This window comes from Phyllobates terribilis, unplaced genomic scaffold (genome assembly GCF_046119375.1).
Source record: "Phyllobates terribilis strain yellow unplaced genomic scaffold, ASM4611937v1 Scaffold_12__6_contigs__length_324123572, whole genome shotgun sequence".
Classification (NCBI taxonomy): Eukaryota; Metazoa; Chordata; class Amphibia; order Anura; family Dendrobatidae; genus Phyllobates; species Phyllobates terribilis.
The window spans coordinates 62,592,304-62,736,482 of NW_027362772.1; the positions used below are offsets into that span (position 1 = coordinate 62,592,304).

At 47.9% G+C, this 144,179-nt stretch overlaps 2 protein-coding genes across 2 annotated transcripts; both read right to left on the reverse strand.

The window, feature by feature from the left end:
- Positions 1-52,766: 52,766 nt before the first annotated feature.
- On the reverse strand, positions 52,767-55,711 carry LOC141171695 (fish-egg lectin-like). Its single transcript, XM_073655349.1, has 4 exons — positions 55,654-55,711; positions 54,235-54,459; positions 53,460-53,793; positions 52,767-52,914 (listed from the first exon to the last, which is right to left on the reverse strand). The coding sequence occupies exons 1-4, from the start codon at positions 55,709-55,711 to the stop codon at positions 52,767-52,769; spliced, it is 765 nt and encodes a 254-aa protein (XP_073511450.1).
- A 1,340-nt stretch (positions 55,712-57,051) lies between these two features.
- Positions 57,052-112,517, reverse strand: LOC141171696 (fish-egg lectin-like). Its single transcript, XM_073655350.1, has 5 exons — positions 112,460-112,517; positions 111,581-111,808; positions 109,894-110,206; positions 109,461-109,599; positions 57,052-57,636 (listed from the first exon to the last, which is right to left on the reverse strand). The coding sequence occupies exons 1-5, from the start codon at positions 112,515-112,517 to the stop codon at positions 57,052-57,054; spliced, it is 1,323 nt and encodes a 440-aa protein (XP_073511451.1).
- Positions 112,518-144,179: the final 31,662 nt, after the last annotated feature.

A 144,179-nucleotide genomic window follows, 5' to 3' on the forward strand; every position in this document is an offset into this window, starting at 1 on the left:
AGAATTTTGGTTGATAGTATATAATTTGGCTAGCGTAGCATACCGGGGCAGGTATACTTCCCTTTTCCCGATATTTATTATACGAACGGGCACCCTCCCATGGCGTACATCAACTACCCCCCGTGCTGTCAAAATGGTGGGCCTACTGTCTGAGTAGACTGGTTCTACCATGGCCTGGTAATCTCTACCTCTCAGACCAATAGCTGCCCGGCACCAAATCATCATTTCACTTTTCGGGGGCATGGCAATAGGGAAAGGGTCACACATTCTTACGCTACCAATCTCACCACCGGAGAGTTCCACCTGTTGCCGTCGCATCAGTGCCCGGATCTCTTTCTGGAGCACTCGCTGCTCGCCGGAGCTGGCGTTCTTGGCAACCTGCTGTAAAATGAAAATCACCTCTGCAAGACAATTTTCAATCACATTAGTTCCTAGAGTTATCTTTGGGTGACTCTCGCGCTTGTCAATGTCTACAATGATCAGTCCCTGTGCTGCCAGTTCGACTCTACCGATTTTAATGGTCATTTCTTTAAATCCGATCTGTGGCACGGGCTGACCATTACTGGCAATGATACTCAAGTCGTCGTCTGGATAGCGGGTGATATCCGAGTCATTCCAGTACTGCTTGAAGAGCACGTACGGGATGGTGGTGACCTGTGACCCGGTGTCCAGTAGGGCACTCATAGGGATGCCATCCAGTACCACAGGCAAGACTGGACGTCCTCCCACATATTTGTCGCGCCAGTTCGATGGGCCTGGTGATCTTTTTCCTGGGGGTTGGCCCTCTACCCCAGGTTGTGCCAGTTTAAAGGACAGTACCTTGCCATATGTCCGGGTTGATTGCAGCGGCGGCAGATGGGTTGTCCGTCCTCGTTGTACCGGTCGCTGGGTCTTCCTCTGGCCGGTGGGGTCCTCCTTGGTCGACGCCACGGGATGTCCTCCGGTCCGGATGCCAGCTGGATCTTCCCTGGAGTGGAAACCTGTAAAGACTGCACAGTTCGGGTTAGCGCAGCAACGCTTTTAGCTAGCTCTTGGACCTGATGGTGCAGGTCTGGAGCCGGGTCATTGTTCAAAGCCTGCGCATCAGCCCCCACAGGCCCTGCCGACAAGGGCGCCGCCTCCTGGTGGTAAGTGGTAGTAGGGCGCCTGTGGGTCACAACGCCACCCGGTGCCGGTTCTCGGAGCACCCGGATGGCTCTGTCCTTGAACTGTGCAAAGTCCAGATGAGGATCCTGTAAGGCCATTGCCCGCAACTGGGTTCGGTGGGCATTGCAATATAGTCCCTCTATAAATTGTTCGGTCAACAGCCTGTCCTCGTTTCCCACGCTGTCAGGGTCGGTCTGCTTAATGGCTCTCAGGGCCTCTTGTAGGTTTAGTGCATAGTCCCTTATACTCTCATGTGCTCGCTGCTTGCACCCATAGAATCTAAGCTTAATCTCGGCTGAGGTGCGGGTATCAAAGGTGTCCCTCAGCCGGGTTAGTATCCCTGCGACAGTCCTCCTCCCATGTGGCCAGGACTTTACCTCCCTTTGGGCTGCCCCGGTTAGTTGGGCCACCAGGATGCTCACTTTTTGCTCTTCTGTGAGGGGGTACACCTGGAAGAGGCTATCCAGCTTTTCTTTAAAGTCATTCAGAGTATGTGACTCCCCTGAGTACTGGGGTAGCCAGGCTGCTCCCGGGATATAGGGCATGGTGAAAGGCATGACTGCAGCAGCGGTGGCGCTGGCGGGGGTTGAGGCAGTGAAGCTCTCCTCCGTATCCGACATCTTTCTCCCCCCCTAGTGGACCGTGGCCTACCTTGCGATGATCCTCTTCCGTAGGCCGCGGCTCCGCAGTGGATCGTCAGGGTTGAGGACCTTCCGTTGCGCTCCTGTGACGTCGGCGTCTGCTGGGCTCCTTCCAGGACCTTACGCAACGTCCAGACGTGAGGCGGGGCTTCAGTTCTCGCGCGCTTTCGGAGTCCACGCCCCTCTTCTTCCCGCGCGGCGTCTTCAAGATGGCGTCCAACGGCGGGAAAACTCCACGGATGGCGGGAAGAAGGCAGAAGATGGCGCCGGATGGCGGGAAAACTTCGCGGATGGCGGGAAGAAGGTAGAAGATGGCGCCGGATGGCGGGAAACCTCCACGGATGGCGGGAATCTTCACCACTGGTAAGTTTGAACAGTCTTTTTCAGGCACGCAGTACCCGGTGGTTGCGGGCACGAAATCCTGCCGACTACGCCAAAAGTTGACGCGCCCCTGGGCCTACTTGGTGTAGCGTTGCGCACGCGGGGACTACCCGGAGCCGGGCCTGTTGGGGGTAGTAGTCTCGTGGCGGTGACCCGGTCCGTGCCCAGGGAGTCAAACTGTGTGGCTGAGTATTAGCAGTAGATGTTGGACGACTACGCCACCCGTTGAATGCAGCTATGGAGCTGCCGCTGCAGGGCAGACCGCTGAGGCCGGTGGAAGGATTGTGCAGCGTGGATGGTATAACCCCCAACGGGAGGGGTATGGCCTCAGGGCAGCCGACGTGGATGATGGGGGTAGCAGGAACCACTCAGAGACGATGCGGTGTAGTTCAGGGTCTTTACTGGTGATAAAGATAGACCCTCCCGGAGTACTGGCTAGCGATCGGGGCCTGGTCAGTCTTTGAGCAGATGGGATTTCCCCTGGCCAGGCGGAGATGTAGGCCTCCCCAACTAATTGTACTCTTCTGGCTACCTTGCTAGAGGCGGGTAAAAGTAGCCCACGTCCCTGAGTGTACCGTGTGGTGCTCACCCGTATGGCCGGTGACTCGGGGCCTTCTAGTGGCTTCCGCTCCACGATGGCGGTGCTGGTCCCACGCGTGTGACCGTGCCTTCGGGTTTCTTGGCCAGAGGACCTGAAATCCCCTGCCGGTCGGTTTCTGCTGCTGGGTAAGGATTAGTCCCAACAGCCTCGGACTCCGGGTCCGGTGGTAACGCTTCAATCAGGGCGAGCTCTTCAGCTGCCAGCCCCTGATTCCTTGTAGCACTGCTCCCACTGAGCTCCTGATCTTTCTTTCCTATAGCTGCTCTTCTTCTTAACTCTCCTTCTTAACTAACTAACCCTGCCTCAGCCCCAGTTTTATATAGGGGAAGTTCTTCCCCTCCCAGGACTGGGCAGGAGGTGTGGCATGCACAGGATTCCTGACCAAGAGACCTCCCACCTGCTCTCAGACGTAATATCTCTATCACTGTGGCAACCAGACTCCTGGGGTGTCACACTACAATGCGGCCTAGCCGGCCGGGCCAACCACCGTCTGCCATATCTTGTGCATCCGCGGCCTCTTCATCCTCTGTGACTGGGGGGACAGCAGTCACACCTGTTTTGGGGCGCAGACCTGCCACCTCTATACCCGCAACAGCCAGCGTGATTGGCAGGTCATCATTTTCTTTGGAGGTGGTAACACCAGCTGGTGTTGAGCGCTGTCCGACATCGATAGCACCACCTTTGGATCAAGGCAACCTAACATGTCCGCCTGCATCTTCCTCACAGACCGGCAGTTTGCCGGGGACACCCTTATCAACCCCGTCTAAGCACAATAGCCAGCCCTCGGTCCCTCAGATGTGGACAAGTAAAAGACCATTTCCTCCTAGCCATGAGAAAGCTAAGAGGTTGAATTTCACCATCTGCAAGCTCTTGGCTACAGAAATGCTGCCTTTCCGCCTGGTGGACACAGAGGATTTTCGAGACCTTATGTCCGTCGCAGTGCCCCAGTACCAGATGCCCAGTCGGCACTACTTCTCAAAGAAAGGTGTGCCTGCGCTCCACCAGCATGTCGCACACAACATCACCGCTTCTTTGAGAAACTCTGTGCGTGACAGGGTGCATTTCACCACAGACACTTGGACGAGTAGGCATGGACAGGGGCGTTACATGTCGCTGACTGGGCACTGGGTAACTATGGTGACAGCAGGACAAGGGGCTGCTGTCCAAGTCTTGCCGTCCCCACGAGTTGTGCGTCAATCCTCTTTATGTCAAAGTTCCTCCACTGCTTCTGCCTCCTCAACCTCCTCTCGGTCTTCCACCTGCACCCAAAGCCTGTCTGGTCATGCCACAAGCTTTCTAACTGCGCAGAAGGGATCCTGCACACCTCCTTACTATGCTGGCAGTAGGGCTCAACGTCATCAGGCGGTTTTTACTTTGAAATGTCTGGGAAATGTGAGTCACACAGCTGAGGAGTTGTGGTCAGCTCTGGAGAACCAATTTCATGAATGGCTGTCTCCACTGGACCTGAAACCAGGGAAGGCCGTGTGCGACAATGCTGCAAACCTGGGTGCGGCCCTTCGCCGGGGCAATGTCACACACGTGCCTTGTATGGCTCACGTGTTGAACCTGGTTGTCCAGCAATTTTTAGCCCACTATCCCAGACTAGATGGCCTTCTGCAGAGGGCACGGTCGCTGTGTGCTCACTTCCGCCGTTCGCATCCCGCAGCTCAGCGACTTACATCTCTACAGAAGTCGTTGGGCCTGCCACTTCACCGGCTAAAATGCGATGTGCCTACCCGGTGGAATTCAACTCTGCACATGTTGCAGCAACTGTGGCAGCACCGACAAGCCCTGGTGCAATACGTTCTGACGTATAGCCTGGGCCAACGAGATCCAGAGGTGGGGCAAATCACGCTGGAGGAGTGGTCTCAGATCAGGGACCTATGCACCCTTCTGCACAGTTTTGAAATGGCGACGAAGATGTTTAGCGCTGACGATGCCATTATCAGCATGACTATTCCGGTGATTTACATGCTGGAGCACATGTTAAACAGAATTCGGAGTCAGGTGGTGGCACAAGAGGAGGTGGAGGAAGTAGAGGAGGAGGAGTTGTATGCGGAAGGGCTAACATCTGCAAGGTCCAGACAGTCGGCAGCACCAAGGCGGCAGGCATGTGAGGGTGGGGGAGATGGTTTTACCAGGGCGCATGGTAGCAGCCAAACTAGTGAGGAAGGTGCAGGAGCCCAGGAAGAAGTGGAGGACGAACTGATGGAAGACTCATCAGATGAGGGAGACCTTGATCACATTTCTGTTGTGCGAGGTTGGGGGAAGAGGACAGAGGAAGGAAGCATGATTGTTACCTCGCCACCAACACAACAGGGACTTGGTGCTCCTGGATGCGCAACACACATGAGTGCCTTCTTGCTGCACTACCTGCAACATGACCCTCGAATTGTGAGAATTAGAAATAATCCTGACTACTGGGTTGCCATACTGTTAGATCCCCGGTACAAAAGTAAATTTGCCGAAATTATTCCTGCCATAGAAAGGGATGCACGCATGCAGGAGTATCAGCAGAGACTGTTGCAGAATCTTACATGTGCTTTTCCACAAAACACCAGTGGTGCACGTAGTGAATCTCACAGTTCCAACTTGCCAACCATGGGACCGTCAAGTGTTCAGCACTCAAACCGTAACAGAACCACAGTATCTGCTGGTAACATCAATTTTGTGGAATCATTTCACCACTTTTTTAGCCCATCCTTTGCAATGCCACAGGAGACAAGAAGTCTGACACATAGGCAACGCCTAGAGACGATGGTACAGGAGTATCTCCAAGTAAACATTGAAGCCACGACTGTGTCACTGGACCCTTGCTCTTTTTGGGCTTCCAATCTGGATAAATGGCCGGAGCTAGCCACTTACGCCTTGGAGATCTTGTCATGCCCCGCAGCCAGCGTTCTGTCTGAACGTGTGTTCAGCGCTGCTGGTGGTGTGCTGACAGATAAGCGCACGCGGCTCTCCACTGATAATGTAGACAGACTCACGTTCATAAAGATGAACAAATCATGGATCCGAAACGACTTTTCTACCCCTGTGTCATCCTGGGGAGAGTAAAAGCTTGATGATTGGTTAAAATCACCCTACCAACCGTTTTAAGCTTTCAAATTACTAATCATGTTTATCTGTATCTTGACTGGAAAATAATTTGGGCTTTGTAGCAGTGTGCAGCACTGATCCTATTAGGCCATCTATAATAAGCTCCACCAGATTTAAAATTAAAAATAATTTTTAGCTGCATCTAGCCCGGAAAATAATTTTGGGGCTCCGAGATGCGCAAGACACATAAGTGCCTTCTTGCTGCACTACCTGCAGCATGACCCTCATATTGTCAGAATTCGAAGTAATCATGACTACTGGGTTGCCACACTCTTAGATCCCCCAAACTTTTCGATCAACCTTTTCATTTTAATAAAGACCAAAAAAATGGTCATTTTTGAAATTATAAGCATTAGCAGGTTGTTAGAAACTGAAATCAAACAGTTTTCAACTCAAAACTTTATTCTAGGTGATGTTACATTTTCACATAGAACCCCTTGTTCGAAAGGAGCTTCTGAACTCTCTCGTCCATTGAATTTGTCAGGTTTTGGATGGTTTCTGCTTCAATTGTTTTGCATGAGGACAGAATACCCTCCCAGAGCTGTTGCTTAGATGTGAACTGCCTCCCGCCATCATAGACACTCCTTTTAATGATGCTCCAAAGGTTCTGAATGGGGTAGAGGTCAGGGGAGCATGGGGGTCACACCATAAGTTTGTCCCCTTTTATGCCCATATCAGCCAGAGATGCAGATGTTTTATGTGCAGCATGAGATGGTGCATTATCATGCAGAAAAATGATCTTGCTGTAAAATACACGGTTCTTCTTCTTGAACCATGGCAGGAAGTGCTGTTTGAGAAAATCCACATACATTATGGAGTTCATCTTTAGCGCCTTCAGGGATCCTAAAGGGGCCGACAATCTCTCTCCCCATGATTCCAGCCCAAAACATTACTCCACCTCCTCCTTGTTGGCGCTGTAGCCGTGTTTGCGTGGGGTGTCCATCAACCAGCCATCCTCCACTCCATCCATCTGGACCATCGAGCGCTGCACGGCACTCATCCGTGAACAAAACAGTTTTGAAATCAGTCTTCATGTAATGTTTGGCCCACTGGAGCCGTTTCTGCTTGTGTGAAGTGGATAGAGGAGGTCGACAGGATGGCGTATGCACAGCTGCAAACCTCTGAAGTACCCTGCATCTTGTTGTTTGGGGGACGTTGGAGGCACAAGCAGCTTCAAAAACTTGTCTGCTGCTATGACAAGGCTTTTTTGCCGCTGCTCTTTCAACCTGACGTAATTGCCTGTAGGAAAGAGTCCTCAATTTGCCCTTATCAGCACGCACACGTGTGTACTGTGAATCAGCTACATACTTCTTGATTGCCAAGACACTTCATCCTGATCATCGCACAATGTTGATTGTAGTCATGCCTTGACCTAAACACTCCACAATTTGTTGCTTCTCAGCAGCCGACACATCCTTTTTCTTTCCCATTTTGGCAGAAAATGTAGGCTGCTTAATAATGTGAGAGAGCCTTCTTAAGTAGTCTTGCCTTTCATTGGACACACCTGCCAAACTAATTAGCACAGGTGTCTGCAATTGCTTACAGTGATATAAAGAGCCCTGACACACATCACCATCAATGAGTTTAACTGACAAACAAACAAATTCTTCCCTTATCACTCCTAAACACTTTTTGCATAATAATTTGGAACGCAGTGTACATGTGCTTTTCCACAAAACACCAGTGGTTCACGTAGTGAATCTTACCGTTCTAACTTGCCAACCGTGGTCTGTATGGAATTGTTCAATAAAGGGCCCAAAATTAAGATAACATAGATGGGAGAGGTCTCTATGAATAGGAATTCCTAAGTATTTGATACCCTGTGAGGGCCAGGCAAAGGGAAAGTTGGACTGGATGGAATCCTATATGGATTTGGGGAGGGAGACATCGAGGGCCTCAGACTTCGCTGCATTGATTTTAAAATTTTACCATGTAACAAAGTGATCTATTTCAGCCATAACAGCAGGGATGGATATATGTGATTGAGTGATATATACTAGGACAGAGAGCACTTGTACTCGGTGCCTCCCACCTCAATCCACCTAATATTGGGGTTATGGCGAATTGATGAGAGCAGGTGCTCCGTCACTAGGATGTATAAGAGAGGGGACAGAGGACATCCCTGCCTTGTCCCATTGGTGATTGTGAAAGGTGATGAAAATGTTCTGACGCACCCCCTGGGCCTTGGGACACCCGGAGCCGGACCCTTTTTGGTGGATGCTGGTGGTTGTAGTCTTCGTGGCGGCGACCCCGTTCCGTGGCTCAGGGCGGTCAAACCAGTGGCGGAACTATTTATGTGGTTTTGATGTTTAAATGTCCGACTACGCCACCCGTGGATTGCGGTCAGAGTAAACCGCCGCTACAGGGCAGACCGCTGAGGCTGGTGTTGTGGGTGCAGCAGAGCGTAGCATAACTCCCCACGGGAGGAGTATAGCCTCAGGGCAGTGTATGCGGAGGATGGGGGTGATGGTGCAGGGCAGCAGCAGTAACGACACGGAGTCAGTGATGCAGTCCAGGGCCTTTACTCACAGTTCTTATTATCCAGACCACGTCTGCAGGTAACGGCTGCCCACGTCGTACTGTGCTCACCAGGTGAGGGGCTCAGACAACTCCCAGATAACTTTGGAGCACTTCACAGGACCCCCTTTGTGTGTCCTTTGTCTGGCCTTTCTTACCAACACTTCTGTCCGGCTGCCTCGGGCCTCCTCTTGGTAAACTTGGCGCCAGTTTCCCTGACCCTATGTGGTGCCTTCCTAGCGGGTGTAGCGAGGGGCTGCGCCACATAAAATGTCAGAGTCTCCGGTTTCTAGCTGAGGGTCGTTTCCTGCCTCCACTAGTTCGGGGACCGGTCTCCCCCTTTGGCCTGACCCCTCCACGCAGGTGGATTCGGGCGTGCGGTGGCGACTCGCCCGTCCGCACCCCTGGGATCCCTTCATTCCTCGTTCCTGGAGCCTTCTCCGCTCCTCTTCCTTCCTTCTCCCTCTTCCAGGCCTGGGCCTCTGTTACTAGGCCCGCCTCCGGAGCAGAGCTCATGCAGAGCCCCTGCTCCCTGCCACTTCTGCTCAGACTTCTCTGCACTGAACTAAGATGGTGCCCACCTTTTATACTCCCTTCTCAATGCACCCAGGAACTGCTTCCTCCCTGCTCCTGCACTACAGGGTTCCCCTTCCTCAGTGTTCCCTCCCCCCACTCCAGCCAGGGACAGGGACTGTCGTGCCCATCTCAGGGGCATATTGGTCGCCCTGCCCCACGGCAATGTGGTGTAATGCATGCAGGTGTCGGGTCCTGATCCACACTCCATCCTTACCTGAGAGTGAGATATCACACCTCTGGGTGAGGTGCAAGACGTCTGTAGCAACCGAGCCCTCAGGGTGCTACAGTTCCATTTATCTTCAGCCTAGGTGACGTATTGCGATACAGGGCCGTGATTTTGGCTATAAAAGGGTCCCCTAGACCCCTACCCCAAGCTTTTTAAGAGAATCATATATGGCGTGCCAGGAGACTCTATGGAATGCTTTCTCAGCATCCAACGAGAGTATCTAATTACAAATTTTTAACTGCATCTAGCCCAGGAAATACTTTGTGCCTAGTAGCAGTGTCTGCTAGTCAGCGGATTATCCCGGCTGTTAAGCAAGCTACACCACCTGTAGTTTAGACACTTAATTTTTTCAAAGGAAATGCTTCGGGACCATGGGATACTTAGTGAAGAGCATCAGGAGGCACCCCAAGGCATAGGGGCTGGGACTGGCAGTAGGATGCCTTGCGGTGGACAGCCGAGCTCGATCCTTATAAAAGCTTTTTAACTGCAGCAGCTTTAGTGGACGCTACTGGAGCTGGAATTACCGCGGCTGCTGGCATGAGACTTGCCCTCCAATAGATCCTTGTAAATGGATTTAAAGTGTATTCATTCAAATTAGAGAGACAATTTAAATTAAAAAGCTTAGAGCTGCCTCCACCACAGGGGGGCTCGCTCGACCCACCAGCGGACAGGCACCAGTATTGGGAGAGGGGGGCTGGCCGTCAGGGTTCACCGCGGCTCTGGCACAAACCCGGCGACACGGAGGTGGCACGGGCAGGAGCGGACTGGCCGTGTCGGCTTCTCACTTTTTGGATTTTAGAAGGGCATGACATGCCTATATCTGTGTCTCCCCCTCCTTTTACTCCTCCACCTCTTTTATTTTCGCATGACTATATGTACTTGTCACTTTTCCATGTGTTAGTTATGTCTTCTGAGCAGTTTGTCAGCTTTTGGACACCTTTGAAGGTGTTTTCTATGTGTTTCTATGTGTTTTTGTTTGCCTGCCATTGGTTTTAACGGTGTTCGAAGGTGTTCGACGAACAGTTCGACGAACAGTTCGGCGAACACACGGGTGTTCGACGAACCGAACCGAACTCGAACACTACGGGGGTGGCTCAACACTAATCATCACCCTGTGCGTTATCACACCCGTCGTCCTCAGAGCCAACCTGTTCCTGCCCTGACAAAAAACTAAAGTTGTCGCTCCAATCAGGTATTTGAGTCTTATCATCGTCTTCCTCATTGTCTCCACCAACAGGAGTTACAGTTTGGGAATGAGGGTCTACATTATGGTCAGAACCTTCTGCTTCTGGCCCTGGATCCGACTCATAAAGATTCTGGGCATCAGTGCAGATCATTTCCTCGTCTGGATTCACAGAAGCGCTGGAGCCGACCTCTGATTCCCAGGTTATAGTATGAGTAAACAGCTCTGCAGACTCAACCATCTGTTCTACCTCATACTCAGACGGGCAGCTGGAGATTTGGGAGCTGTGAGGAAGCAAGTGCGATTGGGGTGACACCTTTGAGGACTGGAGTATTTGTGATGTTGAAGTTGATGTGGAGGAGAGCCCACTTAAAGGAGCACTTGATATCCGTTGAAGCACCTGCTGTTTTTGTGCCTCATCTGGAATTTGTAGCGATTGGCGTGGCCATAAGAAAGGGATCTTATCACATTGTCCGCTAAAAGAAGTAGACATTTTAGTTTGGCTGGAAGATGGTCTTTCTTCTGCAGATGTTACTGTTGCTTTAACACCTACCCCACGGACACAACCTTTTTTCCCCTTCCCAACACGCCTATTCCCCTTTCCACCAGCAGCAGGCCTTTTTCCACTCATTTTGGTGGTTAACTAATTCACAACTCTGGAGTTGTTTGCACAAAAAAACAATGGATGGGAACCGAGCAGAGCTGAGTGGCCAAACTGTGGTATTAGGCCAAAACTATTGGCTGGGTTAGATGTAGAAAAAAATTATATTCAATTTGCAACCTGATGGAGGTCAGTATAGATGGACTAATAGAACAAGTCCCACACACAGCTAGAAGCCCAAATATTTTTTCAGAGGTAGATGCAGAAAAAACATTTATTCAGTTTGCAACCTGATGGAGGTCTGTATAGATGGATTAATAGAACAAGTCCCACACACAGCTACAAGCCCAATATTTTTTCAGAGGTAGATGCAGAAAAAAAATATATTCAGTTTGCAACCTGATGGAGGTCAGTATAGATGGACTAATAGAGAAAGTCCCACACACTGCTAGAAGGCCAAATATTTTTTCAGAGCTAGATGCAGACAAAAAATTATTTTGAATTTGCAACCTGATGGAGGTCAGTATAGATGGACTAATAGAACAAGTCCCACACACAGCTAGAAGCCCAAATATTTTTTCAGAGGTACTGTAGATGCAGATAAAAATTATTTTTAATTTGCAACCTGATGGAGGTCAATATAGATGGACTAATAGAGAAAGTCCCACACACTGCTAGAAGGCCAAATATTTTTTCAGAGCTAGATGCAGATAAAAATTATATTCAATTTGCAACCTGATGGAGGTCAGTATAAATGGACTAATAGAGAAAGTGCCACACACTGCTAGAAGGCCAAATATTTTTTCAGAGCTAGATGCAGATAAAAATTATATTCAATTTGCAACCTGATGGAGGTCAGTATAGATGGACTAATAGAACAAGTCCCACACACAGCTAGAAGCCCAAATATTTTTTCAGAGGTACTGTAGATGCAGATAAAAATAATTTTTAATTTGCAACCTGATGGAGGTCAGTATAGATGGACTAATACAATAAGTAACACACACAGCTAGAAGCCCAATATTTTTTCAGAGGTAGATGCAGAAAAAAATATATTCAGTTTGCAACCTGATGGAGGTCAGTATAGATGGAGTAATAGAACAAGTCCCACACACAGCTAGAAGCCCAAATATTTTTTCAGAGGTACTGTAGATGCAGATAAAAATAATTTTTAATTTGCAACCTGATGGAGGTCAGTATAGATGGACTAATAGAGAAAGTCCCACACACTGCTAGAAGGCCAAATATTTTTTCAGAGCTAGATGCAGATAAAAATTATTTTTAATTTGCAACCTGATGGAGGTCAGTATAGATGGACTAGTAGAGAAAGTCCCACACACTGCTAGAAGGCCAAATATTTTTTCAGAGCTAGATGCAGATAAAAATTATATTCAATTTGCAACCTGATGGAGGTCAGTATAGATGGACTAATAGAACAAGTCCCACACACAGCTAGAAGCCCAAATATTTTTTCAGAGGTACTGTAGATGCAGATAAAAATTATTTTTAATTTGCAACCTGATGGAGGTCAGTATAGATGGACTAATACAACAAGTCCCACACACAGCTAGAAGCCCAATATTTTTTCAGAGCTAGATGCAGAAAAAAATATATTCAGTTTGCAACCTGATGGAGGTCAGTATAGATGGAGTAATAGAACAAGTCCCACACACAGCTAGAAGCCCAAATATTTTTTCAGAGGTAGATGCAGATAAAAATTATATTTAATTTGCAACCTGATGGAGGTCAGTATAGATGGACTAATAGAGAAAGTCCCACACACTGCTAGAAGGCCAAATATTTTTTCAGAGCTAGATGCAGATAAAAATTATATTCAATTTGCAACCTGATGGAGGTCAGTATAGATGGACTAATAGAGAAAGTCCCACACACTGCTAGAAGGCCAAATATTTTTTCAGAGCTAGATGCAGATAAAAATTATATTCAATTTGCAACCTGATGGAGGTCAGTATAGATGGACTAATAGAACAAGTCCCACACACAGCTAGAAGCCCAAATATTTTTTCAGAGGTACTGTAGATGCAGATAAAAATTATTTTTAATTTGCAACCTGATGGAGGTCAGTATAGATGCACTAATAGAGAAAGTCCCACACACTGCTAGAAGGCCAAATATTTTTTCAGAGCTAGATGCAGAAAAAAAATATATTCAGTTTGCAACCTGATGGAGGTCAGTATAGATGGACTAATAGAGAAAGTCCCACACACTGCTAGAAGGCCACATATTTTTTCAGAGGTAGATGCAGAAAAAAATATATTCAGTTTGCAACCTGATGGAGGTCAGTATAGATGGACTAATACAACAAGTCCCACACACAGCTATAAGCCCAATATTTTTTCAGAGGTAGATGCAGAAAAAAATATATTCAGTTTGCAACCTGATGGAGGTCTGTATAGATGGATTAATAGAACAAGTCCCACACACAGCTAGAAGCCCAATATTTTTTCAGAGGTAGATGCAGAAAAAAATATATTCAGTTTGCAACCTGATGGAGGTCAGTATAGATGGACTAATACAACAAGTCCCACACACAGCTAGAAGCCTAATATTTTTTCAGAGGTAGATGCAGAAAAAAATATATTCAGTTTGCAACCTGATGGAGGTCAGTATAGATGGACTAATACAACAAGTCCCACACACAGCTAAAAGCCCAATATTTTTTCAGAGGTAGATGCAGAAAAAAATATATTCAGTTTGCAACCTGATGGAGGTCTGTATAGATGGATTAATAGAACAAGTCCCACACACAGCTAGAAGCCCAATATTTTTTCAGAGGTAGATGCAGAAAAAAATATATTCAGTTTGCAACCTGATGGAGGTCAGTATAGATGGACTAATACAACAAGTCCCACACACAGCTAGAAGCCCAATATTTTTTCAGAGCTAGATGCAGAAAAAAATTATATTCAATTTGCAACCTGATGGAGGTCAGTATAGATGGACTAATAGAATGATGCTATGCCCAAAAGATTTTACTTCACTAGGTCCAGTAAAAAAATTGGTATTCTATACACAGGTGGTTTATCTTGCAACACAGATAGGCTACTCCACTGACTAACACACTCTGCAAAAGGCCAAAAAGGATTAGCTTTGCTAGATTCAGCCAAATGCTGTGAAAAAAACTTGCACAGCACTGGCACAGACCTGCCTGGCAAAAACTGATAGGAACTGATGTAACCTAGTCCTGAAAAGGACTCCAATTACAATTAGTCTTTACTCCCACAATCTATCTATTTAAGAGCACAGACCTGCCTGATAAAAGTCGTAGGAAATGCTGTAACCTAGTCCTTAAAAGGACTGCAATCACAACTATTCCCTACTCCCAAGCTATCTGTAGATTTGTGCGATAATTGGCTTGAAATTAACAAGGTATAGCGCACACAGCAACAGCGGTGCCGTCTAACACGCAGCTGCAGCAGTGAGAAAATGGTGGCGACGGGGAAAATGGCTTGGTCTTATAGGGCAAGGACATGTGACATACACTGCCAATGACACATGCCCTTGCTTGTGTGAAAAAAAGCACTTCGCTCCGTGTGTGCGCTGCTGATAGGCTGACAGATTGCACCTCCCCACTGTAAATGCGGGAAAGAGAAAAAAAAAATGGAGATCTTCATTGTTCCTGCAGAGATCCATCCCCTGCCCCTCCCCCCACCCCGCTGTACACTCAAACTGCGTATTAACATTAATTTTCATCATTACTGAGAAAAAATCCAGTTATGATTTTGGTGCACGAACAGTTATCGAACATAACCTCGAACAGCCGAATTTTTCTCAAATTGTTCGTGTTCGCCGAGCGGCTTGAACACCGCCCAAAACAGCTCGAATTTGAGATTGGCGAACAGTTCGAGTAGAACAACGCTCATATCTAGTGGGGAGGTGCAATCTGTCAGCCTATCAGCAGCGCACACACGGAGCGAAGTGCTTTTTTTCACACAAGCAAGGGCATGTGTCATTGGCAGTGTATGTCACATGTCCTTGCCCTATAAGACCAAGCCATTTTCCCCGTCGCCACCATTTTCTCACTGCTGCAGCTGCGTGTTAGACGGCACCGCTGTTGCTGTGTGCGCTATACCTTGTTAATTTCAAGCCAATTTTCGCACAAATCTACAGATAGCTTGGGAGTAGGGAATAGTTGTGATTGCAGTCCTTTTAAGGACTAGGTTACAGCATTTCCTACGACTTTTATCAGGCAGGTCTGTGCTCTTAAATAGATAGATTGTGGGAGTAAAGACTAATTGTAATTGGAGTCCTTTTCAGGACTAGGTTACATCAGTTCCTATCAGTTTTTGCCAGGCAGGTCTGTGCCAGTGCTATGCAAGTTTTTTTCACAGCATTTGGCTGAATCTAGCAAAGCTAATCCTTTTTGGCCTATTGCAGAGTGTGTTAGTCAGTGGAGTAGCCTATCTGTGTTGCAAGATATACCACCTGTGTATAGAATACCAATTTTTTTACTGCACCTAGTGAAGTAAAATCTTTTGGGCATAGCATCATTCTATTAGTCCATCTATACTGACCTCCATCAGATTGCAAATTGAATATAATTTTTTTCTGCATCTAGCTCTGAAAAAATATTGGGCTTCTAGCTGTTTGTGGGACTTGTTGTATTAGTCCATCTATACTGACCTCCATCAGGTTGCAAACTGAATATATTTTTTTCTGCATCTACCTCTGAAAAAATATTGGGCTTTTAGCTGTGTGTGGGACTTGTTCTATTAATCCATCTATACAGACCTCCATCAGGTTGCAAACTGAATATATTTTTTTCTGCATCTACCTCTGAAAAAATATTGGGCTTCTAGCTGTGTGTGGGACTTTCTCTATTAGTCCATCTATACTGACCTCCATCAGGTTGCAAATTGAATATAATTTTTTTCTGCATCTAGCTCTGAAAAAATATTTGGCCTTCTAGCAGTGTGTGGGACTTTCTCTATTAGTCCATCTATACTGACCTCCATCAGGTTGCAAATTAAAAATAATTTTTATCTGCATCTACAGTACCTCTGAAAAAATATTTGGGCTTCTAGCTGTGTGTGGGACTTGTTCTATTAGTCCATCTATACTGACCTCCATCAGGTTGCAAATTGAATATAATTTTTATCTGCATCTAGCTCTGAAAAAATATTTGGCCTTCTAGCAGTGTGTGGGACTTTCTTTATTAGTCCATCTATACTGACCTCCATCAGGTTGCAAATTGAATATAATTTTTATCTGCATCTAGCTCTGAAAAAATATTTGGCCTTCTAGCAGTCTGCGGGACTTTCTCTATTAGTCTATCTATACTGACCTCCATCAGGTTGCAAATTAAAAATAATTTTTATCTGCATCTACCTCTGAAAAAATATTTGGGCTTCTAGCTGTGTGTGGGACTTGTTCTATTAATCCATCTATACTGACCTCCATCAGGTTGCAAACTGAATATATTTTTTTCTGCATCTACCTCTGAAAAAATATTGGGCTTCTAGCTGTGTGTGGGACTTGTTGTATTAGTCCATCTATACTGACCTCCATCAGGTTGCAAATTAAAAATAATTTTTATCTGCATCTACAGTACCTCTGAAAAAATATTTGGGCTTCTAGCTGTGTGTGGGACTTGTTCTATTAGTCCATCTATACTGACCTCCATCAGGTTGCAAATTGAATATAATTTTTATCTGCATCTAGCTCTGAAAAAATATTTGGCCTTCTAGCAGTGTGTGGGACTTTCTCTATTAGTCCATCTATACTGACCTCCATCAGGTTGCAAATTAAAAATAATTTTTATCTGCATCTAGCTCTGAAAAAATATTTGGCCTTCTAGCAGTGTGTGGGACTTTCTTTATTAGTCCATCTATACTGACCTCCATCAGGTTGCAAATTAAAAATAATTTTTATCTGCATCTACAGTACCTCTGAAAAAATATTTGGGCTTCTAGCTGTGTGTGGGACTTGTTCTATTAGTCCATCTATACTGACCTCCATCAGGTTGCAAATTGAATATAATTTTTATCTGCATCTAGCTCTGAAAAAATATTTGGCCTTCTAGCAGTGTGTGGGACTTTCTCTATTAGTCCATCTATACTGACCTCCATCAGGTTGCAAATGGAATATAATTTTTATCTGCATCTAGCTCTGAAAAAATATTTGGCCTTCTAGCAGTGTGTGGGACTTTCTCTATTAGTCCATCTATACAGACCTCCATCAGGTTGCAAATTAAAAATTATTTTTATCTGCATCTACAGTACCTCTGAAAAAATATTTGGGCTTCTAGCTGTGTGTGGGACTTGTTCTATTAGTCCATCTATACTGACCTCCATCAGGTTGCAAATTGAATATAATTTTTATCTGCATCTAGCTCTGAAAAAATATTTGGCATTCTAGCAGTGTGTGGGACTTTCTCTATTAGTCCATCTATACTGACCTCCATCAGGTTGCAAATTAAAAATAATTTTTATCTGCATCTAGCTCTGAAAAAATATTTGGCCTTCTAGCAGTGTGTGGGACTTTCTCTATTAGTCCATCTATACTGACCTCCATCAGGTTGCAAATTAAAAATAATTTTTATCTGCATCTACAGTACCTCTGAAAAAATATTTGGGCTTCTAGCTGTGTGTGGGACTTGTTCTATTAGTCCATCTATACTGACCTCCATCAGGTTGCAAATTGAATATAATTTTTATCTGCATCTGGCTCTGAAAAAATATTTGGCCTTCTAGCAGTGTGTGGGACTTTCTCTATTAGTCCATCTATACTGACCTCCATCAGGTTGCAAATTGAATATAATTTTTATCTGCATCTAGCTCTGAAAAAATATTTGGCCTTCTAGCAGTGTGTGGGACTTTCTCTGTTAGTCCATCTATACTGACCTCCATCAGGTTGCAAATTAAAAATAATTTTTATCTGCATCTACAGTACCTCTGAAAAAATATTTGGGCTTCTAGCTGTGTGTGGGACTTGTTCTATTAGTCCATCTATACTGACCTCCATCAGGTTGCAAATTAAAAATAATTTTTATCTGCATCTAGCTCTGAAAAAATATTTGGCCTTCTAGCAGTGTGTGGAACTTTCTCTATTAGTCCATCTATACTGACCTCCATCAGGTTGCAAATTAAAAATAATTTTTATCTGCATCTACAGTACCTCTGAAAAAATATTTGGGCTTCTAGCTGTGTGTGGGACTTGTTCTATTAGTCCATCTATACTGACCTCCATCAGGTTGCAAATTGAATATAATTTTTATCTGCATCTAGCTCTGAAAAAATATTTGGCCTTCTAGCAGTGTGTGGGACTTTCTCTATTAGTCCATCTATACTGACCTCCATCAGGTTGCAAATTGAATATAATTTTTATCTGCATCTAGCTCTGAAAAAATATTTGGCCTTCTAGCAGTGTGTGGGACTTTCTCTGTTAGTCCATCTATACTGACCTCCATCAGGTTGCAAATTAAAAATAATTTTTATCTGCATCTACAGTACCTCTGAAAAAATATTTGGGCTTCTAGCTGTGTGTGGGACTTGTTCTATTAGTCCATCTATACTGACCTCCATCAGGTTGCAAATTCAAAATAATTTTTTGTCTGCATCTAGCTCTGAAAAAATATTTGGCCTTCTAGCAGTGTGTGGGACTTTCTCTATTAGTCCATCTATACTGACCTCCATCAGGTTGCAAACTGAATATATTTTTTTTCTGCATCTACCTCTGAAAAAATATTGGGCTTGTAGCTGTGTGTGGGACTTGTTCTATTAATCCATCTATACTGACCTCCATCAGGTTGCAAACTGAATAAAAAAAATTTCTGCATCTACCTCTGAAAAAATATTTGGGCTTCTAGCTGTGTGTGGGACTTGTTCTATTAGTCCATCTATACTGACCTCCATCAGGTTGCAAATTGAATATAATTTTTTTCTGCATCTAACCCAGCCAATTGTTTTGGCCTAATACCACAGTTTGGCCACTCAGCTCTGCTCGGTTCCCATCCATTGTTTTTTTGTGCAAACAACTCCAGAGTTGTGAATTAGTTAACCACCAAAATGAGTGGAAAAAGGCCTGCTGCTGGTGGAAAGGGGAATAGGCGTGTTGGGAAGGGGAAAAAAGGTTGTGTCCGTGGGGTAGGTGTTAAAGCAACAGTAACATCTGCAGAAGAAAGACCATCTTCCAGCCAAACTAAAATGTCTACTTCTTTTAGCGGACAATGTGATAAGATCCCTTTCTTACGGCCACGCCAATCGCTACAAATTCCAGATGAGGCACAAAAACAGCAGGTGCTTCAATGGATATCAAGTGCTCCTTTAAGTGGGCTCTCCTCCACATCAACTTCAACATCACAAATACTCCAGTCCTCGAAGGTGTCACCCCAATCGCACTTGCTTCCTCACAGCTCCCAAATCTCCAGCTGCCCGTCTGAGTATGAGGTAGAACAGATGGTTGAGTCTGCAGAGCTGTTTACTCATACTATAGCCTGGGAATCAGAGGTCGACTCCAGCGCTTCTGTGAATCCAGACGAGGAAATGATCTGCACTGATGCCCAGAATCTTTATGAGTCGGATCCAGGACAGGACGCAGAAGGTTCTGACCATAATGTAGACCCTCATTCCCAAACTGTAACTCCTGTTGGTGGAGACAATGAGGAAGACGATGATAAGACTCAAATACCTGATTGGAGCGACAACTTTAGTTTTTTGTCAGGGCAGGAACAGGTTGGCTCTGAGGACGACGGGTGTGATAACGCACAGGGTGATGATGATGAGGTTGGAGATCCCACTTACTGTCAACCCACAGTCAGCCAAGAGATGAGGTCAGCAGAGGAGGTGGAGGAAGATGCTAGTGACGACGAGGTCAGGTTGCGCCTTCCTGGACAGAGACGTAGTACTGGAAGCACGTCAACAACTGCATCCTCAAACACAACTCTGCCTCTCACCACAAGTCGTGGTGGCTCTTCAGGTCGCATGGGTGCTAAGCCTTGCATAGCCTGGGCATTTTTTCAGATCGATAAAGATGACCCAACTCCTGTTATCTGTAACATTTGTCAGCAAAAGCTAAGTAGAGGCCAAAAAATACATAGTTTGAGTACTTCATGCATGAACCGGCACATGGACATGAAGCATAAGTTGCAGTGGGAAGCTCAGTGTGCTACAATGCGGCCTAGCCGGCCGTGCCAACCACCGTCTGCCATATTTTGTGCATCCGCGGCCTCTTCATCCTCTGTGACTGGGGGGACAGCAGTCACACCTGTTTTGGGGCGCAGAACTGCCACCTCTTAACCCGCAACAGCCAGCGTGATTGGCAGGTCATCATTTTCTTTGGAGGTGGTAACACCAGCTGGTGTTGAGCGCTGTCCGACATCGATAGCACCACCTTTGGATCAAGGCAACCTAACATGTCCGCCTGCATCTTCCTCACAGACCGGCAGTTTGCCGGGGACACCCTTATCAACCCCGTCTAAGCACAATAGCCAGCCCTCGGTCCCTCAGATGTGGACAAGTAAAAGACCATTTCCTCCTAGCCATGAGAAAGCTAAGAGGTTGAATTTCACCATCTGCAAGCTCTTGGCTACAGAAATGCTGCCTTTCCGCCTGGTGGACACAGAGGATTTTCGAGACCTTATGTCCGTCGCAGTGCCCCAGTACCAGATGCCCAGTCGGCACTACTTCTCAAAGAAAGGTGTGCCTGCGCTCCACCAGCATGTCGCACACAACATCACCGCTTCTTTGAGAAACTCTGTGCGTGACAGGGTGCATTTCACCACAGACACTTGGACGAGTAGGCATGGACAGGGGCGTTACATGTCGCTGACTGGGCACTGGGTAACTATGGTGACAGCAGGACAAGGGGCTGCTGTCCAAGTCTTGCCGTCCCCACGAGTTGTGCGTCAATCCTCTTTATGTCAAAGTTCCTCCACTGCTTCTGCCTCCTCAACCTCCTCTCGGTCTTCCACCTGCACCCAAAGCCTGTCTGGTCATGCCACAAGCTTTCTAACTGCGCAGAAGGGATCCTGCACACCTCCTTACTATGCTGGCAGTAGGGCTCAACGTCATCAGGCGGTTTTTACATTGAAATGTCTGGGAAATGTGAGTCACACAGCTGAGGAGTTGTGGTCAGCTCTGGAGAACCAATTTCATGAATGGTTGTCTCCACTGGACCTGAAACCAGGGAAGGCCGTGTGCGACAATGCTGCAAACCTGGGTGCGGCCCTTCGCCGGGGCAATGTCACACACGTGCCTTGTATGGCTCACGTGTTGAACCTGGTTGTCCAGCAATTTTTAGCCCACTATCCCAGACTAGATGGCCTTCTGCAGAGGGCACGGTCGCTGTGTGCTCACTTCCGCCGTTCGCATCCCGCAGCTCAGTGACTTACATCTCTACAGAAGTCGTTGGGCCTGCCACTTCACCGGCTAAAATGCGATGTGCCTACCCGGTGGAATTTAACTCTGCACATGTTGCAGCGACTGTGGCAGCACCGACAAGCCCTGGTGCAATACGTTCTGACGTATAGCCTGGGCCAACGAGATCCAGAGGTGGGGCAAATCACGCTGGAGGAGTGGTCTCAGATCAGGGACCTATGCACCCTTCTGCACAGTTTTGAAATGGCGACGAAGATGTTTAGTGCTGACGATGCCATTATCAGCATGACTATTCCGGTGATTTACATGCTGGAGCACATGTTAAACAGAATTCGGAGTCAGGTGGTGGCACAAGAGGAGGTGGAGGAAGTAGAGGAGGAGGAGTTGTATGCGCAAGGGCTAACATCTGCAAGGTCCAGACGGTCGGCAGCACCAAGGCGGCAGGCATGTGAGGGTTGGGGAGATGGTTTTACCAGGGCGCATGGTAGCAGCCAAACTAGTGAGGAAGGTGCAGGAGCCCAGGAAGAAGTGGAGGACGAACTGATGGAAGACTCATCAGATGAGGGAGACCTTGATCACATTTCTGTTGTGCGAGGTTGGGGGGAGAGGACAGAGGAAGGAAGTGACGCGCCCCCTGGGCCATATTCTTTAGGGGAATACCCGGAGCCGGATCAGATGGGAGTTGTAGTCTTCCGAGTGGCTGTGACCCGGTCCGTGCCCAGGGTGTCAAACTCAGTTGTATGTGGCAGTCCTACAGATGTTATAAAGTTCTTAATGTCGACTACGCCACCCGTTGTATTGCGGTCACTACGGCCGCCGCTGCAGCAGGGTCCGCTGAGGCTGATGGTGTTGGTGCAGCTTTTGGTAGTATAACCCCCAACGGGTGGGGTATAGCCTCAGGGGGTCAGGTGCAGAGGATGGGGGTTGTGGTGGTGCAGCATAGATGTTAAGTGAAGACAGAGTCGGGTTGTGCAGTTTAGGGTATTTACTCACTGCTGATGTTCCGGTCACTCCAGCTTCAAGTGACCACCCGAGCCGTGCTGCATCCACCAGGTCCTGGATTCAGCAAACCCCCAAACAAGTCCGGAGCGTGACCCTGAGCTCTCCTTCTGTCCTTTCCTCTGGCCGTCCCCACTAGTGATCCACCTAGGTCCAGCTCCCTCGGGCCTTCTGTTGGGAGACCCTTGGCCTTGGGTTCCCTGACCCTCCACGTGGTATGCCTTCGGGGTGGATGTGGTGGGTGGCCGTGGCAGACGCTGCCCACGGCCTCCAGTCTCTGGCTAGGGTGTGCTTTTGCCCCCACCAGTTTGGGATCCGGTACCCTATTGCCGACTCTTCACCCGGGGATTGAATTTGGGTTCTCAGAGTCCTCTCTTTGTCTCCTCTGGGTCTTTCCTTCTCTGCTCCTCTGCTTCTTGCTCTGACAGACTGACCCTGATCTTTGATGGTGCCCACCTTATATACTCCCTCTATGTGTGAGCTCAGGTGACCAGCACCCAATGAGCTCCTATCTTTACCCAGGCTGCTCCCCCTATCTGCCCCTACACTACTTGGGATGTACCACCCCCCTCCCACTCCAGCCAGGAACAGACTCGGTCGTACCTGCACATTTCTAAGTGGGAGTACCGTCGGCCTGCTCCTCGGAAATGGGATGTGTGTAGTGCATGCAGCCTACCGAGCTCAGGTCCACACTCCATCCTTACCCGGGAGTGGAATATCACACCTCTGGGTTGAGGTGCAATACCCCTGTAGCAGCCGAATCCTCAGGGTGCTACATTCCCCCCTGGTAAATCACAGCACGTCCTCGGGCTGTAAGAACAAAACGCCACAAAACATACAATTTTTTTCATATAAACAACATAATAAAAACATATAAAACAACATATATTAGCAGCATCATAAAACTTTTCATATAAAACATTCTCGTCGCCTCTGGCTCCTCCTCCGGTCACTGTGCAACGTGTGACCGGGTAAAGTGCGACAGTCTTTTCTTGAAAAATGGTTTTCCTATAAAACCGGTAGGGGGCGCTTTAGGACGCGCAACTATTTACAAGGGATATGGCCGCTCTCAGTCCTCGGCCAGGTATTAGGGAGGAATGACCGCTCTCAGTCCTCGGTCAGTGGGATTTAAGGGATAAACGGGTAAACAGTTCACACTTGCTGGTCCCAACGGGGACTATATTATCAGCAGTTCACTGTGCCCCGACGGGCAACTATATACAGCTTGTACTCTGCTGTACTTAACGACGGCGTCCTCCTGCTCTTTCTTTGTGGTTACCTTTAGCTTCAGAACAGATCTTCTCCCAGATGCGGCACTCTTGGTTTTATGGGCGCGGTGGTGGTGGCGCCCGGGTTGCCCAGGCCTTGCGGCCAGGCCTGGGGCACCTGGAAAGTGAAGGGCACCGTAAGGACGGCGGCGCCCTGGGCTACTTGGCCCTGCGGCCAGGCCGGGGGCTCCGCGGAGGTAGGGGGCGCTGTTGGTATTGCGGCGCCCGGGGGTACTAGGCCTTGCGACCAGGCTGGTGGTACTTCCTGCTTGGTCACGCTCGGGGTCGAGGCGTGTGACGTCACAGGGGTCGCGGCTCCCGTTTGAGGCCTAGTCTGCGGCGGTGACGTTGCAGCGACGGGCACGGCAGGATAGACTTCGGGCTCTGCGACGGGGAGCTGGGGCAAGTACGCGGTTTCCCGGTTTGGGGTATAGACGTCCCCTTTACCTGCCTCCACTCGTTCGGCTCCCTTCTCGGCGCCGTCTCCGGCCTTCAGTCCTCCTGCGCCATCCTCAGAGGCGGTCTGTCTCCTCATCTCGGATGGCGTGCTCCGCTGACGGGTCTCGGTCTGCTGGGCCATCTCACGGCTCCACTCCGCCAACGTCTCTCGCTGCACCCGGGCCATCCTCCTTGCGAGGCCCTCCAGAGCGGTCTGTGCACACTCCCGGTCTCGGGGGAGCTGTGCTAGGACCTCCACTAGGCCTAGTGGGGTCGTTGTTTCCAGCAGGCTCCTGACCAACGGGTCGGTGCTGCTCTGCTCTCCTTCTGTTGTCTCCAGCAGGCTCCTGGCCAGCGGGCCGGTGCTGCTCTGCTCTCCCTCCTCTGTTTCTAGCAGGCTCCTGGCCAACGGGCCGGTGCTGCTCTGCTTTCTCGCCATCTCCGGGTAAGCTCCTCCGAAACTCTTCTCCAGGCTTCTTGCCTCCGGGTGCGCTCGCTCCAGACTGCTCCAGGCGACACCCATCTTTGCTCTCTCCTTCTCAGTCCTCCCACTTCGAGGGTGGTCCCGGGGCCACTTAGTGATTGTCAGCTCCAGGGGCTGTTCTTTCACGCTGACAGACACCTCTAGCATCACAGTCTCTGTTGGTGAGGGCGGTTTCCACTTTTGGCGCCATTTTCGGTCCTGGCCCACGATGGGAGGTGGCCTCTTGCCATCCTCTGGCACGCCCATAATGGCGTCCGCTCTGACAAGGCGGGAAACCTTTGGAAATGGCGGGAATCGTCTCCCAGTGGCGGGAAACTCTGCAGATGGCGGGAAAACGCTGTTAATGGCGGACAACCGGCGGGAATCGACCTGTGATGGAGTCCGATGGCGGGGACCCTCCGGAACCGGCAGGAGACTTCTTTTTGAGGTAAACTCGTTCTTTTCTTCAGGCACGCAGTACCCGGTTGTTGTGGGCACGTAATCCTGCCGACTACGCCAAAGTTGACGCGCCCCCTGGGCCATATTCTTTAGGGGAATACCCGGAGCCGGATCAGATGGGAGTTGTAGTCTTCCGAGTGGCTGTGACCCGGTCCGTGCCCAGGGTGTCAAACTCAGTTGTATGTGGCAGTCCTACAGATGTTATAAAGTTCTTAATGTCGACTACGCCACCCGTTGTATTGCGGTCACTACGGCCGCCGCTGCAGCAGGGTCCGCTGAGGCTGATGGTGTTGGTGCAGCTTTTGGTAGTATAACCCCCAACGGGTGGGGTATAGCCTCAGGGGGTCAGGTGCAGAGGATGGGGGTTGTGGTGGTGCAGCATAGATGTTAAGTGAAGACAGAGTCGGGTTGTGCAGTTTAGGGTATTTACTCACTGCTGATGTTCCGGTCACTCCAGCTTCAAGTGACCACCCGAGCCGTGCTGCGTCCACCAGGTCCTGGATTCAGCAAACCCCCAAACAAGTCCGGAGCGTGACCCTGAGCTCTCCTTCTGTCCTTTCCTCTGGCCGTCCCCACTAGTGATCCACCTAGGTCCAGCTCCCTCGGGCCTTCTGTTGGGAGACCCTTGGCCTTGGGTTCCCTGACCCTCCACGTGGTATGCCTTCGGGGTGGATGTGGTGGGTGGCCGTGGCAGACGCTGCCCACGGCCTCCGGTCTCTGGCTAGGGTGTGCTTTTGCCCCCACCAGTTTGGGATCCGGTACCCTATTGCCGACTCTTCACCCGGGGATTGAATTTGGGTTCTCAGAGTCCTCTCTTTGTCTCCTCTGGGTCTTTCCTTCTCTGCTCCTCTGCATCTTGCTCTGACAGACTGACCCTGATCTTTGATGGTGCCCACCTTATATACTCCCTCTATGTGTGAGCTCAGGTGACCAGCACCCAATGAGCTCCTATCTTTACCCAGGCTGCTCCCCCTATCTGCCCCTACACTACTTGGGATGTACCACCCCCCTCCCACTCCAGCCAGGAACAGACTCGGTCGTACCTGCACATTTCTAAGTGGGAGTACCGTCGGCCTGCTCCTCGGAAATGGGATGTGTGTAGTGCATGCAGCCTACCGAGCTCAGGTCCACACTCCATCCTTACCCGGGAGTGGAATATCACACCTCTGGGTTGAGGTGCAATACCCCTGTAGCAGCCGAATCCTCAGGGTGCTACAGAAGCATGATTGTTACCTCGCCACCAACACAACAGGGACTTGGTGCTCCTGGATGCGCAACACACATGAGTGCCTTCTTGCTGCACTACCTGCAACATGACCCTCGAATTGTGAGAATTAGAAATAATCCTGACTACTGGGTTGCCACACTGTTAGATCCCCGGTATAAAAGTAAATTTGCAGAAATTATTCCTGCCATAGAAAGGGATGCACGCATGCAGGAGTATCAACAGAGACTGTTGCAGAATCTTACATGTGCTTTTCCACAAAATACCAGTGGTGCACGTAGTGAATCTCACAGTTCCAACTTGCCAACCGTGGGACCGTCAAGTGTTCAGCACTCAAACCGTAAAAGAACCACAGTATCTGCTGGTAACATCAATTTTGCGGAATCATTTCACCACTTTTTTAGCCCATCCTTTGCAAGGCCACAGGAGACAAGAAGTCTGACACATAGTCAACGCCTAGAGACGATGGTACAGGAGTATCTCCAAGTAAACATTGAAGCCATGACTGTGTCACTGGACCCTTGCTCTTTTTGGGCTTCCAATCTGGATAAATGGCCGGAGCTAGCCACTTACGCCTTGGAGATCTTGTCATGCCCCACAGCCAGCGTTCTGTCTGAACGTGTGTTCAGCGCTGCTGGTGGTGTGCTGACAGATAAGCGCACGCGGCTCTCCACTAATAATGTAGACAGACTCACGTTCATAAAGATGAACAAATCATGGATCCGAAACGACTTTTCTACCCCTGTGTCATCCTGGGGAGAGTAAAAGCTTGATGATTGGTTAAAATCACCCTACCAACCGTTTTAAGCTTTCAAATTACTAATCATGTTTATCTGTATCTTGGCTGGAAAATAATTTGGGCTTTGTAGCAGTGTGCAGCACTGATTCTATTAGGCCATCTATAATAAGCTCCACCAGATTTAAAATTACTAATCATGTTTATCTGTATCTTGACTGGAAAATAATTTGGGCTTTGTAGCAGTGTGCAGCACTGATCCTATTAGGCCATCTATACTAAAGCTTCACCAGATTTAAAATTAATAATAATTTTTAGCTGCATCTAGCCCGGAAAATAATTTTGGGGCTCCGAGATGCGCAAGACACATAAGTGCCTTCTTGCTGCACTACCTGCAGCATGACCCTCATATTGTCAGAATTCGAAGTAATAATGACTACTGGGTTGCCACACTCTTAGATCCCCCAAACTTTTCGATCAACCTTTTCATTTTAATAAAGACCAAAAAAATTGTCATTTTTGAAATTATAAGTATTAGCAGGTTGTTAGAAACTGAAATCAAACAGTTTTCAACTCAAAACTTTATTCTAGGTGATGTTACATTTTCACATAGGACCCCTTGTTCGAAAGGAGCTTCTGAACTCTCTCGTCCATTGAATTTGTCAGGTTTTGGATGGTTTCTGCTTCAATTGTTTTGCATGAGGACAGAATACCCTTCCAGAGCTGTTGCTTAGATGTGAACTGCCTCCCGCCATCATAGACACTCCTTTTAATGATGCTCCAAAGGTTCTGAATGGGGTAGAGGTCAGGGGAGCATGGGGGTCACACCATAAGTTTGTCCCCTTTTATGCCCATATCAGCCAGAGATGCAGATGTTTTATGTGCAGCATGAGATGGTGCATTATCATGCAAAAAAATGATCTTGCTGTGAAATACACGGTTCTTCTTCTTGAACCATGGCAGGAAGTGCTGTTTGAGAAAATCCACATACATTATGGAGTTCATCTTTAGCGCCTTCAGGGATCCTAAAGGGGCCGACAATCTCTCTCCCCATGATTCCAGCCCAAAACATTACTCCACCTCCTCCTTGTTGGCGCTGTAGCCGTGTTTGCGTGGGGTGTCCATCAACCAGCCATCCTCCACTCCATCCATCTGGACCATCGAGCGCTGCACGGCACTCATCCGTGAACAAAACAGTTTTGAAATCAGTCTTCATGTAATGTTTGGCCCACTGGAGCCGTTTCTGCTTGTGTGAAGTGGATAGAGGAGGTCGACAGGATGGCGTATGCACAGCTGCAAACTTCTGAAGGACCCTGCATCTTGTTGTTCGGGGGACGTTGGAGGCACCAGCAGCTTCAAAAACTTGTCTGCTGCTATGACAAGGCTTTTTTGCCGCTGCTCTTTCAACCTGACGTAATTGCCTGTAGGAAAGAGTCCTCAATTTGCCCTTATCAGCACGCACACGTGTGTACTGTGAATCAGCTACATACTTCTTGATTGCCAAGACACTTCATCCTGATCATCGCACAATGTTGATTGTAGTCATGCCTTGACCTAAACACTCCACAATTTGTTGCTTCTCAGCAGCCGACACATCCTTTTTCTTTCCCATTTTGGCAGAAAATGTAGGCTGCTTAATAATGTGAGACAGCCTTCTTAAGTAGTCTTGCCTTTCATTGGACACACCTGCCAAACTAATTAGCACAGGTGTCTGCAATTGCTTACAGTGATATAAAGAGCCCTGACACACATCACCATCAATGAGTTTAACTGACAAACAAACAAATTCTTCCCTTATCACTCCTAAACACTTTTTGCATAATAATTTGGAACACAGTGTACATGTGCTTTTCCACAAAACACCAGTGGTTCACGTAGTGAATCTTACAGTTCTAACTTGCCAACCGTGGTCTGTATGGAGTTGTTCAATAAAGGGCCCAAAATTAAGATAACATAGATGGGAGAGGTCTCTATGAATAGTAATTCCTAAGTATTTGATACCCTGTGAGGGCCAGGCAAAGGGAAAGTTGGACTGGATGGAATCCTATATGGATTTGGGGAGGGAGACATTGAGGGCCTCAGACTTCGCTGCATTGATTTTAAAATTTGACCATGTAACAAAGTGATCTATTTCAGCCATAACAGCATGGATGGATATATGTGATTGAGTGATATATACTAGGACATCATCAGCAAATAGAGAGCACTTGTACTCGGTGCCTCCCACCTCAATCCACCTAATATTGGGGTTATGGCGAATTGATGAGAGCAGGTGCTCCGTCACTAGGATGTATAAGAGAGGGGACAGAGAACATCCCTGCCTTGTCCCATTGGTGATTGTGAAAGGTGATGAAAATGTTCTGACGCGCCCCCTGGGCCTTGGGACACCCGGAGCCGGACCCTTTTTGGTGGATGCTGGTGGTTGTAGTCTCCGTGGCGGCGACCCGGTTCCGTGGCTCAGGGCGGTCAAACCAGTGGCGGAACTATTTATGTGGTTTTGATGTTTAAATGTCCGACTACGCCACCCGTGGATTGCGGTCAGAGTGAACCGCCGCTCCAGGGCAGACCGCTGAGGCTGGTGTTGTGGGTGCAGCAGAGCGTAGCATAACTCCCCACGGGAGGAGTATAGCCTCAGGGCAGTGTATGCGGAGGATGGGGGTGATGGTGCAGGGCAGCAGCAGTAACGACACGGAGTCAGTGATGCAGTCCAGGGCCTTTACTCACAGTTCTTATTATCCAGACCACGTCTGCAGGTAACGGCTGCCCACGTCGTACTGTGCTCACCAGGTGAGGGGCTCAGACAACTCCCAGATAACTTTGGAGCGCTTCACAGGACCCCCTTTGTGTGTCCTTTGTCTGGCCTTTCTTACCAACCCTTCTGTCCGGCTGCCTCGGGCCTCCTCTTGGTAAACTTGGCGCCAGTTTCCCTGACCCTATGTGGTGCCTTCCTAGCGGGTGTAGCGAGGGGCTGCGCCACATAAAATGTCACAGCCTCCTGTTTCTAGCTGAGGGTCGTTTCCTGCCTCCACTAGTTTCGGGGACCGGTCTCCCCCTTTGGCCTGACCCCTCCACGCAGGTGGATTCGGGCGTGCGGTGGCGACTCGCCCGTCCGCACCCCTGGGATCCCTTCGTTCCTCGTTCCTGGAGCCTTCTCCGCTCCTCCAGGGGAGGAGTCCTGAGGAGATAATTTGCATATTCCCACTGCATTTTGGGGTAAGTGAAGAGTCTCCGCGAGCTCAAAGAACACTGGATTTTGGCTGTTGGAGCTGAAAAGAGGACATCGGTAAACCGCGCGCCTATAGTCGCGCGCATTTTAAAGCTTTTTTTTTAAGCTTTTTTCACTGTTTTCAGAACATTAACAATAAGAACATGGAAGAGTCCAGGAGCCATTTGGTGAGCTGCATATCCTGCTACATGTTCACAGACTTGCCAGTGGAAAAGCCAAACTTCACATGCCAGAAATGCAAGCTTGTGTCCCTGTTGGAGGAAAAGTTGCGAAATCTAGAAGAGAGGTTAACTACCTTGAAAATCATTAAGGAAGGTGAAGAGTTCTTAGACCGAGCAGAATTATCTCTTCATGATTCAGAAAGAGAAGAAATTCGAACTGCACCTGATGAAACAGAGGAATGGAAGCATGTGACCCACAGAAGCAGGAGGATCGAGAGGCAGTCAGCACCCATACTGCTCAGGAACCAGTACCAGGCTCTCACACAGGAGAACCATGAAGAAATACAGCAAGATAAGACTTTGCCAGCAATGAATAACCTTGTAAGCCCTCAGAATCCTCCTGGATGGAGAAAGAAGAATGTTGTGAAGAAAAAACGGAGAGTGGTGGTCATGGGGGATTCCCTGTTAAGAGGAACAGAGGCCGCTATCTGCAGACCAGACATAACCTCAAGAGAAATGTGCTGTCTTCCAGGAGCAAAAATTAAAGATGTGTCTGACAGGATATCAAGACTCTTCAGACCTACAGATCACTACCCATTCCTGCTAATACATGTGGGGACAAATGACACCGCAAGAAAGGACCTGGAAACCATCTGCAGTGACTTTGAAGACTTAGGCAAGAAAGTGAAAGAATTGGGAGCGCAGGTGGTCTTCTCATCCATCCTCCCAGTGGATGGCCATGGAACAATGAGGTGGAATAAGATTCTACAGGTGAACAACTGGCTACGTCGATGGTGCCGTCAACAAGGATTTGGATTTCTGGATCACGGAATGAATTACCTATACGATGGACTACTTGCTAGAGATGGGGTGCACCTTACGAATACTGGAAAACATGTATTTGGAAGTCGCCTTGCTACACTCATCAGAAGAGCTTTAAACTAGAACAATGTGGGAAGGGAAGCAAAAGGCCAGAAAAAGCCATACAGCTGACAAATACTATTGAGATCTCTGCTACTGGAAGTGGAAAAGAAGAACAAAGACAAAAAAATCTAAATAATAAAAATATGGGAGGAAGAGAAACCAATCACAAACTAAAATGTTTTTATACAAATGCACAAAGCATGGGCAACAAACAAGGAGAATTGGAACTACTAATGCAGGAAAAGGAATATGATGTCATTGGAATCACTGAAACTTGGTGGGACGATACACATGATTGGAATAAAAGGCTAAAAGGATACAACTTATTTGCAAGAAACAGACTTGATAAACGAGGAGGAGGTGTTGCATTGTATGTTAGAAAAGCGTATATCTGCACAGAGATTGAAGCTTCAGAGACTGGGAGTTCTGTGGAAACTGTTTGGGTAGAATACAAGGAGAGAACAACGGAAAGGACACCATTGTAGGCATTTACTACAGGCCACCTGGGCAAGCTGAAGATATGGATGAACTCTTTATGTATCAAATGACCAAGTTCTCCAAAAAATATGACGTAGTGGTCATGGGAGATTTCAACTATCCAGACATTTGTTGGGAATCTCTCTCAAGTAAAACTAACAGGTCAAGCAAATTCTTATCCTCTCTTGCTGACAACTTTATCTTCCAAAAGGTAGGGGAGAAAACAAGGGGATCTGCTACTTTGGATCTAATTCTTATAAACAGGGAGGAAATGGTTGAGGAGGTAAAGGTGGTTGGGACCCTAGGAGGCAGCGATCATGCTATTATAGAATTTTGGATAACTAGAGGAGGAAGACATGTGAAGACTCAAACTTCAAGGTTAGATTTTAGAAAGGCAGATTTTAAGAGACTCAGAAAGAGAATAGGAGGGATCCAATGGCTGGATGTCCTTAAGGACAAAAATGTCCAGGAAGGATGGGAAATTTTTAAAAATGAGATTCTCAAAGCACAATCGTTAACAATCCCGAAAAGTAGGAAGAATGGGAAGCATTTAAGGAAACCAGGATGGATGAACACAGAACTTAAACACATGCTAAAAAGAAAGAAAGAAATGTTTATTAAATGGAAAGAGGGAGGCATATCTAAAGAAGATTATAATGCAGTCTGCAGATCCTGCAGGGCACGTATCAGGTTAGCTAAAGCTGACAATGAATTAAGGCTTGCAAGAGATGTCAAAATCAATAAAAAAGGATTTTGGGGGTATGTCAAAAGTAAAAGAAAAGTCAAAGATGCTATAGGATTTTTACAGGATGAAAATGGAGAAATGGTAAGAGAGGATGTTGAGAAGGCCGAACTTTTTAATTCCTATTTTGCATCTGTTTTCTCTCAGAAAGAAAATGTAACATCAACTGATCTTCACTGTCCTTTTAAAGGAATAGAGGAATCCAAGTTATCAGTAAACAGAAAGATTGTGAGGGAATATTTAGCTAACATAAATGAGTTCAAGTCTCCAGGTCCAGATGAATTACACCCCAGAGTACTGAAGGAGATTGTAGAAGAAATTTTAGAACCACTCTCCATAATCTTTGAAAATTCTTGGAGAACAGGAGAAGTCCCAGAAGACTGGAGAAGAGCAAATGTTGTTCCTATCTTCAAAAAGGGGAAGAAGGTGGACCCAGGGAACTATAGGCCGGTGAGTCTGACTTCTATACCAGGAAAGATCTTTGAACAAATTATTAAACAACATGTATGTAAGTACATGGATAAGAATGAAGTGATTAACCAGAGTCAGCATGGGTTTGTAACTAACAAGTCATGTCAGACTAACTTAATTTCCTTCTATGACAGAATCACTGACTGGGTGGATCAGGGAAATGCTGTAGATATAGTATATCTTGACTTCAGCAAAGCATTTGACAAAGTATCTCACATCATCCTTATTGAAAAAATGACCAAGTATGCAATGGACCAGGCAACTGTTAGGTGGATTCATAACTGGCTTAGTGATCGGACTCAAAGGGTGGTTGTAAATGGCTTCACATCCAGCTGGATGAATGTCTCAAGTGGGGTACCACAGGGCTCCGTCCTGGGACCTGTATTGTTCAACATCTTTATCAATGATTTAGATGAAGGAATTGAGGGTAAACTGATTAAATTTGCTGATGACACAAAGCTAGGAGGGATAGCTAATACTAGAGAAGAGAGAGAGAGGATTCAAAAAGACCTAAATAAACTGGAGCAGTGGGCAGCAACCAACAGAATGGTTTTTAACAGGGAAAAATGCAAAGTACTACATCTGGGCAATAAAAATGAAAAAAGCATATACAGAATGGGAGGAATAGAGCTAAGCAACAGTACATGTGAAAAAGACTTAGGTATACTAATAGATCATAGACTGAACATGAGTCAACAGTGTGATGCAGCAGCAAAAAAGGCAAATACAATTCTGGGATGTATTAACAAAAGCATACAGTCTAGATCACGTGAAGTCATTATCGGTCTTTACTCCTCTTTGGTCAGACCTCATCTGGAATACTGTGTACAGTTTTGGGCACCACATTTTAAAAAAGACATAGACAAACTGGAGCAAGTTCAGAGAAGAGCGACCAGAATGGTGACTGGTCTGCAAACCATGTCCTATGAGGAACGGTTGCAGGATTTGGGAATGTTTAGCTTGCAAAAAAGAAGACTGACAGGAGACTTAATAGCTGTCTACAAATATGTCAAGGGCTGTCACATTGTAGAAGGATCATCTTTATTCTCATTTGCACAAGGAAAGACTAGAAGCAATGGGATGAAACTAAATGGGAGGAGACACAGATTAGATATTAGAAAAAACTTTTTGACAGTTAGGGTGATTAATGAGTGGAACAGGCTGCCACGAGAGGTGGTGAGTTCCCCTTCAATGGACGTCTTCAAACAGAGGCTGGACAGACATCTGTCTGAGATGATCTAGTGAATCCTGCTTTGAGCAGGGGGTTGGACCAGATGACCCAGGAGGTCCCTTCCAACTCTAGCATTCTATGATTCTATGATTCTATTCTTCCTTCCTTCTCCCTCTTCCAGGCCTGGGCCTCTGTTACTAGGCCCGCCTCCGGAGCAGAGCTCATGCAGAGCCCCTGCTCCCTGCCACTTCTGCTCAGACTTCTCTGCACTGAACTAAGATGGTGCCCACCTTTTATACTCCCTTCTCAATGCACCCAGGAACTGCTTCCTCCCTGCTCCTGCACTACAGGGTTCCCCTTCCTCAGTGTTCCCTCCCCCCACTCCAGCCAGGGACAGGGACTGTCGTGCCCATCTCAGGGGCATATTGGTCGCCCTGCCCCACGGCAATGTGGTGTAATGCATGCAGGTGTCGGGTCCTGATCCACACTACATCCTTACCTGAGAGTGAGATATCACACCTCTGGGTGAGGTGCAATACCTCTGTAGCAACCGAGCCCTCAGGGTGCTACAGTTCCATTTATCTTCAGCCTAGGTGATGTATTGCGATACAGGGCCGTGATTTTGGCTATAAAAGGGTCCCCTAGACCCCTACCCCAAGCTTTTTAAGAGAATCATATATGGCGTGCCAGGAGACTCTATGGAATGCTTTCTCAGCATCCAACGAGAGTATCTAATTACAAATTTTTAATTGCATCTGTGGCACCCCAGGGGTCTGGTTTCCCACAGTAATGTAATGTTATGTCTGAGAGCAGGTGGGAGGTCCCTTGGTCAGGAATCCTATGCATGCCACACCTCCTGCCCAGTCCTGGGAGGGGAAGAACTTCCCCTGTATAAACCCGGGGCTGAGGCAGGGTTAGAAGTAGAGAAGAGAAGCAGCATAGGAAGAAACAGCAGAAGCTCAGTGGGAGCAATACTACTACGAGTCAGGGGCTGGCAGCTGCAGAGCTCGCCCTGACTGAGAAGCTTTCTTACCGGACCCGGCGTCCGAGGCTGTGGGGACTAACTCTTACCCAGCAGCAGAAGCCGACCGGCAGGGGATTTCAGGTCCTCAGGCCCAGAAACCCGAAGGCACGGTCACACGCGTGGGACCAGCACCGCCATCGTGGAGCGGAAGTCATAGAAAGCCCCGAGTCACCGGCCATACGGGTGAGCACCACACGGTACACTCAGGGACGTGGGCTACTTATATCCGCTTCTAGCAAGGTAGCCAGAAGAGTACAGTCAGTTTGGGAGGCCTACAACTCCGCCTGGCCAGGGGAGATCCCATCTGCTCAAGGACTGACCAGGCCCCGTTCGCTAGCAAGTACTCCGGGAGGGTCTATCGTTGTTACCAGTAAAGACCCTGAATTACACCGCACCGTCTCTGAGTGGTTCCTGCTACCCCCATCTTCCATGTCGGCTGCCCTGAGGCCATACCCCTCCCGTTGGGGGTTATACTATCACGCTGCACAATTCTACACCGGCCTCAGCGGTCTGCCCTGCAGCGGCAGCTCCATAGCTGCAAATCAACGGGTGGCGTAGTCGACACTCAAATAACATCTATCAAGACTGCCACACACTGAGTTTGACTCCCTGGGCACGGACCGGGTCCCCGCCACTCGGAGACTACAACCCTCATCTGATCCGGTTCCGGGTAAGCCCCGTGCGCGAGACGCTGCGCGACACAGCAGGCCCAGGGGCGCGTCACATCTAGCCCAGGAAATACTTTGTGCCTAGTAGCAGTGTCTGCTAGTCAGCAGATTATCCCGGCTGTTAAGCAAGCTACACCACCTGTAGTTTGGACACTTAATTTTTTCAAAGGAAATGCTTCGGGACCACGGGATACTCAGTGAAGAGCATCAGGAGGCACCCCAAGGCATAGGGGCTGGGACTGGCAGTAGGATGCCTTGCGGTGGACAGCCGAGCTCGATCCTTATAAAAGCTTTTTAACTGCAGCAGCTTTAGTGGACGCTACTGGAGCTGGAATTACGCGGCTGCTGGCATGAGACTTGCCCTCCAATAGATCCTTGTAAATGGATTTAAAGTGTATTCATTCAAATTAGAGAGACAATTTAAATTGAAAAGCTTAGAGCTGCCTCCACCACAGGGGGGCTCGCTCGACCCACCAGCGGACAGGCACCAGTATTGGGAGAGGGGGGCTGGCCGTCAGGGTTCACCGCGGCTCTGGCACAAACCCGGCGACGCGGAGGTGGCACGGGCAGGAGCGGACTGAACGTGTCGGCTTCTCACTTTTTGGATTTTAGAAGGGCATGACATGCCTATATCTGTGTCTCCCCCTCCTTTTACTCCTCCACCTCTTTTCTTTTCGCATGACTATATGTACTTGTCACTTTTCCATGTGTTAGTTGTGTCTTCTGAGCAGTTTGTCAGCTTTTGGACACCTTTGAAGGTGTTTTCTATGTGTTTCTATGTGTTTTTGTTTGCCTGCCATTGGTTTTAACGGTGTTCGAAGGTGTTCGACGAACAGTTCGACGAACAGTTCGGCGAACACACGGGTGTTCGACGAACCGAACCGAAATCGAACACTACGGGGGTGGCTCAACACTATTCATTACCTGGTTTTGTCTCCCACTCCTGAGAAAAAATACTGACCGAATTCTGACCAAATACCTATAGTGGGGCCGTTGCCTTATAGATCAACCTGTCCCCATACAGTATCATGTTATGAGCAGCACTTCTGTAGTTCACACCGGGCGATGTGCTGTTGAGAACAATGATTTTTGTTCCATCGTAAACAATCCAATCATTCAATGAATAGGCAGCATTTTTCTTGTTTAGTATATGCACCCCATAGTCCTCCACATAGTATAATGCACCCCATAATCCTCCACATAGTATAATGCACCCCATAGTATAATGTCCTTCCCATAGTATAATGCACCCCATAGTCCTCCATATAGTATAATGTGCCACATAGTATAATGTTCTTCACATAGTATAATGTGCCCCATAGTCCTCTATATAGTATAATGCATTCCCAATTGTCCTCTATATAGTATAATACACTCCCAATAGTCCTCTATATAGTATAATACATACCCCATAGTCCTTCACACAGTATAATGCACACCCTAGTCCTCCATATTGTATAATGCACCCCCATAGTTCTCCATATAGTACAATGCACACCTATTGTGCTCCATATAGTATAATGTGCCCCAGAGTCCTGCACTTAGTATAATGTACTCCCCATAGTCCTTCATATAGTATAATGTGCCCCATAGTCCTTCATATAGTATAATGAACTCCCCATAGTCCTCCATATAGTGCAATGCGTTCTCCATAGTATAATGCACCCCATAGTCTTCCATATACTATAATGCACACCCCATAGTCCTACATATAGTATAATGTGCAACATAATCTTCCACATAGTATAATACACTCCCCATAGTCCTCCATGTAGTGCAATGCATTCTCCATAGTATAATGCACCCCATAGTCCTTCATATAGTATAATGCATTTCCTATAGTCGTCCATATAGTATAATGCACCCTATACTCTTTGATACAGTATAATGCAGCCCCATATAGTATACATAGTATAATGCACACCCCATAGTCCTCGACAGAGTATAATGCAGCCTCCATATAGTACATATAGTATAATGCACTCCCCATAGTCCATGTTAAAGTATAATGCAGACCCCATATAGTACATATAGTATAATGCACTCATGAAAGTCCTTGATAGAGTGTATAATGCTCTTCCCATATAGTACATATACAGTAGTATAATACAGTGTTCCCCAACTCCAGTCCTCAAGGCCCACTAACAGGCCATGTTTTCAGGATTTCCCTAGTATTGCCCAGGTGATAATTGCATCACCTGCACAGGCAATAATTCCACCACCTGTGTAATAATAAGGCAATCCTGAAAACATGATCTGTTGGTGGGTCTTGAGGACTGCAGTTGGGGAACCCTGGTATAATACACAGCACATAGTCCTTGATAGAGTATAATGCAGCCCACATATAGTATAATGCAGCCCCCATATGTTGTAATGCAGCCTCCATATGGTATAATGCAGCCCCCATATGATATACTGCAGCCCCTATATAGTATAATGCACACCCCATATAGTATAATGCAGCACCCATATAGTATAATGCAGCCCCATAAAGTATAATGCACACCCTAAAGTCCTTGATAGAGTATAATGCACTCCCCATATAGTACATATAGTATAATATACAGCACATAGTCCTTAATAGAGTATAATGCAGCCCACTTATACTATAATGCAGCCCACTTATAGTATAACGCAGCCCCCATATGGTGCAATGCAGCCCCATATGGTATAATGCAGCCCCCATATGGTATACTGCAGCCCCCATATGGTATAATGCAGCCCCCATATGCAGCCCTTCCTCCTTCATCATTAGTTTCAACTGTATCGGCATCTAAGATATTATTAGCGGCACTCCACTGGCTGGGGCCTTTGGGGAGGTGGGGGCCTTGGCAAATGCCTAGTTTGCCCCGCCCTAACACCAGCCCTGCCTGGCCCACGTGCTCAACTTAGTGATTCAGCGGTTTCTGAAAACCTACTCAAATTTGCCTGAGCTAGTTGTGAATGTACGCCGCATGTGCACTCATTTCCATAAGTCACCCACAGCTGCCGCCGGTCTGGCAGCAGCGTTTGCAAGTGCCAGCTAACCGAATGGTGTGCAACGTGACCACACGCTGAAACTCCACATTACATATGTTGGCAAGACTTTGTGAGCAGCAGAGGGCAGTAGTTGAATACCAGCTAACATGCTAAATCAGTATTTCGATCAGCCTCCGCACATAATAACCAACGAGTGGGCATGTATGTCTGACATCTGTGAGGTTCTACAAAACTTTGAGGGATCAAACCAGGGGAGGAGTCCTGAGGAGATAATTTGCATATTCCCACTGCATTTTGGGGTAAGTGAAGAGTCTCCGCGAGCTCAAAGAACACTGGATTTTGGCTGTTGGAGCTGAAAAGAGGACATCGGTAAACCGCGCGCCTGCCGGCGCGTGCATTTTGAAGCTTTTTTCACTGTTTTCAGAACATTAACAATAAGAACATGGAAGAGTCCAGGAGCCATTTGGTGAGCTGCATATCCTGCTACATGTTCACAGACTTGCCAGTGGAAAAGCCAAACTTCACATGCCAGAAATGCAAGCTTGTGTCCCTGTTGGAGGAAAAGTTGCGAAATCTAGAAGAGAGGTTAACTACCTTGAAAATCATTAAGGAAGGTGAACAGTTCTTAGACAGAGCAGAATTATCTCTTCATGATTCAGAAAGAGAAGAAATTCGAACTGCACCTGACGAAACAGAGGAATGGAAGCATGTGACCCAGAGAAGCAGGAGGATCGAGAGGCAGTCAGCACCCATACTACTCAGGAACCAGTACCAGGCTCTCACGCAGGAGAACCATGAAGAAATACAGCAAAATAAGACTTTGCCAGCAATGAATAACCTTGTAAGCCCTCAGAATCCTCCTGGATGGAGAAAGAAGAATGTTGTGAAGAAAAAACGGAGAGTGGTGGTCATGGGGGATTCCCTGTTAAGAGGAACAGAGGCCGCTATCTGCAGACCAGACATAACCTCAAGAGAAATGTGCTGTCTTCCAGGAGCAAAAATTAAAGATGTGTCTGACAGGATATCAAGACTCTTCAGACCTACAGATCACTACCCATTCCTGCTAATACATGTGGGGACAAATGACACCGCAAGAAAGGACCTGGAAACCATCTGCAGTGACTTTAAAGACTTAGGCAAGAAAGTGAAAGAATTGGGAGCGCAGGTGGTCTTCTCATCCATCCTCCCAGTGGATGGCCATGGAACAATGAGGTGGAATAAGATTCTACAGGTGAACAACTGGCTACGTCGATGGTGCCGTCAACAAGGATTTGGATTTCTGGATCACGGAATGAATTACCTATACGATGGACTACTTGCTAGAGATGGGGTGCACCTTACGAAGACTGGAAAACATGTATTTGGAAGTCGCCTTGCTACACTCATCAAGAGAGCTTTAAACTAGAACAATGTGGGAAGGGAAGCAAAAGGCCAGAAAAAGCCATACAGTTGACAAATACTATTGAGATCTCTGCTACTGGAAGTGGAAAAGAAGAACAAAGACAAAAAAATCTAAATAATAAAAATATGGGAGGAAGAGAAACCAATCACAAACTAAAATGTTTTTATACAAATGCACAAAGCATGGGCAACAAACAAGGAGAATTGGAACTACTAATGCAGGAAAAGGAATATGATGTCATTGGAATCACTGAAACTTGGTGGGACGATACACATGATTGGAATAAAAGGCTAAAAGGATACAACTTATTTGCAAGAAACAGACTTGATAAACGAGGAGGAGGTGTCGCATTGTATGTTAGAAAAGCGTATATCTGCACAGAGATTGAAGCTTCAGAGACTGGGAGTTCTGTGGAAACTGTTTGGGTAAGAATACAAGGAGAGAACAACGGAAAGGACACCATTGTAGGCATTTACTACAGGCCACCTGGGCAAGCTGAAGATATGGATGAACTCTTTATGTATCAAATGACCAAGTTCTCCAAAAAATATGACGTAGTGGTCATGGGAGATTTCAACTATCCAGACATTTGTTGGGAATCTCTCTCAAGTAAAACTAACAGGTCAAGCAAATTCTTATCCTCTCTTGCTGACAACTTTATCTTCCAAAAGGTAGGGGAGAAGGGCTGTAACATTGTAGAAGGATCATCTTTATTCTCATTTGCACAAGGAAAGACTAGAAGCAATGGGATGAAACTGAATGGGAGGAGACACAGATTAGATATTAGAAAAAACTTTTTGACAGTGAGGGTGATCAATGAGTGGAACAGGCTGCCACGAGAGGTGGTGAGTTCCCCTTCAATGGACGTCTTCAAACAGAGGCTGGACAAACATCTGTCTGAGATGATCTAGTGAATCCTGCTTTGAGCAGGGGGTTGGACCAGATGACCCAGGAGGTCCCTTCCAACTCTACCATTCTATGATTCTATGGTGAGCGACGATGACGCCATAATGAGCGTAACCATCCCGCTTCTGTGTCTACTCAAACACTCGCTGCTCACAATTAAAGAGGAAGCTTCGCATGTGGACTATGTGGAGATGGAGAAAGAAAGTACACAGGGTGATACTACCAAGCCCAGACTCATCTCATCTTCTCAATGCGGATTGGGTGATAATGAGGATGAGGAGACTGAGGAGGAACAGGAGAAGGTTACCTGCGCTATAGACAGTGCTACCCACACCAGCTTCTTCCCGTCTGTTCAGCGTGGATTGGCTGAAGAGGAGGAGGAGATGGACAGTCATCCTCCTGGTGGGGACAGGGAAGTCTTACCTGTTGGGAGTCTGGCACAAATGGCTGACTTTATATCCACCTGCCTTTCCCATGACCCTCGCATATGCATTTTGGCCAACACTGACTACTGGTTGTTCTGTTTTCTCAACTCATGCTACAAGGGGAACTTTCCATCTCTCCTTCCTGCGGCAGAGAGGGCTATCAAAATGGTGCTGTGGCGCCCCTAAGGGTTCGACCGCCACAGGGATGCTGCACTTCTCTAATGGAGTGTAGTGTTCCTCCTCTGAGGTAAGAACAGTGTAATAGTCGTGACCCAACCTTTGCATCCAACACCACATTTCTCCACCAGAGGGGGCTAGTATGCACTAGGTGCTGCCCTCCTGGTTACAGGGAGACTGGGGAACCAAGAGTTAGGGGAACCAGTTAGTGGGTGAGGGTGGAGGACCTGCAAGTTAGTTACACTTTAAATTTCATATTTAATAAAAAGCCATCTTGGGTCTTGGTTCTTTTGACTGCCTTCAATCGCTCTTTGACTGTCTCTATGCTGTCAATTGCTGAGTGGACTGTGATCTCCCACCCTAAGGCGGATCCTGTGTGGGCCCGCATCGGTTGGAGACACAGCCCTCGTGCCCCGGCCTTGGGACGAGGGGTAGGTCGTAGACAAGGAATGTCTCGACCCGGTCAAGGACCAGGACTAAGAAGGCCCGGAGCTTAAGAGTGTGGCTCCATAGCAAATGGATCCGAGGCAGGATGCAGACGGAGCGGTGTACGCCACCTGTCCTCGCAATGCTGATATATTCAGAGGGAGTCTGGCTGCAAGAGGGGTACCGGCCCCCAACACCCGACCTTGCTGCTCCATGTCCTGGTTGGGAATGCCCGGCAAGCCCTGAGGATCCCACCGGGTATCGGACGGAGCGGAGCTGCCACCCGTGCCCTAGTTCTGAGAGGAGCTCAGAGGGAGACCCGGCCTGTTTGCACACACACGGACAGGAAAGGATTCGGTCTGTAGATCAGGAACACTCTGGTGTAGAGTCCCGACTGAATGCAGGAGTTGCCTTCCTTCTGCCATCTCTAAAGTGAGTAAAGCCTTGGAAGTTCACCCCTATGGCCTCCGGACTGTTTATTCTGCGCTACACCGCACGACACGGCGCCCGTTCTCCTCTACTACTACCTCTCATCTATCCTGTCCCTCTGCCCTGAGGCCCTGCTCCGCCTGTGAGGAGTAGTAATAACTCTGGCCGCCATAACACCATGCCTCAGCGGACTGCAGCGACGCTGGTGGCCTTCACCAGGTGCCACAGGTGGCGTAGTCGTAAATCAGCCACTCAACCCGGATAAGCCCACACCATCCTTTTAATGTGACGGCCCTGAGCACGGGTCGGGTCCGTGCCACGGCTGCACCCCATCTCTCCATCACAGGACCCGACTCCGAGTCCCCCATCTCCCAGGGTAAACAGAGGGCTTTTCGAGTAAGAGGCGTCACAATGCAATATCAGAAGGCCCTAGTCAAACAACTAGTACAAAAATTCCTATCTGTCAATGCGGGCAGCAGAGGTCATAGTTCCTTGGGCAGCCCGAGGAGGAGAGACGAGGGAGTCACTCATCAGGTCCAACAGAGGCAGGGAAACACTATCAAAAATCTGGAACAGTTTCATTAGACCCTCCCAGTACCTAGGCCCTTATGCATGGGGTAGTCTGACGCGGAAGGAAAAATTTTGGAAGATGAAGAAGGAGTACCTAGCCGACCGTACCAGCGTCCTCCTTGATTCCTCTGTGCCATACAACCTTTGGGCATCCAAGCTGGACACATGGCATGAACTGTCCCTCTACGCTTTGGGGGTGCTGGCCAGCCCTTCCGGTATCGTTTTGTCAGAGCGGGTTTTTAGTGCCACCGGGGGCATAATAATTGATAGGCTTATCTGCCTGTCAACTGAAAATGCTGATAGGCTGACTCTTAAATGAAACAAGGGCTGGATTGGCTCAGACTTCTCAATCCCACCGGATGACAGCAGTAGAACATAAAGTCAATTCAAATGTTCCTTTTTTTTCTCATGTATTCCCACCCAAAAAAAGGTATACAGTTTATGGTTTCTTCTTTTCCTTCTCCTCCTCCTCCTTCTCCACCATATCAAAAGGGTCATCAAATTTTAAGAGGGTTATCTGGCGGCCCTCGCTCAAAATCTTTATAGGGTCATCAGGCGGCCTACACTCCAAATTTTTAGAGGGTCATTATGCGGCACTCTCTCCAAATTTTAGAGGGCCATTATGCTTAACTCTCCAAATTTTAGAGAGTCATTATGCATCATACTCTCCACATTTTTAGGGGCTCATCATGTGACGCACCCCTGGGCCTGTGTCGCACAGCGTTGCGCACGCGGGAGCTTACCCGGAGCCGGATCTCTTGAGGGTTGTAGTCTCGTGGCGGTGATCCGGTCCGTGCCCAGGGAGTCAGACTAAGTGGCGCTGTATCAGCGGTAGATGTTGGACAACTACGCCACCCGTTGAGTACAGCTAAGGAGCTGCTGCTGCAGGGCAGACCGCTGAGGCCGGTGGTAGGATTGTGCAGCGTGATAGTATAACCCCCAACGGGAGGGGTATGGCCTCAGGGCAGCCGACGTGGACGATGGGGGTAGCAGGAACCACTCGGAGACGGTACGGTGTAGTTCAGGGTCTTTACTGGTGACAAAGATAGACCCTCCCGGAGTACTGGCTAACGATTGGGGCCTGGTCAGTCCTTGAGCAGATGGGATCTCCCCTGGCCAGGCCGAGTTGTAGGCCTCCCAAACTGACTGTACTCTTCTGGCTACCTTGCTAGAGGCGGGTATAAGTAGCCCACGTCCCTGAGTGTACCGTGTGGTGCTCACCCGTATGGCCGGTGACTCGGGGCCTTCTAGTAGCTTCCGCTCCCCGACGGCGGTGCTGGTCCCACGCGTGTGACCGTGCCTTCGGGTTTCTGGGCCAGAGGACCTGCAATCCCCTGCCGGTCGGTTTCTGCTGCTGGATAGGAGTTAGTCCCCACAGCCTCGGACTCCGGGTCCGGTGAGAAATCTTCTCAGTCAGGGCGAGCTCTGCAGCTGCCAGCCCCTGACTCCTTGTTGCACTGCTCCTACAGAGCTCCTGTAGTTTCTTCCTATGCTGCTTCTCTTCTCTACTTCTTCTCTACTCACTAACCCTGCCTCAGCCCTAGGTTTATATAGGGGAAGTTCTTCCCCTCCCAGGACTGGGCAGGAGGTGTGGCATGCATAGGATCCCTGACCAAGAGACCTCCCACCTGCTCTCAGACGTAATATCTCTATCACTGTGGCAACCAGACCCCTGGGGTGTCACATTCCCCCCTAGTGAAATTTAGTACTCCGGGACTAAACATATTTTTGGAAAAACATAACAAGGTATAAACCATAATAATACAATAAGAAAAACACATAAAGATGGTCACAGCATGTCCGCAACCGGGTGCAGTTTTTGAAGAAAAACAAGGTGTCCATTTCACCAAAACAGGGAGACGTAACCAGGTAGGGGTCTGTCCTGCCCCGAGTCCTTAACAGTCTTTAGTCCGTCCTGGGTTACGCTCCAACTATGTACACAGGATTCCCGGTAAATCCACCAAAGACTCCTATAAACAACTAGAAACACATAATTATACACAAGCAACAAGAAAAACAGGTAACCACAAATAAAACAATTTATACACTTCAAATCCTCCAACGTGCGGGTAACTGGCCTCTAGTGGCCCTAGTGGACCTACGGAGTTGACTGTCTAGCCCTGAACTACAGGGTGTAGGAGCTGTCAAGGGTAAACTGGGCAGCTGTCTACCGGCTCCTTGGCTCACTAGGGGTACGGCAGGCTCACTATAAGCAGAGGGTTGATCCTCCTGTTCTGCTTGTGTGGAGTCTTCTGCCTCCTGGACCGGCTGCTCTTCCAGCTCTACCTGTCGCTCCGTAGGTGCTTGGGATGCTGGTTGGAGGAAGGTGAGTACGGGTACCACAACTGCGCCATTGACTTGAGTCCAAGACCGAGGGAAGTCTCCGAGCACAGTACTAACCATGTCTTCCCTTTCCTCTACGGGTCGAGGGTCTTCTTGTTCCTCTTCAGGGTTCCGTAGCTGTTCGGGACACTTCTTCAGGTGATCCCGGGATACAATGGTCGTGGTTTCCCCTCCGTCTTTACTGATGGTACAGACCTTTGGGTTGTCGTGGCTTGAGGGCAGTACGGTGTACGGGTCCTTCTCCCACTGGTCGTCCAACTTGTGGAGCCGTCTTTTTCTCTTCAAGACCTGCTCTCCGGGTACGAGGGGAACAGCGGGAGCATACTGGTTGTAAGTTTTCTCTTGTCTTTCCCTAGCCTGACAGAGACTTCGCTCCACACTCTCCTGTACTCTCCGGTACTGCTGCTGCCTCTCTGTGTCCCAGTCTGCTTCTGGTGAAGTGTCCTCGGGTGTCAGGACTCCCATTTCCAGGTCAACAGGTAACTTACCAGGTCTCGCCCTCATTAGGTAAGCCGGGGTACAGTTGGTGGAACCTACCGGGATGTGGTTGTATAGGTCCACCAGATCGGGCAGCTTCTCAGGCCACAGACTGCGTTCTTCCAGGGGCAACGTTTTCAGAAGATCCATTACCACCTGGTTCATTTTCTCACAAAGTCCATTAGTTTGCGGATGATAGGGTGTTGTCCTTATCTTCCGGCAGCCATACAGAGTGCAGAATTCTTGGAAGACCTCCGCTTCAAAGGCAGGTCCCTGGTCTGTCAACACTTGGTCCGGGTACCCGTGTGGACGGCAGAAATGCTGCTGGAAGGCTCTAGCTGCTGTTCGAGCTGTTAAGTCCTTGACGGGGACGACAACCAAGAACCGGGAGTAATGATCCACGATGGTTAGTGCGTAGACGTAGCCACTTCTGCTTGGGGTCAGTTTTACATGATCCAAGGCTACCAGTTCCAACGGCTGCCGGGTGACGATGGACTGCAGGGGAGTCTTCTGGATGGCACGGTCCTTCCTTCTTAGGTTGCACGGGCCACAGTCTCTGCACCACCTCTCGATGGTTCCCCTCATGCCTACCCAGTGGAACCGCTCGCGCAGCAGGAACTCCAGCTTCTTCCATCCGAAGTGTCCAGCCCCGTCGTGGTATGCCTCCATCACCATGGCTGCGTCTCTTCGTGGCACCACTACTTGCCAGATTAGTTCATGCGTCCGGGAGTTAACCATTCTGCGGCACAACTTCCCCTTGTAAAGGAACAGTCGACTCTTCTCAGCCCATAGTTGCTTGGCTTCCTCCGGAGCGTCTGGGTCAAGGTGAGCCTCTGGCCGAGTCAGCATCTCCTTCACCAGTCGGACGGCAGGGTCACTGTCTTGCGTTTCCTCCCAGTTGTAGTGAGGCAAGGGGTTAAACGTAGCGGCTTGCTTACTCTTTACCCGATGGGAATACTGGATAGTCCCATGACGGTGGAACGCGGGGAGTTCAACTTCTTCCAGTCCCTCTGGATCTTCTCCTACGTCCGGTAGGTTTGGCATCCTGGACAGGGCGTCCGCGTTGGTATTGGAGCGTCCTGCCCGGTATTTGATTGTGAACTCGTAGTTGGACAGACGGGCCATCCATCTCTGCTCTAGGGCACCGAGTCTTGCCGTGTCCAGGTGTGTCAACGGGTTGTTATCCGTGTACACGATGAACCGGGAAGAAGCGAGGTAGTGCTTAAAGCGTTCGGTGACTGCCCACACCACTGCCAGGAACTCTAGCTTAAATGAGCTGTAATTCTCAGGGTTTCTCTCGGTGGGTCACAGTTTTCGGCTGGCGTAAGCGATTACTCGTTCTTTCCCCTGCTGGATCTGGGACAGCACGGCTCCTAGCCCGATGTTACTTGCGTCGGTGTAGAGGATAAAGGGCTGGCTGTAATCAGGGTACGCCAGGATTTCATCCCCCGTGAGGGCCATCTTCAGCTGGCGGAAGGACTCTTCTTCTAACTTCTCCCATCTGAAGGGTGGCTTCTGGTTCTTGGCCTTCCGGGACTGGCCTATCAGGAGGTCCTGCATAGGAGCTGCCTTTTTGGTGAAACCGGGGATGAATCTGCGGTAATAGCCTACCAACCCGAGGAACTGCCGCACTTCTTTTACACTGGAGGGACTTGGCCATTCCTTAATTGCGGTGATCTTATCAGGGACGGGAGCCACTCCGTCAGCGCTCACCACGTGTCCCAGGTACTGCACCTTTGGTTTCAGGAGGTGACACTTGGAGGGTTTCACCTTTAGGCCGTAGCTTGCCAGAGCTTCGAACACTTCCGCCAGGTGTTTCAGGTGGTCCTCATACGTCTTGGAATATACGATGACATCGTCCAGGTACAACAAGACCGTCTCGAAGTTTCTGTGGCCCAGACAGCACTCCATTAATCGTTGGAAGGTTCCTGGTGCGTTGCAGAGTCCGAACGGCATGCAGGTAAACTCGCTAAGTCCCATCGGGGTGGTGAATGCGGTCTTCTCCCGGTCCGCCTCTGCTACAGGAACCTGCCAGTACCCACTAGTGAGATCCAAGGTAGAGAAGAAGTTAGCAGATCTTAAAGCAGCCAAAGACTCCTCTATCCTTGGTAAGGGGTACGCATCCTTGTGTGTGATACGGTTGATTTTCCGGTAATCTACACACATCCTCATGGTGTTGTCTTTCTTTTTGACTAAGACTAGTGGAGCTGCCCAGGGGCTACAGCTATCCCTGATCACCCCAGCCTCCTTCATGTCTCTAAGCATCCCCTTGGCGTGTTGGTAGTGTGCAGGGGGTACGGGTCGATACCTCTCTTTTATGGGAGGATGGTCTCCCGTGGGGATGTGGTGTTCTACCCCCTTGACTCGCCCGAAGTCTAACGGGTGTTTACTAAACACTCTCTCGTACTCTTGAACCACCCGATAGACTCCCTGTTTCTGGTGTGAGGGAGTGGAGTCAGTACCCAAATGTAGTTGCTGACACCAGTCCTCCATCGTTTTCTTAGAGCCGTTACCTTCCTCCGGGGAAGATGGAGGCAAGGGTTCTACGGACTGTATGGAATCTTGATTGATGGTATACAATTTGGCTAGCGTGGCATACCGGGGCAGGTACACTTCCCTCTTCCCGATATTTATTATGCGAACGGGCACCCTCCCATGGCGTACATTGACCACCCCCCGTGCTGTCAAAATGGTGGGCCTACTGTTTGAGTAAACTGGTTCTACCATTGCCTGGTAATCTCTACCTCTCAGACCAATAGCTGCCCGGCACCAAATCATCATTTCACTTTTCGGGGGCATGGCAATAGGGAAAGGGTCACACATTCGCACGCTACCAATCTCACCACCGGAGAGTTCTAGCTGTTGCCGTGGCATCAGTACCCGGATCTCTTTCTGGAGCACTCGCTGCTGGCCGGAGCTGGCGTTCTTGGCAACCTGCTCTAAAAGGAAAATCACCTCTGCAAGACAATTTTCAATTACATTAGTTCCTAGAGTTATCTTTGGGTGACTCTCGTGTTTGTCAATGTCTACAATGATCAGTCCCTGTGCTGCCAATTCGACTCTACCGATTTTAATGGTCACCTCTTTAAATCCAATCTGTGGCACGGGCTGACCATTGCTGGCGATGATACTCAAGTCGTCGTCAGGGTAGCGGGTGATATCCGAGTCATTCCAGTACTGCTTGAAGAGCACGTACGGGATGGTGGTGACCTGTGACCCGGTGTCCAGCAGGGCACTCATAGGAATGCCATCCAGTACCACGGGTAAGACTGGACGTCCTCCCACATATTTGTCGCGCCAGTTCGATGGGCCTGGTGATCTTTTTCCTGGGGGTTGGCCCTCTACCCCAGGTTGTGCCAGTTTAAAGGACAGTACCTTACCATATGTCCGGGTTGATTGCAGCGGCGGCAGATGGGTCGTCCGTCCTCGTTGTATCGGTCGCTGGGTCTTCCTCTGGCCGGTGGGGTCCTCCTTGGTCGACGCCACGGGATGTCCTCCGGTCCGGATGCCAGCTGGATCTTCCCTGGAGTGGAAACCTGTAAAGACTGCACAGTTCGGGTTAGCGCAGCAACGCTTTTAGCTAGCTCTTGGACCTGATGGTGCAGGTCTGGAGCCGGGTCATTGTTCAAAGCCTGCGCATCAGCTCCCACAGGCCCTGCCGACAAGCGCGCCGCCTCCTGGTGGTAAGTGGTAGTGGGGCGTCTGTGGGTCACAACGCCACCTGGTGCCGGTTCTCGAAGCACCCGGATGGCTCTGTCCTTGAACTGTGCAAATCCCAGATGAGGGTCCTGTAAGGCCATTGCCCGCAACTGGGTTCGGTGGGCATTGCAATATAAACCCTCTATAAATTGTTCAGTCAACAGCCTGTCCTCGTCTCCCACGCCGTCAGGGTCGGTCTGCTTAATGGCTCTTAGGGCCTCTTGTAGGTTTAGGGCATAGTCCCTTATATTCTCATGTGCCCGCTGTTTGCACCCGTAGAATCTAAGCTTGATCTCGGCTGAGGTGCGGGTATCAAAGGTGTCCCTCAGCCGGGTTAGTATCCCTGCGACAGTCCTCCCCCCAGGTGGCCAGGACTTTACCTCCCTTTGGGCTGCCCCGGTTAATTGGGCCACCAGGATGCTCACTTTTTGCTCCTCTGTGAGGGGGTACACCTGGAAGAGGCTATCCAGCTTTTCTCTAAAGTCATGCAGGGTATGTGACTCCCCCGAGTACTGGGGTAGCCAGGCTGCCCCCGGGATATAGGGCATGGTGAAAAGCATGACCGCCACAGCGGTGGCGCTGGCGGGGGTTGAAGCGGTGAAGCTCTCCTCCGTATCCGACATCCTTCTCCCCCCTAGTGGACCGTGGCCTACCTTGCGATGATCCTCTTCCGTAGGCCGCGGCTCCGCAGTGGATCGTCAGGGTTGAGGACCTTCCGTCGCGCTCCTGTGACGTCGGCGTCTGCTGGGCTCCTTCCAGGACCTTACGCAACGTCCGGACGTGAGGCGGGGCTTCAGTTCTCGCGCGCTTTCGGAGTCCACGCCCCTCTTCTTCCCGCGCGGCGTCCTCAAGATGGCGTCCAATGGCGGGAAAACTCCACGTATGGCGGGAAGAAGGCTGAAGATGGCGCCGGATGGCGGGAAAACTCCACCGATGGCGGGAAGGAAGCGGGAGATGGCGCCGGATGGCGGGAATCTTCACCACAGGTAAGTTTGAACAGTCTTTTTCAGGCACGCAGTACCCGGTGGTTGCGGGCACGAGATCCTGCCGACTACGCCAAAAGTTGACGCACCCCTGGGCCTGTGTCGCACAGCGTTGCGCACGCAGGAGCTTACCCGGAGCCGGATCTCTTGAGGGTTGTAGTCTCGTGGCGGTGATCCGGTCCGTGCCCAGGGAGTCAGACTAAGTGGCGCTGTATCAGCGGTAGATGTTGGACGACTACGCCACCCGTTGAGTACAGCTAAGGAGCTGCTGCTGCAGGGCAGACCGCTGAGGCCGGTGGTAGGATTGTGCAGCGTGATAGTATAACCCCCAACGGGAGGGGTATGGCCTCAGGGCAGCCGACGTGGACGATGGGGGTAGCAGGAACCACTCGGAGACGGTACGGTGTAGTTCAGGGTCTTTACTGGTGACAAAGATAGACCCTCCCGGAGTACTGGCTAGCGATTGGGGCCTGGTCAGTCCTTGAGCAGATGGGATCTCCCCTGGCCAGGCCGAGTTGTAGGCCTCCCAAACTGACTGTACTCTTCTGGCTACCTTGCTAGAGGCGGGTATAAGTAGCCCACGTCCCTGAGTGTACCGTGTGGTGCTCACCCGTATGGCCGGTGACTCGGGGCCTTCTAGTAGCTTCCGCTCCCCGACGGCGGTGCTGGTCCCACGCGTGTGACCGTGCCTTCGGGTTTCTGGGCCAGAGGACCTGCAATCCCCTGCCGGTCGGTTTCTGCTGCTGGATAGGAGTTAGTCCCCACAGCCTCGGACTCCGGGTCCGGTGAGAAATCTTCTCAGTCAGGGCGAGCTCTGCAGCTGCCAGCCCCTGACTCCTTGTTGCACTGCTCCTACAGAGCTCCTGTAGTTTCTTCCTATGCTGCTTCTCTTCTCTACTTCTTCTCTACTCACTAACCCTGCCTCAGCCCTAGGTTTATATAGGGGAAGTTCTTCCCCTCCCAGGACTGGGCAGGAGGTGTGGCATGCATAGGATCCCTGACCAAGAGACCTCCCACCTGCTCTCAGACGTAATATCTCTATCACTGTGGCAACCAGACCCCTGGGGTGTCACACATGCGTCACTCTCTCCAGTTTTTTAGAGGGTCTTCATGCATCACTGTTTTCAAATTTTTAGAGGGACATCATGTGTCCCTCACTCAAAATCTTTAGAGGGTCATCAGGCTGCCCTCACTCAAAATGTTTAGAGGGTTATCAGGCGGTCCTCACTCAAAATCTTTAGAGGGTCATCATGCGGCACTCTCTCCCAATTTTTAGAGGGTCATCATGCTGCCATCACACCAAATTTTTACAGGGTCATCATGCGGTCATCACTCCAAATTTTTTCACAGTCCCTCCTTCATATATTAAATAGGATGTGTCTGACTATGTCTCACACCACAAGGCCAGATAATTTAGTAAAATGTTAAAACTTGAGCTTGCACAGACCAGACAACTGGGAGCTCCGGGATCACAGTCAGTAAATCACTGCTTGGAATTTCTGACTGCGGCTGTTGCCTCCAGTCATTACTGCTCTCAGCGCTCGCTTACATTGGCGTATAAATCGGAAGAGTGTAATCCGATAAAAAATTGGATTGCACTTGGACCAATGTTATTCAATGAAGCAGTGCAGATCTGCAGATTTTTTCTCAGCTCTATTTGGCATGAGAAAAAAAATTGCAGCATGCTGCAATTTCACTCCAAAATCTGATGCAAGTAAGTGTCGAGCTCAGACACTTACTTACCAGCAAATGAAAATGGCTACACCCAGTGGCTGAAGAAAAAAATAAGAAACTGTAAAAAAAAACACATTTAATTTTATATTAAAAATAATTGATTTTGTAATCAATAATTATTAATACAAAAATAAAAATTGCGTCACCTTCCCTTTAAAGGGTTTTTCTAGATCTATGAGAAAAGTGATAAATAAAAAAGCAATCATTAATTAAAAATTATCTTTTATTTGCTGTACAAGCGTAAAAAACAGAGAAAATATTATTTATTTTTACTGAAAAGATATTTCAACAAAGATTTCCATTTGTTAAAAAAAAATGTCTCCCCGAAAACATTGCATTTCCTCCAAATTCCAATATCACTAGAGCCCTGTGTTGACTAGTAAGCAGGCACATGATGCGCAAGATCATCAGATCAGTGACTGGATGCTTTTCACTTTTTGTTTCATCGTGATGGTTTTAGTTTTGATTATAGCACCTATAAATGTCTCCAGCTCGAGACAGAAGCCAAAGGACCCCAGAATCGTAAGTGATATGCTTGAACGTTGCGCAGAAATCTAGAAGAGTCCACACTGTGCCAATTGGGTTGCTGGCAGAGATACCATCCCTAGAAAAAAAAGAGGATTATCAGTGATACAGATAAGGAGCAACACAGTTCAATATGTACATGAAAGCGAAATATTCTAAAGGGTTTCACGTCAATAACATGGATGAATTCTACGGAGCTCCCCTAGGATAAAACATATTTGTGAGACCAATTGACAACTTTATGGTCCTCTCCGTCTTTGTACTGGGGACATGGGACTCCCAGCCATTCCTATTATCAATGGAGAGCTGAACTTTGGGAGGCCAGAAGTTTCATGTCTCTATGAATGGGACACAAGTGGGAAGACCCTTGCAAGCTCTTGTTTTCTCTTATACTGTTTTGGCCTCTGTTATGTTCAAAGAGGTGTAAAAGTTTATAACAAAAAATGGGGTTGTGCCAAGAAACTAGAATGCTCCACACGGAAACATCATATGGTTCTCGGTGACATTGGTGGGTATCTATCAATTTTAATGGATATCTGTACTACTCAAAGAAAGAAGAATAGTAATGGGGGGAGGGGATCCAAATTGTATTGGCTCAGTAGAGTAAGGGAGTCAAGCCCTCACCTTCTGAAAGCATTTCCAGCCTCGTTGACACCATAGACGAATCCATCTGTGCTGACCTCCAACATGAGAAGTCTGCCATCAACCTGCTGCCATTGACTTCCTACACACGCATCGGGGCTCACATTTTGACGGTAAAAGATATAGTTGTTGCCGTTAACACCCCAGCAACCGGCAGATCCGCAGCTGTAATATTTCAGTTTGCCATCCACAGGGCTAAATGACACCAATGAAGCCTTTGAAGTTACACAACTCTGCTTCAAGCAAAAAACGCTGTTGTCAGTGTTCACTCCAACCAGGAACACATTACCACCGGCGTCCACCTGCTTCAAGAGTCCTGTAGATATCAACAACGGAAAGAACACTTGTTACATACAGGATGCAAGACAACTATGGTTTCCCTTGTAAATCGTTCCTCAAGCGTTGTCACGCTATGTTACTATGCACTAATTAGACCCAATGACCAAAAACCCTTGTCCTGTTGAGAAAACCCAATGTCATAAGACTTTATTAAGAAATGTTGTGGCATTAGAGGGGGTCCTCTGTTCAGAACCCCAATCTCTTGGCGATGGTGAAAAGTGGATACAAAAAGTTTCTCTCGCTCTGTAAAACTATTCTGTCCAACATTACACACCCAACCCAATCGACATTGTGTAATGCTTCTTTTCTCCTTGACACTGGGTTTTACTACAGATTAAGCATTCGGTAGACACCTATCTAGGATGCATTGCCACTAGACACATAGACATCTTGACAATGTAATGTAAATCCATCTGACCTGTTACAGACTTCCACTGATTGTTTTGAAGTTTGAAGACCACACTGGCATTATTCACACCCCAGACTCCAGCAGGTCCCACCGACACATGGATGAGCTGCCCAGGAACTTGTTGCAAGCTACTAGTCACCAAGAAGACGTTTCCATCACCATTTACACCATAAACTTGTCCAGCACCAGCATCGATCTGTTTCAGATTTCCAGGTATTTGAGTGCACTGAAAATCTAGAGACAAAAAAAAGATCACAAAAAGTTCAACTATTTTGTATTTTTACTCTCCTGTACTGTGAACTCGTGTCATCGTTTAGACTAGTATTTGGAACACGGTCTAGGATGTCCAAGCTACGACTCATCTTCTAATTTCTTGACTATTTACTCAGAACCTCTTTTTCCCCAATGGGCTCCAGCCACAGCCTACAATATTAACCCTCAGGGACTAAATAATAAGGACAGTGATTGACATGTAATTATGATAGATGTAAGAAATGAGGACAATATCAATTTGTTAAGACTAGCAAAAAAAGCAATTAAATTCAAGAAAAATACACTAACTAGGTAATTAATTTATCATCAGTCCATATTATATTAATGGATGGATCTCATCAGTTTACAGCCACCACAATATGTTAAGATGGTTTCCCAAGTTCGTAAAACATGGACTGTGCTCTGATCGGAAGATCTCGACTGACCACTGGGCCGACCACCGGACTGACTACTAGGTCACCCACTGGAATAACCACTGGACCAACCACTGTATTGACCTGGATTAACCACTTGGCAGACCACCAAGCTTCGTGAACGGAGATAAGTGCCTCATATATGCCTACTAAGCATTTAGCTCAGGTTGTCAGGCAGGATCTTCTGAACCGAACACGGTCAGTGTTTCATGAACGTGTGAAACCGTCCGTACCATGGATAAGAACCTACAAGTGGCAGATGCAAACTGTTGACATCAACAGGATCTTTGGGACCTTTTTGTGGGGGATGTGGGCAATCTAGATCAATAGGAATCTCCAAGCTTCTACATATAGGAATTTTCTGGACATTACAGGCTACCAAGATCCAAAGGAGCAATCTACAGCCGCCTAATAACTAGCTGGGGAAAGCCACCACCAAAGGGTCCTACCTGTATGGTGCTGTATATTCTTTAGCTCTTTATTAGCCCAACTGAATATATATAAGCCTGTATATGGTTCCTGCCAATTCTAGATGGCGCATTATCCCCACAAAAAAGCCCTTTCTCTATTATGCCATATATATGCCATAATGGTCTAAATTGAATAAAATATACATTAAATAATCATATGTTTTTAAGAATTATCATTAATGCACATTTCATATAAAAGGTCAATGCCCTTCTACATCTATGGGTGTCAGACATTGACATAGAGAAGTGGTAGAAGGAGAAGAAGGTCTTACCGGCAGCTACATAAGAGGCTCCTGCGCACAAGAGGATCAAACCAAGGATGAAGCTCATGGTGACTGGAGATGGAGTCAGGGAATGTCATGAGCTCCAAACTCCATCCTATTTATACAAGACTCCGACTCCTCCTTACACTGCAACCACCTCACTAATGGTCAGAAGGACAGTGAAGGAGGGAAGGAGATAACAATCTGTTCCTTAACTGAGCCTGTTTAGATTTCTTGGTAAACATCATGAAGAATGGAAAAACTTATTTCTCTATCGGACTGTCCATAGAACACCAGAATAAAGACTCTAATACACATGAAGAATTTTTTTTATTTGTTTTATATGTATGTTTATGGGGGTAAGGGGCTTTGACTTTTTTTTATAACTTCATAAAACTACTATTTTATTTTGTGCCCTATGGTTTTTTTCGCTTACTTTACAGAGTATAAAATTTATTGGATGAATTATGGAAATGCCAAAAAAGTGCTTAAAAAACTGAAACAAAGTTTACAGTTAGTGATTGAAGTCCTTGGTGCAGTGTAAAAGCTAAAATTAAAATCTGTAGAAGGAAACCTTCCTAAAATGGATTGCATTTGTTTGTAAAATATATTCCCGAACCAATGAAAAACACGTCAAAGGCAGACTAGTCGGACTAAAGTATCTAACAACCCCTGGAGGGTGTAGCCCCGACACAAAAATCGACCATAATTTGGAAGTGACTTTGGAGCAATCACCGGCCACTATGTGCTAATTTTCTATGGGATAATTCACAAATAACCTATTAGATATTATTGAGGGCAGCACATTGGCTCAGTGGTTAGCACTGCAGCCTTGCTGCGCTGGAGTCCTGGGTTCAAATCCCACCAAGGACAACATCTGCAAGGAGTTTGTATGTTCTCCCCATGTTTGCGTGGGTTTCCTCCGGGTTCTCCAGTTTCCTCCCACACTTAAAAGACATACTGATAGGGAATTTAGATTGTGAACCTCGATGGGGACAGTGCTGATAATGTCTGTAAAGTGCTGTGGAATTAATGGTGCTATATAAGTGAGTAAAATAAATATGTCCTGTGTGTACAATGGTCCGAAACAAATTACAAATAACACTGATCAAATACATTCTAAATTAGTTAACAATTTTCCAAAATTTACAGATTCTACCAAATCCAAATGTTTGGATATTCGAGTCTTCTGAATTAAGCAAAAAGGTGTCCACAGCCAGAACCATTCTGCTGGTTCCATATTGGCCTGATGGAAAAGAATAAAACAATATCATACTTACCTCCCTCCTCAGTCCCTGACTGGACCTTGCTGGCTTGCTAACATACCTACTTCCCCCATTTGAGCCCTGGTCTCCTCTTTGCTTCTTGTTGCTCCATGTAGTCAAGTAAGGAGGCACATATAGAAACCTAACCAGTGCCGGAGGCATAGGTGAAGTGGAGACCAGAGTGTGGAGTGGATCTAAGAAAGCCATCTCTGGCGGTATTGGTGAAGAAGAGACCAGAGTGTGGAGTGGGTCTAAGAAAGCCATCTCTGGCGGTATTGGTGAAGAAGAGACCAGAGTGCGGACAGGGTGTAAGAAAACCATCTCTGGCGGTATTGGTGAAGAAGAGACCAGAGTGTGGAGTGGGTCTAAGAAAGCCATCGCTGGAGGAATTGGTGAAGTGGAGATGAGAGTGTGGAGTGGGTCTAAGAAAGCCATCGCTGGTGGTATTGGTGAAGAGGAGACCAGAGTGCGGAGTGGGTCTAAGAAAGCCATCATTGGAGGCATTGGCGAAGAAGAGACCAGAGTGCGGAGTGAGTCTAAGAAAGTCATCGCTGGAGGCATTGGTGAAGAGGAGACCAGAGTGCGGAGTGGGTCTAAAAGAGCCATCGCTGGAGGCATTGGTGAAGAGGAGACCAGAGTGCAGAGTGGGTGTAAGAAAGCCATCGCTGGAGGCATTGGTGAAGAGGAGACCAGAGTGTGGAGTTGGACTAAGAAAGCCATTGGAGAACTGTCAGAAGAGACAAATAAAGGAAAGGAGATTATGATAGTTTATTGTCTTTTAAACCCTTTACTGACCCATCCATTTATTATTCTTTGCGGTCAGGCGACCTCAGGGCATAACAGGCAATTTTGTGTTTGCTACTAGGCCAATTTCAGTTGCATCAAATAAATGTGATGCAAATTAAATTTTCTAGGTGAACCACGAGAGATTTCTCTGAATTAAAATTTTGGCAGATTTGTTCATCTCTAATTAGAATTGTGAAATAAAAGTGATCATGCAAAAGTTCTGCGCCAATGAGTGGTCATGCCAGACGCAGGTGTAATGAAGGCCCTTAGGTCTGCCATCCTTGTATACAGATTAGGCTCTAATAGGATGCCTTTCAGCATTAAGCTGACATGCGTGATTGCATGGTCATGTACTTAGCGGAGCAAGAAAAAAAATATAAAAAAGTTAAATTACATATTTAAAAATATTAAAAAAGTCTCTTCCTAATACAAAAAAAAGTTTATATCAAAATCAATAAATAAAAAAAAAGTATATAATAGACATCACTGTGCCCATAGACTCAAGTTGTAGAATCAATTAACAGAAAATAGAAAAGTCAGAACTTGTTCACACAAAATTGAAAAATGTTTGGTATTGACAAAATAAAAATGTAAAATATCTTCAATCCATAATGGACCAAGTTCATTATTTGCTTTTTTTTGGGTAAGTCACTTTTCTTTTTTTTATCTTGTGGTACTCAATGACATTTTTGCACCAAATTATTCAAAAAATGGTGCACGTGGTTAATTAATATTGTAGAAAATATATAACTATATTTTTTTATTTTTTTGCACCTTTTTAGAGAAAAAAAGTTGCCTGTAAAGCTAAAATGACACAAAACTTATGCAAAAATTACAGACATACCTAAAATCACTCCATGGGAAAGGTGTGGAGGGCTAGAGAACATTTGTGCAAAAACTTTTAAAAAATTTGCAAACTGGACACAAACTCCTGGAAAACAAAATCCACGTCTACATTGAAAAATATTAAAAAAAACAAACAAAGGTTTCAGTAAACAGCATTTTTGCAGCTTTTTTTTCCAGAAGCTTCTTTTTGTACTTTTTTTCTGACGCATTTTAAAGCAATTTGTAAACTTTTTTTTATGGGCTTATTTTTTTAAGTCCATTAAGCAATGGGTAAAACTCGAAAAATTATTTTAGGCAAAAAATTTTTTTTGTAAAAACTCAGACACATTTTTTTTTTCACTAATATCCATCAATGCTGACCCCCACAAAAAAAAACTTTATTTTTCACACGTGTTATATTGGATGATAAAACTGGAAGAATCCAACTTTTCCACCAGATTCTGTTACTGATTCTTGTTTTTTTGATAAGATGTAATGACCCATTTTATCTCTTGGACTTTAAAGGTTCAATTAAGGAGTCTCCGAAGTGTCTGTAGAGGGACAGACACCTCTTCCACCTCTCTTTTGTTCCTTATCTGATAAGGTCAGGAGAGATGTTGATCCTGCATGTCCAATATTGGACTGCTGATCGCTTTGTTCTCCTGAAAATAAGCCGTTGTCTGATGTTGAAGATGAAATGATCTCTAAAAGGCCTAAAGTTATATATGACACATTTCCATTGTATTTTAGGCAATATATATATATATATTCTCATCTTTTTTTCAATTTTGTATGAGACTTTCTAAAGTTCTAAATCTTTGTAATGTACTTCATTACTTTACTTTGCTTACTTCTCTCTCAAGCTCCTTGCTGAAAGTGATGTCTTAACTGCCTACAGTAGTTCAGGCTCTTTTTGAAGTTCCTTTACACTGCAGCTTTTTTTATTTAATTATTGTTCCACCTTTGCAAAGTTATGAATCTTTTTTCCTAGTTCATGTTCTTTTAGATGCTGCTTTGAGCTGCTGCTCCAGCAAGAATTTTTCCTCAAACAGTATTTACAAATCCTCTCCCTGTTCTTTGCTCCCTCCTGTAAGTTCAGACAGTGACAGTGTTTGTAAATACTGTTTGAGTAAAGATTCTTGTTAGAGAAGCAGCTCAAAGCAGCTTCTAAAAGAGCATGAAGTAGGCGGAAAGATTCATAACTTTGCAAAGGCAGAAAGATAATTTTAAAAAAAGTAAGAAAGCATTGTAAAGTGTTGGGGATGGCACTATATAAATAAAACTTATTATTATTAAGTTACTCTTTAAAAGTAACAATAATTAAAACAAAAGTTTATGACTCGCCCCCTGGGCCGTGGGGCACTCGGATCCGGGCAGTAGGGGAACGATGGGAGTAGTAGTGGCAACCCGGTTCTGTGGCTCAGGGTGGTCAGGCCAGTGGTAGTCCGTTATGTGCTGATGATTATGTCCGACTACGCCACCCGTGGATTTGCGGTTATTAGGAACCGCCGCTGCATGCAGACCGCTGGGGCTGATGAGGTGTGCAGCTAGGGTAGTGTGACTCCCCACAGGAAGAGTTCGGCCCCAGGGCAGTATAGTGGATGGTGGGAGTGATGGTAGTGAGAGTCCCAGTGCTGATAGTGCTGGAGGAGCAAGGAGCACACAGACAACAGGTTGCAGTCCAGGGTCTTTACTAGAACAGGTAAATTGACCCAGAAACAGTCCCAGCTAGGAGGGGACCTGGATGTCTGAGAGCAACGGGGAAATTGGCCCTGGTCAGGGTGAGGGTGTAGGCCTACCGTGCTTTCTGCGCTCCTTCTGGCTATCTCCTCGTTATAGGGTAACAGCCCACGTTTCCGAGCTTTCCGTGTATTCTCGCCTGTATGGCCTGCGACGTGGGTTCCTTTCTGCTCCCAGCCTTGTACGGCTTTGCTGGTCCCTTCTGTTGTGGCAGGGCCTCCAGGCTTCTTAGGCCAAGGAATATACAGTCCCTTGCGGACTGGTTATCTGCTGGGGGATGTGGAATCCTCCCAGCCTCAGACACCAAAGTCTGGTAGATTAAGTCCGTTATCTGCCAAGACAGGCTCTCTTCGCCTCTTGTCTCTGGCTTGTGGCTCTCCTCCTGCCACACTTCCTCTTAGGTGCAATACAACTGTCTGTCCCTGCTCCACTCTGGGACACGTCTCATTGCTGAGACAGGCCATCCAGTTCTCCCTAACCCTGCCCCCAGTACCAGCTTTTATAGGGGCAGCCTGCTCCCCCTACTGGCCTGAGACAGGAGGTACTGCATGCTAATGTTCCCCTGACTAGAGAACCCCCCCTTGCTCTCAGACACAGCTTTATTACATTTTGTGGCATCCAGGCCAGGGTGACACATTCCCCCCTAGTAAAATTTAGTACTCCGGGACTAAACAGTAAACAAAGACAATATGCATAACCATAAAACATTATCAGACAGACGACGCACAGCTTGAGTTCTTAAGGTCACAGTGTGGCATGTGACCGGGTGTCCATATCACCAATACAACGGGGAGCCTTAACCAGGTGGGGGTCTGTCCTACCCCAAGTCCTTTACAGTCTTAGTTCCTTCCTTGGTTAGGCTCCGAACGCAGTCCATACAAGGTCCCGGTTATAAAAAGTCCATAACCTTGGAGTCCTTACGGTAGCTGCAAGAAACTGAAACACAGAATTATCAAACAAGCATGTAACTTGGCAAACAATTCAACATTTGGCAACAGGGTTATTTACAATCTTAGTGCACTCTATATTCTCCAGCGAGCGGGTATCTGTCCCTTTGTGCTCCTGGTTGATCTACGTAGCCCACTGTCTGGTGGTGGACCAACCTGGCTTTCCCCACTAGCGTTAGGGGTACAGCTACCAGCTGGGTGTACAGGTAGGGCAGGCAGCTGTCTGTGGGTCCTTTAGCTTACCGCAGGCATGGCAGGCTCACTGTCAGCAGAGGGTTGACTCTCCTGGGCTGCTGGTACAGGCTCTTCTGCCTCTGGAACTGCTCGCTCCTCTTCACCTTCCGGCTCTGGTGTTGGTTGTTGCTGTGCCGGTTGCAGGAAATGCAGGACGGGTACCACTATGGCATCATTTATGCGAGTCCAGGACTGAGGGAACTCTCCGAGAACGGTGCTGATCATTTCTTCCTTGTCCTCTGCGGGTTCAAGGTCACTCTGATCCTCTTCTGCACTACGGAGTTGCTCGGGGCACCTTTTGAGGTGGTCCCTGGAGACGACACTAGTGGTTTCTCCTCCGTCCTTGGTGATCACGCACACCTTCGGGTTGTCGTGATCAGACTGCAGTACGGTGTAGGGTTCCCTTTCCCACTGGTCGTCCAACTTATGTAGCCTTCTTTTTCGCTTTAGGACTTGCTCACCAGGTTCTAGGGGACCAGCAGGGGCGTGTTGATTGAAGAGTTTTTCTTGCTTCTCTCTCACCTGGGCCAGGCTCTTCTCCACACTCTCCTGTACCTTCTTGTACTGCAGTTGCCTTTCCATATCCCAGTCCGCATCCGGGGAGGTGTCCTCAGGTATTAGGACTCCCATCTCCAGGTCTATGGGCAGCTTGCCTGGTCTAGCTCGCATCAGGTAAGCCGGGGTGCAGTTTGTAGCATTCACCGGGATATTGTTGTATCGCTCTATCAGGACCGGCAGTTTTTCTGGCCACAGGCTGCGTTCCTCCAGGGGCAACGTCTTCAGGAGATCAATGACTATAATGTTCATCTTCTCACACATCCCTTTGGTTTGGGGGTGGTAAGGCGTTGTACGAATCTTCTTACAGCCATAGAGGTTGCAGAACTCCTGGAAGATTTCAGCTTCGAACGCTGGACCCTGGTCTGTCAGGACCTGTTCCGGATACCCGTGTGGACGACAGAAGTATTGCTGGAAGGCTCTGGCCGCTGTTTGGGCTGTCAAGTCTTTTACCGGGACCACCACGAGAAAACGGGAATAGTGGTCCACAATTGTCAGGGCGTAGATGTACCCTGACCGGCTTGGAGCCAACTTGACGTGGTCTAGAGCTACCAGCTCAAGAGGCTGCGTTGTGACGATGGGCCTCAAGGGTGTCTTCTGGCTGGTGCGGTCCTTCCTCCTTAGGTGACAAGGGCCACAGTCTCTGCACCACTTTTCTACAGCTCCTCTCATGCCGACCCAAAAGAACCTTCCTCTTAGCAGGAACTCCAGTTTCTTCCAACCGAAGTGTCCCGCTCTGTCATGGTAAGCTCCCAGGACCATAGCTGCATCCCGCCTTGGAACCACGACTTGCCAGGTCAGCTCGTGCATCTGGTGGTTGACAATCCTTCTGCACAACTTGTCTTCGTAGAGGAACAGCTTGCTCTTCTCCTTCCACAGCTGCTTGGCTTCCTCTGGAGCATCCGGATCCATGCGGGCGTCTTCCTGGGTCAGCAGTTCTTTCACCAGACGGATGGCAGGGTCACTATCTTGGGTCTCGGCCCAGCTGTGGTGAGGTAGGGGATTGATCATCATGGTTGTTAGATCCTCCTCTTTCACGCGGTGGGAGTATTGAGCGGCTCCATACCAGTGAAACGCGGGGAGTTCTACCTCCTCCAGCTCTTCTGGGTCTTCGTCACCTTCAGGTAAGTGAGGCATCCTCGACAGGGCGTCTGCGTTGGCATTGGTTTTGCCAGCCCGGTACTTGATCACGAAGTCATAGTTGGAGAGACGGGCCATCCACCGCTGTTCTAGGGCACCCAGTCTTGCATTGTCCAGGTGTGTCAACGGGTTGTTGTCCGTGTACACGGTGAACTTTGCAGAGGCCAGGTAATGCTTGAAGCGTTCCGTCACGGCCCACACCACCACCAAGAATTCTAGCTTGAAGGAGCTGTAATTCTCCGGGTTCCTCTCGGTGGGCCTCAGTTTCCGGCTGGCGTACGCGATCACCCTTTCTCTGCCCTGTTGGTTTTGGGACAGTGCGGCTCCCAGTCCCACATTACTGGCGTCCGTGTGGAGAATAAAAGGCTGACCATAATCAGGGTAGGCCAGGATCTCATCCCCCGTGAGGGCCATCTTCAACTGGCGGAAGGACTCCTCTTCCGGTTTATCCCACTTGAAGGGTGGCTTTTGACTTCTGGACTTAGACTGTCCGATCAGGAGGTCCTGCATAGGAGCTGCCATCTTAGTGAACCCGGGGATGAACCTTCGGTAGTAGCCTACCAACCCGAGAAACTGTCTCACCTCTTTGATGCTCGAGGGGCTTGGCCAGCTCTTGATTGCCGTGACCTTGTCAGGGTCGGGGGCCACTCCTTCCGCGCTTACCTTGTGCCCTAGGTACTGGACCTTTGGTTTCAGCAGGTGACACTTCGATGGTTTCACCTTCAGGCCGTAGCCTGCCAGGGCTTCGAACACCTCGGCCAGGTGCTTTAGATGGTCCTCGTAGGTCTTCGAATAGACGATCATGTCGTCCAGGTAAAGGAGGACCGTCTCGAAGTTTCGGTGCCCTAGACAGCATTCCATCAGCCTCTGGAAGGTCCCTGGTGCGTTGCAGAGCCCGAAAGGCATACAGTTGAATTCGCTCAGTCCCATAGGGGTGGTGAAGGCGGTCTTCTCCTTGTCAGCCTCTGCCACAGGAACCTGCCAGTACCCGCTAGTAAGGTACAAAGTAGAAAAGAAGTTAGCTGATTTTAGTGCGGCTAAAGACTCCTCTATTCTAGGCAGCGGGTATGCGTCTTTGTGGGTGATACGGTTGATTTGTCTATAGGCTACGCACATTCTCATGGTGCCGTCTTTCTTTTTGACCAGAACCAAGGGGGCTGCCCAGGGGCTACAGCTGTCTCTAATGACCCCAGCTTCTTTCATCTCTCTTAGCATGCCCTTTGCGTTCTGATAATGTGCAGGGGGTACAGGTCTGTGCCTCTCTTTTATTGGTGGGTGGCTCCCTGTGGGGATGTGGTGTTCTATCCCTTTTACTCTGCCGAAGTCTAGCTGGTGCTTACTAAAGATTCTCTCGTACTCCTGTACCACCCGGTAGACTCCTTGTTTTTGGTGCAGGGGAGTGGAGTCAGCACCCACATGGAGTTTCTGGCACCAGTCCTCCTTTTGTTTCTGGGAGCCATTACCCTCCGCCTGTGGAGATGGAGGCAAGGGTTCCACGGCCCTGATAGCTTTGTGTTCGACAACAAACAGTTTGGCGAGTGTAGCGTACCTGGGTAAGTGTACTTCCCTCTCCCCAATGTTGAGGATGCGGACGGGCACCCTCCCATGACGGACATCAACCACCCCCCGGGCGGTCAAAATGGTGGGCTTGCTGTCTGAGTACACGGGTTCTACCATGGCTTGGTAGTCTCTACCTCTCAACCCGATTGCAGTCCGACACCAGATCATCATTTCACTTTTGGGAGGCATGGAAATGGGGAATGGGTCACTCAGTCTTACGCTACCGATCTCACCACCAGACAGTTCTACCTGCTGCCGTCTCATCAGGGCTTTTATCTCCTTGTTGAGGACTCTTTGTTGGCTGGAACTAGCATTCACCGCCACCTGTTGTAGAATTACAATTACCTCTGAAAGACAATTTTCAATTACATTAGTACCCACCGTTATTTTAGGGTGACTTTCACGACGGTCAATGTCCACAAGAATTACTCCCTGTGCCGGCAGTTCAACTTTACCAATTTTAATGGTCATCTCCTTGAACCCCATCTGCGGCACGGGTAAGCCATTACTGGCGATGATGCTCAAGTTACTGTCTGGATACCGTGTGATATCAGCATCAGTCCAATACTGCTTAAAAAGTACATAAGGGATAGTGGTTACTTGCGACCCAGTATCCAGCAAGGCGCTCATGGGGATACCATCCAGCACCACGGGTAAAACCGGGCGCCCCCCAACGTACTTATCACGCCAATTATAAGGGCCTGGTGATCTTATGCCTGGGGGTTGGCCCTCTGCCCCAGGTTGGACCCGTTTAAATTACAGTACCTGGAAATGTGTCCGGGCTGGTTGCATCGACGGCAAATGGGCTGTCCATCCTCTGCATAGCGGTCTGTGGGCCTCCCTCGGAACGACGGGATCCTCCTCTGTCGACGCCACGGGACATCCTCCGGACTTGAAGCCAGCTCGATGGGTCTTGACGGGTCCACTTGCAACGCCTGGACGGTCCTGGTCAATGCCGCGACGCTCCTGGTCAGCTCCTGGACTTGGTGGTGCAGGTCTTTCGACGGGGCTTGGTTCAGGGCCTGTGCATCAGCCCCCACGGGATCCATAGAGGAGGGCGCCGCCTCCTGGTGGTAGGTGAGAGCAGGGCGCCGGGGGTTTATAGCACCACTGGTTGCAGATTCACGGAGCACCCTTATGGCCCTGTCCTTAAATTGGGCAAAGGTCAGGTCGGGGTTCTGAAAGAACATGAGGCGCAGTTGGGCCCTGTGGGCGCTAGACAGCAGACCTTCTATGAATTGTTCTGTTAGCAGCTTATCCATTTCCTGCACACTGCCAGGGTCAGTTTGTTGAATAACCCTCAAGGCTTCCTGCAGATTTAGGGCATAGTCTCTGATGCTGTCCTGTGCCCGCTGCTTACATCCATAGAACCTCATTTTAATTTCAGCGGAGGTACGTGTGTCAAAGGTACTCCGCAGCCGGGCCAGAATACCCTTCACGGTCCTTTTCTCCTCAGTGGGCCATGATTTTACCTCCCTTTGATCTGCGCCAGTTAACTGCCCTGTTAGTATACTGACCTTCTGTTCCTCTGTCAGGGGGTAAACCTGGAACAAACTGTACAGCCTTTCCTTAAAGTCAGTTAGGGCATGGGGCTCCCCTGAGTACTTGGGCAGCCAGGCCGCTCCAGGGATGTAGGGCAGGGAAAATAGCATCACCGCTGCTGCAGCTGCGTTGGTGGTAGTGGGCGCCTCTGTGTCCGACATCTTCCTCCCCCCTAGTTAAGTGTGGCCTACCTTCCAACGATCCTCTTCTGTAGGCCGCGGCTCCGCTGCTGCTGCTCTGGACGAGGACCTTGCGTCGCGTCCTGATGACGTCAGCGTCGCTCTCTCTCCCTTCCAGGACCTAGCGCAGCGTCGGTGCGTGGGGCGGAGCTTCGGATCTCGCGCGGTTTGGACGTCCACGCCCCTCTTCTTCCCACGCGGCGTCCTGAAGATGGCGTCCGACGGCGGGAAAACGACTTCGGATGGCGGGAAAACAGCTGAAGATGGCGGGAACCGATGGAAGATGGCGGGAGACGGCTGGAAATGGCGGGAAACGGCTCCGGATGGCGGGAAACCTCTTTTCAGGTCAGTGCAAAGTCTTTTCTAGGCAAGCAATACCCGTTTGTGGCGGGTTGGTTGCAATCCTGCCGACTACGCCAAAGCTGACTCGCCCCCTGGGCCGTGGGGCACTCGGATCCGGGCAGTAGGGGAACGATGGGAGTAGTAGTGGCAACCCGGTTCCGTGGCTCAGTGTGGTCAGGCCAGTGGTAGTCCGTTATGTGCTGATGATTATGTCCGACTACGCCACCCGTGGATTTGCGGTTATTAGGAACCGCCGCTGCATGCAGACCGCTGGGGCTGATGAGGTGTGCAGCTAGGGTAGTGTGACTCCCCACGGGAAGAGTGCGGCCCCAGGGCAGTATAGTGGATGGTGGGAGTGATGGTAGTGACAGTCCCAGTGCTGATAGTGCTGGAGGAGCAAGGAGCACACAGACAACAGGTTGCAGTCCAGGGTCTTTACTAGAACAGGTAAATTGACCCACAAACAGTCCCGGCTAGGAGGGGACCTGGATGTCTGAGAGCAACGGGGAAATTGGCCCTGGTCAGGGTGAGGGTGTAGGCCTACCGTGCTTTCTGCGCTCCTTCTGGCTATCTCCTCGTTATAGGGTAACAGCCCACGTTTCCGAGCTTTCCGTGTATTCTCGCCTGTATGGCCTGCGACGTGGGTTCCTTTCTGCTCCCAGCCTTGTACGGCTTTGCTGGTCCCTTCTGTTGTGGCAGGGCCTCCAGGCTTCTTAGGCCAAGGAATATACAGTCCCTTGCGGACTGGTTATCTGCTGGGGGATGTGGAATCTTCCCAGCCTCAGACACCAAAGTCTGGTAGATTAAGTCCGTTATCTGCCAAGACAGGCTCTCTTCGCCTCTTGTCTCTGGCTTGTGGCTCTCCTCCTGCCACACTTCCTCTTAGGTGCAATACAACTGTCTGTCCCTGCTCCACTCTGGGACACGTCTCAGTGCTGAGACAGGCCATCAAGTTCTCCCTAACCCTGCCCCCAGTACCAGCTTTTATAGGGGCAGCCTGCTCCCCCTACTGGCCTGAGACAGGAGGTACTGCATGCTAATGTTCCCCTGACTAGAGAACCTCCCCCTTGCTCTCAGACAAAGCTTTATTACATTTTGTGGCATTCAGGCCAGGGTGACACATTTACAAGAACTACAATAATCATACCAAAAAGAGCCAACAAGAGCAAAAAAAAAAAATTTTGTGTAAAGTGGTTGTTCAGGATTTTAAGAAACTTGACTAACAGAAGCAAATCTTGTAATAAATAACCAATTTTCACTCGAAAACCATTTATAAGTTCTGGAGTCCCCAGCTTAGACCAGTGATTGGCTGCAGCATTCAGGTGAATGATAGATGCATCATCATCACTGCAGGACTTTCTGGCACAGGAGCAGACACTGAAGGTAGAGGGACCCTTTGTAGGACTTGCATCTGGGCCCCCCCCCCTTCATCAAGCTGTGACTTTCAGAAACCACTTAAAAAAATATTAATTATACGCTGCTCAAAAAAATAAAGGGAACACTCCAATAACACATCCTAGATCTGAATGAATGAAATATTCTCATTGAATACTTTGTTCTGTACAAAGTTGAATGTGCTGACAACAAAATCACACAAAAATCATCAATGGAAATCAAATTTATTAACCAATAGAGGCCTGGATTTGGAGTCACCCCCAAAATTAAAGTGGAAAAACATACTACAGGCTGATCCAACTTTGATGTAATGTCCTTAAAACAAGTCAAAATGAGGCTCAGTATTGTGTGTGGCCTCCACGTGCCTGTATGACCTCCCTACAACGCCTGGGCATGCTCCTGATGAGGTTGCAGATGGTCTCCTGTGGGATCTCCTCCCAGACCTGGACTAAAGCATTCGCCAACTCCTGGACAGTCTGTGGTGCAACGTGACGTTGGTGGATGGAGCGTGACATGATGTCCCACATGTGCTCAATCGGATTCAGGTCTGTGGAATGGACAGGCCAGTCCATAGCTTCAATGCCTTCATCTTGCAGGAACTGCTGACACACTCCAGCCACATGAGGTCTGGCATTGTCCTGCATTAGGAGGAACCCAGGGCCAAGCGCAACAGCATATGGTCTCACAAGGGGTCTGAGGATCTCATCTCGGTACCTAATGACAGTCAGGCTACTTCTGGCGAGCACATGGAGGGCTGTGCGGCCCTCCAAAGAAATGCCATCCCACACCATTACTGACCCACTGCCAAACCGGTCATGCTGAAGGATGTTGCAGGCAGCAGATCGCTCTCCACGGCGTCTCCAGACTCTGTCATGTCTGTCACATGTGCTCAGTGTGAACCTGCTTTCATCTGTGAAGATTACAGGGCGCCAGTGGCGACTTTGCCAATCCTGGTGTTCTGTGGCAAATGCCAAGAGTCCTGCACGGTGCTGGGCTGTGAGCACAACCCCCATCTGTGGACGTCGGGCCCTCATACCACCCTCATGGAGTCGGTTTCTAACCGTTTGTACAGACACATGCACATTTGTGGCCTGCTGGAGGTCATTTTGCAGGGCTCTAGCAGTGCTCCTCCTGTTCCTCCTTGCACAAACGCGGAGGTAGCAGTCCTGCTGCTGGGATGTTGCCCTCCTACAGCCCCCTCCACGTCTCCTGGTGTACTGGCCTGTCTCCTGGTAGCACCTCCAGCCTTTGGACACTACGCTGACAGACACAGCAAAGCTTCTTGCCACAGCTCGCATTGATGTGCCATCCTGGATGAGCTGCACTACCTGAGCAACTTCTGTGTGTTGTAGGGTCCGTCTCATGCTACCACGAGTGTGAAAGCACAACCAACATTCAAAAGTGACCAAAACATCAGCCAGAAAGCATTGGTACTGAGATGTGGTCTGTGGTCCCCACCTGCAGAACCACTCCTTTATTGAGTGTGTCTTGATAACTGCCAAAAATTTCCATCTATTGTCTATTCCATTTGCACAACAGCATGTGAAATTGATTGTCAATCAGTGTTGCTTTCTAAGTGGACAGTTTGATTTCACAGAAGTTTGATTTACTTGGAGTTATATATTGTTGCTTAAGTGTTCCCTTTATTTTTTTGAGCAGTGTATATTAAATCATATACTGACCAGAGAGAGACACACAGGGGAATCCTTCTCCCAATGGTTGAGAAGGAAAATCTACATGGGTAAAAAACTGGAACAATCATAGTATCTGAGCAACCTGTAGTGCACATGGGCCACCCTCCTCCCTTAGCCTCCCTGCTCTCTGAGGCCACCCTACCTTCTAGACCTCTCTACCCCTTGGGGCCTCCCTACTTCCTGGGGCCACTCTACTCCCTGGGCTTCCCAACTCCCTGGGGACACCCTACTCCCTAAGGCCACCCTATTGCCTGGGGCCTCCTTACTCTTTGGGGCCACCCTACCCTCTAGGCCTCCCTACTCCCTGGGCCTCCCTACCCTCTAGGCCTCCCTACTCCCTGGGCCTCCCTATTCCCTGGGGCCACCCTACTCCCTGAGATCATCTTACTCCCTGGGGCCACCCTACTCCCTGAGGTCATCTTACTCCCTGGGGCCTCCCTACACAGGTGGGTTCATGCACAGCTGAACTTGCTGCACATCTGATATGTCAGCCCCTGCCCAAAGCACTAAATATACTGTATGTGTTTAAAAATTATTATTATTATTATTAGTTGAAAAAGATGGCCCCATCCTCCTGATATATATGTCCCTACCCTCCTGGTATATATGGCCCCATCCTCCTGGTGTATATGGCCCGTCCTCCTGGTACATATGTGACGCGCCCTCTGGGCCGTGGGGTACTCGGCAGCCGGGCCTATGGATGCCGGTATGGCGGGGAATATCACGGTGGCTGGCCCGGTCCATGAGCCAGGGCGGTCAATAAAAAGGGGAATTATTATTTATAGGGAACTTGGAAAGTTCGTGACGCCACCTGTGGAATGCGGCTAAGGGGAGCCGCCGCTGCGGAGCAGTCATCTGGAGCTGGTGTTACGGCAGCAGGGATGGTGTGGCTCTCCACAGGTAGAGTGTGGCGCCCCTGAGGATTCAGTCGCCACAGAGGTACTGCACCTCACCCTGAGGTGTGGTGTCTCCCTTCTCTCAGGTAAGGAGGGAGTGCTGCACGGAACCCCAAACACCTGCATCCAACACTACACTGCTCCAGGCCAGCAGGAGGGGCAAGACACAATGTATGTTTCTGCTGAGCCCTGACCCTGGCTGGAGTGGGGGGAACCAAAGGTAGGGGGAACCAGTAGTGGGTGTGGGTGGAGGAAGTAGTTAGAGGGAGCACTTTGGTAGGAGTATATATAGGGAAGCCATCTTAGAGAGTGTGTTCAGTCAGAGGAGGAAAGTGAGAGGAGCAGAGGCTCTGCAGGAGCTCTGCTCCAGAGGCGGGCCTAGCCAGTGAGGCCCAAGTCTGAAGAGAAGAGGTTAGTCCAGACGAGTAGTAGGGAGCAGTTCAGAAGAACAGCTCGTAACAGTTCAGAAGAACAGTCCGGGAGCAGAGTCTCATAAGGAGCTCTGTTCCGCAAGGAGGGCCTGGTCTGGAGGCCCAGGAGGGGAGTAGGGAGTAGGCTTCATTCTGAGAAGGGATCCCAGGGGGTACGGCGAGTGCAGGACGGCACCCGTACGCCCCGCATCTGTCAGAAGACAGAGGGATTGTTGCCGCATTCTAATCCCCTGAAGGTCAAGCAAGTCTGTGAACTCTGACTGACAGGAGGGACTTCAGAGTACCCGAACAGGATTCAGAGTGGGCAGCGCAGGGCAGGAGGGAGAAGGACCTAGTGTGAAGATGGTCAAAATAGGAACACGAGAAAGTCGAGTTCTGCCAGGTATTCCCAAGCTGCCTGAGGAAGGATTGAACCCCTGCCCGGTGAACGCAGCGCGACGCGGGAGGCCTGCACCTGTACAGTGCACCTGTGGACTGCTTTAAGAACTGTGAGTAAAATCTCGGATGACTGCACTGTACTGCCTCCGTCCATTCTTTCATCGGCGCCATTGTTCCCCCTGCACTTCAACGCCCAGCGCAACCCACGCTCTCACTTCACTGCCCTGAGGCCTGCTCCACCTGTGGGGAGCCGCCCCATCACAAGTTGCCCTAACATCTGCCTCAGAGGACTGTTGCAGTGCTGGTGATCCTCACCGGGCACCACAGGTGGCGTCACAAACTTTCTAAAAAGATTCCCCTTTTGCACTGACCGCCCTGGGTCACGGACCGGGCCAGCCACCGTGATATCCCCCGTACCGGTGTAATGCAGGTGCCGGAATGCAACGCACAGAGACACAAGGCGAGAACAGTCAGAGATGTTTGTAAACAGTTTTATACAACAGGTATACTGAAACAAGGGATTAGCAACAAGGGTAATGAACAGTGGTTTGAAATATCAGAAAAATACGAAATTTCTCAAAGTAAGGCACAGTCTCTTAAAATAAGGCGCAGTCTCTTAAAGTAAGGTGATGCCCTCAAGCATGAGAGACACCACACAAGTTCTTTAACCGCGAATTTGGCCCTAGCGGGGGTCACCGGTTATTCCCGCTAGGCCGTGAGTCTCTTTCCGGATGAATTCAATTAAATCACGTTGTGCTACTTTAGCTCCAACCGTTCCCCTCCCAACCTGAGTACTTAAACCCAATTGTCCCCGGTACCGTGGGTGAGCAGTGGAAGTGATGGCCCTGCTCACGTATGCAGCTCCTCTCTGCTTGGCCGTTGGAGGCAGTCTCTCGAGCCTTGGATAGGGGGTCCAGGCCTCGTCTGTCGGCGGCCAACGTCGGGTTCCGCGAACTCACTCAGCACCGCGATCAGGTTCCTAGGATCCTCAGCAGGCACAGCACTCGAGTCACAACTGTGAGGGATCCGGAGCTCTTTTACCGGTGCCCGGCTGGAGCACCTCTCAGGCCTCTGGATTTGGCCTGTCACGCGGGGTTTCTCAGGACGCAGGGAGCACGTCTGCTGCTCTCTGCTGCTTGGCGCCAAAGACCCCTCAGGTTTGGCGCGCTGGCCTCTTATCTCTCTGAACTCCTTCCTGGAAGTCACCTGATTGGGTCCAGCGTCTGAATCTGCCCTCCCTGCAACTTCCCTTGTATATTTTGGTTCCGCTTGACTGCCTCTGGCCAGTAGATGACAGTCTCGCTCCATCCTTGAAACGTCATGTTGAAGTTCTTTTACAAGCTTTCTTGCTCGTTCTACATTCCTCCCTCCTTTTTGCTCGCCAGTCCTCGGGCGAGTGGACTCCTCGCAGAATTGATGTCTCCTTCCAGGCAGTGCAAGCTCAGACAGGAGTTGGGCACACTCCTGCATTTTCTGTTGGATTCGAGACCAGATAAACTCTTCCTGAGCATACCGGTTAGGAGGAATTCCGGCCTTAGCCCGCTCAGTTCTGCGGGGCTCTTCTTGCGGAGGAGACTCCGGGAGATCTGAGGAATCAACTACTGGGGATTGCAAATCATTTCCTGACTCATTCTGACTTCCACTCGGAAGTGGCACCAACGGTTCTGACGGGCCCAACTGCATTGTGGCCCACCCTTCTTCATCCCCCAAGGTTCCTGTATGTGGCACTTCAGCCAACACGTCTGAGGTCCCAGCCCCGTTACAGACTTCTGCTTCAGAGGAGCAAGGTCGCAACATATTACGGTGCAACACCCTGGATGTTGCGGCATCATCCCCTTCGGGCCTAACCTCGTAGACGGGGTTGTCTGGGTGAACTTTCTTCACCACCCGATATGGTATTGCCTCCCAACAATGGTCCAGCTTACTCCCAAATCGCTTAGCCCTCACCAGCACTCGGTCTCCTGGCTGAAGTGATCCACCTGTGGTCGGGGGCCGAACTGCATACTCTACTTCCTGAAACTTCTGAGCAACCAGTCTTCTCACGGTATGGAGTCGACGCTGGTGTTCTCGAATCCAGGTACTTGGGCTACTGCCCGGACCGGGGTCTTCTGAGTCTAGCTCCAGTTCGGTGATTTCTCGGCCACTTCTTCCAAACAGCAACATGTAGGGGGTGTAGCCGGTGGTTGCATGAACTCGATTATTACACACGCACACCAGCTCGGACACGAATTCGGGCCACTTCATCTTTTTGTCCGCTTCCAGTGTTCGCAACATTTGCAACAGGGTTCGGTTAAAGCGCTCGCGTGCACCGTTCCCTTGCGGGTGGTAGGGTGTTGTCCGGGAACGGTCGATCCCATAGATGCGGTATAGCTCATCCATCACTCGTCCTTGGAAGCAGGCCCCCTGGTCAGAATGTATTCGCTTCGGGCAGCCATAAATCTGGATGAAATCTTGACAGGTGGCCTTGGCTGCGGCTTCTGCCGTCTGATCTTTAGTGGGCGTCACTACTGCAAACTTGGTGAAGTGATCAGTCATGACTAAACAGTGTCCATAACCGTTGTATGAAGTTCCTACCATCAAGTAGTCAATCATCAAGACTTCCAAGGGGGCAGAAGTTCGGATGGTCTGAATGGGAGCTCTTTGCTCCGGGGGCTTGTTCAACTCACACTGGCGACATGTTCGGCAGACCCCCTCGACTTCTTGTCGCAGCTGAGGCCAATACACCAACCGTTGCAACCACCGGAAGGTCTTTTCTACTCCGAAGTGAGCACCTCTTCTATGAGCTTCTTGGGCTAGCTGTGTTACTAGCGCCCCTGGAACTACCACTTGCCAGGTAACATCAAACTCTTGAGGCAGCTGGATTCTTCGGCATAGCAAGCCGTCCTTCAGGAGGAGCCTCTCCCACTGGCCTAGGATTTGTAGGGTAGTTGGAAGTGAAGCGGATCTGGTTTCCTGGTCGGGTCTCTGATTAAGGGCGACCCATTCTCTCAACTTTGCTAGCTCCGTGTCGGATTGCTGCAGATGTATCCATTCGTCTCTTGAACGGCCCAGAATCTGAGTGGGCCTCGGCTCCTCTCTGGTCTCTTGGGCGTCGACCACAGCAGCGGCGAACTGGCTGAAATCCGGGATCTCGTCGCCTTCGAGCTCCTCATCTCTGTCCTTCTTCGGCCCTGCCTGAGTGACCCGGGACAGGGCATCTGCATGTGTGTTCAGGGCCTTGGACCGATAGGCGATTTTATACTGGAATTTGGACATCCTTGCGACCCACCGCTGTTCTAACGCGCCCAGTTTGGCGTTCTCCAAGTGGGCCAAAGGGTTGTTATCTGTCCGCACTTGCACTTCTGACCCTGACAGGTACTCAGCAAATTTCTCGGTCATGGCCCACACCAGTGCCAGTAGCTCCAGCTTAAACGAACTGTAGTTGTCCGGATTATTCTCCGTATCTCGGAGTGAGCTGCTGGCATACGCGATCACTCGCTCTTTTCCTCCTTGTTCTTGAGCCAGCACTGCTCCCAGCCCATGCAAGCTTCCATCAGTGTACAACATGAAAGGCTGCGAAAAGTCAGCATAGGCCAGAATCGGGGCATCTGTTAGCGCCATTTTCAATGCTCGGAATGCCTCTTCTTGTCGTGGGCCCCACTGAATGGGCTGCCGCTTGGCTCCCCCGGCTGTTCCTCTCAGCAATTCATTGAGCGGGATCGCAGTCTTAGCGAAGTCTTTAATGAATCTGCGGTAGTATCCAGCAAGCCCCAGGAATGCCCTTAGTTGCCTTAGATTAGCGGGCGTGGGCCACTTCTGCACGGCAGCTACTTTGTCCGCAGTGGGGTGCACCCCTGCACTGGACACAGTGTGCCCCAGATATTCAATTCCTCGTTTGAAGAGACGACACTTACGAGGCTTAATTTTCAGGCCGTGCCTTTGTAGCCGTTCTAACACTTGTTCCAATCGGAGGAGATGATCCTCAAACATTGCGGAATAGATAATTATATCGTCCAGATATATTAAAGTGGCTTCAAAGTTGAGGTCCCCCAAGCATCTCTCCATCAGCCGTTGGAAGGTTCCTGGCGCATTTGTTAGTCCGAACGGCATTCGATTGAACTCAAACAGGCCCATAGGGAGAAAAAAAGCTGTCTTCTGACGATTCTTCTCAGCTACTGGGACCTGCCAATAGCCACTGGCCAGGTCGAGGGAGGAGAAGAATTTGGTGCTCCCTAGTGCAGATAGAGACTCTTCGATTCGGGGGAGTGGATAGGAGTCCCGTACTGTACAGGCATTCAGCTTTCGATAGTCCACGCAGAATCTCAGGGTACCGTCCTTCTTTTGGACCAGCACGATCGGAGCCGCCCAGGGCTCTGGCTTTCATGGATCACACCGTTCCGCAACATTTGGGCCAACAGCTCTTTCACCTCCTGGTACATTTGAGGCGGGATCTGCCGATATCTCTCTCGGATGGGAGCAGTATTTCCGGTGGGTATTTCGTGCTGAATGTCCCGAGTGCACCCGAAATCATCTTCATGCTGTGCAAACACTCCCTGATATCGCTGTAGAAGCTGTTCGATCTGCCTTACTTGTCCAGCAGAAAACTCAGTCAGGTTAGCTTCCATTTCTTCCAGGAGGTGGCGTCCAGCCAACGGTTCTCTTCCATGTTCCTGGCTATTGAGGGACACCTCTAAGGTCCATGGTTTTCCTTCCACAGGTGCCAGCCCTATAGCGTCAGCTCTAGTAAGGGCCTCCGGCATTATGCACACTCGCGCCACCTCTTGGCGGGGCAACAGCTGTAAACTGGTGCCACTTAAATTGATGCAGCGCACGGGTACTCGACCGTGCCACACTGTGGCCAGAGTTTGAGCAATCAGGAGTCCAGAGGGCGCTTCTTCTCCCTCCATTGGTTCAACTTGAATGTCCACGCCCTCTAAGGACACATGTGCCAGCACCGGCAAAGTGAGTACATTCTGTCCCACCGGCAGTGTCATTGTGGCTTCGGGCGGTATTGATATCTTACCAAGGTACTGGGAGGTAGTGGGCAACTTTTGAATCTGACTGACCCGCACGTGGTGCTGGAACACTCTCTTGTTAGCTGGGTCTCGAGTGGCGCGGGTCCAGTTGTTTTTGCTACAGCCCTCAGCCAGGAACTGTCCGACTTCTTTCAGCACATTCATGCCCAGGGTTACAATGGGCCCATCGCCTCCGGGCCCGGTGGTCAGTACGATCCCTTTTCGACCGAGGTCCTTTCCACATGCCCGCACGGACATCCATACTACTCCTGCTACTGGGATAGGTAGTTGATTAGCCACCACTAGTTTGACAGTGGGTTCCCGGCAGGAACGAGCGACTTCAGGAAAGTGACTTTGGAAGTACGTCTCAGGCATAGTGGTCACTTGAGACCCGGTGTCCATCAAACAGCGGATCCGCTGCCCATTGAATTCAGCCCAGATAATGGGCCTCTCGGAGACAATGTCTTCAGAGCTCCCTCTTCTACTCTCTGAAGCTCGAGACCCCACGGTATGCTCCACAACCGTGGGGCATTTTAGTTTAACGGCTGTCCCCTCCTCCTCCTTTCTCGGTTGGGACAGTCTTTGGAGATATGCCCCCTACCTCCGAAGGGCCAGCACTCCGGTCCTCGTTCTGCCGATAGGTCGGGTACATGTCGTGCTGGGGCCGGATAGGAACGTCTTTCTCGTTCTGGTCTCCGTCCGCGTTGAGCAGTGCGGTCCGTCGGCAAGGGGGCAGTAGGAGTCTTCCTAATAGAATTCAGCTCACCCCGAATGTCTCGAATTTCCTGACGTATTTCTCGTACCCAATCAGGCTCTTGGTTGGTGAATCCAGGAGCAATTGCCTCATGACTTCTAACTCTGGCTTTGAGAACAGGAACTTCTCTCTCCAGGACTCTAGCTTCAGCCCCTACCTCCAGGAAGCCCATATCAGGGCTCAATCGCAGCCGCTCCTTCAGGATCTGCCTCAGGGAAGGGTCTTTCAAGCCAGCAATCAGTTGATCACGCAACACCTCATCCAATGGTCCCAGTCCTCGGTTCCCATCTCGAGTTTTCTTAGTGATATGGGCCGTCACTTCCTGTAATGCATTAACATACTGATTTACTGTCTCATTTTCCCCTTGGACCCGCTGAAACAACCGTAAGCGCAAGTGTCCCAAATCTGTAGTGTCACCGTGCATGTCCTCTAGAATTTTTATCACTTTATCCACGGTGTCACGGTCCCCAGGTGGGCAGTACATCACAGTCTGTCGGGCCTCTCCATCAAGGGTTAGGAGGGCCAGCTCCGCCTGGGCTAGAGGGTCAAGGGGATACATACGTAGCATACTTCTCAGTCTTTCTGCCCAGTCCCAAAGTGACATGCCATCCCCTGTAAACTTGGGAAGATGGCTGAGCATAGCCCCCAGGGGTATATGGCTCCGGCCGGACCCAGCCACAGACTGATCCGCCATCTCTGCGCTGAATGTTGCATCCTGCCGACTACGCCAAATGTAATGCAGGTGCCGGAATGCAACGCACAGAGACACAAGGCGAGAACAGTCAGAGATGTTTGTAAACAGTTTTATACAACAGGTATACTGAAACAAGGGATTAGCAACAAGGGTAATGAACAGTGGTTTGAAATATCAGAAAAATACGAAATTTCTCAAAGTAAGGCGCAGTCTCTTAAAATAAGGCGCAGTCTCTTAAAGTAAGGTGATGCCCTCAAGCATGAGAGACACCTCACAAGTTCTTTAACCGCGAATTTGGCCCTAGCGGGGGTCACCGGTTATTCCCGCTAGGCCGTGAGTCTCTTTCCGGATGAATTCAATTAAATCACGTTGTGCTACTTTAGCTCCAACTGTTCCCCTCCCAACCTGAGTACTTAAACCCAATTGTCCCCGGTACCGTGGGTGAGCAGTGGAAGTGACGGCCCTGCTCACGTATGCAGCTCCTCTCTGCTTGGCCGTTGGAGGAAGTCTCTCGAGCCTTGGATAGGGGGGGGTCCAGGCCTCGTCTGTCGGCGGCCGACGTCGGGTTCCGCGAACTCACTCAGCACCGCGATCAGGTTCCTAGTGTCCTCAGCAGGCACAGCACTCGAGTCACAACTGTGAGGGATCCGGAGCTCTTTTACCGGTGCCCGGCTGGAGCACCTCTCAGGCCTCTGGATTTGGCCAGTCACGCGGGGTTTCTCAGGACGCAGGGAGCACGTCTGCTCCTCTCTGCTGCTTGGCGCCAAAGACCCCTCAGGTTTGGCGTGCTGGCCTCTTATCTCTCTGAACTCCTTCCTGGAAGTCACCTGATTGGTTTCCAGCATCTGAATCTGCCCTCCCTGCAACTTCCCTTGTATATTTTGGTTCCGCTTGACTGCCTCTGGCCAGTAGATGGCAGTCTCGCTCCATCCTTGAAACGTCATGTTGAAGTTCTTTTACAAGCTTTCTTGCTCGTTCTACACCGGCATCCATAGGCCCGGCTGCCGAGTAGCCCACGGCCCTGGGGGCGCGTCAGACCTGGCATCACGAACAGGATTGCATGCCCGTTGCCACCGGGTACTGTGCACCTTAAAAGACTGTAGTACTCACTGTGGTGAAGGTTTCCCGCCATTCCTGAGATTTCCCGCCATTGTCCGCCATCTTCTTGTCACCGCGCGGGAAGAAGAGGGGCGTAACCGCGGGAATCGGAGAGGCGTAACCGCTGAAAGCGCGCGAAGCCCAGGACACGCCCCGCCCCTGACGTCGAACCAGGAAGCGTCAGGTCCTGAAAGGAGTTCAGAGGACGCTCTGATGTCAGACGCGAGCTACGCAAGGTCCTGGAAGAAGACCATCGCCCGCGGAGCTGCGGCCTACCTGATAAAGAAAGTGAAGAAGGTAGGCTCCGGTTCACTAGGGGGGGCGCAACCATGGCCGACGACCATCAAGCCGCCGGAGTACCGGTTAACGCTCCTGATGCCCAACCTGCGCCCAGCGCTGCACAGACCAGAGCGGCCGCTACAGCAGCAGGGGTTGTGACCCCGTTGATACCCATGGTCCTGCCGTATGTCCACAGGGTGGTGGAGGAGAGCAAACCCCCGCCACCTAGAGCTGATGACCCGGCTGGGCCAGCCTATTGTGGACAGGAGTCTCCCCGGAGGGAGCACCACTACTGAGCGCAGTAGATGGAACTGAACTGTACATAAGTTGCCCGGAAGGGTGCAGTTGACTTAATGTGTGCATAATTACCTATCAGAGTATACAGGCTGGGGACTGTGAACAGCCAGAAACTTATAATTTTTGATAAATATAATGTGGCGCCCCTGAGGGTTCAGTCGCCACAGAGATACTGCACCTCACCCAGAGGTGTGGTGTCTCCTTTCTCTCAGGTAAGATGGGAGTGCTGCACGGAACCACAACCACCTACATCCAACACCACACTGCTCCATGCCAGCAGGAGGGGCAACATGCGTGCGCAGAGCTGAGCCCATTATTAGTAGTCTCTGGACTAAATGTTTAAAGTCACCCGTCAGGGTGCAGTGTTACAGTTGTATTATATAGTGTGAAAGTTCAATAATGTTTTTCTAAGAGTGTGTTTCTCTACCATTACCCGTCAGGGTATACAGGCTGAGGACTGTGAGCAGCCGGACAGTGACATTGTATATAGTTCAGCACTTCTTAAAGTGCATTCTCTTGGTTTTATACTTGAAACATAGTACCTCAGAACAAAAACACGTTTGGCGTGGCAGAAGACGAGGTCCAGTATCTGGATCATCTATGCCCTGCAGCCACGCCCAGGGCCTACGTTGAGGGTTTGCAGACAGGTCCCTCATGCTGCTACTGTTGCACCCTGGTGCAGGAACTCTCTTGAAAGTGTACTTATAATGTTTTATAGTGTAACGTAACCAGTAACGTTTAAAGAAAATGTACCTCCCATAAAGGGAAGAAATGTTGTGTGTTTATAATCTTATATGCGGATGCATCTTAAAAATTTTTGCATGTCATTTATTCCTGCTTTGCTTTGTTCCAGCCCAAGGATGTGCTGTGTTTTACCGAGGGGGAATGTGGCGCCCCTGAGGGTTCAGTCGCCACAGAGATACTGCACCTCACCCAGAGGTGTGGTGTCTCCTTTCTCTCAGGTAAGATGGGAGTGCTGCACGGAACCACAACCACCTACATCCAACACCACACTGCTCCATGCCAGCAGGAGGGGCAACATGCGTGCGCAGAGCTGAGCCCATTATTAGTAGTCTCTGGACTAAATGTTTAAAGTCACCCGTCAGGGTGCAGTGTTACAGTTGTATTATATAGTGTGAAAGTTCAATAATGTTTTTCTAAGAGTGTGTTTCTCTACCATTACCCGTCAGGGTATACAGGCTGAGAACTGTGAGCAGCCGGACAGTGACATTGTATATAGTTCAGCACTTCTTAAAGTGCATTCTCTTGGTTTTATACTTGAAACATAGTACCTCAGAACAAAAACACGTTTGGCGTGGCAGAAGACGAGGTCCAGTATCTGGATCATCTATGCCCTGCAGCCACACCCAGGGCCTACGTTGAGGGTTTGCAGACAGGTCCCTCATGCTGCTACTGTTGCACCCTGGTGCAGGAACTCTCTTGAAAGTGTACTTATAATGTTTTATAGTGTAACGTAACCAGTAACGTTTAAAGAAAATGTACCTCCCATAAAGGGAAGAAATGTTGTGTGTTTATAATCTTATATGCGGATGCATCTTAAAAATTTTTGCATGTCATTTATTCCTGCTTTGCTTTGTTCCAGCCCAAGGATGTGCTGTGTTTTACCGAGGGGGAATGTGGCGCCCCTGAGGGTTCAGTCGCCACAGAGATACTGCACCTCACCCAGAGGTGTGGTGTCTCCCTTCTCTCAGGTAAGATGGGAGTGCTGCACGGAACCCCAACCACCTACATCCAACACCACACTGCTCCAGGCCAGCAGGAGGGGCAAGACGCAATGTAGTTTTCTGCTGAGCCCTGACCCTGGCTGGAGTAGGGGGGAACCCAAGGGTAGGGGGAACCAATAGTGGGTGTGGGTGGAGAAAGAAGATACAGGAAGCACTTATACAGTAGGTATATAATAGGAAGCCATGTTAGGGAGTGATTTCTTAAGTGAGGGCTGTTCAGAGGAACAGTCCAGGAGCAGAGGCTCAGTCAGAACTCTGCTCCACAAGTTAGGGCCCAGGATAGAGGCCCCGGAGGGGAGCAGGGAGTAGGCTCCATTCTACAAAAGGATCCCAGGGGTTACGGCGCGTGCAGGACGGGACCCGTACGCCCCACTCCTGCCAGGTGTCAGGAAGGATCGGTTGCTTCATTCTAATCCCCAGGGGGTCAGGTTGGTCCCGGATCCGACATACAGGAAGGATTTCAGCATACCAGAGCGGGATTGAGAGTGGGCAGCGTAGGGCAACGGTGAGAAGGACCAAGTGTGAAGAAGGTCAAATTAGGTACATATGAAAGTGGGGTTCTGCCAGGCATTCCTAAGCTGCTTGAAGAAGGACTGAACCCCTGCCCGGTGAACGCAGCGCGACGAGGGAGGCCTTCACCTGTAAAGCGCACTTGTGAATTGCCTAAGAACTGTAAGTAAAACCTTAGACGACTGCATGGAATTGCCTCTGTCTGTTTCTTCACCGGCGCCAATATTCCTCTCCGCACTACAACGCCCAGCGCACCCACCATCCATCTACCTACACTGCCCTGAGGCCCGCTCCTCCTGTGGAGAGCTGTACCATCTTTAGCTGCCTTGTCACCTGCCTCAGAGGACTGCTGCAGCGCTGGTGGCCTTCACCAGACACCACAGGTGGCGTCACGAATTCTCAGAACTTTTACTAATAATTGATACCCCTTTGTGCACTGACCGCCCTGGGCCAGCCACCATGATATACCCCAGACAGTAAGGCCCCGGGGGCGAGTCAATAACCTGCAACGTTAAAGTGATGTGCCTCCCATAAAGGTAAGAAATGTTTTATTGTCTTATATGCGAATGCATTCTTAAAATTTTGCACGTCAATATATCCCTGCTTTGCTTTGTTCCAGCCCGCGGACGTGCTGTGTTTTACCAGGGGGGGGTGTGGCGCCCCTGAGGGTTCAGTCGCCGCAGAGGTACTGCACCTCACCCTGAGGTGTGGTGTCTTCCTTCTCTCAGGTAAGGATAGAGTGCTGCACGGAACCCCAAACACCTGCATCCAACACTTCACTGCTCCAGGCAGGCTGGAGGGGCAAGACGCAATGTATGTTTCTGCTGAGCCCTGACCCTGGCTGGAGTGGGGGGAACCAAAGGTAGGGGGAACCAGCAGTGGGTGGGGGTGGAGGAAGTAGTTAGAGGGAGCACTTTGGTAGGAGTATATATAGGGAAGCCATCTTAGAGAGTGTGTTCAGTCAGAGGAGGAAAGTGAGAGGAGCTGAGGCTCTGCAGGAACTCTGCTCCAGAGGCGGGCCTAGCCAGTGAGGCCCAAGTCTGAAGAGAAGAGGTTAGTCCAGACGAGTAGTAGGGAGCAGTTCAGAAGAACAGCTCGGGACAGTTCAGAAGAACAGTCCGGGAGCAGAGTCTCATAAGGAGCTCTGTTCCGCAAGGAGGGCCTGGTCTGGAGGCCCAGGAGGGGAGCAGGGAGTAGGCTCCGTTCAGAGAAGAGATACCAGGGGGTACGGCGAGTGCAGGACGGCACCCGTACGCCCCGCATCTGTCAGAAGACAGAGGGATCGTTGCCGCATTCTAATCCCCTGAGGGTCAAGCAAGTCTGTGTAACTCCGACGGACAGGAGGGACTTCAGAGTACCCGAACAGGATTCAGAGTGGGCAGCGTAGGGCAGGAGGGAGAAGGACCTAGTGTGAAGACGGTCAAAATAGGAACACGAGAAAGTGGGGTTCTGCCAGGTATTCCCAAGCTGCCTGAGGAAGGATTGAACTCCTGCCCGGTGAACGCAGCGCGACCCGGGAGGCCTGTACCTGTACAGTGCACCTGTGGACTGCTTTAAGAACTGTGAGTAAAATCTCGGATGACTGCACTGTACTGCCTCCGTCCATTCTTTCATCGGCGCCATTGTTCCCCCTGCACTACAACGCCCAGCGCAACCCACGCTCTCACTTCACTGCCCTGAGGCCTGCTCCACCTGTGGGGAGCCGTCCCATCACAAGCTGCCCTAACATCTGCCTCAGAGGACTGTTGCAGTGCTGGTGATCCTCACCAGGCACCACAGGTGGCGTCACGAACTTTCTAAAAAGATTCCCCTTTTTCACTGACCTCCCTAAGTCACAGACCGGGCCAGCCACCGTGATATCCCCCGTACCAGCATCCATAGGCCCGGCTGCCGAGTACCCCACGGCCCTGGGGGCGTGTCAAAAGCTCGCTCCAGGGCAGTGTAGGGATGAATGGTGGATGGCGCAGGGGAGAGAGACGGCAGGACGGTCCCGGAGGAAAGACAGACACTCACACGGGGGTAAGCTTCAGTACCTTTACTGGTGATGTTGCAGGCACGATCCAGGGTACTCCGGACGAAGGGCGCACTTTTGGACTCTCCCCAATGAGCGGGTATAGGGCCTCCTGATCTGTGGCTTTATTCCTGAGCTTCTGACCTGCCTGGAGCTAGGCCTAGCTTGGTTACTGTCTCTCTCTTGCACCTGCTGACCTGGTGGTAGGGCCTCCTCTTGGAGATCACTCTCCCTGGATGCTGGGGCCTCCGTGACTCCTAGCCCTGGTACTGTAGTCAGCGTTTGGAAAACCTGGGACCTGTAGTCCTCCAGGGGTTCCGGTGGTCCCTACTGGGTATAAGGGACCCCGTAGGCACGGACCCGGTGTCCGGTATATATCTCGGGGTGAGCCTGGTATGCTCCTCTGCCCCCTCGCTACTTCTTCTGACGCGCCCCTGGGCCTGCTGCTTCGCGCGGCATCGCGCGCACGGGGGAGCTTACCTGGATCCGGATCAGATGGGGGTAGTAGTCTCGTGGCGGTGACCCGGTCTGTGCCCAGGGAGTCAAACTGAGTGGCTGAGTAGTAGCAGTAGATGTTGGACGACTACGCCACCCGTTGAATGCAGCTTTAGGGCCGCTGCTGCAAGACAGTCCGCTGAGGCCGGTGTTATAATTGTGCAGCGTAGATGGTATAACCCCCAACGGGAGGGGTACGGCCTCAGGGCAGATAGTGTAGATGACGGTGGTAGTGATGGTGCGGTAAGGAGGCACAGAGACGTGGGATGCAGTTTCAGGGTTTTTACTCACAGGTGTTGCTCCGGTCACTCCGGCCTTGAGTGACCACCCGAGTCGCGCTGCGTCCACCAGGTGTGGGACTCGGCCAACCCCCAGGCAAGTCCAGAGCGTGGTCCTGAGCTCCCCTCTCTTCCTTCCTCTCGGCCGTTCCCACCAGGGAACCACCTTTGTCCGGCTCCCTCGGGCCTCTTGGTGGCAAAACCTTCTCTGGCTTTCCTGACCCTATTCTTGGTATGCCTTCCTGGTGAGTGTGGTGAGGGTCGTGCCAAATCTTGACCACGACCTCCGGTTCCTGGTTAAGGATATCTTGCCTCTGCCAGCTTGGGATCCGGTACCGCACTGTGCCAACCCTTCACCCTTTTTAGCTCACTCGTGGGATCTCAGGGTTCCCTCTTCCTTCATCTCTGGGCCTTTCTTCCTTCTCCTCTCCACTACAGGCCTGGCCCTGGAGCTGGGCCCAGCCGGAGCCACAGCTCCCTGTCAGCTCTCTCTCTGAACTCACTCCCTGAACTCTCCCTGTTCCTAGATGGTGCCCACCTTATATACTCCCTCTATGTGTGAGCCCAGGTGACTAGCACCCAATGGGCTCCTACTTCTATGCCCAGAGCCCCTCCCCTATCTGCCCCTACACTACTGGGATGTTCCTCCCCCCTCCCACGCCAGCCAGGGACAGACGCTGTCGTACCTGCACATCTACTTGGTGGGAGTACCGTTGGTCTGTCCCCCGGAAATGGGATGTATGTAGTGCATGCAGCTTTCTGAGCTCAGTTCCACACTCCATCCTTACCCGGGAGTGGAATACCACACCTCTGGATTGAGGTGTAATACCCCTGTAGCAGCCGAGTCCTCGGGGTGCTACACTTCCTTCTCCGCTCGCCTTTGGCCACACTCAGGGCCCTCACTAGGCTTCAGCGTGCTGTAGGCCTTTGCTCGCCTAAGCACAGCAGCCAGCGTGCTGCCTCTTCGCTGCTCTCTGAGCACAGCACGCTCTCAGACTCACTCTGTCTGACTGATCTCACCAACTAACTGAGCTGCCTGGCTCCACCCTCCCTATATAAGTCCCTAACGGGCTCCCTCTGCTGGTCTGAGGTGGTAAGGTGGAGGTGTGTGAATGTGTGAGGGCCTCTTATGGAGAAGTCCATCCATGCACCCTTCTGGGTTCTGTGGCACCAATGCGCAGCAGGGCGCCACATATGTCTCTATCATCCTGGTATATATGTCCCTACCCTCCTGGTATATATGGCCCCATCCTCCTGGTGTATATGTCCCTTTCCTTCTGGTATATATGGTCCCATCCTCCTGATATATATGGTCCCACCCTCCTGATATATATGGTCCTACCCTCCTAGTATAAATGGCCCCATCCTCCTAGTTTGTCTCTATCATCCTGGAATATATATGTCCCTACCCTCCTGGTATATATGGCCCAATTCTTCTGGTGTATATGACCCCATTCTCCTGGTATATATGGCACCATCCTCTTGCTATATATGGCCCCATACTACTGGTATATATGGCTCCATTCCCCTGGTATATATGGCCCCATCCTCCTGGTATATATGGCCTCATCCTCCTGGTATATAGGGCCCAATCCTTCTGGTGTATATGGCCCCATTCTCCTGGTATATATGGTCCCATCATCCTAATATATATGGCCCCCATCATCCTGGTATATATGGCCCCATCCTCCTGGTATATATGGCACCATACTCCTGGTATATATGGCCCCATCCTCCTGGTATATATGTCCCCATCCTCCTGGTGTATATGGCCCCATCCTCCTGGTGTATATGGCCCATCCTCCTGGCATATATGTCCCCATCCTCCTGGTGTATATGGCCCCATCCTCCTGACATATATGGCCCCATCCTCCTAGTATATATGGCCCCATCCTCCTGGTATATATGGCCCCATCCTCCTGGCATATATGTCCCCATCCTCCTGGTGTATATGGCCCCATTCTCCTGGTATATATGGCCCCATCCTTCTAGTATATATGGCCCCATCATCCTGGCATATATGGCCCCATCCTCCTGGTATATATGGCCCCATCCTCCTAGTATATATGGCAATATCCTCCTGGTATATATGGTCCCATTCTCCAGGTATATATATATGGCCCCATCCTCCTGGTATATATGGCCTCATCCTTCTGGTGTATATGGCCCTATCCTCCTAGTATATTTGGATGCATCCTCCTGGTATATATGGCCTCATCCTCCTGGTATATATGGCCCCATCCTCCTGGTATATATGGCCTCATCCTCCTGGTATACAGTACAGACCAAAAGTTTGGACACACCTTCTCATTTAAAGATTTTTCTGTATTTTCTTGACTATGAAAATTGTACATTCCCACTGAAGGCATCAAAACTATGAATTAACACATGTGGAATTATATACTTAACAAAAAAAGTGTGAAACAACTGAAAATGTGTCTTACATTCTATGTTCTTCTAAGTAGCCACCTTCTGCTTTGATGACTGCTTTACACACTCTTGGCATTCTCTTGATGAGCTTCAAGAGGTAGTCACCGGAAATGGTCTTCCAACAATCTTGAAGGAGTTCCCAGAGATGCTTAGCACTTGTTGGCCCTTTTGCCTTCACTCTGCGGTCCAGCTCACCCCAAACCATCTTGATTTGGTTCAGGTCTGGTGACTGTGGAGGCCAGGTCATCTGGCGTAGCACCCCATCACTCTACTTCTTGGTCAAATAGCCCTTACACAGCCTGGAGGTGTGTTTGGGGTCATTGTCCTGTTGAAAAATAAATGATGGTACAACTAAATGCAAACCGGATGGAATAGCATGCCGCTGCAAGATGCTGTGGTAGCCATGCTGGTTCAGTATGCCTTCAATTTTGAATAAATCCCCAACAGTGTCACCAGCAAAGCACCCCAACACCATCACAACTTCTCCTCCATCCGTTCACCTTTTCTGCGTCGCACAAAGACACAGTGGTTGGAAAGAAAGATCTCAAATTTGGACTCATCAGACCAAAGCACAAATTTCCACTGGTCTAATGTCCATTCCTTGTGTTCTTTAGCCCAAACAAGTCTCTTCTGCTTGTTGCCTGTCCTTATCAGTGGTTTCCTAGCAGCTATTTTACCATGAAGGCCTGCTGCACAAAGTCTCCTCTTAACAGTTGTTGAAGAGATGTGTCTGCTGCTAGAACTCTGTGTGGCATTGACCTGGTCTCTAATCTGAGCTGCTGTTAACCTGCGATTTCTGAGGCTGGTGACTCGGATAAACTTATCCTCAGAAGCAGAGGTGACTCTTGGTCTTCCTTTCGTGGGGCGGTCCTCATGTGAGCCAGTTTCTTTGTAGCGCTTGATGGTTTTTGCAACTGCACTTGGGGACACTTTCAAAGTTTTCCCAATTTTTCTGACTGACTGACCTTCATTTATTAAAGTAATGATGGCCACTCGTTTTTCCTTACTTAGCTGCTTTTTTCCTGCCATAATACAAATTCTAACAGTCTATTCAGTAGGACTATCAGCTGTGTATCCACCTGACTTCTGCACAACACAACTGATGGTCCCCTCCCCATTTATAAGGCAAGAAATCCCACTTATTAAACCTGGCAGGGCACACCTGTGAAGTGAAAACCATTTCCGGTGACTACCTCTTGAAGCTCATCAAGAGAATGCCAAGAGTGTGCAAAGCAGTCATCAAAGCAAAAGGTGGCTACTTTGAAGAACCTAGAATATAAGACATATTTTCAGTTGTTTCACACTTTTTTGTTAAGTATATAATTCCACATGTGTTAATTCATAGTTTTGATGCCTTCAGTGTGAATGTACAATTTTCATAGTCATAAAAATACAGACAAATCTTTAAATGAGAAGGTGTGTCCAAACTTTTGGTCTGTACGGTATATGGCCCCATCCTCCTGGTATATATGGCCCCATCTTCCTGGTATATATGTGTGGCGCCCTGCTATGCATGAGTGCCACAGATCCTAGAAGGGGGCATGAATGGATTCCTCCACAAGAGGCCCCCACAACATACATACACCTCCACCTTCCACCTCAGACCACCAGAGCGAGCCCGTTAGGGATATAAATAGGGAAGGTGGAGCTAGGCAGTCAGTCAGACTGGAGCGCACAGAGAGTGAGGAGCTGATTGTGCTGAGCATCACGCAAGTTGCTGTCGAGGCAGTTTAGGCCTCCAGCAGTCCTGAAACCCAGTCCAGACTCACCTAGCTCAGGTTAGTGAGCTTAAGGTGTGCCGACGCCATAAGATCGGCGAAGCGCGGCAAGCTGCCATTAGTGTGTATAGCCTAGTGAGGGCCCGAGCGTGGCCGAAGGCGAGTGGAGAGTTAGTACATAGGGGGCAGAGGAGCTTAGCCAGCTCACCCTGAAGCTATACCGGACACTGGGTCCGAGCTTACCGGGATCTCCAAGACCCAGTAAGGCATAACTGGAATCCCTGGAGAACTAGAGGTCCCAGGATCACCGAGCGCTGATACGTACCAGAGCCAGGAGACACATAGGCCCCGCAAGCTGGGAGTGTGTATTCCAAGAGAAGGCCCTACCACAAGGTCAGCCGGTGCAGGACAGAGACAAAGTTAGGCCTAGCTCCAGGCAGGTCAGAAACTTACTACGCAAAGGCAAGAAACAGGAGGCCCTACACCCGCTCATTGGGGAGGATCCTGAAATGCACCCTTCACCCTATAGTGCTCCGGGATGTGCCTGAATTTCCACCAGTAAAAGGTACTGAAGAGAACTGTGTGTTTGCCTGTCTTTCCGTAGGCCCGGCTGGGTCTCTCCTGTCCTGCATCCCCCCTTCATACGCTGCCCTGAGGCCAAGCTCCACCTGTGGGGAGCTGTACCATCAAGCTGCCTTATCACCGGCCTCAGCGGGCTGCCGCAGCGCTGGTGCTTCTCACCAGATACCACAGGTGGCGTCACGAACTTACATATAACTAGCAAACCAACCACCCTTTTAAAAGAGAGGCCCAGGGTACGGCCCCGGGAGCCGACTGCCGCGACATCCCCTGAAGCTAACAACTAGGACCGGGCGCCGAGTCATCCCCATCCCCCGGGGTGAGTCATCTCGTCCCATCCTCCCGGTATATATGCCCCCATCCTCCTGGCATATATGGCCCCATCCTCCTGGTATATATGGCCCCATCCTCCTGTTATATATGGCCCCATCCTCCTGGCATATATGGCCTCATCCTCCTGGTATATATGGCCCCATCCTCCTGGTATATATGGCCCCATCGTCCTGGTATATATGGCCCCATCCTCCTGGTATATATGGCCTCAACCTCCAGGTATATATGGCCCCTTCCTCCTGGTATATATGGCCCCACTCTCCTGGTATATATATGGCCTCATCCTTCTAGCATATATGGCCTCATTTTCCTGGTATATATGGCCCCATCCTCTTGGTATATATGGCCTCAACCTCCTGGTATATATGGCCCCTTCCTCCTGATGTATATGGCCCAACTCTCCAGGTATATATATGGCCCCATCCTCCTAGTATACATGGCCCCATTATCCTGGTATATATGGCCCCATCCTCCTGGTATATATGGCCCCATCCTCCTGGCATATATGGCCCCATCCTCCTGGTATATATGGCCCCATCCTCCTGGTATATATGCCCCCATCTTCCTGGTATATATGGCCCCATCCTCCTGGCATATATGTCCCTATCATCCTGGTATATATGGCTTCATCCTCCTGGTATATATGGCACCATCCTCCTGGTGTATATGGCCCCGTCCTCCTGGTATATATGTCCCTATCATCCTGGTATATATGGCTTCATCCTCCTGGTATATATGGCCCCATCCTCCTAGCATATATGTCCCTATCATCCTGGTATATATGGCTTCATCCTCCTGGTATATATGGCCCCATCCTCCTGGTATCAATGGCCCCATTCTTCTGGTATATATGGTCCCATCATCCTAATATATATGGCCCCCATCATCCTGGTATATATGGCCCCATCCTCCTGGTATATATGGCCTCATCTATCTGGTGTATATGGCCCCATCCTCCTGGTATATATGTCCCCATCCTCCTGGTGTATATGGCCCCATTCTCCTGGTATATATGGCCCCATCCTTCTAGTATATATGGCCCCATCATCCTGGCATATATGGCCCCATCCTCCTGGTATATATGGCCCCATCCTCCTAGTATATATGGCCCCATCCTCCTGGTATATATGGCCCCATTCTCCAGGTATATATATATGGCCCCATCCTCCTGGTATATATTACAGACCAAAAGTTTGGACACACCTTCTCATTTAAAGATTTTTCTGTATTTTCTTGACTATGAAAATTGTACATTCCCACTGAAGGCATCAAAACTATGAATTAACACATGTGGAATTATATACTTAACAAAAAAAGTGTGAAACAACTGAAAATGTGTCTTACATTCTATGTTCTTCAAAGTAGCCACCTTCTGCTTTGATGACTGCTTTGCACACTCTTGGCATTCTCTTGATGAGCTTCAAGAGGTAGTCACCAGAAATGGTCTTCCAACAATCTTGAAGGAGTTCCCAGAGATGCTTAGCACTTGTTGGCCCTTTTGCCTTCACTCTGCGGTCCAGCTCACCCCAAACCATCTCGATTGGGTTCAGGTCTGCTGACTGTGGAGGCCAGGTCATCTGGCGTAGCACCCCATCACTCTACTTCTTGGTCAAATAGCCCTTACACAGCCTGGAGGTGTGTTTGGGGTCATTGTCCTGTTGAAAAATAAATGACGGTACAACTAAATGCAAACCGGATGGAATAGCATGCCGCTGCAAGATGCTGTGGTAGCCATGCTGGTTCAGTATGCCTTCAATTTTGAATAAATCCCCAACAGTGTCACCAGCAAAGCACCCCAACACCATCACACCTTCTCCTCCATCAGTTCACCTTTTCTGCGTCACACAAAGACACAGTGGTTGGAACCAAAGATCTCAAATTTGGACTCATCAGACCAAAGCACAAATTTCCACTGGTCTAATGTCCATTCCTTGTGTTCTTTAGCCCAAACAAGTCTCTTCTGCTTGTTGCCTGTCCTTATCAGTGGTTTCCTAGCAGCTATTTTACCATGAAGGCCTGCTGCACAAAGTCTCCTCTTAACAGTTGTTGAAGAGATGTGTCTGCTGCTAGAACTCTGTGTGGCATTGACCTGGTCTCTAATCTGAGCTGCTGTTAACCTGCGATTTCTGAGGCTGGTGACTCGGATAAACTTATCCTCAGAAGCAGAGGTGACTCTTGGTCTTCCTTTCCTGGGGCGGTCCTCATGTGAGCCAGTTTCTTTGTAGCGCTTGATGGTTTTTGCAACTGCACTTGGGGACACTTTCAAAGTTTTCCCAATTTTTCTGACTGACTGACCTTCATTTATTAAAGTAATGATGGCCACTCGTTTTTCCTTACTTAGCTGCTTTTTTCCTGCCATAATACAAATTCTAACAGTCTATTCAGTAGGACTATCAGCTGTGTATCCACCTGACATGTGCACAACACAACTGATGGTCCCCTCCCCATTTATAAGGCAAGAAATCCCACTTATTAAACCTGGCAGGGCACACCTGTGAAGTGAAAACCATTTCCGGTGACTACCTCTTGAAGCTCATCAAGAGAATGCCAAGAGTGTGCAAAGCAGTCATCAAAGCAAAAGGTGGCTACTTTGAAGAACCTAGAATATAAGACATATTTTCAGTTGTTTCACACTTTTTTGTTAAGTATATAATTCCACATGTGTTAATTCATAGTTTTGATGCCTTCAGTGTGAATGTACAATTTTCATAGTCATAAAAATACAGACAAATCTTTAAATGAGAAGGTGTGTCCAAACTTTTGGTCTGTACGGTATATGGCCCCATCCTCCTGGTATATATGGCCCCATCTTCCTGGTATATATGTGTGGCGCCCTGCTATGCATGAGTGCCACAGATCCTAGAAGGGTGCATGAATGGATTCCTCCACAAGAGGCCCCCACAACATACATACACCTCCACCTTCCACCTCAGACCACCAGAGGGAGCCCGTTAGGGATATAAATAGGGAAGGTGGAGCTAGGCAGTCAGTCAGACTGGAGCGCACAGAGAGTGAGGAGCTGATTGTGCTGAGCATCACGCAAGTTGCTGTCGAGGCAGTTTAGGCCTCCAGCAGTCCTGAAACCCAGTCCAGACTCACCTAGCTCAGGTTAGTGAGCTTAAGGTGTGCCGACACCATAAGATCGGCGAAGCGCGGCAAGCTGCCATTAGTGTGTATAGCCTAGTGAGGGCCCGAGCGTGGCCGAAGGCGAGTGGAGAGTTAGTACATAGGGGGCAGAGGAGCTTAGCCAGCTCACCCTGAAGCTATACCGGACACTGGGTCCGAGCTTACCGGGATCTCCAAGACCCAGTAAGGCATAACCGGAATCCCTGGAGAACTACAGGTCCCAGGATCACCCGAGCGCTGATACGTACCAGAGCCAGGAGACACATAGGCCCCGCAAGCTGGGAGTGTGTATTCCAAGAGAAGGCCCTACCACAAGGTCAGCCGGTGCAGGACAGAGACAAAGTTAGGCCTAGCTCCAGGCAGGTCAGAAACTTACTACGCAAAGGCAAGAAACAGGAGGCCCTACACCCGCTCATTGGGGAGGATCCTGAAATGCACCCTTCACCCTATAGTGCTCCGGGATGTGCCTGAATTTCCACCAGTAAAAGGTACTGAAGAGAACTGTGTGTTTGCCTGTCTTTCCGTAGGCCCGGCTGGGTCTCTCCTGTCCTGCATCCCCCCTTCATACGCTGCCCTGAGGCCAAGCTCCACCTGTGGGGAGCTGTACCATCAAGCTGCCTTATCACCGGCCTCAGCGGGCTGCCGCAGCGCTGGTGCTTCTCACCAGATACCACAGGTGGCGTCACGAACTTACATATAACTAGCAAACCAACCACCCTTTTAAAAGAGAGGCCCAGGGCACGGCCCCGGGAGCCGACTGCCGCGACATCCCCTGAAGCTAACAACTAGGCCCGGGCGCCGAGTCATCCCCATCCCCCGGGGCGAGTCATCTCGTCCCATCCTACCGGTATATATGCCCCCATCCTCCTGGCATATATGGCCCCATCCTCCTGGCATATATGGCCTCATCCTCCTAGCATATATGACCTCATTTTCCTGGTATATATGGCCCCATCCTCCTGGTATATATGGCCTCAACCTCCTGGTATATATGGCCCCTTCCTCCTGATGTATATGGCCCAACTCTCCAGGTATATATATGGCCCCATCCTCCTAGTATACATGGCCCCATTATCCTGGTATATATGGCCCCATCCTCCTGGTATATATGGCCCCATCCTCCTGGCATATATGGCCCCATCCTCCTGCTATATATGGCCCCATCCTCCTGGTATATATGGCCCCATCCTCCTGGTATATATGCCCCCATCTTCCTGGTATATATGGCCCCATCCTCCTGGCATATATCTCCCTATCATCCTGGTATATATGGCTTCATCCTCCTGGTATATATGGCCCCATCCTCCTGGTGTATATGGCCCCGTCCTCCTGGTATATATGTCCCTATCATCCTGGTATATATGGCTTCATCCTCCTGGTATATATGGCCCCATCCTCCTAGCATATATGTCCCTATCATCCTAGTATATATGGCTTCATCCTCCTGGTATATATGGCCCCATCCTCCTGGTATCAATGGCCCCATTCTCCTGGTATATATGGTCCCATCATCCTAATATATATGGCCCCCATCATCCTGGTATATATGGCCCCATCCTCCTGGTATATATGGCACCATACTCCTGGTATATATGGCCCCATCCTCCTGGTATATATGTCCCCATCCTCCTGGTGTATATGGCCCCATCCTCCTGGTGTATATGGCCCCATCCTCCCGGCATATATGTCCCCATCCTCCTGGTGTATATGGCCCCATCCTCCTGACATATATGGCCCCATCCTCCTAGTATATATGGCCCCATCCTCCTGGTATATATGGCCCCATCCTCCTGGTATATATGGCCTCATCCTTCTGGTGTATATGGCCCCAAACTCTTGGCATATATGTCCCCATCCTCCTGGTGTATATGGCCCCATTCTCCTGGTATATATGGCCCCATCCTTCTAGTATATATGGCCCCATCATCCTGGCATATATGGCCCCATCCTCCTGGTATATATGGCCCCATCCTCCTAGTATATATGGCCCCATCCTCCTGGTATATATGGCCCCATTCTCCAGGTATATATATATATGGCCCCATCCTCCTGGTATATATTACAGACCAAACGTTTGGACACACCTTCTCATTTAAAGATTTTTCTGTATTTTCTTGACTATGAAAATTGTACATTCCCACTGAAGGCATCAAAACTATGAATTAACACATGTGGAATTATATACTTAATAAAAAAGTGTGAAACAACTGAAAATGTGTCTTACATTCTATGTTCTTCAAAGTAGCCACCTTCTGCTTTGATGACTGCTTTGCACACTCTTGGCATTCTCTTGATGAGCTTCAAGAGGTAGTCACCGGAAATGGTCTTCCAACAATCTTGAAGGAGTTCCCAGAGATGCTTAGCACTTGTTGGCTCTTTTGCCTTCACTCTGCGGTCCAGCTCACCCCAAACCATCTCGATTGGGTTCAGGTCTGGTGACTGTGGAGGCCAGGTCATCTGGCGTAGCACCCCATCACTCTACTTCTTGGTCAAATAGCCCTTACACAGCCTGGAGGTGTGTTTGGGGTCATTGTCCTGTTGAAAAATAAATGATGGTACAACGAAATGCAAACCGGATGGAATAGCACGCCGCTGCAAGATGCTGTGGTAGCCATGCTGGTTCAGTATGCCTTCAATTTTGAATAAATCCCCAACAGTGTCACCAGCAAAGCACCCCAACACCATCACACCTTGTCCTCCATCCGTTCACCTTTTCTGCGTCGCACAAAGACACAGTGGTTGGAACCAAAGATCTCAAATTTGGACTCATCAGACCAAAGCACAAATTTCCACTGGTCTAATGTCCATTCCTTGTGTTCTTTAGCCCAAACAAGTCTCTTCTGCTTGTTGCCTGTCCTTATCAGTGGTTTCCTAGCAGCTATTTTACCATGAAGGCCTGCTGCACAAAGTCTCCTCTTAACAGTTGTTGAAGAGATGTGTCTGCTGCTAGAACTCTGTGTGGCATTGACCTGGTCTCTAATCTGAGCTGCTGTTAACCTGCGATTTCTGAGGCTGGTGACTCGGATAAACTTATCCTCAGAAGCAGAGTTGACTTTTGGTCTTCCCTTCCTGGGGCGGTACTCATGTGAGCCAGTTTCTTTGTAGCGCTTGATGGTTTTTGCAACTGCACTTGGGGACACTTTCAAAGTTTTCCCAATTTTTCTGACTGACTGACCTTCATTTATTAAAGTAATGATGGCTACTCGTTTTTCCTTACTTAGCTGCTTTTTTCCTGCCATAATACAAATTCTAACAGTCTATTCAGTAGGACTATCAGCTGTTTATCCACCTGACTTCTGCACAACACAACTGATGGTCCCCTCCCCATTTATAAGGCAAGAAATCCCACTTATTAAACCTGGCAGGGCACACCTATGAAATGAAAACCATTTCCGGTGACTACCTCTTGAAGCTCATCAAGAGAATGCCAAGAGTGTGCAAAGCAGTCATCAAAGCAAAAGGTGGCTACTTTGAAGAACCTAGAATATAAGACATATTTTCAGTTGTTTCACACTTTTTTGTTAAGTATATAATTCCACATGTGTTAATTCATAGTTTTGATGCCTTCAGTGTGAATGTACAATTTTCATAGTCATAAAAATACAGAAAAATCTTTAAATGAGAAGGTGTGTCCAAACTTTTGGTCTGTACGGTATATGGCCCCATCCTCCTGGTATATATGGCCCCATCTTCCTGGTATATATGTGTGGCGCCCTGCTATGCGTGAGTGCCACAGATCCTAGAAGGGTGCATGAATGGATTCCTCCACAAGAGGCCCCCACAACATACATACACCTCCACCTTCCACCTCAGACCACCAGAGGGAGCCCGTTAGGGATATAAATAGGGAAGGTGGAGCTAGGCAGTCAGTCAGACTGGAGCGCACAGAGAGTGAGGAGCTGATTGTGCTGAGCATCACGCAAGTTGCTGTCGAGGCAGTTTAGGCCTCCAGCAGTCCTGAAACCCAGTCCAGACTCACCTAGCTCAGGTTAGTGAGCTTAAGGTGTGCCAACGCCATAAGATCGGCGAAGCGCGGCAAGCTGCCATTAGTGTGTATAGCCTAGTGAGGGCCCGAGCGTGGCCGAAGGCGAGTGGAGAGTTAGTACATAGGGGGCAGAGGAGCTTAGCCAGCTCACCCTGAAGCTATACCGGACACTGGGTCCGAGCTTACCGGGATCTCCAAGACCCAGTAAGGCATAACCGGAATCCCTGGAGAACTACAGGTCCCAGGATCACCCGAGCGCTGATACGTACCAGAGCCAGGAGACACATAGGCCCCGCAAGCTGGGAGTGTGTATTCCAAGAGAAGGCCCTACCACAAGGTCAGCCGGTACAGGACAGAGACAAAGTTAGGCCTAGCTTCAGGCAGGTCAGAAACTTACTACGCAAAGGCAAGAAACAGTAGGCCCTACACCCGCTCATTGGGGAGGATCCTGAAATGCACCCTTCACCCTATAGTGCTCCGGGATGTGCCTGAATTTCCACCAGTAAAAGGTACTGAAGAGAACTGTGTGTTTGCCTGTCTTTCCGTAGGCCCGGCTGGGTCTCTCCTGTCCTGCATCCCCCTTCATACGCTGCCCTGAGGCCAAGCTCCACCTGTGGGGAGCTGTACCATCAAGCTGCATTATCACCGGCCTCAGCGGGCTGCCGCAGCGCTGGTGCTTCTCACCAGATACCACAGGTGGCATCACGAACTTACATATAACTAGCAAACCAACCACCCTTTTAAAAGAGAGGCCCAGGGTACGGCCCCGGGAGCCGACTGCCGCGACATCCCCCGAAGCTAACAACTAGGCCCGGGCGCCGAGTCATCCCCATCCCCCTGGGCGAGTCATCTCGTCACATCCTCCCGGTATATATGCTCCCATCCTCCTGGCATATATGGCCCCATCCTCCTGGTATATATGGCCCCATCCTCCTGGTATATATGGCCCCATCCTCCTGGCATATATGGCCTCATCCTCCTGGTATATATGGCCCCATCCTCCTGGTATATATGGCCCCATCCTCCTGGTATATATGGCCCCATCCTCCTGGTATATACGGCCTCAACCTCCAGGTATATATGGCCCCTTCCTCCTGGTATATATGGCCCCACTCTCCTGGTATATATATGGCCTCATCCTCCTAGTATATATGGCCTCATTCTCCTGGTATATATGGCCCCATCCTCCTGATATATATGGCCTCAACCTCCTGGTATATATGGCCCCTTCCTCCTGATGTTATGGCCCAACTCTCCAGGTATATATATGGCCTCATTCTCCTGGTATATATGGCCCCATCCTCCTGGTATATATGCCCCCATCTTCCTGGTATATATGGCCCCATCCTCCTGGCATATATGTCCCTATCATCCTGGTATATATGGCTTCATCCTCCTGGTATATATGGCCCCATCCTCCTGGTGTATATGGCCCCGTCCTCCTGGTATATATGTCCCTATCATCCTGGTATATATGGCTTCATCCTCCTGGTATATATGGCCCCATCCTCCTAGCATATATGTCCCTATCATCCTGGTATATATGGCTTCATCCTCCTGGTATATATGGCCCCATCCTCCTGGTATCAATGGCCCCATTCTCCTGGTATATATGGTCCCATCATCCTAATATATATGGCCCCCATCATCCTGGTATATATGGCCCCATCCTCCTGGTATATATGGCACCATACTCCTGGTATATATGGCCCCATCCTCCTGGTATATATGTCCCCATCCTCCTGGTGTATATGGCCCCATCCTTCTGGTGTATATGGCCCCATCCTCCCGGCATATATGTCCCCATCCTCCTGGTGTATATGGCCCCATCCTCCTGACATATATGGCCCCATCCTCCTAGTATATATGGCCCCATCCTCCTGGTATATATGGCCCCATCCTTCTGGTATATATGGCCTCATCCTTCTGGTGTATATGGCCCCATCCTCCTGCCATATATGTCCCCATCCTCCTGGTGTATATGGCCCCATTCTCCTGGTATATATGGCCCCATCCTTCTAGTATATATGGCCCCATCATCCTGGCATATATGGCCCCATCCTCCTGGTATATATGGCCCCATCCTCCTAGTATATATGGCCCCATCCTCCTGGTATATATGGCCCCATTCTCCAGATATATATTTATGGCCCCATTCTCCAGATATATATATATGGCCCCATCCTCCTGGTATATATTACAGACCAAAAGTTTGGACACACCTTCTCATTTAAAGATTTTTCTGTATTTTCTTGACTATGAAAATTGTACATTCCCACTGAAGGCATCAAAACTATGAATTAACACATGTGGAATTATATACTTAACAAAAAAGTGTGAAACAACTGAAAATGTGTCTTACATTCTATGTTCTTCAAAGTAGCCACCTTCTGCTTTGATGACTGCTTTGCACACTCTTGGCATTCTCTCGATGAGCTTCAAGAGGTAGTCACCGGAAATGGTCTTCCAACAATCTTGAAGGAGTTCCCAGAGATGCTTAGCACTTGTTGGCTCTTTTGCCTTCACTCTGCTGTCCAGCTCACCCCAAACCATCTCGATTGGGTTCAGGTCTGGTGACTGTGGAGGCCAGGTCATCTGACGTAGCACCCCATCACTCTACTTCTTGGTCAAATAGCCCTTACACAGCCTGGAGGTGTGTTTGGGGTCATTGTCCTGTTGAAAAATAAATGATGGTACAACTAAATGCAAACCGGATGGAATAGCATGCCGCTGCAAGATGCTGTGGTAGCCATGCTGGTTCAGTATGCCTTCAATTTTGAATAAATCCCCAACAGTGTCACCAGCAAAGCACCCCAACACCATCACACCTTGTCCTCCATCCGTTCACCTTTTCTGCGTCGCACAAAGACACAGTGGTTGGAACCAAAGATCTCAAATTTGGACTCATCAGACCAAAGCACAAATTTCCACTGGTCTAATGTCCATTCCTTGTGTTCTTTAGCCCAAACAAGTCTCTTCTGCTTGTTGCCTGTCCTTATCAGTGGTTTCCTAGCAGCTATTTTACCATGAAGGCCTGCTGCACAAAGTCTCCTCTTAACAGTTGTTGAAGAGATGTGTCTGCTGCTAGAACTCTGTGTGGCATTGACCTGGTCTCTAATCTGAGCTGCTGTTAACCTGCGATTTCTGAGGCTGGTGACTCAGATAAACTTATCCTCAGAAGCAGAGTTGACTCTTGGTCTTCCTTTCCTGGGGCGGTCCTCATGTGAGCCAGTTTCTTTGTAGCTCTTGATGGTTTCTGCAACTGCACTTGGGGACACTTTCAAAGTTTTCCCAATTTTTCTGACTGACTGACCTTCATTTATTAAAGTAATGATGGCCACTCGTTTTTCCTTACTTAGCTGCTTTTTTCCTGCCATAATACAAATTCTAACAGTCTATTCAGTAGGACTATCAGCTGTGTATTTACCTGACTTCTGCACAACACAACTGATGGTCCCCTCCCCATTTATAAGGCAAGAAATCCCACTTATTAAACCTGGCAGGGCACACCTCTGAAGTGAAAACCATTTCCGGTGACTACCTCTTGAAGCTCATCAAGAGAATGCCAAGAGTGTGCAAAACAGTCATCAAAGCAAAAGGTGGCTACTTTGAAGAACCTAGAATATAAGACATATTTTCAGTTGTTTCACACTTTTTTGTTAAGTATATAATTCCACATGTGTTAATTCATAGTTTTGATGCCTTCAGTGTGAATGTACAATTTTCATAGTCATAAAAATACAGACAAATCTTTAAATGAGAAGGTGTGTCCAAACTTTTGGTCTGTACGGTATATGGCCCCATCCTCCTGGTATATATGGCCCCATCTTCCTGGTATATATGTGTGGCGCCCTGCTATGCATGAGTGCCACAGATCCTAGAAGGGTGCATGAATGGATTCCTCCACAAGAGGCCCCCACAACATACATACACCTCCACCTTCCACCTCAGACCACCAGAGGGAGCCCGTTAGGGATATAAATAGGGAAGGTGGAGCTAGGCAGTCAGTCAGACTGGAGCGCACAGAGAGTGAGGAGCTGATTGTGCTGAGCATCACGCAAGTTGCTGTCGAGGCAGTTTAGGCCTCCAGCAGTCCTGAAACCCAGTCCAGACTCACCTAGCTCAGGTTAGTGAGCTTAAGGTGTGCCGACGCCATAAGATCGGCGAAGCGCGGCAAGCTGCCATTAGTGTGTATAGCCTAGTGAGGGCCCGAGCGTGGCCGAAGGCGGGTGGAGAGTTAGTACATAGGGGGCAGAGGAGCTTAGCCAGCTCACCCTGGAGCTATACCGGACACTGGGTCCGAGCTTACCGGGATCTCCAAGACCCAGTAAGGCATAACCGGAATCCCTGGAGAACTACAGGTCCCAGGATCACCCGAGCACTGATACGTACCACAAGGTCAGCAGGTGCAGGACAGAGACAAAGTTAGGCCTAGCTCCAGGCAGGTCAGAAACTTACTACGCAAAGGCAAGAAACAGGAGGCCCTACACCCGCTCATTGGGGAGGATCCTGAAATGCACCCTTCACCTTATAGTGCTCCGGGATGTGCCTGAATTTCCACCAGTAAAAGGTACTGAAGAGAACTGTGTGTTTGCCTGTCTTTCCGTAGGCCCGGCTGGGTCTCTCCTGTCCTGCATCCCCCCTTCATACGCTGCCCTGAGGCCAAGCTCCACCTGTGGGGAGCTGTACCATCAAGCTGCCTTATCACCGGCCTCAGCGGGCTGCCGCAGCGCTGGTGCTTCTCACCAGATACCACAGGTGGCGTCACGAACTTACATATAACTAGCAAACCAACCACCCTTTTAAAAGAGAGGCCCAGGGTACGGCCCCGGGAGCCGACTGCCGCGACATCCCCCGAAGCTAACAACTAGGCCCGGTCGCTGAGTCATCCCCATCCCCCTGGGCGAGTCATCTCATCCCATCCTCCTGGTATATATGGCCCCATCCTCCTGGCATATATGGCCCCATCCTCCTGGTATATATGGCCCCATCCTCCTGGTATATATGGCCCCATCCTCCTGGCATATATGGCCTCATCCTCCTGGTATATATGGCCCCATCCTCCTGGTATTTATGGCCCCATCCTCCTGGTATATATGGCCCCATCCTCCTGGTATATATGGCCTCAACCTCCAGGTATATATGGCCCCTTCCTCCTGGTATATATGGCCCCACTCTCCTGGTATATATATGGCCCCATCCTCCTAGTATATATGGCCTCATCCTCCTGGTATATATGGCCCCATCCTCCTGGTATATATGACCTCAACCTCCTGGTACATATGGCCCCTTCCTCCTGGTGTATATGGCCCAACTCTCCTGGTATATATATGGCCCCATCCTCCTAGTATACATGGCCCCATTATCCTGGTATATATGGCCCCATCCTCCTGGTATATATGGCCCCATCCTCCTGGCATATATGGCCCCATCCTCCTGGTATATATGGCCCCATCCTCCTGGTATATATGGCCCCATCCTCCTGGTATATATGTCCCCATCTTCCTGGTATATATGGCCCCATCCTCCTGGCATATATGTCCCTATCATCCTGGTATATATGGCTTCATCCTCCTGGTATATATGGCCCCATCCTCCTGGTGTATACGGCCCCGTCCTCCTGGTATATATGTCCCTATCATCCTGGTATATATGGCTTCATCCTCCTGGTATATATGGCCCCATCCTCCTAGCATATATGTCCCTATCATCCTGGTATATATGGCTTCATCCTCCTGGTATATATGGCCCCATCCTCCTGGTATCAATGGCCCCATCCTCCTGGTATATATGGCCCCAGGCTCTTATGCCCAGGGGCTGCTGTATTTGAGGTGGGTAAGTGTAGTGCCCAGACACTTACACACCCCCAAATGCAAATAGCAGCGCCTAGTGGCGGAAATAAACATTCATAAAAAAAACTATTAACGTTTTTTTTTTATTAAAACTATTATATAATCAATAATTATTAATACAAAATTAAAAATCACGGCACCTTACCTTTAAATTTAAAAAAGTTTGTCAGATGTTTTTTTTTTTAAGAATCCTGCCTAAGATCTGGAAATATAAATAAAAAAAATAAGCCAAACTCATCTGTTATATCCCCTGCCACTCCCAATACCAGCGCGTCACTGACTCCAGACAGGCCGGCAGCCAATAACTGCTGATGCATCTATCATTCACCTGAATGCTGCAGCCAATCACTGGTCTAAGCTGGGAACTCCAGAACTTATAAAGGGTTTTCAAGCGAAAATTGGTTAATTTTTTTACAAGATTTGCCACTGTTAGTCAAGTTTCTGAAAATCCTGAAAAACCCCTTTAAAAATAAAACATTTTTTTTTGCTCTTGTCGGATCTTTCTGGTATGAATTTTGGAGTTCTCATAAACTTTTGTTTCAATTATTGTTATTTTTTTAAAGAGTAACTAAATAATAATAAGTTTTATTTATATAGCACCAACATATTCCACAACACTTTACAATTCTTTCTTACCTTTTTTTTACTATTTTTCCACCTTTGCAAAGTTATGAGTCTTTCTGCCTAGTTCATGCTCTTTTAGATGCTGCTTTGAGCTGCTGCTCTAACAAGAATCTTTATTTAAACTGTATTTACAATCACTGTCTGAACTTACAGAAGGGAGCAAATAAGCTCACACAGGGAGAGTGTTTGTAAATATTGTTTGAGTACAGATTCTTGCTGGAGCAGCAGCTCAAAGCAGCATCTAAAAGAGCATGAACAAGGCAGAAAAATTCATAACTTTGCAAAGGCGGAACAATAATTAAGTTAAAAAAAAAAAGCTTCAAGGTAAAGCAACTTCAAAAGGAGCCTGAACTACTGTATTTGTATTTGTGTACTGCATTTTTGGTGCAGATTTTTTTGCAGTCATTAGTGGGGGTGAAATCTGCAGCAAAAAAAAGAATTAACATGCTCCAGATTTAAATCTGCAGGTGACAAATAAGCTACGTGTGCATTAGACTTCAGGATTCTCATTCACTTTGCTAGCCTGTTGTTTTGTGACAAATCTGCGTAGAAAAAAAATGCACCGTGCACACACAGCCTAAAACTCCCATACACCTTATATAGCTGTCGGTCAGACAATGGTTTGATGGATCATTTGTCTTGCAGCTATCTCGATCAGCTCTCCCATACACAATAGCACTCAGTCGGTCGTTCCTGTTTTCTCTGCGGGAACTGCCACTGGACTTCTCTGGTGGCTGCTTATCTCAAGGAAAACAAAAGGATCAGCAGTCTGAAACTTGTCCTTATCTTCCCAACAATCATCTGTAAGGAGCCCCAGACTGGCGACCAAACCCAGAGATATTGACTGGTTTCTGCCAAAGTTAGGGTATGTGCACACGATGCAGAAATGCTCAGGATTTTTTCCTGAGCGTTTCTGCATCTCTCTGGCAGGAAAAAACGCATGCGGATTGTACATGCGGTTTCCTGCCAGGGACATGCGGAAATGAAGCGGTCTTCACTTTCATTTCCGCATGCGGGTTGACAAGCGCTTCCCAAGCGATTTTAGCATCACTTGGAAAGTGCTTGTCAACTTCACACTATATAAATCCATGCAACCGGCATGGATTTATATAGTGTGTGATGTCAAAAAATAAAAAATAAATCTATACGTTACCATCTGATGGCCCCCGGTGTCCTGCTTCATCGGTCCCGGCTGCCGGCAGTGAAGACTGTAGGACCTTCCGACGTCAGCGTCACGTGACCCGTCACATGACTCTGACGTCAGCGAAGGTCCTTCATTCAACCGCGAAGTGCGCGGGAAGCCAGCAGGACGCAGCGCGGGCCGTCAGAAGGTGAGAATATATATATTTTTTATTTTATTCTTTTTTTTTTAATGGTACCTGGGTCTGGATGAGAGTCCTCTCATCCACACCCGGGTACCATCCGCACATTAGACCGCATGAAAAGCGCATCAACATATACAGTGATGCGGATTCCATGCGGTCTAATGCAAGTCAATGGCGGCAAAAGAGCAGCGTTTCCGCAAAATTAATTGACATGCTGCGGATTTCTGAGCTCAGCGTTTACGCTGCGGAAAAATCCGCATCATGGGCACAGCACATGCGGATTTCCATTGGGGAACATTGCTGCCCTTCTACCATGCGTTTTTCATGCGTTTCCGCGGCGTTTACGCAACTGCAAAAACGCCGCGGAAATGCATGAAAAACACATCGTGTGAACTCAGCCTCAGCCTTAGGCGTTTCCGCGGCGTTTTTGCAGTTGCGTAAACGCCGCGGAAACGCATGAAAAACGCATCGTGTGAACTCAGCCTCAGCCTTAGGCGTTTCCGCGGCGTTTTTGCAGTTGCGTAAACACCGCGGAAACGCATGAAAAACGCATGGTAGAAGGGCAGCAATGTTCCCCAATGGAAATCCGCATGTGCTGTGCCCATGATGCGGATTTTTCCGCAGCGTAAACGCTGCGGTCAAAAATCCGCAGCATGTCAATTAATTTTGCGGAAACACTGCTCTTTTGCCGCCATTGACTTGCATTAGACCGCATGGAATCCGCATCACTGTATATGTTGATGCGCTTTTCATGCGGTCTAATGTGCGGATGGTACCCGGGTGTGGAGGAGAGGACTCTCATCCAGACCCAGGTATCATTAAAAAAAAAAGAATAAAATAAAAAAAATATATATTCTCACCTTCTGACGGCCCGCGCTGCGTCCTGCCGGCTTCCCGCGCACTTCGCGGTTGAATGAAGGACCTTCGCTGACGTCAGAGTCATGTGACGGGTCACGTGACGCTGACGTCGGAAGGTCCTACAGTCTTCACTGCCGGCAGCCGGGACCGATGAAGCAGGACACCGGGGGCCATCAGATGGTAACGTATAGATTTATTTTTTATTTTTTGACATCACACACTATATAAATCCATGCCGGTTGCATGGATTTATATAGTGTGAAGTTGACAAGCACTTTCCAAGTGATGCTAAAATCGCTTGGGAAGCGCTTGTCAACCCGCATGCGGAAATGAAAGTGAAGACCGCTTCATTTCCGCATGTCCCTGGCAGGAAACCGCATGTACAATCCGCATGCGTTTTTTCCTGCCAGAGAGATGCAGAAACGCTCAGGAAAAAATCCTGAGCATTTCTGCATCGTGTGCACATACCCTTAGATTCATCTATTTGGCGTTTGTTTGTTTTGGTGTTTTTCAATTTTGATAAATTATGAGATTCTAATATAAAACCTAAAAACAACATTGCTGTAATTTTTCTATTTATGCTTTTCTCAGTAGTATACCTTTATGGTACTTTTTTTTTTTTCATTGTTTCTTGTGTCACATAAAAATGATTTTAACCAGATAATGACAAGCGCTTGGTCCTTGGCTTTAAAAACTGCACCATTGTAAGTTTAGGACATGGGGGTTAAAGCTCCCACTTCTGCCATCTAGCAGAGAAGACAGAAGCAGTTTATTACCGCTTCTACCTTCTATTTTGCTGGCTCCATAATACTTAATAAGCGCTAAGCATCAGCATCGTTGATGCTCCTGAATGTCCTGTCGATCACATGATGGCCTGGTCTCCAGAGTTGCTGGTCCAGAACAACTCTGCCTGTAACTCCAGGATGTTTTCCCCTGTAACAGGGGCTTGTCCAGGTTCCCCAGTTACAGTGGTAAAAAAAAAAGAACAATTAAAAAAAAATAAATGTTACTCAGAATTATAACACCTATAACAACAACAGCAAAAATACACATATTAGGTATCAACACGACCGTGGATCTAAATATATATCTAAAGATGGCCGAATAATGGCTGCTGGCCAAACAATATGTTGGATGATCGTTAATCTCAGTCAGCTCTCCCATACACATAAGAAGCTGTCAACTGAACACGTTGGATGGCTGCTTATTTCCAGGAGAACAAAGTGATCAGCAGTCCAAAATTGGACATGCATGATCGACATCTCTCTTGACCATCAGTCGGCCGGCGCCTCCATACTCCTTAGACCATTGGCCAAACCCATCGATATTGGTGGGTTTGGCCAACAGCCATCTAATGTATATTGCCAGCTTTTGACCTTGGTTTTCAGACTTCCCATTAGGCATTTGTTGTTCTGATCATTCATGTTCACTAATTTTAATTCTATCTAAATTACAGTAATGTTACATTTACACGGTCCAGTAAAAGACCCCCAATCGGCAAAATGAAAGTAGTTCGGTACTTGGTTAATAACCTAGAAGACGGCAGTTCCATGTGCACAGAACGAACGTTACCATGATCGTTCTGTGCGCATACAATATCACTGATCTTGGCAGCACATGTCTTGTTAACAGTAGACTATGTACTGTCGAGGACAATGATTTTTTTTAACCAAACTTAAAGCTCATTTTAACCAACATAAGAGCATTTGGTCCGAATGATTGGCAGTCTGTTTCAATTTGTAGCCTGCACTGTTGTACTGGAGAATACCACAGTTAAGGCCCCGTCACACATAACGAGATCGCTAGCGAGATCGCTAATGAGTCACGATTTTTGGTGACGCAATAGCGATCTCGCTAGCGATCTCGTTATGTCTGACAGGTAGCAACGATCAGGCCCCTGCTGTGAGATCGCTGATCGTTACAAAGCTTCCTGGACCATTCCTGGGTCGTTGCGCTCCCGCTGGGCAGTGTGCATCACTGTATTTGACACCTTATCAACGACCTCATTAGCGATTCAGAGCTGAGACATGTAGGCATGGATAGATTGGACTTTTCTGCGCTCCTCGTCCCCGATTGGTGGTCACTACTGCGTCCTTGTTTTTTCAGATCCCACCAGCGTTCTCCGGCTGTGACTCCACTTTGAAGAAATCAGGCATCTTTAGCGAGGTAGGTATTGTTTGGGGTCTCAAATGAGTTTTCATTTTTAATGGAGACGCAGTAGAGATCCCATCTGACCGGAGACGCAGTGTTAAACCAAGGCCACCCAATCTGAATGCAGTAGCGTCCACCAACTGGAGATGAGGGGGGTGCGGAAAAGCAATTTTATGCACGCCTTTTTGACACAGTACAGCCCTTATCAAGGTGTGGATCGTTGAAATAGCTGCTGTGTGAAAGCGTCCCAACGACCACCGAGATCGTTGGTTAGATCGCTGGGGCGGCCGAGATTGTTGGAAAGTTCTGCATGTTTGACATCTCCCCAGCGATCCCAAAATCGTGACGCAATAACAATCTCGCTAGCGATCTCGTTATGTGTGACAGGGCCTTTAGTATTGTACCTTTGTTGCACTTGAATTATCAGAGAAGACAGCTGTTTTCTAGAAAAACATTCAAATAAGAATTTTTAGAAAATTCTTACTAAATGTTCTTTTGCAGCCAGATGTTCTATGTCAAATATCACATTTTTTTTGCTGTGATTTTGAGCATTCTATGCTTTTGTTTTTAATCCCATCGTGTTTTTACTTTTTTTTTCTAATTCTTGTACTTTTTACTTTTCCCTACTGACTTCAATGTGAAAAAAACTGCAAGTAGTTCAGCACATACATAGTGGCCAGTGTAGCAAAGCCAGGTAGGATTGGGTTAATCCTAGCACTGTAGGTCTTGATTTGTTGTAGCTGGCTAGCTAAGAACCAGGGCCTTTGTTCACTAAGTGTGTCTGTCTGTTGGATGGAGCAGAGTCGTGTGCTGCTGGTGAATGACCAGCCAAAATGTGAGCTGTGGCTGAGAGAGAGAGAGAGGCATGCCGGGGTCTCTCTCTGAATGGAGATTGCATGGGTCATCTAGGAAAGCTGAGCAGTCTGTGTGTTGAAGCTGCATAGAACGTGTGGAAGCTGCAGCCTGTTCAGTATGAATTGTGGCTGGAGATGATCACTTCTGTTTGGCACTGGAAGCTGCTGGAGCTAAGGCTGAAGAGGATGCAGAGATTTGTAGGACTGTACCACTTCGTGTAAATTTTGCCTCGGGACACAGGACTTTTCTGTTTGGGTGAACTTACACTGATATATGTGCCTGTTGAAAGAACTGTTTATTTGCTGTGATACCTTCGTGCCCAGGAAAGGCTGTTTTTGGCTTTGAATCCCTTAAATCCCAATAAAACTGAACGTTTGGACCAAACTGCATTGCCTGTGTGAACGGTACCTAATACCTACAATAGATAGATGTTTTGCCATCATGAAAGTGATATCATATAGCCAGACACTCGGACTCCCACCAAATCGGGGAATAAATCGGCTATGGCGGTTGCTGTAATTATTAGCAGGATAATGGGGATTCTGGCAGTCTGACCGCAACCAATCAGAAAAGAGATATTCTATCACCTTCTAACATGGAAAAAAAACCTTTATCTGGTGATGTAGCACATGTGTGTACTTTACTACAATGCAATAGCTTTCAACATAAGCCAATATTTTTTCATTTTTGTCCGGACTACTGTCTAGGATACCCCCACCCCAAATACAGACCCCAGACATGACCCAGAAAACTCTTGAACAATGCAGAATAAGCAAAGCAACCAAAGTTTCCAACAAAAAATTTAATTCAATGAATTCAATGCAAGTCACACGTCTCAAATAAAAAATTCACTCTCAAGAAATGTAACTGCTCTCCTCCTCAACAATGAAAAGAATAGGAACTTCTAGGAAGTAACCTCATAGCATTTATAAATGTCTCCGGTTTGAGACAGAAGCCACAGAAATCCGGCATCGTAAGTGACATGTTTGATGGTGGTGCAGGTTTCAAAACGATACCATCCCGTACCGTAGGGGGCCCCATTAAAGATATCAAGCCTGAAAGAAAAAAAAAAAAACAGATCGTTCGAAGAATGTTTTTTTAAAATGCTATCGCTAACATTCAATTTTTGCCAAAAATTGGACATATGCAACACGAAGAAAGATCTTCTCGAATCACTGCAGAGAGGTTCTACTGTTATGGTGGACGTTTTTTGAGATGCTAAGAAGTGATTTTATAATGTGAGAACCTCGTCAAAGAGCCTCCTAGACCTCAGCTTCCTGGAATTTTTGAGGAATAGGATATCATCCCAATCTATTCACAAATATTCTAGCATGTGATTCTTTCCTTACCTCTTGAAGACCTGTCCAGCTGCATTGACACCATAGACGGAGCCATCTGTGCCGACCTCCAGCATGCTCAGACTGCCCGCCAGCGGCTGCCATTTAACTCCCTGGCATGATTGTTGGGTCACAAACTCACGGTAAAATATATTGTTAGCACTGTTGACTCCCCAGCAACCATATTGTCCACAGCTGTAATAGTTCAGAGATCCATCAATAGGACAAAATGGCGTGAGTGAAGATGGTGAGCAAAACACATTGTTCTGAGCGTCCACTCCAGCCACATAGATAGAACCACCGGCATCCACCTGATTAAGGCTACCTGTAGGTATAGAAATGGACAGGGAAATTAGAAGTTACATTGGGTAATGCCTAGTGCTGGCCACTAGAGGCAGTGTATGACACGGATTGCATTTGATCCATGCAAATATTTGTCAATGTATATCCCTTTATCACTAGCATTGGTAAAAATTATAGAAATGCTTCTTGTAGGGTTGAGAAAATAGATTTGAGTGGAATAGAATTCTACTTAAATTGTCCAAAATCTGCATTGGCCAAGATGCCCATTTCTTGTAATTTGATTAAGCAAAATGGGATGCCATTTTTCTGAACCATAAAAGACCATCAAAATGTTAAAAAAAAAAATCCTTATACTCCCCTTATCGCTCACATTTTTTGCCCCTCTGCTCCTCACCATCACCCGTCCTGTCTTAGTCAATCTTCAGATCGCCGCCACTTGCATTGAATCCTCCAGGAGGGTTATGCACGTGCCATGATGACATAACCATTGGCGCAAGCTTACGCAGAACCCTCCCAGGCTTCATCACACCCGGAAACCCCGGCCCAGTGTGAGAGGCCCAGGGAATTCTATGCAAATGGTGGCAATGAGGACCGGACAGGTGACTGAGAGGAGTGGAGGGGCCAGGGAGGTAAGCGGAGTATTTTCTATATTTTTGTACATATTACGTTTGTTATGCTCTGGGGTCTGGCAAGACAGGCAGAATGGGAAACATATAGATTGGTGAAAATATATGACAGGATGGGGGATATACATACCAGGATGGGGGACATATATACCAGGATGAGCCCAGGATGGGGGACATATACCAGAAAAGGGCCCAGTATGGGGGGGGCATATATATACCAGGAAAAGGGCCCAGTATGGGGGACATATATGCCAAGAAGGGAGATATATGTATACCAGGATGAGCCCATGATGTCGAAGATATATGCCTGAAAGGGGCCCAAGATGGGGGACATTACTACATAATGAAGGGGGAGGGGGCTAGCATGTATGTCTTTATAGGATTTAGAATGCTACAACGTCCATACATCTGAAAAACATGCATGGGGAGGGGGCCAAGGTCCAAATCTTGCACCAGGGTCCATCAGACTTTAGTTACGCCTCTGCCAACAGCCTAATGACTGTTGGAAGCTCGCTCCTGAATCCATTTTGATGGTGATGTCGACAAAACTCATGTTTGTTGGTGGGAATGATTTTTAAGCTTGCTTAAAAAAATTATAGTTCTCGGCAGCACATGGTCCTGTGTAAACAGTATGTGCTGCCGAGAACAATGACAGTCAGTGCACATGGGATGATCTATTACCAGTCAATGTGTGCAGATATAAGTGAGGAAACAGTCTATTAAGAAACCTGTGTGTGCAATCATGTAGTGTACATTCAACCTTACATTACCTGGCACCACCGTCCACACATTGTTCTGCAGAACGAAGACAGTATTTGCTCTATTGACCCCCCAGACTCCAGCTGGTCCAACAGACACATGAAGGAGCTGCCCGGGAACTTGCTGCCAGCTGTCACCAACCAATTGGAAAATTTGGTCTTGATAGTCAACTCCCCACACTTGTCCAGCACCGGCATCGATCTGTCTTAGGTTTCCTGGCACCAATATGCAACTAATATCTAAAAATCCTGAAAAATATATATATATATTATAATAATTCTAAAAAAAATATATATATATTAATACAAAAATATAATAATAATAAATATGAATAATACTAAAAATACTAAAGATATACTACTAATAAAAAAATACTAAAATATACTAAAAAATAATAATACTAAAAAAAAATACTACCAATAGTACTAAATAATAATAAAGAAATATAATATGTTCATAATACAATTAAAATAAACTAAATGCAGAACAAGAAAAATAAATTAAATATATTCATCTACACATATTTTCCATATATTACGTGAGCCCTGGAAGCTGAGATATGGGGAGCTGTTTACTAGGGTTGCCCGAGTAATGAAGGAAAAACGATACCTCCATATCACCAGTAATCACCGGGGCAGCTCAAACAGCTCCCCATATCTCAGCGTCCCAAACTACTGGGAAAGTAACATGGAAGAAGGGGAATATTGGGGGTAACCGCAGTCTCCCATACATCCAGATTTTGAGATTTTACATTAACTATTCGTGCATTGGAAATGATCCAAAGTGGTAAAAAGGGAAAAAATACAACAAAAAAAAACACAAAAGAATAACAAAAGTAACATGAAAGTTAGAAAAAAAGTGATCAAAGAATAAGGAGAATAAAGTCTTACCGGCAGCCACATAAGAGGCTCCAGCGCACAGCAGGATCAGGCTGAGGATGAAGCTCATGGTGACTGGAGATGGAGTCAGGGAATGTCATGAGCTCCAAACTCCATCCTATTTATACAGGACCCCTCCCTGCACAGTGATCCCCTCATTATTGGTCAGAAGGAGATAACCATCTGCTCCTTGATTTGGTGTTTTTTTCCTCCTAAGTAAATGTTTTTGCACTGGAGCTTATTGGCTAGTTACTTATAGGGGTCGGCCGGTGCAAGCAAGTTGTCACCAATCCATGGGCTATCCGGTTGGCTGGTGGGGTCTGCTAGATCCCGTGCTGATTGACTCCACCACTTCTCCATTTATTCCCTGCAGAGCGCTGAGCTCGACTTTTTCCGGCAGCCCCATAGAGGATGAATGGAGCGGCACAAAACTGAGTGGCTACTGGGAAACCTGAGTGGCTACTGGGAAAAAACTGAGTGGCTACTGAGAAAAACTGAGCGGCTACTGGGAAAGCTGAGTGGCTACTGAGAAAAAGTGAGTGGCTACTGGGAAAATCTGAGTGGCTACTGGGAAAGCTGAGTGGCTACAGAGAAAAACTGAGTGGCTACTGGGAAAACCTGAGTGGCTACTGGGAAAAACTGAGTGGCTACTGGGAAACGTGAGTGGCTACTGGGAAAAACCTGAGTGGCTACTGGGAAAACCTGAGTGGCTACTGGGAAAAACTGAGTGGCTATTGGGAAACCTGAGTGGCTACTGGGAAAAAACTGAGTGACTACTGGGAAAAACTGAGTGGCTACTGGGAAAATCTGAGTGGCTACTGGGAAAAACTGAGTGGCTACTGGAAAAGCTGAGTGGCTACTGGGAAAAATTGAGTGGCTACTGGGAAAAACTGAGTGGCTACTGGGAAAAACTGAGTAGCTACAGGGGAAAGCTTAGTGTCTACTACCGAAAGCTAAGTGGCTACTAGGAAAACATGAGTGACTACTAGGAAAATATGAGTGGCTACTAGGGAAACATGAGTGACTACTAGGGAAAGCTAAGTGGCTACTAGGAAAACCTGAGTGGCTATTGGGAAAACCTGAGTGGCTACTGAGGAAAACTAAGTGGCTACTACGGAAAGCTAAGTGGCTACTAGGAAAACATGAGTGGCTACTGGGAAACCTGAGTAGCTACTGGGAAACCTGAGTGGCTACTGGGAAAACTGAGTGGCTACTGGGAAACCTGAGTGGCTACTGGTAAAAGCTGAGTGGCTACTGGGAAACCTGAATGGCTACTGGGAAAATCTGAGTAGTTACTGGGAAACCTGTCTACTGGGAAAACTGAGTAGCTACTGGGAAACCTAGGTGGCTACTGGGAAAAACTGAGTGGCTACTGGGAAACCTGAGTGGCTACTGGGAAAAACTGAGTGGCTACTGGGAAACCTGAATGGCTACTGGGAAAATCTGAGTAGTTAATGGGAAAACTGAGTGGCTACTGGGAAAAACTGAGTGGCTACTAGGAAACCTGAGTGGCTACCTGGAAAAACTGAGTGGCTACTAGGAAACCTGAGTGGCTACTGGGAAATCTGAGTCGCTACTGGGAAAAATTGAGTGGCTACTGGGGAAAACTAAGTGGCTACTACAGAAAGCTAAGTGGCTACTAGGATAACATGAGTGGCTACTAAGGAAACATGAGTGACTACTAGGGAAATCTAAGTGGCTACTAGCAAAACTAAGTGGCTACTAGGAAAACCTGATTGGCTACTGGGAAAAACTGAGTGGCTACTAGTAAAACATGAGTGGCTACTAAGGAAAGCTAAGTGGCTACAAGGAAAACATAAGTGGCTGCTAGGAAAACATGAGTGGCTACTAGGGAAACATGAGTGGCTACTAGGGAAACATGAGTGACTACTAGGGAAAGCTAAGTGGCTACTAGCAAAAACTAAGTGGCTACTAGGAAAACCTGAGTGGCTACTGGGAAAAACTGAGTGGCTACTGGGAAACCTGAGTGGCTATTGAGAAAACCTGAGTGGCTAAGGGGGAAAGCTAAGTGGCTACTAGGAAAACATGAGTGGCTACTAAGGAAACATGAGTGACTACTAGGGAAATCTAAGTGGCTACTAGCAAAAAACTAAGTGGGTACTAGGAAAACTTGATTGGCTACAGGGAAAAACTGAGTGGCTACTGGGAAAAACTGAGTGGCTACTAGGAAAACATGAGTGGCTACTAGGGAAAGCTAAGTGGCTACTAGGAAAACATGAGTGGCTACTAGGGAAACATGAGTGACTACTAGGGAAAGCTAAGTGGCTACTAGCAAAAACTAAGTGGCTACTAGGAAAACCTGAGTGGCTACTGGGAAAAACTGAGTGGCTACTGGGAAACCTGAGTGGCTAAGGGGGAAAGCAAAGTGGCTACTAGGAAAACATAAGTGGCTACTAGGAAAACCTGAGTGGCTACTGGGAAAAACTGAGTGGCTACTGGGAAACCTGAGTGGCTATTGAGAAAACCTGAGTGGCTAAGGGGGAAAGCTAAGTGGCTACTAGGAAAACATGAGTGGCTACTAAGGAAACATGAGTGACTACTAGGGAAATCTAAGTGGCTACTAGCAAAAAACTAAGTGGGTACTAGGAAAACTTGATTGGCTACAGGGAAAAACTGAGTGGCTACTGGGAAAAACTGAGTGGCTACTAGGAAAACATGAGTGGCTACTAGGGAAAGCTAAGTGGCTACTAGGAAAACATGAGTGGCTACTAGGGAAACATGAGTGACTACTAGGGAAAGCTAAGTGGCTACTAGCAAAAACTAAGTGGCTACTAGGAAAACCTGAGTGGCTACTGGGAAAAACTGAGTGGCTACTGGGAAACCTGAGTGGCTAAGGGGGAAAGCAAAGTGGCTACTAGGAAAACATAAGTGGCTACTAGGAAAACCTGAGTGGCTACTAGGGAAAGCTAAGGGGTTACTAGGAAAAGCCAAATGTTTGCTAAGGAAAGCTGAGTGATTACTAGGAAAAACTGAATGGCTACTAGGAAAGAGCTGAGTGTCTACTAGGGAAACCTAAAAGGTTACTAGCGAAAACTAAGGGGTTACTAGAAAAGCCGAATGTTTGTTAAGGAAAGATGAGTGGTTAGAACAGAAAGCTAAGTCATTAGTAGGGAAAATGGAGTTACATGGGAATGCTATGTGGTTACTATGGAAAATTCAGTGTTTATTTGGGAAAACGGAGTGGTCACTATGGAAAGCTGAGTTTTTACTAGGGAAAACTGAGTGGCTACTAGGGAATGCTAAGTGTTATAAAAATAATTTGTAATAAGTATATCATTTATATCTATATAGAGATTAAAACTGCATTACCTTAGTTATAGAACTATAGTTACCATACCGCTTATAGTGTGAAATTTACTAGCATAAGTTGTAAGTTCTGCAGACGAGTCCATAGTCTATGTAAGAAGACTAAAAGAATAAATAACGCCATGTACACATTAAAATGAACTAGATGATAAGGGTCAAGGACCCTTGGAGATTGTGACAAATCCGCTGGCTTAACCTACAAATATTTTAATTATATATTTTATATCACTATTGTGTTGGATTTTGTCCTACGTCAATTGTGTCATTTTTATTTCTCTGTCTTTAAGTATTTTTAAAAGTAAAACGTCTTAGAGTGTATGTTTTATGCATATGAGACTCCTTGAATGATTTGTGTGGGTGTGTAAATGTATAAGGATCAAGATAAGAGTGTATAAGGGAATCCAACTTGGTGTGATCTCTTGTCGATTGGTACCAGGGTTAAATATTAGATATATTAAGTGAAAAATACACAGTCAAAAAAGTAAGATTAAGATAAACTGAAACCAAACATTTTTTCTTATTATTGCTTCGTTAAGCAGAAAGACTGAGTGTCACAAGTTTACCGCGATAGAGAGGGACCAGAAGACCACAGTGTCTGATTTCCCGTACTCCTGCACTGATCAGAAGGATTTCTCCTTCATATTAAAAAGTGCAGGTTTCTGTTAGCAGTGCAGGGGTTAATCTCTTCAGGTTAGAGTCTCTGAAGCTTCCCAGCTTGGATGATCTCAGCTGTTCAGTATTGGCCACTCCCCTCTGCTATATATACTCACCTTTGGCAGTCTGAATTGCCAGTGTTAAGTCTTGCACTGGCTGGTGTGAAGTGGAGGAGTAGGTTGTGGGTAGAGATGTTTGAAGTGTTCATCTCTGACTTTTGCTAGATGTTTCATCTGTGCGCTAATCCTCTTCCTCTCCTATTTAGTTTCCCTTCCTTTTCTCCCCAGTGTTCCTCTCTGTTGTCTGTGAGTGCATATTTTTATGATTGGTATTTTCAGTTATCCCAGTACGTGCTTCCTTGTTTTCTAGTTTGGGCATAGACATACACTATTCCTCCCCACTTCCCTGAGTGGGGGAGGGGACAGATATAGGGCTGATTCAGGAGTTCAGCAAGGCACGCGTCCCCGGCATCTTTACCATCAGAAGTAATCTAGGAAGCAGGGATAGCTAGTACGCCCCTAGTGTTAGAGACAGGGAAGGAGTCCTTGGCCCCGGGTAATCTGACAACAGAATCATGATACTGAGGGCATGGAGTCTGGCTGGTCCTGTATGTGTTCAACGCGGCCTCTGATGAAAAAATAACTTAATTTATGCTTGGGGAGGTTGAAAGTCTAAGATCTGAATTGAATGGTCTGTACATTGTATGTAGGTTCTTTGTGTGTAAGAAAAAGAGTGAACCCGAATGGTAATCCCGAAGGTTTTTGGTTGGTAATTAAAATATATAATTATACACTAGAGGATTTTATCGAGAACACAGAGGTGTTAAGTGGACATTGTTGATCTTAAACTGTCATGCATTTTTGGACAATGACTGCTCCCACTTATCCAATAAACTAAAGAAGAGAAAGTGTTTTGTATTGTCAACAAAGTCCTGATGGACAAGTAGTACACATACATCACATCAAGTTACAAAATAGAGGACAATAATCGAAGAAATATATTGGAAAAAAAAGTGAGTTGACATGAATTTTACTGAAGGTTTTGTCACGGTATTTTTGTGTCTTATGTTATTTGTATTCGGTTTAGTAATCAAAATCGTTTGTAATATGTAGAAAAACAGACCACTTACTGAGAAATTGTAAATGTCGTGTCCACAACGTAGATTTGGACTATTATATCATAAAAGGGATGGAGAATAAGTAACGTTATTGAAGAAAAATACACTGACGAGTAAAAGGGTAACAATAGTTTTGAGCTTTTGACTTTCAGGCTCCATATCTCACCATCCACTATTGCTTTGAACGTGAGACTACCATCATTTTATAGACAATCATCTTGGCTATCTCATACATAAATTTGACTTTCAACTATTTAGCATATGATTAGTTATGCAGATTTTTGTCATGTCACTGCATTGTTACTGTTTTGCTCCTGGTAGTGGAAAAATCTTTTTCTTCCTGTATACTACAAAACACAACCTGTTCTCACATTCCCTAATACCTCAGTGTGTTATTAGGTTGATTCCCAAGCAAAAGGTCACTGGTTCGACTCGAGAAGCAGCCATGAAGAAGATTTCCCAAGAAAAGAGAAATAGCATCATCCAACTCATTGATAACTGTCTCTCGGCCAAGAAAATTGCCAAACTGCATCATGTGAGCGCCATAACAGTTGAAAGAATACGAAATGAAGTCCGTCCATTCAAAAGAGGTGGACTTCCAGGCAAAATATCTGAGTCAACAAGTCGGCTCATCACAAGGTCTATCAGTTCTTGCGCGACAAACACAGCAGTGGAGGTGGCCCTTATGCTTCATAATAGTGAGATCATAGATGTCCATGCAACCACCGTGTGACGCCATTAAGTCGTAGCTCGAAAAAAGGTGAAGGAGCCTCGACCTCAATATCGTCATAAGAAGCGTCAACTTGAGTTTGCAAAAAAGTACAAAAAGTGGAGAGTAGAAGATTGGAAACGGGTGATTTGGAGTGATGAGACGAACGTCAGTAGATTAGGCTCTAATGCTGTAAATGGGTCTGGAAGAAACAAGGGAGAAAGGGGCTAATGGATCGAGACATTGAAGGAACTGTCAAGTTTGGTGGAGGAAGCCTGATGATATGGGGTTGTTTCACAGCCAAAAGGCGTTGGATACTTGACCAGGATCGATGGTGGTCCCAATGCTGAGCTATATGTGAGTATCCTACAAGACGAGTTACTTCGTACACTCGAGTACGATGGGTATGAAAAGGACAATATAGTGTTCCAGGATGACAACTACCTGAAGCATACATCGAGATTGGTGAATAAATGGTTCAATGACAATGAATTAGAGGTGCTGGATTGGCACCCACAGTCTCCAGACCTCAGCCCAATTGAGCACTTGTGTGTAGAGCTGAAGATAAAGCTGTAGACATACCCAAGTGAGTCAACTAGTGTGCACCAACTGTGGGAAGGTGTAGAAGAAACCCGGGATCAGATTTCAGTTGGGACATGTTTGAGTTTGATCGAGATCATCCCTAGAAGGATTTAGGCAGTGGTGAAAGCCAAAGGTGGATTTACAAAATACTAATAAAAATTTAAATTTAGATTTTTAGGAGCAAAACCGTAACAATGCAGAGACATGACAAGAATCTGCACAACTAATCATATGCTAAATAATCGCAAGTCAAATTTATGTAGGAGATAGCCAAGATGATTGTCTATAAAATGATGGTGGTCTCACCACCTTCGAAGCAGTTGTGGATGGTGAGATATGGAGCCTGGAAGTCAAAAGTTGAAAACATCATTACCCTTTGCTTGTCAATGTATTATCAGATTGAAGTTTGTGGACTGAGGACAAATTAACAGATAGTTTATTGTAATTCTTTAAAGAACCTATGTACATGTCATCTGACCTCCGAATAGATAATATGTCTTCTGTACAATTGTTAATTGTAAAGAATGTTGTCACGTGTGTATTTGTACCATTACCCTAGCCAAACCCACCTACTGTAAGTGACCCCATTTATTTTCAAGCTCCTATTTTGTGAAGACCCTTCCTAATAGTTACATTGTGTTGTCATACTCATCCTCTAGAAACATTGGGCAAAAGTGGGAACAGATAGAATATCAACTAGCTAAGTTGGGTCACAATTGAATAAGTAAAAATTATTTAGCTCTTGAATATTAGAAACACTAATTCAATTGCTATTTTTCTTACATCCTTGGTGCCACATGAACTCCAGTAATATCTGTCCGTCTTCTTGGAAATGGGTGGAAATTCATTGTCCTCAGGGATTCACATTGTATATTGTTCTCATTTTATTGTTTTCCATCTTATTGCATATCAGAATTAACTAGAATTTTATTACAGAATGTAGACCCACAGATATATTTTAATGTCTTGTCCTCATTGTAGGATTGATATTGGCCATTTCATCTGACAGCTGGAAAGTTGTTAAAAGAGTACCAAGAGGGTATTCCTTGAATGAATCTGGATACAGTCCTTTTTTATCAAACCACCCAGACTTCTCAGTCTTCAGACTAAATATACATTGTGCCAAGCCAAACTAGAAACCCTAAAATTGAGATATAAATTGGAAAAATTGGAAATGTTTCAGGCAAAGGTCTGGAATGATATGGTGATATCAAAATAATGAACCACTAGAAGGTGATATTAAGTATGTGCATAAAATAGACCCAGAATGTGTGAAGTATGTTGGCAGATGGCATAAAAAGTTTGGATTTGATGGCAAACTCAGTTGGACAAAATGTGAGAATTTGGTGGAGGAAATAAAAAAGTGTTACGAGAAAGAAAAAGGAAAATATGAGCTTGTAAATGCAAATAAATGGTTATGTGAAACATGAAAGAGAGAATGGAAGACAAAAGAAAAAGGAGCGAGATGATGCCGTTGTGTGATAAGGAAGATGATAACATTGTGTGCATGGCTGGAACCAGACCTCCGCCTTACTAAGTCCTCTCCCCTCAACCCCAAGCCCCTTCTGTCCTGGTACCACAGTCAATAGGCTCAGAAATTGTAGATCTCAATGTATTGTCCCCTATAAGGTTAGACCGCAGCATGACCCTTAGTGGTGTTCATTATGGTCACTGGAGTTTGACCAGTCCCTGACTCATTAGAATGGAAGAAGCACAACTACCCCATGATTGAGGTCCCCAATGGCCAAGGGGGAATGGTTCATGTGTATAGTCCATGGACCGACGAGGATGTTAAAGATGCCACTCAGGGTATCCCCCACCCAAATGTGAAAATTAAAGAATTTCAGAAGGGTGTGAGAGGACTTTATCGAAGTTTTAGATTGAATGGTGTGAAATTGGAAAGGGTGGTAAAAAAGATAATGGGCCCTGATCGGTTCTCTATCTGTGGAGACTTCAAAGGAGTGAACGGTGACTCCCCAGTTCCAATCCCATATGATGATGCAGGATTATTGAGTGCAGCCATAGGGGACCTGATGGAGAAAATTAGGACAAGGTACACAGCTACAGAAAATTGGACAGAAATAAACAGGATGAGGTCAACAGGATAACGAGGATGTTGGTAGATAGTAGCATAGAATTAAAGAGGTGTTCGATAACCACAGTGGCATAGTCCCACCTGCTAGCATGATGAATGATACCCCTTATGAGCAGCAATTAAAAAATGCCTTCTTAAAGGGCTGTCACATCCAAATAAGTGGGTAGATCACCAAACATATGGTTACACACAGGATGACCAGACTGACCGAAGTTTTAGATTACGCTAGACACGCAGAAAGGTATGTCACAGGCAAGAAGAAGACTAAGAAAGGACAGGTGTTTGTAGTTGAGGATGGGTGTGATATTTTCCTCACACAAAAAGACCCCAATAAAGAACAATGTTACAGAGGCAGGAGGAAAGGTAGAGAAAGGGGTAGAGGTAAGAGAATGGGACATAAGTCATCTTGTTGGCATTGCGGGAAGGTTGGGCATTTCCTCTAAGAATTCACTGACAGGCAAAAGAGCCCAGACGGACAGACCTTGTGACTACACAGACCTCCCATAGGGAAAATTACACCCCAAACACTAGATCCCCTCAGGCCAGAAAACAAAAAGAAAAAACCCTGAGGAAAAATTTAATTTGGCTGAAATTAAACAACATCTCCAGTGTAAGAGGGTCACTCTGGAGAGTAGATATGTTTCACTGAGGTTATTAGCTTCAGTGATATGAACCTGGAAGTTGGCTCCAGCATGTTAGGTGCTGATAGGGGTTAATTGGCCATGACATTGCCAGGTTTATTGTGAACAACTACCCTGAGGCTGTCAAGGTGGCAGAAATACTATCTCCGGCCCAGAAACAACATTGCTGAGAAATCCTCCAGCAAAACATAGATCTGTTTTCAGAGTTGCTGAGATGTACTCAGACCATGGAGCACGAAGTTCTGATGGAACCGCACGTGCGAGTAAACCTTAAGCCATATCGAATCCCTGAAGCCCGCCATGACAAATGAAGAAGGTGAGAAGAATGTTGAGCCTGGCCGTTATCGAAGTGTCAAAGAACGACTGGTCAAGTCTCACTGTCCTTGTGCCGAAGCCAAATGGAGAATGGTGGTTTTGTAATGATTATCATAAGCTGAATGAGGTGTCCAATTTTGATGCACATCCGATGCCCCGGGTCGATGAGCTAATTGAGAGGTTGCGGTCAGCAAGATACATCACTAACCTTGACCTAACGAAAGGGTACTGACAAATCCCCATGTCCCTAATGGCCAAAGAGAAGGCGGCCTTCTCTACACCTGATGGGTGTTTCCAATACACCAGGATGCCTTTTGGTCTGGTCTGTAAGGAGCTCCAGCCATCTTCCAGAGGGCCATCGACCGGTGTCATTTGGATCATAAAAAATAACTTTTATTTAACAAAGTAATAATGAAAACATAATAAAAACCAGTAGCTTCACAACAATGGCGGATATCGTCAATACATAAGTGGATCACAAGCACCATAGGAAAATGATAATAAGTAAGTCACAGGCACCGTAAGGAGAGTGATAGTAGGTAAACCAATATTGTTTGGGAAGGATATATACGCTGAGCAAAGAGGCTATACTGGACCAAAATTATAATATGCACACATTGTGTAATATACATAAGATTAATATAATAGCTCACTTGGATCTCACAAAGTCAGATCCTACCCGGTTATAACCATATGGGCAATATTAGCCACATCCCTTACTACAATATGCTCAATATATAGGAACAAGCTGGTTTTTATTATGTTTTTATTATGACTTTGTTAAATAAAAGTTAATTTTTTTGATCCAATTTACTCATATCTTTCTTTGAATCAATTTCCAGCATGAAAGTTGCTGTTATATGTAGTATAATGCACAGTTCATAGTCATAAATGTAGTATAATGCACAGCTCATAGTCATAAATGTAGTATAATGCACAGCTCATAGTCATACATGTAGTATAATGCACAACCCATAGTCATCCATTATAATGCACAGCCCATAGTCATCCATGTAGTATAATGCACAGCTCATAGTCATAAATGTAGTATAATACACAGCCCTTAGTCATCCATGTAGTATAATGCACAGCTCATAGTCATCCATGTAGTATAATGCACAGCCCATAGTCATCCATGTAGTATAATGCACAGCCCATAGTCATCCATACAGAATAATGCAAATGCAAAGCACATAGTCATCCATGTAGTATAATGTACAGCCCATAGCCCACCATACAGAATAATTCAAATGCACAGCCCTTAGTCATCCATGTAGTATAATGCACAGCTCATAGTCATCCATGTAGTATAATGAACAGCCCATAGTCATCTATGTAGTATAATGAACAACCCGTAGTCATAAATGTAGTATAATGCACAGCCCATAGTCATCCATGTAGTATAATGAACAACCCGTAGTCATAAATGTAGTATAATACACAGCCCATAGTCATCCATGTAGTATAATGCACAGCCCATAGTCATCCATGTAGTATAATGCACAGCCCATAGTCATAAATGTAGTATAATGCACAGCCCATAGTCATACATGCAGTATAATACACAGCCCATAGTCATAAATGTAGTAAAATGCACAGCCCATAGTTATAAATGTAGTATAATGCACAGCCCATAGTCATCCATGTAGTATAATACACAGCCCATAGTCATTTATGTAGTATAATACACAGCCCATATTCATTCGTGTAGTATAATACACAGCCCATAGTCATCCATGTACAATAATGCACAGCCCATAGTCATCCATGTAGTATAATGCACAGCCCATAGTCATAAATGCAGTATAATGCACAACCCATAGTCATCCATATAGTATAATGCACAGCCCATAGTCATACATGTAGTATAATATTCAGCCCATAGTCATCCATATAGTATAATGCACAGCCCATAGTCATACATGTAGTATAATACACAGCCCATAGTCATCCATATAGTATAATACACAGCCCATAGTCATACATGCAGTATAATACACAGCCCATAGTCATCCATATAGTATAATGCACAGCCCATAGTCATCCATGTAGTATAATACACAGCCCATAGTCATCCATGTAGTATAATACACAGCCCATAGTCATTCATGTAGTATAATACACAGCCCATAGTCATTCATGTAGTATAATACACAGCCCATAGTCATCCATGTACAATAATGCACAGCCCATAGTCATCCATGTAGTATAATACACAGCCCATAGTCATAAATGCAGTATAATGCACAGCACATAGTCATCCATATAGTATAATACACAGCCCATAGTCATCCATATAGTATAATACACAGCCCATAGTCATAAATGCAGTATAATGCACAGCCCATAGTCATCCATGTAGTATAATACACAGCCCATAGTCATCCATGTAGTATAATACACAGCCCATAGTCATAAATGTAGTATAATACACAGCCCATAGTCATCCATGTAGTATAATGCACAGCCCATAGTCATCCATGTAGTATAATACACAGCCCATAGTCATCCATGTAGTATAATGCACAGTCCATAGTCATCCATGTAGTATAATGCACAGCCCATAGTCATAAATGCAGTATAATGCACAGCCCATAGTCATACATGTAGTATAATACACAGCCCATAGTCATCCATGTAGTATAATGCACAGCCCATAGTCATCCATGTAGTATAATACACAGCCCATAGTCATCCATGTAGTATAATGCACAGCCCATAGTCATCCATGTAGTATAATGCACAGTCCATAGTCATCCATGTAGTATAATGCACAGTCCATAGTCATCCATGTAGTATAATGCACAGTCCATAGTCATCCATGTAGTATAATGCACAGTCCATAGTCATCCATGTAGTATAATGCACAGCCCATAGTCATCCATGTAGTATAATGCACAGTCCATAGTCATCCATGTAGTATAATGCACAGTCCATAGTCATACATGAGTAGTATGGCCACGGGTACAGTGTAGTCACTGATTTAAAATAAACACTCACCTTCCCTACGCTCTGGCCTCTGATTGGCCGGCATCGTGCATTGTGGCTCACGGACCTGGGCCTGTGGGCTGCAATACACTTTAGCTAAATATGTGTCCCAGGACGCATATCCAGCTGAGGTATTTGCTGGCGTTGACGGGCCCCTTTCCCGCCGGGTCGAGTTGTTACGCCCCTGTGCATGTCACACAAAGATCTGTAGGGCTGACTCTTCTTTAAATCATATGTTAGACCCTTTCTGTTACCTCAATTAAAACCCTTTGAAAGAATAGAATGAGGAACCAGACTGGACATTAGCAGAATACATGGCTAATATATTGACCCACAAAGAAGTCTCTACCCATAATTTTGTTCCAGGAGAACCACTGACCAAACTTGAGATTGTGCAACCTACTTACTGGGTCCTTTTGAAGATGATAAAGAAGAAACACTACAGAAATGGAATTATAGGGTTAATTCTGCACTGCTGGTAATCAAGAATGGAAAATAAAAACGATATCCAGGAATGCGGTTTATTTGTCAAAGCGTTTTGTGGTTTGTCCTGATGAAGAAGTTTGTAACTAAGAAATGCGTTAAATGAACCACATTCTTGGATACCGTTCTTATCTTCCATCCTTGATTACCGGCAGCGCAGAATTAACCTTATCATTCCATTTCAGTTGGGTTATATCAATCGTGGGTCGGCAGCAGCCTTGAGCCTTTTTAGTGGTTGTGGTCACACTATCATACCAGGTGAGTACCATTGCCTTTGGTCTCCCCATTGTCACTCGGATAAAACCCTATTGCGCTTATTGTTATTTCAGCTTTTTCTACCTCAAAGAAGAAACACTGGCACCAACCTAAGTGGGAAGGCCCTTATGAAGTCCTATTGACTTCTCCTACTGCAGTCAAAATTGCTGAAACATCTCGTGGAGCCACCTCTCACATTGTAAACTTGTTACACAGGTAGGGACAGAATAAGATCTAATCTGCTTATCAGAAGCCCTACTACAAAGGGAGATATTCCACAAGAAAAAAACTGTCTCAAACTGGTGAAGACTCCCTCCTTTCCCCATCCCTAGACAAGACGGTAAGATCCTGAATATATCTATTATGATTAGTCACATGTGTATCATCTGTATCAATGAAAATGGGCAATTGGAGGGTTACATGAAGGTGGGGGTCCTGGCTGGATGTGTGGACTTGTGCTGTGAGGGCTCTACACCCATGCAGGCACCATGTCACCAATGTTGCTGGTTTGCCAGGACCAGGGTTGGATAGTTCAATGAGGAAAACCACCAGTCAAAAATAAACTTTTTACTGAACGGGAACTTGGTAGTGAATATACAAGGGATAGTGGGTACATAGTCTCTGAACATTTCCTTTACAACTTGAAGCATTTTCCACACAGTTTCCTTCCTTCTTTTCTCTATTGTCCTCTATCTTCACCTTTCCTCTTTACCCTCTCTACTTGTCCCCTATTTCCACTGTTTTTCACTACTTCACCACAAACCAGCTCTACACTAAAGTCCTGTTTAGCAAGTGTCCTTTATTCAACCCGCAGATCTGCGTCTTCTTTCCCCTCAGGGGAACTATGGTGCCAGTATGTCCAGCACTTATCTTCTCTAATGCTGACGCTCTGGAACTCCCGTCCAGGGCATTTTACTCATCTCGCGTACTCAGTCCTGTCTAGGACCGTTACCTCCTACAGTTGTAAACTCTGGGCCTTGCGGTTAGATGTCCTCTCCCAGGACCCATCTCTGGTAGATCACTCTGTTTCTTAGTCACTTCTGCTCCGGATCTTGTTATCTCTTTCATTCAGTCTCTTCTCATTTTACGGACACCCCAGAATGTGGCACTGTTCATATTGAACCTTAGGTCATTTTTCTATGCACTCCAGGCCCTATCTCCCTTTCTGACAGAAAATTGTCACTTTCCATGCAACTGCGTTCCTCCCACTCTTGGCTAGTCCTAAATATTAACTTTAACTATGCCTAGTGTCAAAGTACACACATTATCACCATCATTAACACAATTCACAATATACAACACAGTTCACATCACGCTACATACCATTATACTTGTTCATCAAGGGTAAGGCATAAGCAGTATGTCCTTCTCCTTACATTTCCCCCTTCTTTAACAATGACCGTCCTCAGCCATCCAGGACCTGTAATACACCAACACACTCTTGCACCTAACTTATGCCATCAAATGCTTATGAAGGATGCTGAGCCACTCTCCTGCACATTGCTTAGACCAGTTACCAGAGAAGATTTCAAACCACTCTCCAGCACTTTACTTAGACAGGATAACTTTTCTTTAGTATGTGTCATTCCTCTCAGTTAGGATCCTGGAACTTATAACAATCAGACTCTTTTTTACTGTTCTCCTAACCCGGCACCAGTCCCTTGGGTTAAATTAGCCTTACTGAACAAGGGCCCTCGAGCCAACAACAAAGTCCATCCCCTTGTGTGTAGGATGGGGACAAAGTCTTTTAGCTCCATTCCTGTCCACGAGAAAGGTACACAGTCCCTTAGGTTAGGTACGTCATCCATACTGGATCATACTCAGTACTTGATTGAGGGTGTAGGACCCTCCAGTGGCTGTAGTGTCTCTTAGTCCAGAAGGGGAATGCATAATGAGTGCAACAAACTGGGGGGAAAACACACTTCAGACATCCATGGCCATAAACATGGGGGAGTCCCGGATAAATGGGTCATTTCCCCGCTGGAACCTTGGCTTTCAAACAAGGGTGCAACCAGCACAACTTGGCCTTTTCCACTTCCGACTCCATTTCTTCTTCTCTCGACTAGCTTTCCTCCATCCTAGCTTACGTTTCCTGGGGGGGAATCTCTTCTTCTGTTTCTTGGGACTGCGCGGATGATCCCCTTCTTTCTCCTGCACCATCTCCTCCTTGTACTGGCTCCGAGTACGGCACAGCCTCCCCCGGCAATGGAGCCCCAGGCATATGGACATTGGCAGCAGCCACGGCCATGACCTGAAATTATGACCATCCCTGCCACCGGAGAGAAATAACCTCAATAGAATCCATGGGGCCCACATTTAGGTTCACTAACCTGACTTATGAAGATTAACTAGCTCTAAAGACAGGCTATGAGGATAAAAATGAATGACTACAATGGCTTAGATACAACACAAAAAGCCTTAAAAAAGGAAACTGTATAGCTTGAGCAACCGCCAGACCACAACTAGGGATTGTCCCTTTCCCTCTGAATGATCAGGAGAACTCAGAAGGGTTACAGACAGTGCATAATTAAATTGTGTAATAAAACTTATGTCCCCTCTGAACAGGGAGGAAAATGCAACACACTATCACTCTTATTCCCGCCAATTAAGAAACCGGACATCCCACCACCGGTGCTTGCTTATCTTGGTAACTATACTTGTTTTAGTATTCCAGGGAATGGGCACAACTTTGGTAAACTCCAAGATGGCTTTTGTAGAGAATGGATCAATGTCTCCAGCCATGACTACTACTCATCCATATGATCGAACCAGACTACTCTAAGAGCAGATATATGGTGGTTATGTGGTGGGCATAAAATACGAGCCAGACTGCCACATGGTTCTAAAGGGGATTGTCTGGTTATCCAACTAGTCATGCCCTTCCACCTGTTCTCAACAGGGATATGGCCAAAAGTACATAGTGGGGGAGAAAAAAGTGTGAAACCCTCCAAGGATCATTCTATTCCAGTATCTACATAGATGACATTGGAGTTACCCGGTGAGTGCCCAAGGAATACAAGGCTTGCAGAGGCATAGCTAGCGGTTCAGCTCATTGGGGGCGAAATATCTGAGTGGGCCCCTAACCAGGTAACCTTGTGTACAACTATGGTGGTGAACCCTGATCGTGGGTATAGAGGAACCTCAGCAGATAACCGCGCTGTTACTGAAAATAAATCTCTACGCAAAGACCAACACTAATATTACCACCATATGGTGATCATATAGTGGTAGATACCAGACCTGCAGACCATGCAAGCTATTACAGCACAGGTATATATAGTAACTTACAGCTGACGTTCTCTCTAGTGAAGTAGTTCATTTTCCCATCTTTTCCATCTGGCCCAGACCGACATGACAACTTCTTCCAGTCATAACTCGTCTGCAGAGATTACAACGAAAACATATTTGACTTCTCACATTTCCAGGCCCGTCCCCATCTATTCCCAACCTGCACAAACTCCTCATCCTGCTGATACCCCAATACTGAGCCGCTGCTACCATATGTGTCCCTATTACTGCCTATGCTGTGTGGTACAAAAATAGAGCTCCTCTTAGTACCCCACATAATAATACCACCACTGTGTCCCTTACAAAGTAATAATGGCTCATTTGTGCCCTCTAGATAGTAAAATTGCTCCTTGGAATGATTAATGCACTGTGCAAATGCCCTAGAAAAGTGTCCACATTTTGCCCCTTTGATGGTTACAATACTCTGAGTGCCCCTATAACAATAATGCTTCTTAAGTGCCCACTTGACATTTAATAATGTCCACTGGGTCCACCAATATACAGCTCCCCTATATACAGTATGATGGGCCCATAGCTCCTCTATACACAATATAATGCCCCACAGCTTCCCTATACACAGTATGGTGGGCCCAAAGCCCCCATCTACACAGAATCACCGTCAGTAGATGATTACAGCACTAGAAGCACACTTTTCCTCCTCTGCATACTGCCCACAAAATACTGTACCTTCACATTAACATCCCTCATATACAATAAAAGTGCATATAAACTTCAGCTCTATAAGGCACTTACCTTTCCCACTTAGGCAGCAGGATGACAGCCAGAGTAGGGAAACAGTGGCAGAAAGGTGACCGCCTCAGCCGGGTGACGACCTCTGATCAGTTATGGATTGGTACATTTGTACACAATCAGGGCCAAGTCAGTACCAGAATCCAATACCAGATCCACTGCCAGTACAAGAATCCAACTTCTCCATACTGTGCCCCCACTTCTCCATATTGTCCCCAAAGTTCTCACCTTTCCTTACTGTCCCCCTACGCTCCCATCTCTACATACTGTGCCACCACTTCTCCATTTTGACCCCCATGCTCTCACCTCTCCATACTGTCCCCTGCATTCCCATCTCTACATACTATGCTCCCACTTCTCTATATTGTCCCCAAAGCTCTCATCTCTCCATACTGTCCAACCTCGCTCCCATCTCTACATACTATTCCCCCACTTCTCCATACTGTGCCCCCACTTCTCCATATTGTCCCCCCACATTCTCACCTCTCCATAAAGTTCCGCCATACTCCCATCTCTACATACTGTTCCCCTACTTCTCCATACAATCCTCTCACACTTCTCCATATGGTCCCCACAAACTTCCAATTCTCCATCCTGTACCCCCATTTCTCCATATTGTCCATTACGCTCCCACCTGTCTATACTATCCCCCCACTTCTTCATATTGTATACCCACTTCTCCATACATTCCCCCCCACCTCTCTTTAATATTCCCCACTTCTCCATATGGTCCCCCACTTTTCCATACTCATACTATGCCCTTACTTCTCCATACAATCCCCCACACTCCCACTTCTCCATATGATCCTCAGATGCTCCTAATTCTCCATACTGTTCTCCCATATTGCCCCTATGCTCCCACCTTTTCATACTGTCCCCCTACTTCTTCATATTGAACACCAATTTCTCCATATGGTTCCCCCCATGCTCCCATTTCTCCATACGGCCACCCATCTCTCCATAATGTCCCCCAATTCTCCAAATGGTCCTCCAACTCCTCCCTATTATCCCCTATGCTCTTTCCTCTCCATACTGTCCTAACACTTCTCCATATGGTCCACCCACTCCCATGGTGCTTCCTCTCACAATTTTACCCACGGCCTCATAATATAAAGAATGATGTGTCCTTTGTAGCTCTGCTGCTCAGTGATCACAGCAACAAAGTGATGAAGTCAGCAGTTTGTGGCCTCATCACTCCATTGCACATCAAGGTGGGGAGATGACAAGCGCCCCCCTACCTCCCAGCGCTGCAGGGTTGCTCAGATGTATTCACGTCTAAGAGACGTGAACACATCTGAGCACATGGAGTAGGGAGCCGGCGGCAAGTCGCACGCTGTGCAGCCCTGGCTTAACCATATCGGAGCGCTGTGTACTCCAATATAGTTAAGGGTAGCGTTGCTCTGGTGGGGCCCCCCTGAGCACAGGGCCCGGAGCGACCACACCCTCTGCCCCCTGTCCTCCTCCCCCAGTAGGCTGGAAAGCAGATAGCAGCTGGATGGGAGTCTATTATATGGTTGGGGTCTGTAAATAAAAATGTAGATTGGATAAACTACATATACTACAAGCATCAGAGATTTGTAGGCTACACTAGTGATGCGATTAAGGATATTGCAGGACAGCTGGGACCTACATCCTTAATGTGGTGGCAAAATAGAAGGTCCTTAGACATGTTGCTAGCCGAAAAGGGTGAAGTATGTAAAGTGGTCGGAGTATTTTGCTGCACTTTTATCCCTAATAGCACAGCTCCTGATGGTAGACCCTTGAAGGATTGACTGCCCTGTCCAATGAATTAGCCAAGAACTCCAGATATGATGACATGTTTACTTCATGGATTGAAGGATGGTTTGGAAAATGGTCTGGTCTGGTCAATTCTGCGCTGATAGCTCTTGCCATTGAGGTCAGTGTACCTACCGTTTGAGGATATTGTGCTATACTCTGCTATAACAAAGAATATGTATCAGGAATTGGAGACTATGGAACCTGATGACTCTGAATATTACACCTTCCCCGAAAATAATCATGACTCTGAAGTGTGAAGGGTCTCATGAAAACCATAATAGGAGAACAAGAGCCCTGATGTGAACAGAGAAATTATATTCAATTTACAAATGGGGAAATGTTATACAAAATGTTGTAATAAATGTATAATTTATCATTTATATCAATATAGAGATTAAAACTATATAACCTTAGTTATAGAACTATAGTTACTATAAGGTGTATAGCGTAACTGGAATATTACTAGCATAACAGGTGTTATCGTTGTGGTCTACGGTCACACTTAAGATTGAATTCCTGAGAAGTGTGCAGAAAATGTAAATAGGACCTATGGAACCCAGTATTCTTAAGAATTCTACGCCCATCTAGCTGAACCCTCAGATCTTATTCACATGTCAGTGTTTTCCGTACACGTGTAAGGAGATGGACATGTTGCCCGCGATTCCCCCTTGATGAACACGTGTGTTATTACATTGTGCATTGTGAGTTCAGTTAATAATGTTGTGTGCTGCCTGACAGTAGAGCAGGTTAGAGTTAAGTTTGGGACTAGCCCAGACTGGGAGGGACAAAGGCAGTTTCCTGTTAGAACATCAGAAAGGGCCCAGTGTGCATAGAGAGCAGACCTAAGGTCCAAGGTTAACAGTGCCACATGACGTGGGTGTCCCTTACCTGAGAGGAGACCAATTGAGAGGATAGCGAGATCCTAAAAGTAAGAGAGAGGTAGCAGAAAGAAACGAGTAATCGATTGGAGGCAAGTCTTGGGTCAGGATGCCTAGAAGTACGGTCTAGAGTTTATAACTCACAAAGATAATGGGCCTAGACAGGACAGAGTATGTAAGATGAAGAGAGTGCCCCAGGCGGGTGTTCCAGAGCGTCCAGAGTCCACAAGTCCACACATCCAGCCAGGACCCCATCTTCATGTACCACACTTTTTGGTAGTTTTTTCGATGGACACATTATATTCTAAAGAGGATATTGTTATGTCCAATGGAAAAATGGATTTCCATGAGAAATGGATCAAAAGAGACATTCATTCGTTAATGTATACATTTTTTTTTACTACTGTAAATGCGCAGAAACAGACATGATCCATTACAATCGGATGCAAATTGGAAACCAAAATGTCAATTTTTAATTGAATCAATTTTTTTGATTTCAAAGACTGTAGTGTTGATAAACCAGAAACTCCGCTATTTTGCATCAATTTTTCGTTGATTTGTAAAGAGTCCGTTTTCACTAGCGGTGTCTCTGAATTTTGTGTTCTGGTCCCATGCGGTACTTAAAAACGGATCCGTTAATGGATGACGTAGTAGGTGACCATCCATCATGATCCATTTCCCATAGACCTCAATGTTAAAAAAAATGAATAAAGTTCCAAAAAAGTTGTGCAGACTCTGGATTTTGATCCAGATAAAAACAGTTGGAAGCTGAATTATTGAAGAGATTTTAGGATATTTCTATTCCCCATTCAAATGAATAGATCCTATAACTGGATCATTTTATTTACCTTTTCTGTCATCCCAAAATGGATCAAGATATGGAAATAACCACTGGACATGTGAGCAAAGCCTAAGTATTGAATGAGGTTTTAGAAGGCTAAGATGCCAGATAAAAGTTTGTGAAGCTTTGAGATAATCATCTGTGATACCGTTATCATGCACTGAACACAAAGGAGAACTAATAGATCACCAGCTCCCACAGACATTACGGAGACTTCTAAATTGCATTCCTGAACCTCTCATAGATACAAATCCCCATAATATCCTAATAATAAACTCTAACAAAACACAAAAAACAGCAAAATAATCAAGTGGAAACTTTTCTGAAGAGGTAGGTGCCACCGTATCTTCTATCTATCTATGTACATATTATAATATTAAAGAAAAACTCCAAGTGCGTTGAAATTGCAAAAAAAAAGTGCAATTCCGCAATTGTTTTTTGGGCTCTTTTTATTTACCATGTTTACTATATGGTAAGACTGTTAATACGACAAACCACCACACTCCTGTAGAAGGTTGGTTCACAAGCAGGGTCGAACGCCAAAATGATCTAATGAAGAACTTGGCACTCAGAATGACTCAATAAATCTTGAAAATTTAATGAAGAGAAAGTAGCATAAAACACCAACGTTTCGGTCAAATGTGACCTTCATCAGTGTACCAAACGGTGTACAGTGTCCAGCTTCCGTGATAACCAATATATGGTGTCTTATTGGTGTCTTATTCCATGTGGCCATGGCCCCCCGCCAGATCACCCACACAATAAGACACCATATATTGGTTATCACGGAAGCTGGACACTGCACCCCTCATGTATGTCCACCTCTGAACCTTTGGTACACTTGACGCGCCCCTGGGCCTACTTGGTGTAGCGTTGCGCAAGCGGGGACTACCCGGAGCCGGGCCTGTTGGGGGTAGTAGTCTCGTGGCGGTGACCCGGTCCGTGCCCAGGGAGTCAAACTGTGTGGCTGAGTATTAGCAGTAGATGTTGGACGACTACGCCACCCGTTGAATGCAGCTATGGAGCTGCCGCTGCAGGGCAGACCGCTGAGGCCGGTGGTACGATTGTGCAGCGTAGATGGTATAACCCCCAACGGGAGGGGTATGGCCTCAGGGCAGCCGACGTGGATGATGGGGGTAGCAGGAACCACTCAGAGACGATGCGGTGTAGTTCAGGGTCTTTACTGGTGATAAAGATAGACCCTCCCGGAGTACTGGCTAGCGATCGGGGCCTGGTCAGTCTTTGAGCAGATGGGATTTCCCCTGGCCAGGCGGAGTTGTAGGCCTCCCCAACTAATTGTACTCTTCTGGCTACCTTGCTAGAGGCGGGTAAAAGTAGCCCACGTCCATGAGTGTACCGTGTGGTGCTCACCCGTATGGCCGGTGACTCGGGGCCTTCTAGTGGCTTCCGCTCCACGATGGCGGTGCTGGTCCCACGCGTGTGACCGTGCCTTCGGGTTTCTTGGCCAGAGGACCTGAAATCCCCTGCCGGTCGGTTTCTGCTGCTGGGTAAGGATTAGTCCCCACAGCCTCGGACTCCGGGTCCGGTGGTAACTCTTCAATCAGGGCGAGCTCTACAGCTGCCAGCCCCTGATTCCTTTTAGCACGACTTCCCCAGAGCTCCTGATCTTTCTTTCCTATAGCTGCTCCACTACAGACCAGACTGTGTCTCTGTCTGTAGTCTCTGCTCTTTCTCCCTAACCCTGCCTCAGCCCCAGTTTTATATAGGGGAAGTTCTTCCCCTCCCAGGACTGGGCAGGAGGTGTGGCATGCATAGGATTCCTGACCAAGAGACCTCCCACCTGCTCTCAGACGTAATATCTCTATTACTGTGGCAACCAGACCCCTGGGGTGTCACATTCCCCCCTAGTGAAATTTAGTACCCCGGGACTAAACATATTTTTGTAACATAACAAGTAAAAACAAAAACAGTACAATAAAGAAAAACACATTAGGATGGTCACGGCATGTCCGCAACCGGGTGCAGTCTTTGAAGAAAACAAAGGTGTCCATTTCACCAAAACAAGGAGACGTAACCAGGTAGGGGTCTGTCCTGCCCCGAGTCTTTATCAGTCTTTTAGTCCATCCTGGGTTACGCTCCAACTATATGCAAAAAGGATTCCCGGTAAATCCACCAAAGACTCCTACAAATAACTAGAAACACAAAATTATACACAAGCAACAATAAACAGGTAAACATTAATAAAATAGCTTGAACATTTAGATCCTCCACCGTATGGGCAACTGGCCTCTAGTGACCCTAGTGGACCTACGGAGCTGGCTGACTGGTCCTGTGCTACAGGGTATAGGAGCTGTCAAGGGTAAACTGGGCAGCCGTCTACGGACTCTTTGGCTCACTAGGGGTATGGCAGGCTCACTATAAGCAGAGGGTTGATTCTCCTGGTCTGCTTGTGTGGGGTCTTCTGCCTCCTGGACCGGCTGTTCTTCCAGCTCTACCTGTGTCTCCGTAGGCACTTGGGATGCTGGTTGGACGAACGTGAGGACGGGTACCACAACAGCACCATTGACTTGAGTCCAAGACCGAGGGAAGTCTCCGAGCACAGTACTAATCATATCTTCCCTTTCCTCTACGGGTCGAGGGTCTTCTTGTTCCTCTTCAGGGTTCCGTAGCTGTTCAGGACACTTCTTCAGGTGATCCCGGGATACAATGGCTGTGGTTTCCCCTCCGTCTTTACTGATTGTACAGATCTTTGGGTTGTCGTGGCTTGAGGGCAGTACGGTGTACGGGTCCTTCTCCCACTGGTCGTCCAACTTGTGGAGCCGTCTTTTCCTCTTCAAGACCTGCTCTCCGGGCACCAGGGGAACAGCGGGAGCATACTGGTTGTAAGTTTTCTCTTGTCTTTCCCTAGCTTGACAGAGACTTCGCTCCACGCTCTCCTGTACTTTCCGGTACTGCTGCTGCCTCTCTGTGTCCCAGTCTGCTTCTGGTGAAGTGTCCTCGGGTGTCAGGACTCCCATCTCCAGATCAACAGGAAGCTTACCAGGTCTTGCCCTCATTAGGTAAGCCGGGGTACAGTTGGTGGAACCTACAGGGATGTGGTTGTATAGGTCCACCAGGTCGGGCAGCTTTTCAGGCCACAGACTACGTTCTTCCAGGGGCAATGTTTTCAGAAGATCTATCACCACCTGGTTCATTTTCTCACAAAGTCCATTAGTTTGCGGGTGATAGGGTGTTGTCCTTATCTTCCGGCAGCCATACAGGGTGCAGAACTCCTGGAAGACTTCCGCTTTAAAGGCAGGCCCCTGGTCCGTCAGCACCTGCTCCGGGTATCCGTGCGGACGGCAGAAGTGCTGCTGGAAGGCTCTAGCTGCTGTTTGAGCCGTTAAGTCCTTGACGGGGACGACAACCAAGAACCGGGAGTAGTGATCCACGATGGTTAACGCGTAGACGTAGCCACTTCTGCTTGGGGTCAGTTTTACATGATCCAAGGCTACCAGTTCCAACGGCTGTCTGGTGATGATGGACTGCAGGGGAGTCTTCTGGCTGGCACGGTCCCTCCTTCTTAGGTTGCATGGGCCACAGTCTCTGCACCACCTCTCGATGGTTCCTCTCATGCCTACCCAATGGAACCGCCCGCGCAGCAGGAACTCCAGCTTCTTCCATCCGAAGTGCCCAGCTCCATCGTGGCATGCCTCCATCACCATAGCTGCGTCTCTTCTTGGCACCACTACTTGCCAGATTAGTTCATGCGTCCGGGAGTTAACCATTCTGCGGCACAACTTCCCCTTGTAAAGGAACAGTCGACTCTTCTCAGCCCACAGTTGCTTGGCTTCCTCCGGAGCGTCTGGGTCAAGGCGTGCATCTGGCCGAGTCAGCATCTCCTTTACCAGTCGGACGGCAGGGTCACTGTCTTGCGTCTCCACCCAGTTGTAATGAGGTAATGGGTTGAACGTAGCGGATTGCTTACTCCTTACACGGTGGGAATACTGGATAGTCCCATGACGGTGGAACGCGGGGAGTTCAACTTCTTCCAGTTCCTCTGAATCTTCCCCTACGTCCGGTAGGTTCGGCATCCTGGACAGGGCGTCCGCGTTGGTATTGGAGCGTCCTGCCCGGTATTTGATTGTAAACTCATAGTTGGACAAGCGGGCCATCCATCTCTGCTCTAGGGCACCGAGTCTTGCAGTGTCCAGGTGTGTCAACGGGTTGTTATCCGTGTACACGGTGAACCGGGAAGCAGCGAGGTAGTGCTTAAAGCGTTCGGTGACTGCCCACACCACTGCCAGGAACTCTAGCTTAAATGAGCTGTAATTCTCAGGGTTTCTTTCGGTGGGTCGCAGTTTTCGGCTGGCGTAAGCAATTACCCGTTCCTTCCCCTGCTGGATCTGGGACAGTACGGCTCCTAGCCCGATGTTACTGGCGTCGGTGTAGAGGATAAAGGGCTGGCTATAATCAGGGTACGCCAGGATTTCATCCCCCGTGAGGGCCATCTTCAGCTGGCGGAAGGACTCTTCTTCCAGCTTCTCCCATCTGAAGGGTGGCTTCTGGTTCTTGGCCTTCCTGGACTGGCCTATCAGGAGGTCCTGCATAGGAGCTGCCTTTTTGGTGAAACCGGGAATGAACCTTCGGTAGTAGCCTACCAACCCGAGGAACTGCCTCACTTCCTTTACGCTGGAGGGGCTTGGCCATTCCTTAATTGCGGTGATCTTATCAGGGTCGGGAGCCACTCCATCAGCACTCACCACGTGTCCCAGGTACTGCACCTTTGGCTTCAGGAGGTGACACTTGGAGGGTTTCACCTTTAGGCCGTAACTTGCCAGAGCTTCGAACACTTCCGCCAGGTGTTTCAGGTGGTCCTCGTAGGTCTTGGAATAGACGATGACATCGTCCAGGTATAACAGGACCGTCTCAAAGTTTCGGTGTCCCAGACAGCATTCCATCAATCGCTGGAAGGTTCCTGGTGCGTTGCAGAGTCCGAACGGCATGCAGGTAAACTCGCTAAGTCCCATCGGGGTGGTGAATGCGGTCTTCTCCCGGTCCGCCTCTGCTACAGGAACCTGCCAGTACCCGCTAGTGAGATCCAAGGTGGAGAAGAAATTAGCAGATTTTAAAGCAGCCAAAGACTCCTCTATTCTTGGTAAGGGGTACGCATCTTTGTGTGTGATACGGTTAATTTTCCGGTAATCTACACACATTCTCATGGTGTTGTCTTTCTTTTTGACCAAGACTAGTGGAGCTGCCCAGGGGCTACAGCTATCCCTGATTACCCCAGCCTCCTTCATGTCTCTAAGCATCCCCTTGGCGTGTTGGTAGTGTGCAGGGGGTACGGGTCGATACCTCTCTTTTATGGGAGGATGGTCTCCCGTGGGGATGTGGTGTTCTACCCCCTTGACTCGCCCGAAGTCTAACGGGTGTTTACTAAACACTCTCTCGTACTCTCGAACCACCCGGTAGACTCCCTGTTTCTGGTGGGAGGGAGTGGAGTCAGTACCCAAATGTAGTTGCTGACACCAATCCTCCATTATTTTCATAGAGCCGCTACCTTCCTCCGGGTGAGATGGAGGCAAGGGTTCCACAGACTGTATAGAATTTTGGTTGATAGTATATAATTTGGCTAGCGTAGCATACCGGGGCAGGTATACTTCCCTTTTCCCGATATTTATTATACGAACGGGCACCCTCCCATGGCGTACATCAACCACCCCCCGTGCTGTCAAAATGGTGGGACTACTGTCTGAGTAGACTGGTTCTACCATGGCCTGGTAATCTCTACCTCTCAGACCAATAGCTGCCCGGCACCAAATCATCATTTCACTTTTCGGGGGCATGGCAATAGGGAAAGGGTCACACATTCTTACGCTACCAATCTCACCACCGGAGAGTTCCACCTGTTGCCGTCGCATCAGTGCCCGGATCTCTTTCTGGAGCACTCGCTGCTGGCCGGAGCTGGCGTTCTTGGCAACCTGCTGTAAAATGAAAATCACCTCTGCAAGACAATTTTCAATCACATTAGTTCCTAGAGTTATCTTTGGGTGACTCTCGCGCTTGTCAATGTCTACAATGATCAGTCCCTGTGCTGCCAGTTCGACTCTACCGATTTTAATGGTCATTTCTTTAAATCCGATCTGTGGCACAGGCTGACCATTACTGGCGATGATACTCAAGTCGTCGTCTGGATAGCGGGTTATATCCGAGTCATTCCAGTACTGCTTGAAGAGCACATACGGGATGGTGGTGACCTGTGACCCGGTGTCCAGTAGGGCACTCATAGGGATGCCATCCAGTACCACAGGCAAGACTGGACGTCCTCCCACATATTTGTCGCGCCAGTTCGATGGGCCTGGTGATCTTTTTCCTGGGGGTTGGCCCTCTACCCCAGGTTGTGCCAGTTTAAAGGACAGTACCTTGCCATATGTCCGGGTTGATTGCAGCGGCGGCAGATAGGTTGTCCGTCCTCGTTGTACCGGTCGCTGGGTCTTCCTCTGGCCGGTGGGGTCCTCCTTGGTCGACGCCACGGGATGTCCTCCGGTCCGGATGCCAGCTGGATCTTCCCTGGAGTGGAAACCTGTAAAGACTGCACAGTTCGGGTTAGCGCAGCAACGCTTTTAGCTAGCTCTTGGACCTGATGGTGCAGGTCCGGAGCCAGGTCATTGTTCAAAGCCTGCGCATCAGCCCCCACAGGCCCTGCCGACAAGGGCGCCGCCTCCTGGTGGTAAGTGATAGCTGGGCGCCTGTGGGTCACAACGCCACCCGGTGTCGGTTCTCGGAGCACCCGGATGGCTCTGTCCTTGAACTGTGCAAAGTCCAGATGAGGATCCTGTAAGGCTATGGCCCGCAACTGGGTTCGGTGGACATTGCAATATAGTCCCTCTATAAATTGCTCGGTCAACAGCCTGTCCTCGTTTCCCACGCTGTCAGGGTCGGTCTGCTTAATGGCTCTCAGGGCCTCTTGTAGGTTTAGTGCATAGTCCCTTATACTCTCATGTGCTCGCTGCTTGCACCCATAGAATCTAAGCTTAATCTCGGCTGAGGTGCGGGTATCAAAGGTGTCCCTCAGCCGGGTTAGTATCCCTGCGACAGTCCTCCTCCCAGGTGGCCAGGACTTTACCTCCCTTTGGGCTGCCCCGGTTAGTTGGGCCACCAGGATGCTCACTTTTTGCTCTTCTGTGAGGGGGTACACCTGGAAGAGGCTATCCAGCTTTTCTTTAAAGTCATTCAGGGTATGTGACTCCCCTGAGTACTGGGGTAGCCAGGCTGCTTCCCGGGATATAGGGCATGGTGAAAGGCATGACTGCAGCAGCGGTGGCGCTGGCGGGGGTTGAGGCAGTGAAGCTCTCCTCCGTATCCGACATCTTTCTCCCCCCCTAGTGGACCGTGGCCTACCTTGCGATGATCCTCTTCCGTAGGCCGCGGCTCCGCAGTGGATCATCAGGGTTGAGGACCTTCCGTCGCGCTCCTGTGACGTCGGCGTCTGCTGGGCTCCTTCCAGGACCTTACGCAACGTCCGGACGTGAGGCGGGGCTTCAGTTCTCGCGCGCTTTCGGAGTCCACGCCCCTCTTCTTCCCGCGCGGCGTCTTCAAGATGGCGTCCAACGGCGGGAAAACTCCACGGATGGCGGGAAGAAGGCAGAAGATGGCGCCGGATGGCGGGAAAACTTCGCGGATGGCGGGAAGAAGGTAGAAGATGGCGCCGGATGGCGGGAAGAAGGTAGAAGATGGCGCCGGATGGCGGGAATCTTCACCACTGGTAAGTTTGAACAGTCTTTTTCAGGCACGCAGTACCCGGTGGTTGCGGGCACGAAATCCTGCCGACTACGCCAAAAGTTGACGCGCCCCTGGGCCTACTTGGTGTAGCGTTGCGCACGCGGGGACTACCCGGAGCCGGGCCTGTTGGGGGTAGTAGTCTCGTGGCGGTGACCCGGTCCGTGCCCAGGGAGTCAAACTGTGTGGCTGAGTATTAGCAGTAGATGTTGGACGACTACGCCACCCGTTGAATGCAGCTATGGAGCTGCCACTGCAGGGCAGGCGGCTGAGGCCGGTGGTACGATTGTGCAGCGTAGATGGTATAACCCCCAACGGGAGGGGTATGGCCTCAGGGCAGCCGACGTGGATGATGGGGGTAGCAGGAACCACTCAGAGACGATGCGGTGTAGTTCAGGGTCTTTACTGGTGATAAAGATAGACCCTCCCGGAGTACTGGCTAGCGATCGGGGCCTGGTCAGTCTTTGAGCAGATGGGATTTCCCCTGGCCAGGCGGAGTTGTAGGCCTCCCCAACTAATTGTACTCTTCTGGCTACCTTGCTAGAGGCGGGTAAAAGTAGCCCACGTCCATGAGTGTACCGTGTGGTGCTCACCCGTATGGCCGGTGACTCGGGGCCTTCTAGTGGCTTCCGCTCCACGATGGCGGTGCTGGTCCCACGCGTGTGACCGTGCCTTCGGGTTTCTTGGCCAGAGGACCTGAAATCCCCTGCCGGTCGGTTTCTGCTGCTGGGTAAGGATTAGTCCCCACAGCCTCGGACTCCGGGTCCGGTGGTAACTCTTCAATCAGGGCGAGCTCTACAGCTGCCAGCCCCTGATTCCTTTTAGCACGACTTCCCCAGAGCTCCTGATCTTTCTTTCCTATAGCTGCTCCACTACAGACCAGACTGTGTCTCTGTCTGTAGTCTCTGCTCTTTCTCCCTAACCCTGCCTCAGCCCCAGTTTTATATAGGGGAAGTTCTTCCCCTCCCAGGACTGGGCAGGAGGTGTGGCATGCATAGGATTCCTGACCAAGAGACCTCCCACCTGCTCTCAGACGTAATATCTCTATTACTGTGGCAACCAGACCCCTGGGGTGTCACACACTGATGAAGGTCACATTTGACCAAAATGTTTGTGTTTTGTACTACCTTCTCTTCATTCAATTTTCAAGATTTATTGAGTCATTCTGAGTGCCAAGTGCTTCATCATATCATATATGGTAAAACTGACCTGGCAATATGGTTCCCCAAGTCAGTATGAGTACGTAGATACCAAACATGTATAGTTTTTTTTTTATATTTAGGTGGTGAAAAAGATTCTGAGACTCGTAACGTTTACATTTTTCAGGATCTAGGGCTGGGTGAGGGTTTATTTTTTGCACCCTAAGCTGACGTCCTGTTGTGTCTGCACATCATTTTTGTCATCGGATTGCTGTTGTGTCCATTTTCCTTAATATCTTTTCTCCATAATCGCAATATCTTGGTGAAATCCCTCACCATGGTCATCGCTCACTGTTGCTCAGTTTGGTGGAAAGAAGTCTAGATGCGAATGTAAGAAATTAATCTTTAACGACATGCTACAGTCAAGATCCTTATATGTTTTCAGATTTTCCACCAAATCTTCATAGTTATCTGCTCTTGAGTTTCCCCCCAAAAATTAGTTCCCTCTAATGCGAATGCTACCAATGCAGTCTTTTCCTTGCCCGGCAACAAACGGAGAAACTGATCTTGAAGAAGCTTACGAATCTGAGGTCTAATAAAGACCCCTTCCTTTATCTTTGCTTCACTCTTTACTTAACCTTGGAAATTTATCAGTGAGATACTTGAATGCTTTTACATTTTTATCCATTGCCCTAACAAAGTTCCTCATTAGGCCCAACTTGATATGCAATGGTGGTACCGAAATTTTATGTGGGTCAACAAGTGATGGATGCCAGACATTTTTACTCCCTCGTTGACATGATTGTTGTAGAGGCCAGTCTCTTTTATTGTGATGATATTATTTTGCACGACTATCCCACTCACACAGAAAGCAGCAGTACTTTTTGTAACCACCCTGGAGACCAAGTAATAGGGCAACCACCTCTACGTCACCAAAGAGGGGCCACTATTGGTCATAGTTCAGGCACCTCATCAGCTGTTTCATGTTCTCATAGGTTTCTTTCATGTGGACCGAATAACCAACTGGAATGAAAGGTAGCGCATTGCCATTATGCCTCAAGACGGCTTTTAGGCTTGTTTTGGATGAATCGATGAAGAACTCCAATTCCTCTGGATTAGACTTATCTTCAGAGCTTCCATTAAACTGTTGATGTTGTGGCATGCCACAAGATTGTCCTCCATGAAGAAGTATTGGACAAGATCTTTATCACGGTTGTGGAACAAAGAAATCCGAACATCGCCCACTAGGAGATTCCATTGCTGTAGCCTGGAACCAAAGAGCTCAGCCGTACTCTTGGGCAGATCCAAATCTTTAACAAGATCGTTCAGTTCTCTTTGTCTTATAAGGTGCGGTTCAATTGAGGCTGCTGACAGAAAGTCTGGGTCGTGAGAGGAAGATGATTCATGACACCAAGCACCCTCTTCTTCCTCACTTGACTTGTCTGAAAATGTTTCTGGTGCTTTTGGAACCGGCAGTTCTTCTGTATGTGCTACTGGGCGTATTGCAGATGGGATGTTTGGATACTGTAAAGTCCACTTCTTTTTCCTTCAAACTCCTTTGCTAATGGGGGGCACCATGCAGAACTAGCAAATTGGTAGTATGATCGGTTGTCTCTCTCCAGATCATTGGGACTGCAAAAGGCTGCAACCACATGGTAACATGTATCAATTGCGGCATATGTGTGGACCCAACTCTTGTCCTAATCTCCTATTCTGCAGCCAAAATACAGGTTGTAGTCTTTCCTTATCATGGTAGTCAAGTCCCAACTCTTGTCCTGATCTCCTATTCTGCAGCCAAAATACAGGTTGTAGGCTTTCCTTATCATGGTAGTCAACTTTCGCCTTTGTGACGCAAAAGTGACTTTTCCGCATATGTAGCAAAAACTATCCTCATTGTTAATGCAAGATCGAGGCATATCTGAAAAAAACATATATAAACAGGTCAATATGCTAAGAAACTAAGCTAAGAAATTCTAAAACTGTATATACAGAGCATTTATAAAAGTAGGTGATGAAACTGTAATTAGGATTAAGTCATCGGAGCTGAATTGGCATTTTTTGATTGGTCGCCCGAAGAAGATAGAATACTGAAGGCTCAATAGAGGTAATAGATGAGCTACTAACAATGCAATAATGATGAAGAACTAATATAAGCCTGCATAAAAGGTG

Excerpts from the sequence above, each read along its gene's own strand:
- LOC141171695 (XM_073655349.1), bottom strand. The coding sequence starts at position 55,711 with ATGAGCTTCATCCTTGGTTTGATCCTCTTGTGCGCAGGAGCCTCTTAT. Across the intron at positions 53,794-54,234 it reads TCAGTGGAAGTCTGTAACAG|GACTCTTGAAGCAGGTGGAC; the intron begins GTCAGATGGATT and ends TGATATCTACAG. Across the intron at positions 52,915-53,459 it reads GCTGGAAATGCTTTCAGAAG|GGATGGTATCTCTGCCAGCA; the intron begins GTGAGGGCTTGA and ends TTTTTTTTCTAG.
- LOC141171696 (XM_073655350.1), bottom strand. The coding sequence starts at position 112,517 with ATGAGCTTCATCCTCAGCCTGATCCTGCTGTGCGCTGGAGCCTCTTAT. Across the intron at positions 111,809-112,459 it reads AGCCTCTTATGTGGCTGCCG|ATATTAGTTGCATATTGGTG; the intron begins GTAAGACTTTAT and ends CAGGATTTTTAG. Across the intron at positions 57,637-109,460 it reads ACATTTATAAATGCTATGAG|TTCTCCAATGGCTTTCTTAG; the intron begins GTTACTTCCTAG and ends CTCTTCTGACAG.